The sequence below is a fragment of the Idiotropiscis lumnitzeri genome, unplaced genomic scaffold (genome assembly GCF_059441095.1).
Source record: "Idiotropiscis lumnitzeri isolate Australia: NSW breed Sydney's pygmy pipehorse unplaced genomic scaffold, RoL_Ilum_1.0 HiC_scaffold_244, whole genome shotgun sequence".
Lineage (NCBI taxonomy): Eukaryota > Metazoa > Chordata > Actinopteri > Syngnathiformes > Syngnathidae > Idiotropiscis > Idiotropiscis lumnitzeri.
The window spans coordinates 64,096-208,274 of record NW_028283782.1 but is presented as its reverse complement, the minus strand read 5'-3'; the positions used below and the strand labels follow the sequence as shown (position 1 = coordinate 208,274).

Genomic DNA, 144,179 nt, shown 5'->3' with positions numbered 1-144,179 from the left:
TTTCAGCACTAAAAAAACCAAACTTTTATAACAGCTAAACCAAACGTTTCCAATGTAAATTTCCACCTTTATATAGTGTAAAAAGACATCCTGAAGCCTGGGCAGTCATTAATTTGATTGTCCAGTATTTCCCTTATGAGATAATGCCTCACACAGCAAATGTGTACAGTGCGAGCTGAAAATGCATTTTCAGCACTAAAAAAACCAAACTTTTATAACAGCTAAACCAAACGTTTCCAATGTAAATTTCCACCTTTATATAGTGTAAAAAGACATCCTTGAAGCCTGGGCAGTCATTAATTTGATTGTCCAATATTTCCCTTCTGAGATAATGCCTCTCATAGCAAATGTGTACAGCGCGAGCTGAAAATGCATTTACAGCACTAAAAAACCAAACTTTTATAACAGCTAAACCAAACGTTTCCAATGTACATTTCCACCTTTATATAGTGTAGAAAGGCATCCTGAAGCCTGGAAAGTAATTAATTTGATTGTCCAGTATTTCCTTCATGAGATATTGCAACACATAGAAAAAGTGTACAGCGCCAGCAGACAATGAATTTTCAGCACTAAAAAAACGAAACTTCATTAACAGCTAAACTAAACGTTTCCAATGTAAATTTCCACCTTTATATAGTGTAGAAAGGCATCCTGAAGCCTGGAAAGTCATTAATTTGATTGTCCAGTATTTCCTTCATGAGATATTGCAACACTTAGAAAAAGTGTACAGCGCCAGCAGACAATGAATTTTCAGCACTAAAAAAACGAAACTTCATTAACAGCTAAACTAAACGTTTCCAATGTAAATTTCCACCCTTATATAGTGTAAAAAGACATCCTGAAGCCTGGGCAGTCATTAATTTGATTGTCCAATATTTCCCTTATGAGATAATGCTTCTCATAGCAAATGTGTACAGCGCGAGCTGAAAATGCATTTACAGCACTAAAAAACCAAACTTTTATAACAGCTAAACCAAACGTTTCCAATGTAAATTTCCACCTTTATATAGTGTAGAAAGGCATCCTGAAGCCTGGAAAGTCATTAATTTGATTGTCCAGTATTTCCTTCATGAGATATTGCAACACTTAGAAAAAGTGTACAGCGCCAGCAGACAATGAATTTTCAGCACTAAAAAAAACGAAACTTCATTAACAGCTAAACTAAACGTTTCCAATGTAAATTTCCACCTTTATATAGTGTAAAAAGACATCCTGAAGCCTGGGCAGTCATTAATTTGATTGTCCAATATTTCCCTTATGAGATAATGCCTCTCATAGCAAATGTGTACAGTGCGAGCTGAAAATGCATTTACAGCACTAAAAAACCAAACTTTTATAACAGCTAAACCAAACGTTTCCAATGTAAATTTCCACCTTTATATAGTGTAAAAAGACATCCTGAAGCCTGGGCAGTCATTAATTTGATTGTCCAATATTTCCCTTTTGAGATAATGCCTCTCATAGCAAATGTGTACAGCGCGAGCTGAAAATGCATTTACAGCACTAAAAAACCAAACTTTTATAACAGCTAAACCAAACGTTTCCAATGTACATTTCCACCTTTATATAGTGTAGAAAGGCATCCTGAAGCCTGGAAAGTCATTAATTTGATTGTCCAGTATTTCCTTCATGAGATATTGCAACACTTAGAAAAAGTGTACAGCGCCAGCAGACAATGAATTTTCAGCACTAAAAAAACGAAACTTCATTAACAGCTAAACTAAACGTTTCCGATGTAAATTTCCACCCTTATATAGTGTAAAAAGATATCCTGAAGCCTGGGCAGTCATTAATTTGATTGTCTAATATTTCCCTTATGAGATAATGCCTCTCATAGCAAATGTGTACAGCGCGAGCTGAAAATGCATTTACAGCACTAAAAAAACAAACTTTTATAACAGCTAAACCAAACGTTTCCAATGTACATTTCCACCTTTATATAGTGTAGAAAGGCATCCTGAAGCCTGGAAAGTCATTAATTTGATTGTCCAGTATTTCCTTCATGAGATATTGCAACACTTAGAAAAAGTGTACAGCGCCAGCAGACAATGAATTTTCAGCACTAAAAAAACGAAACTTCATTAACAGCTAAACTAAACGTTTCCAATGTATATTTCCACCTTTATATAGTGTAAAAAGACATCCTGAAGCCTGGGCAGTCATTAATTTGATTGTCCAATATTTCCCTTATGAGATAATGCCTCTCATAGCAAATGTGTACAGCGCGAGCTGAAAATGCATTTACAGCACTAAAAAAACAAACTTTTATAACAGCTAAACCAAACGTTTCCAATGTAAATTTCCACCTTTATATAGTGTAAAAAGACATCCTGAAGCCTGGGCAGTCATTAATTTGATTGTCCAGTATTTCCCTTATGAGATAATGCCTCACATAGCAAATGTGGACAGTGCGAGCTGAAAATGCATTTTCAGCACTAAAAAAACCAAACTTTTATAACAGCTAAACCAAACGTTTCCAATGTAAATTTCCACCTTTATATAGTGTAAAAAGACATCCTGAAGCCTGGGCAGTCATTAATTTGATTGTCCAGTATTTCCCTTATGAGATAATGCCTCACACAGCAAATGTGTACAGTGCGAGCTGAAAATGCATTTTCAGCACTAAAAAAACCAAACTTTTATAACAGCTAAACCAAACGTTTCCAATGTAAATTTCCACCTTTATATAGTGTAAAAAGACATCCTGAAGCCTGGGCAGTCATTAATTTGATTGTCCAGTATTTCCCTTATGAGATAATGCCTCACATAGCAAATGTGGACAGTGCGAGCTGAAAATGCATTTTCAGCACTAAAAAAACCAAACTTTTATAACAGCTAAACCAAACGTTTCCAATGTAAATTTCCACCTTTATATAGTGTAAAAAGACATCCTGAAGCCTGGGCAGTCATTAATTTGATTGTCCAATATTTCCCTTCTGAGATAATGCCTCTCATAGCAAATGTGTACAGCGCGAGCTGAAAATGCATTTACAGCACTAAAAAACCAAACTTTTATAACAGCTAAACCAAACGTTTCCAATGTACATTTCCACCTTTATATAGTGTAGAAAGGCATCCTGAAGCCTGTAAAGTAATTAATTTGATTGTCCAGTATTTCCTTCATGAGATATTGCAACACATAGAAAAAGTGTACAGCGCCAGCAGACAATGAATTTTCAGCACTAAAAAAACGAAACTTCATTAACAGCTAAACTAAACGTTTCCAATGTAAATTTCCACCTTTATATAGTGTAGAAAGGCATTCTGAAGCCTGGAAAGTCATTAATTTGATTGTCCAGTATTTCCTTCATGAGATATTGCAACACTTAGAAAAAGTGTACAGCGCCAGCAGACAATGAATTTTCAGCACTAAAAAAACGAAACTTCATTAACAGCTAAACTAAACGTTTCCTATGTAAATTTCCACCCTTATATAGTGTAAAAAGACATCCTGAAGCCTGGGCAGTCATTAATTTGATTGTCCAATATTTCCCTTATGAGATAATGCTTCTCATAGCAAATGTGTACAGCGCGAGCTGAAAATGCATTTACAGCACTAAAAAACCAAACTTTTATAACAGCTAAACCAAACGTTTCCAATGTAAATTTCCACCTTTATATAGTGTAGAAAGGCATCCTGAAGCCTGGAAAGTCATTAATTTGATTGTCCAGTATTTCCTTCATGAGATATTGCAACACTTAGAAAAAGTGTACAGCGCCAGCAGACAATGAATTTTCAGCACTAAAAAAAACGAAACTTCATTAACAGCTAAACCAAACGTTTCCAATGTAAATTTCCACATTTATAGAGTGTAAAAAGGCATCCTGAAGCCTGGGAAGTCATTAATTTGATTGTCCAGTATTTCCCTTATGAGATAATGCCTCACATAGCAAATGTGTACAGTGCGAGCTGAAAATGCATTTTCAGCACTAAAAAACCAAACTTTTATAACAGCTAAACCAAACGTTTCCAATGTAAATTTCCACCTTTATATAGTGTAAAAAGACATCCTGAAGCCTGGGCAGTCATTAATTTGATTGTCCAGTATTTCCCTTATGAGATAATGCCTCACACAGCAAATGTGTACAGTGCGAGCTGAAAATGCATTTTCAGCACTAAAAAAACCAAACTTTTATAACAGCTAAACCAAACGTTTCCAATGTAAATTTCCACCTTTATATAGTGTAAAAAGACATCCTGAAGCCTGGGCAGTCATTAATTTGATTGTCCAATATTTCCCTTCTGAGATAATGCCTCTCATAGCAAATGTGTACAGCGCGAGATGAAAATGCATTTACAGCACTAAAAAACCAAACTTTTATAACAGCTAAACCAAACGTTTCCAATGTACATTTCCACCTTTATATAGTGTAGAAAGGCATCCTGAAGCCTGGAAAGTCATTAATTTGATTGTCCAGTATTTCCTTCATGAGATATTGCAACACTTAGAAAAAGTGTACAGCGCCAGCAGACAATGAATTTTCAGCACTAAAAAAACGAAACTTCATTAACAGCTAAACTAAACGTTTCCAATGTAAATTTCCACCCTTATATAGTGTAAAAATACATCCTGAAGCCTGGGCAGTCATTAATTTGATTGGCCAATATTTCCCTTATGAGATAATGCCTCTCATAGCAAATGTGTACAGCGCGAGCTGAAAATGCATTTACAGCACTAAAAAACCAAACTTTTATAACAGCTAAACCAAACGTTTCCAATGTAAATTTCCACCTTTATATAGTGTAAAAAGGCATCCTGAAGCCTGGAAAGTCTTTAATTTGATTGTCCAGTATTTCCTTCATGAGATATTGCAACACTTAGAAAAAGTGTACAGCGCCAGCAGACAATGAATTTCCAGCACTAAAAAAACGAAACTTCATTAACAGCTAAACTAAACGTTTCCAATGTAAATTTCCACCTTTATATAGTGTAAAAAGACATCCTGAAGCCTGGGCAGTCATTAATTTGATTGTCCAATATTTCCCTTATGAGATAATGCCTCTCATAGCAAATGTGTACAGCGCGAGCTGAAAATGCATTTACAGCACTAAAAAACCAAACTTTTATAACAGCTAAACCAAACGTTTCCAATGTAAATTTCCACCTTTATATAGTGTAGAAAGGCATCCTGAAGCCTGGAAAGTCTTTAATTTGATTGTCCAGTATTTCCTTCATGAGATATTGCAACACTTAGAAAAAGTGTACAGCGCCAGCAGACAATGAATTTTCAGCACTAAAAAAAACGAAACTTCATTAACAGCTAAACTAAACGTTTCCAATGTAAATTTCCACCTTTATATAGTGTAAAAAGACATCCTGAAGCCTGGGCAGTCATTAATTTGATTGTCCAATATTTCCCTTATGAGATAATGCCTCTCATAGCAAATGTGTACAGCGCGAGCTGAAAATGCATTTACAGCACTAAAAAACCAAACTTTTATAACAGCTAAACCAAACGTTTCCAATGTAAATTTCCACCTTTATATAGTGTAAAAAGGCATCCTGAAGCCTGGAAAGTCTTTAATTTGATTGTCCAGTATTTCCTTCATGAGATATTGCAACACTTAGAAAAAGTGTACAGCGCCAGCAGACAATGAATTTCCAGCACTAAAAAAACGAAACTTCATTAACAGCTAAACTAAACGTTTCCAATGTAAATTTCCACCTTTATATAGTGTAAAAAGACATCCTGAAGCCTGGGCAGTCATTAATTTGATTGTCCAGTATTTCCCTTATGAGATAATGCCTCACATAGCAAATGTGTACAGTGCGAGCTGAAAATGCATTTTCAGCACTAAAAAACCAAACTTTTATAACAGCTAAACCAAACGTTTCCAATGTAAATTTCCACCTTTATATAGTGTAAAAAGACATCCTGAAGCCTGGGCAGTCATTAATTTGATTGTCCAGTATTTCCCTTATGAGATAATGCCTCACATAGCAAATGTGTACAGCGCGAGCTGAAAATGCATTTACAGCACTAAAAAAACAAACTTTTATAACAGCTAAACCAAACGTTTCCAATGTAAATTTCCACATTTATAGAGTGTAAAAATGCATCCTGAAGCCTGGGAAGTCATTAATTTGATTGTCCAGTATTTCCCTTATGAGATAATGCCTCACATAGCAAATGTGTACAGTGCGAGCTGAAAATGCATTTTCAGCACTAAAAAACCAAACTTTTATAACAGCTAAACCAAACGTTTCCAATGTAAATTTCCACCTTTATATAGTGTAAAAAGACATCCTGAAGCCTGGGCAGTCATTAATTTGATTGTCCAATATTTCCCTTATGAGATAATGCCTCTCATAGCAAATGTGTACAGCGCGAGCTGAAAATGCATTTACAGCACTAAAAAACCAAACTTTTATAACAGCTAAACCAAACGTTTCCAATGTAAATTTCCACCTTTATATAGTGTAGAAAGGCATCCTGAAGCCTGGAAAGTCATTAATTTGATTGTCCAGTATTTCCTTCATGAGATATTGCAACACTTAGAAAAAGTGTACAGCGCCAGTAGACAATGAATTTTCAGCACTAAAAAAACGAAACTTCATTAACAGCTAAACTAAACGTTTCCAATGTAAATTTCCACCTTTATATAGTGTAAAAAGACATCCTGAAGCCTGGGCAGTCATTAATTTGATTGTCCAATATTTCCCTTATGAGATAATGCCTCTCATAGCAAATGTGTACAGCGCGAGCTGAAAATGCATTTACAGCACTAAAAAACCAAACTTTTATAACAGCTAAACCAAACGTTTCCAATGTAAATTTCCACCTTTATATAGTGTAGAAAGGCATCCTGGAGCCTGGAAAGTCATTAATTTGATTGTCCAGTATTTCCTTCATGAGATATTGCAACACTTAGAAAAAGTGTACAGCGCCAGCAGACAATGAATTTTCAGCACTAAAAAAACCAAACTTTTATAACAGCTAAACCAAACGTTTCCAATGTAAATTTCCACCTTTATATAGTGTAAAAAGACATCCTGAAGCCTGGGCAGTCATTAATTTGATTGTCCAGTATTTCCCTTATGAGATAATGCCTCACATAGCAAATGTGTACAGCGCGAGCTGAAAATGCATTTACAGCACTAAAAAAACAAACTTTTATAACAGCTAAACCAAACGTTTCCAATGTAAATTTCCACCTTTATATAGTGTAGAAAGGCATCCTGAAGCCTGGAAAGTCATTAATTTGATTGTCCAGTATTTCCTACATGAGATATTGCAAAACTTAGAAAAAGTGTACAGCGCCAGCAGACAATGAATTTTCAGCACTAAAAAAACGAAACTTCATTAACAGCTAAACTAAACGTTTCCAATGTAAATTTCCACATTTATAGAGTGTAAAAAGGCATCCTGAAGCCTGGGAAGTCATTAATTTGATTGTCCAGTATTTCCCTTATGAGATAATGCCTCACATAGCAAATGTGTACAGTGCGAGCTAAAAATGCATTTTCAGCACTAAAAAACCAAACTTATATAACACCTAAACCAAACGTTTCCAATGTAAATTTCCACCTTTATATAGTGTAAAAAGACATCCTGAAACCTGGGCAGTCATTAATTTGATTGTCCAATATTTCCCTTATGAGATAATGCCTCTCATAGCAAATGTGTACAGCGCGAGCTGAAAATGCATTTACAGCACTAAAAAACCAAACTTTTATAACAGCTAAACCAAACGTTTCCAATGTAAATTTCCACCTTTATATAGTGTAAAAAGACATCCTGAAGCCTGGGCAGTCATTAATTTGATTGTCCAATATTTCCCTTATGAGATAATGCCTCTCATAGCAAATGTGTACAGCGCGAGCTGAAAATGCATTTTCAGCACTAAAAAACCAAACTTTTATAACAGCTAAACCAAACGTTTCAAATGCAAATTTCCACCTTTATATAGTGTAAAAAGACATCCTGAAGCCTGGGCAGTCATTAATTTGATTGTCCAATATTTCCCTTATGAGATAATGCCTCTCATAGCAAATGTGTACAGTGCGAGCTGAAAATGCATTTACAGCACTAAAAAAACAAACTTTTATAACAGCTAAACCAAACGTTTCCAATGTAAATTTCCACCTTTATATAGTGTAAAAAGACATCCTGAAGCCTGGGCAGTCATTAATTTGATTGTCCAATATTTCCCTTATGAGATAATGCCTCTCATAGCAAATGTGTACAGTGCGAGCTGAAAATGCATTTACAGCACTAAAAAAACAAACTTTTATAACAGCTAAACCAAACGTTTCCAATGTAAATTTCCACCTTTATATAGTGTAAAAAGACATCCTGAAGCCTGGGCAGTCATTAATTTGATTGTCCAATATTTCCCTTATGAGATAATGCCTCTCATAGCAAATGTGTACAGCGCGAGCTGAAAATGCATTTACAGCACTAAAAAACCAAACTTTTATAACAGCTAAACCAAACGTTTCCAATGTAAATTTCCACCTTTATATAGTGTAGAAAGGCATCCTGAAGCCTGGAAAGTCATTAATTTGATTGTCCAGTATTTCCTTCATGAGATATTGCAACACTTAGAAAAAGTGTACAGCGCCAGCAGACAATGAATTTTCAGCACTAAAAAAACGAAACTTCATTAACAGCTAAACCAAACGTTTCCAATGTAAATTTCCACATTTATAGAGTGTAAAAAGGCATCCTGAAGCCTGGGAAGTCATTAATTTGATTGTCCAGTATTTCCCTTATGAGATAATGCCTCACAGCAAATGTGTACAGTGCGAGCTGAAAATGCATTTACAGCACTAAAAAAACAAAATTTTATAACAGCTAAACCAAACGTTTCCAATGTAAATTTCCACCTTTATATAGTGTAGAAAGGCATCCTGAAAACTGGAAAGTCATTAATTTGATTGTCCAGTATTTCCTTCATGAGATATTGCAACACTTAGAAAAAGTGTACAGCGCCAGCAGACAATGAATTTTCAGCACTAAATAAACGAAACTTCATTAACAGCTAAAGTAAACGTTTCCAATGTAAATTTCCACCTTTATATAGTGTAAAAAGACATCCTGAAGCCTGGGCAGTCATTAATTTGATTGTCCAATATTTCCCTTATGAGATAATGCCTCTCATAGCAAATGTGTACAGTGCGAGCTGAAAATGCATTTACAGCACTAAAAAAACAAACTTTTATAACAGCTAAACCAAACGTTTCCAATGTAAATTTCCACCTTTATATAGTGTAAAAAGACATCCTGAAGCCTGGGCAGTCATTAATTTGATTGTCCAATATTTCCCTTATGAGATAATGCCTCTCATAGCAAATGTGTACAGCGCGAGCTGAAAATGCATTTACAGCACTAAAAAAACCAAACTTTTATAACAGCTAAACCAAACGTTTCCAATGTAAATTTCCACCTTTATATAGTGTAAAAAGACATCCTGAAGCCTGGGCAGTCATTAATTTGATTGTCCAATATTTCCCTTCTGAGATAATGCCTCTCATAGCAAATGTGTACAGCGCGAGCTGAAAATGCATTTACAGCACTAAAAAACCAAACTTTTATAACAGCTAAACCAAACGTTTCCAATGTACATTTCCACCTTTATATAGTGTAGAAAGGCATCCTGAAGCCTGTAAAGTAATTAATTTGATTGTCCAGTATTTCCTTCATGAGATATTGCAACACATAGAAAAAGTGTACAGCGCCAGCAGACAATGAATTTTCAGCACTAAAAAAACGAAACTTCATTAACAGCTAAACTAAACGTTTCCAATGTAAATTTCCACCTTTATATAGTGTAGAAAGGCATTCTGAAGCCTGGAAAGTCATTAATTTGATTGTCCAGTATTTCCTTCATGAGATATTGCAACACTTAGAAAAAGTGTACAGCGCCAGCAGACAATGAATTTTCAGCACTAAAAAAACGAAACTTCATTAACAGCTAAACTAAACGTTTCCTATGTAAATTTCCACCCTTATATAGTGTAAAAAGACATCCTGAAGCCTGGGCAGTCATTAATTTGATTGTCCAATATTTCCCTTATGAGATAATGCTTCTCATAGCAAATGTGTACAGCGCGAGCTGAAAATGCATTTACAGCACTAAAAAACCAAACTTTTATAACAGCTAAACCAAACGTTTCCAATGTAAATTTCCACCTTTATATAGTGTAGAAAGGCATCCTGAAGCCTGGAAAGTCATTAATTTGATTGTCCAGTATTTCCTTCATGAGATATTGCAACACTTAGAAAAAGTGTACAGCGCCAGCAGACAATGAATTTTCAGCACTAAAAAAAACGAAACTTCATTAACAGCTAAACCAAACGTTTCCAATGTAAATTTCCACATTTATAGAGTGTAAAAAGGCATCCTGAAGCCTGGGAAGTCATTAATTTGATTGTCCAGTATTTCCCTTATGAGATAATGCCTCACATAGCAAATGTGTACAGTGCGAGCTGAAAATGCATTTTCAGCACTAAAAAACCAAACTTTTATAACAGCTAAACCAAACGTTTCCAATGTAAATTTCCACCTTTATATAGTGTAAAAAGACATCCTGAAGCCTGGGCAGTCATTAATTTGATTGTCCAGTATTTCCCTTATGAGATAATGCCTCACACAGCAAATGTGTACAGTGCGAGCTGAAAATGCATTTTCAGCACTAAAAAAACCAAACTTTTATAACAGCTAAACCAAACGTTTCCAATGTAAATTTCCACCTTTATATAGTGTAAAAAGACATCCTGAAGCCTGGGCAGTCATTAATTTGATTGTCCAATATTTCCCTTCTGAGATAATGCCTCTCATAGCAAATGTGTACAGCGCGAGATGAAAATGCATTTACAGCACTAAAAAACCAAACTTTTATAACAGCTAAACCAAACGTTTCCAATGTACATTTCCACCTTTATATAGTGTAGAAAGGCATCCTGAAGCCTGGAAAGTCATTAATTTGATTGTCCAGTATTTCCTTCATGAGATATTGCAACACTTAGAAAAAGTGTACAGCGCCAGCAGACAATGAATTTTCAGCACTAAAAAAACGAAACTTCATTAACAGCTAAACTAAACGTTTCCAATGTAAATTTCCACCCTTATATAGTGTAAAAATACATCCTGAAGCCTGGGCAGTCATTAATTTGATTGGCCAATATTTCCCTTATGAGATAATGCCTCTCATAGCAAATGTGTACAGCGCGAGCTGAAAATGCATTTACAGCACTAAAAAACCAAACTTTTATAACAGCTAAACCAAATTAATGACTTTCCAGGCTTCAGATGCCTTTCTACACTATATAAAGGTGGAAATGTACATTGGAAACGTTTGGTTTAGCTGTTATAAAAGTTTGGTTTTTTAGTGCTGTAAATGCATTTTCAGCTCGCGCTGTACACATTTGCTATGAGAGGCATTATCTCAGAAGGGAAATATTGGACAATCAAATTAATGACTGCCCAGGCTTCAGGATGTCTTTTTACACTATATAAAGGTGGAAATTTACATTGGAAACGTTTGGTTTAGCTGTTATAAAAGTTTGGTTTTTTTAGTGCTGAAAATGCATTTTCAGCTCGCACTGTACACATTTGCTATGTGAGGCATTATCTCATAAGGGAAATACTGGACAATCAAATTAATGACTGCCCAGGCTTCAGGATGTCTTTTTACACTATATAAAGGTGGAAATTTACATTGGAAACGTTTGGTTTAGCTGTTATAAAAGTTTGGTTTTTTAGTGCTGAAAATGCATTTTCAGCTCGCACTGTACACATTTGCTATGTGAGGCATTATCTCATAAGGGAAATACTGGACAATCAAATTAATGACTTCCCAGGCTTCAGGATGCCTTTTTACACTCTATAAATGTGGAAATTTACATTGGAAACGTTTGGTTTAGCTGTTAATGAAGTTTCGTTTTTTTAGTGCTGAAAATTCATTGTCTGCTGGCGCTGTACACTTTTTCTAAGTGTTGCAATATCTCATGAAGGAAATACTGGACAATCAAATTAATGACTTTCCAGGATTCAAGATGCCTTTCTACACTATATAAAGGTGGAAATTTACATTGGAAACGTTTGGTTTAGCTGTTATAAAAGTTTGGTTTTTTAGTGCTGAAAATGCATTTTCAGCTCGCGCTGTACACATTTGCTATGAGAGGCATTATCTCATAAGGGAAATATTGGACAATCAAATTAATGACTGCCCAGGCTTCAGGATGTCTTTTTACACTATATAAGGGTGGAAATTTACATTGGAAACGTTTAGTTTAGCTGTTAATTAAGTTTCGTTTTTTTAGTGCTGAAAATTCATTGTCTGCTGGCGCTGTACACTTTTTCTAAGTGTTGCAATATCTCATGAAGGAAATACTGGACAATCAAATTAATGACTTTCCAGGCTTCAGGATGCCTTCTACACTATATAAAGGTGGAAATGTACATTGGAAACGTTTGGTTTAGCTGTTATAAAAGTTTGGTTTTTTAGTGCTGTAAATGCATTTTCAGCTCGCGCTGTACACATTTGCTATGAGAGGCATTATCTCAGAAGGGAAATATTGGACAATCAAATTAATGACTGCCCAGGCTTCAGGATGTCTTTTTACACTATATAAAGGTGGAAATTTACATTGGAAACGTTTGGTTTAGCTGTTATAAAAGTTTGGTTTTTTTAGTGCTGAAAATGCATTTTCAGCTCGCACTGTACACATTTGCTGTGTGAGGCATTATCTCATAAGGGAAATACTGGACAATCAAATTAATGACTGCCCAGGTTTCAGGATGTCTTTTTACACTATATAAAGGTGGAAATTTACATTGGAAACGTTTGGTTTAGCTGTTATAAAAGTTTGGTTTTTTAGTGCTGAAAATGCATTTTCAGCTCGCACTGTACACATTTGCTATGTGAGGCATTATCTCATAAGGGAAATACTGGACAATCAAATTAATGACTTCCCAGGCTTCAGGATGCCTTTTTACACTCTATAAATGTGGAAATTTACATTGGAAACGTTTGGTTTAGCTGTTAATGAAGTTTCGTTTTTTTAGTGCTGAAAATTCATTGTCTGCTGGCGCTGTACACTTTTTCTAAGTGTTGCAATATCTCATGAAGGAAATACTGGACAATCAAATTAATGACTTTCCAGGCTTCAGGATGCCTTTCTACACTATATAAAGGTGGAAATTTACATTGGAAACGTTTGGTTTAGCTGTTATAAAAGTTTGGTTTTTTAGTGCTGTAAATGCATTTTCAGCTCGCGCTGTACACATTTGCTATGAGAGGCATTATCTCATAAGGGAAATATTGGACAATCAAATTAATGACTGCCCAGGCTTCAGGATGTCTTTTTACACTATATAAGGGTGGAAATTTACATTGGAAACGTTTAGTTTAGCTGTTAATGAAGTTTCGTTTTTTTAGTGCTGAAAATTCATTGTCTGCTGGCGCTGTACACTTTTTCTAAGTGTTGCAATATCTCATGAAGGAAATACTGGACAATCAAATTAATGACTTTCCAGGCTTCAGGATGCCTTTCTACACTATATAAAGGTGGAAATGTACATTGGAAACGTTTGGTTTAGCTGTTATAAAAGTTTGGTTTTTTAGTGCTGTAAATGCATTTTCAGCACGCGCTGTACACATTTGCTATGAGAGGCATTATCTCAGAAGGGAAATATTGGACAATCAAATTAATGACTGCCCAGGCTTCAGGATGTCTTTTTACACTATATAAAGGTGGAAATTTACATTGGAAACGTTTGGTTTAGCTGTTATAAAAGTTTGTTTTTTTTAGTGCTGAAAATGCATTTTCAGCTCGCACTGTACACATTTGCTGTGTGAGGCATTATCTCATAAGGGAAATACTGGACAATCAAATTAATGACTGCCCAGGCTTCAGGATGTCTTTTTACACTATATAAAGGTGGAAATTTACATTGGAAACGTTTGGTTTAGCTGTTATAAAAGTTTGTTTTTTTAGTGCTGAAAATGCATTTTCAGCTCGCACTGTACACATTTGCTATGTGAGGCATTATCTCATAAGGGAAATACTGGACAATCAAATTAATGACTTCCCAGGCTTCAGGATGCCTTTTTACACTCTATAAATGTGGAAATTTACATTGGAAACGTTTGGTTTAGCTGTTAATGAAGTTTCGTTTTTTTAGTGCTGAAAATTCATTGTCTGCTGGCGCTGTACACTTTTTCTAAGTGTTGCAATATCTCATGAAGGAAATACTGGACAATCAAATTAATGACTTTCCAGGCTTCAGGATGCCTTTCTACACTATATAAAGGTGGAAATTTACATTGGAAACGTTTGGTTTAGCTGTTATAAAAGTTTGTTTTTTTAGTGCTGTAAATGCATTTTCAGCTCGCGCTGTTCACATTTGCTATGAGAGGCATTATCTCATAAGGGAAATATTGGACAATCAAATTAATGACTGCCCAGGCTTCAGGATGTCTTTTTACACTATATAAAGGTGGAAATTTACATTGGAAACGTTTGGTTTAGCTGTTATAAAAGTTTGTTTTTTTAGTGCTGTAAATGCATTTTCAGCTCGCACTGTACACATTTGCTATGAGAGGCATTATCTCATAAGGGAAATATTGGACAATCAAATTAATGACTGCCCAGGCTTCAGGATGTCTTTTTACACTATATAAAGGTGGAAATTTACATTGGAAACGTTTACTTTAGCTGTTAATGAAGTTTCGTTTATTTAGTGCTGAAAATTCATTGTCTGCTGGCGCTGTACACTTTTTCTAAGTGTTGCAATATCTCATGAAGGAAATACTGGACAATCAAATTAATGACTTTCCAGGCTTCAGGATGCCTTTCTACACTATATAAAGGTGGAAATTTACATTGGAAACGTTTGGTTTAGCTGTTATAAAAGTTTGTTTTTTTAGTGCTGTAAATGCATTTTCAGCTCGCACTGTACACATTTGCTATGTGAGGCATTATCTCATAAGGGAAATACTGGACAATCAAATTAATGACTTCCCAGGCTTCAGGATGCCTTTTTACACTCTATAAATGTGGAAATTTACATTGGAAACGTTTGGTTTAGCTGTTAATGAAGTTTCGTTTTTTTTAGTGCTGAAAATTCATTGTCTGCTGGCGCTGTACACTTTTTCTAAGTGTTGCAATATCTCATGAAGGAAATACTGGACAATCAAATTAATGACTTTCCAGGCTTCAGGATGCCTTTCTACACTATATAAAGGTGGAAATTTACATTGGAAACGTTTGGTTTAGCTGTTATAAAAGTTTGGTTTTTTAGTGCTGTAAATGCATTTTCAGCTCGCGCTGTACACATTTGCTATGAGAGGCATTATCTCATAAGGGAAATATTGGACAATCAAATTAATGACTGCCCAGGCTTCAGGATGTCTTTTTACACTATATAAAGGTGGAAATTTACATTGGAAACGTTTGGTTTAGCTGTTATAAAAGTTTGTTTTTTTAGTGCTGTAAATGCATTTTCAGCTCGCACTGTACACATTTGCTATGAGAGGCATTATCTCATAAGGGAAATATTGGACAATCAAATTAATGACTGCCCAGGCTTCAGGATGTCTTTTTACACTATATAAAGGTGGAAATTTACATTGGAAACGTTTACTTTAGCTGTTAATGAAGTTTCGTTTATTTAGTGCTGAAAATTCATTGTCTGCTGGCGCTGTACACTTTTTCTAAGTGTTGCAATATCTCATGAAGGAAATACTGGACAATCAAATTAATGACTTTCCAGGCTTCAGGATGCCTTTCTACACTATATAAAGGTGGAAATTTACATTGGAAACGTTTCGTTTAGCTGTTATAAAAGTTTGTTTTTTTAGTGCTGTAAATGCATTTTCAGCTCGCACTGTACACATTTGCTATGTGAGGCATTATCTCATAAGGGAAATACTGGACAATCAAATTAATGACTTCCCAGGCTTCAGGATGCCTTTTTACACTCTATAAATGTGGAAATTTACATTGGAAACGTTTGGTTTAGCTGTTAATGAAGTTTCGTTTTTTTAGTGCTGAAAATTCATTGTCTGCTGGCGCTGTACACTTTTTCTAAGTGTTGCAATATCTCATGAAGGAAATACTGGACAATCAAATTAATGACTTTCCAGGCTTCAGGATGCCTTTCTACACTATATAAAGGTGGAAATTTATATTGGAAACGTTTGGTTTAGCTGTTATAAAAGTTTGGTTTTTTAGTGCTGAAAATGCATTTTCAGCTCGCACTGTACACATTTGCTATGTGAGGCATTATCTCATAAGGGAAATACTGGACAATCAAATTAATGACTTCCCAGGCTTCAGGATGCCTTTTTACACTCTATAAATGTGGAAATTTACATTGGAAACGTTTGGTTTAGCTGTTAATGAAGTTTCGTTTTTTTAGTGCTGAAAATTCATTGTCTGCTGGCGCTGTACACTTTTTCTAAGTGTTGCAATATCTCATGAAGGAAATACTTGACAATCAAATTAATGACTTTCCAGGCTTCAGGATGCCTTTCTACACTATATAAAGGTGGAAATTTACATTGGAAACGTTTGGTTTAGCTGTTATAAAAGTTTGTTTTTTTTAGTGCTGAAAATGCATTTTCAGCTCGCACTGTACACATTTGCTATGTGAGGCATTATCTCATAAGGGAAATACTGGATAATCAAATTAATGACTTTCCAGGCTTCAGGATGCCTTTCTACACTATATAAAGGTGGAAATTTACATTTGAAACGTTTGGTTTAGCTGTTATAAAAGTTTGGTTTTTTAGTGCTGTAAATGCATTTTCAGCTCGCGCTGTACACATTTGCTATGAGAGGCATTATCTCATAAGGGAAATATTGGACAATCAAATTAATGACTGCCCAGGCTTCAGGATGTCTTTTTACACTATATAAAGGTGGAAATTTACATTGGAAACGTTTGGTTTAGCTGTTATAAAAGTTTGGTTTTTTAGTGCTGAAAATGCATTTTCAGCTCGCACTGTACACATTTGCTATGTGAGGCATTATCTCATAAGGGAAATACTGGACAATCAAATTAATGACTTCCCAGGCTTCAGGATGCCTTTTTACACTCTATAAATGTGGAAATTTACATTGGAAACGTTTGGTTTAGCTGTTAATGAAGTTTCGTTTTTTTAGTGCTGAAAATTCATTGTCTGCTGGCGCTGTACACTTTTTCTAAGTGTTGCAATATCTCATGAAGGAAATACTGGACAATCAAATTAATGACTTTCCAGGCTTCAGGATGCCTTTCTACACTATATAAAGTTGGAAATTTACATTGGAAACGTTTGGTTTAGCTGTTAATGAAGTTTCGTTTTTTTTAGTGCTGAAAATTCATTGTCTGCTGGCGCTGTACACTTTTTCTAAGTGTTGCAATATCTCATGAAGGAAATACTGGACAATCAAATTAATGACTTTCCAGGCTTCAGGATGCCTTTCTACACTATATAAAGGTGGAAATTTACATTGGAAACGTTTGGTTTAGCTGTTATAAAAGTTTGTTTTTTTAGTGCTGTAAATGCATTTTCAGCTCGCGCTGTACACATTTGCTATGAGAGGCATTATCTCATAAGGGAAATATTGGACAATCAAATTAATGACTGCCCAGGCTTCAGGATGTCTTTTTACACTATATAAAGGTGGAAATTTACATTGGAAACGTTTGGTTTAGCTGTTATAAAAGTTTGTTTTTTTAGTGCTGTAAATGCATTTTCAGCTCGCGCTGTACACATTTGCTATGAGAGGCATTATCTCATAAGGGAAATATTGGACAATCAAATTAATGGCTGCCCAGGCTTCAGGATGTATTTTTACACTATATAAAGGTGGAAATTTACATTGGAAACGTTTAGTTTAGCTGTTAATGAAGTTTCGTTTTTTTAGTGCTGAAAATTCATTGTCTGCTGGCGCTGTACACTTTTTCTAAGTGTTGCAATATCTCATGAAGGAAATACTGGACAATCAAATTAATGACTTTCCAGGCTTCAGGATGCCTTTCTACACTATATAAAGGTGGAAATTTACATTGGAAACGTTTGGATCCTGAAGCCCGGGCAGCCATTAATTTGATTGTCCAATATTTCCCTTATGAGATAATGCCTCTCATAGCAAATGTGTACAGCGCGAGCTGAAAATGCATTTACAGCACTAAAAAACCAAACTTTTATAACAGCTAAACCAAACGTTTCCAATGTAAATTTCCACCTTTATATAGTGTAAAAAGACATCCTGAAGCCTGGGCAGTCATTAATTTGATTGTCCAGTATTTCCTTCATGAGATATTGCAACACTTAGAAAAAGTGTACAGCGCCAGCAGACAATGAATTTTCAGCACTAAAAAAACGAAACTTCATTAACAGCTAAACTAAATGTTTCCAATGTAAATTTCCACCTTTATATAGTGTAAAAAGACATCCTGAAGCCTGGGCAGTCATTAATTTGATTGTCCAATATTTCCCTTATGAGATAATGCCTCTCATAGCAAATGTGTACAGCGCGAGCTGAAAATGCATTTACAGCACTAAAAAACCAAACTTTTATAACACCTAAACCAAACGTTTCCAATGTAAATTTCCTCCTTTATATAGTGTAAAAAGACATCCTGAAGCCTGGGCAGTCATTAATTTGATTGTCCAATATTTCCCTTATGAGATAATGCCTCTCATAGCAAATGTGTACAGCGCGAGCTGAAAATGACTTTACAGCACTAAAAAACCAAACTTTTATAAAAGCTAAACCAAACGTTTCCAATGTAAATTTCCACCTTTATATAGTGTAGAAAGGCATCCTGAAGCCTGGAAAGTCATTAATTTGATTGTCCAGTATTTCCTTCATGAGATATTGCAACATTTAGAAAAAGTGTACAGCGCCAGCAGACAATGAATTTTCAGCACTAAAAAAACGAAACTTCATTAACAGCTAAACTAAACGTTTCCAATGTAAATTTCCACCTTTATATAGTGTAAAAAGACATCCTGAAGCCCGGGCAGCCATTAATTTGATTGTCCAATATTTCCCTTATGAGATAATGCCTCTCATAGCAAATGTGTACAGCGCGAGCTGAAAATGCATTTACAGCACTAAAAAACCAAACTTTTATAACAGCTAAACCAAACGTTTCCAATGTAAATTTCCACCTTTATATAGTGTAAAAAGACATCCTGAAGCCTGGGCAGTCATTAATTTGATTGTCCAATATTTCCCTTATGAGATAATGCCTCTCATAGCAAATGTGTACAGCGCGAGCTGAAAATGCATTTACAGCACTAAAAAAACAAACTTTTATAACAGCTAAACCAAACGTTTCCAATGTAAATTTCCACCTTTATATAGTGTAGAAAGGCATCCTGAAGCCTGGAAAGTCATTAATTTGATTGTCCAGTATTTCCTTCATGAGATATTGCAACACTTAGAAAAAGTGTACAGCGCCAGCAGACAATGAATTTTCAGCACTAAAAAAACGAAACTTCATTAACAGCTAAACTAAATGTTTCCAATGTAAATTTCCACCTTTATATAGTGTAAAAAGACATCCTGAAGCCTGGGCAGTCATTAATTTGATTGTCCAATATTTCCCTTATGAGATAATGCCTCTCATAGCAAATGTGTACAGCGCGAGCTGAAAATGCATTTACAGCACTAAAAAACCAAACTTTTATAACAGCTAAACCAAACGTTTCCAATGTAAATTTCCACCTTTATATAGTGTAAAAAGGCATCCTGAAGCCTGGAAAGTCTTTAATTTGATTGTCCAGTATTTCCTTCATGAGATATTGCAACACTTAGAAAAAGTGTACAGCGCCAGCAGACAATGAATTTCCAGCACTAAAAAAACGAAACTTCATTAACAGCTAAACTAAACGTTTCCAATGTAAATTTCCACCTTTATATAGTGTAAAAAGACATCCTGAAGCCTGGGCAGTCATTAATTTGATTGTCCAATATTTCCCTTATGAGATAATGCCTCTCATAGCAAATGTGTACAGCGCGAGCTGAAAATGCATTTACAGCACTAAAAAACCAAACTTTTATAACAGCTAAACCAAACGTTTCCAATGTAAATTTCCACCTTTATATAGTGTAGAAAGGCATCCTGAAGCCTGGAAAGTCATTAATTTGATTGTCCAGTATTTCCTTCATGAGATATTGCAACACTTAGAAAAAGTGTACAGCGCCAGCAGACAATGAATTTTCAGCACTAAAAAAACGAAACTTCATTAACAGCTAAACCAAACGTTTCCAATGTAAATTTCCACATTTATAGAGTGTAAAAAGGCATCCTGAAGCCTGGGAAGTCATTAATTTGATTGTCCAGTATTTCCCTTATGAGATAATGCCTCTCATAGCAAATGTGTACAGCGCGAGCTGAAAATGCATTTACAGCACTAAAAAACCAAACTTTTATAACAGCTAAACCAAACGTTTCCAATGTAAATTTCCACCTATATATAGTGTAAAAAGGCATCCTGAAGCCTGGAAAGTCTTTAATTTGATTGTCCAGTATTTCCTTCATGAGATATTGCAACACTTAGAAAAAGTGTACAGCGCCAGCAGACAATGAATTTCCAGCACTAAAAAAACGAAACTTCATTAACAGCTAAACTAAACGTTTCCAATGTAAATTTCCACCTTTATATAGTGTAAAAAGACATCCTGAAGCCTGGGCAGTCATTAATTTGATTGTCCAATATTTCCCTTATGAGATAATGCCTCTCATAGCAAATGTGTACAGCGCGAGCTGAAAATGCATTTACAGCACTAAAAAACCAAACTTTTATAACAGCTAAACCAAACGTTTCCAATGTAAATTTCCACCTTTATATAGTGTAGAAAGGCATCCTGAAGCCTGGAAAGTCATTAATTTGATTGTCCAGTATTTCCTTCATGAGATATTGCAACACTTAGAAAAAGTGTACAGCGCCAGCAGACAATGAATTTTCAGCACTAAAAAAACGAAACTTCATTAACAGCTAAACCAAACGTTTCCAATGTAAATTTCCACATTTATAGAGTGTAAAAAGGCATCCTGAAGCCTGGGAAGTCATTAATTTGATTGTCCAGTATTTCCCTTATGAGATAATGCCTCACATAGCAAATGTGTACAGTGCGAGCTGAAAATGCATTTTCAGCACTAAAAAACCAAACTTTTATAACAGCTAAACCAAACGTTTCCAATGTAAATTTCCACCTTTATATAGTGTAAAAAGACATCCTGAAGCCTGGGCAGTCATTAATTTGATTGTCCAGTATTTCCCTTATGAGATAATGCCTCACATAGCAAATGTGTACAGCGCGAGCTGAAAATGCATTTACAGCACTAAAAAAACAAACTTTTATAACAGCTAAACCAAACGTTTCCAATGTAAATTTCCACATTTATAGAGTGTAAAAATGCATCCTGAAGCCTGGGAAGTCATTAATTTGATTGTCCAGTATTTCCCTTATGAGATAATGCCTCACATAGCAAATGTGTACAGTGCGAGCTGAAAATGCATTTTCAGCACTAAAAAACCAAACTTTTATAACAGCTAAACCAAACGTTTCCAATGTAAATTTCCACCTTTATATAGTGTAAAAAGACATCCTGAAGCCTGGGCAGTCATTAATTTGATGGTCCAATATTTCCCTTATGAGATAATGCCTCTCATAGCAAATGTGTACAGCGCGAGCTGAAAATGCATTTACAGCACTAAAAAAACAAACTTTTATAACAGCTAAACCAAACGTTTCCAATGTAAATTTCCACCTTTATATAGTGTAAAAAGACATCCTGAAGCCTGGGCAGTCATTAATTTGATTGTCCAATATTTCCCTTATGAGATAATGCCTCTCATAGCAAATGTGTACAGCGCGAGCTGAAAATGCATTTACAGCACTAAAAAAACAAACTTTTATAACAGCTAAACCAAACGTTTCCAATGTAAATTTCCACCTTTATATAGTGTAGAAAGGCATCCTGAAGCCTGGAAAGTCATTAATTTGATTGTCCAGTATTTCCTTCATGAGATATTGCAACACTTAGAAAAAGTGTACAGCGCCAGCAGACAATGAATTTTCAGCACTAAAAAAACGAAACTTCATTAACAGCTAAACTAAATGTTTCCAATGTAAATTTCCACCTTTATATAGTGTTAAAAGACATCCTGAAGCCTGGGCAGTCATTAATTTGATTGTCCAATATTTCCCTTATGAGATAATGCCTCTCATAGCAAATGTGTACAGCGCGAGCTGAAAATGCATTTACAGCACTAAAAAACCAAACTTTTATAACAGCTAAACCAAACGTTTCCAATGTAAATTTCCACCTTTATATAGTGTAAAAAGGCATCCTGAAGCCTGGAAAGTCTTTAATTTGATTGTCCAGTATTTCCTTCATGAGATATTGCAACACTTAGAAAAAGTGTACAGCGCCAGCAGACAATGAATTTCCAGCACTAAAAAAACGAAACTTCATTAACAGCTAAACTAAACGTTTCCAATGTAAATTTCCACCTTTATATAGTGTAAAAAGACATCCTGAAGCCTGGGCAGTCATTAATTTGATTGTCCAGTATTTCCCTTATGAGATAATGCCTCACATAGCAAATGTGTACAGTGCGAGCTGAAAATGCATTTTCAGCACTAAAAAACCAAACTTTTATAACAGCTAAACCAAACGTTTCCAATGTAAATTTCCACCTTTATATAGTGTAAAAAGACATCCTGAAGCCTGGGCAGTCATTAATTTGATTGTCCAGTATTTCCCTTATGAGATAATGCCTCACATAGCAAATGTGTACAGCGCGAGCTGAAAATGCATTTACAGCACTAAAAAAACAAACTTTTATAACAGCTAAACCAAACGTTTCCAATGTAAATTTCCACATTTATAGAGTGTAAAAATGCATCCTGAAGCCTGGGAAGTCATTAATTTGATTGTCCAGTATTTCCCTTATGAGATAATGCCTCACATAGCAAATGTGTACAGTGCGAGCTGAAAATGCATTTTCAGCACTAAAAAACCAAACTTTTATAACAGCTAAACCAAACGTTTCCAATGTAAATTTCCACCTTTATATAGTGTAAAAAGACATCCTGAAGCCTGGGCAGTCATTAATTTGATTGTCCAATATTTCCCTTATGAGATAATGCCTCTCATAGCAAATGTGTACAGCGCGAGCTGAAAATGCATTTACAGCACTAAAAAACCAAACTTTTATAACAGCTAAACCAAACGTTTCCAATGTAAATTTCCACCTTTATATAGTGTAGAAAGGCATCCTGAAGCCTGGAAAGTCATTAATTTGATTGTCCAGTATTTCCTTCATGAGATATTGCAACACTTAGAAAAAGTGTACAGCGCCAGTAGACAATGAATTTTCAGCACTAAAAAAACGAAACTTCATTAACAGCTAAACTAAACGTTTCCAATGTAAATTTCCACCTTTATATAGTGTAAAAAGACATCCTGAAGCCTGGGCAGTCATTAATTTGATTGTCCAATATTTCCCTTATGAGATAATGCCTCTCATAGCAAATGTGTACAGCGCGAGCTGAAAATGCATTTACAGCACTAAAAAACCAAACTTTTATAACAGCTAAACCAAACGTTTCCAATGTAAATTTCCACCTTTATATAGTGTAGAAAGGCATCCTGGAGCCTGGGCAGTCATTAATTTGATTGTCCAATATTTCCCTTATGAGATAATGCCTCTCATAGCAAATGTGTACAGCGCGAGCTGAAAATGCATTTACAGCACTAAAAAACCAAACTTTTATAACAGCTAAACCAAACGTTTCCAATGTAAATTTCCACCTTTATATAGTGTAGAAAGGCATCCTGAAGCCTGGAAAGTCATTAATTTGATTGTCCAGTATTTCCTTCATGAGATATTGCAACACTTAGAAAAAGTGTACAGCGCCAGTAGACAATGAATTTTCAGCACTAAAAAAACGAAACTTCATTAACAGCTAAACTAAACGTTTCCAATGTAAATTTCCACCTTTATATAGTGTAAAAAGACATCCTGAAGCCTGGGCAGTCATTAATTTGATTGTCCAATATTTCCCTTATGAGATAATGCCTCTCATAGCAAATGTGTACAGCGCGAGCTGAAAATGCATTTACAGCACTAAAAAACCAAACTTTTATAACAGCTAAACCAAACGTTTCCAATGTAAATTTCCACCTTTATATAGTGTAGAAAGGCATCCTGGAGCCTGGAAAGTCATTAATTTGATTGTCCAGTATTTCCTTCATGAGATATTGCAACACTTAGAAAAAGTGTACAGCGCCAGCAGACAATGAATTTTCAGCACTAAAAAAACCAAACTTTTATAACAGCTAAACCAAACGTTTCCAATGTAAATTTCCACCTTTATATAGTGTAAAAAGACATCCTGAAGCCTGGGCAGTCATTAATTTGATTGTCCAGTATTTCCCTTATGAGATAATGCCTCACATAGCAAATGTGTACAGCGCGAGCTGAAAATGCATTTACAGCACTAAAAAAACAAACTTTTATAACAGCTAAACCAAACGTTTCCAATGTAAATTTCCACCTTTATATAGTGTAGAAAGGCATCCTGAAGCCTGGAAAGTCATTAATTTGATTGTCCAGTATTTCCTACATGAGATATTGCAAAACTTAGAAAAAGTGTACAGCGCCAGCAGACAATGAATTTTCAGCACTAAAAAAACGAAACTTCATTAACAGCTAAACCAAACGTTTCCAATGTAAATTTCCACATTTATAGAGTGTAAAAAGGCATCCTGAAGCCTGGGAAGTCATTAATTTGATTGTCCAGTATTTCCTTCATGAGATATTGCAACACTTAGAAAAAGTGTACAGCGCCAGCAGACAATGAATTTTCAGCACTAAAAAAACGAAACTTCATTAACAGCTAAACCAAACGTTTCCAATGTAAATTTCCACATTTATAGAGTGTAAAAAGGCATCCTCAAGCCTGGGAAGTCATTAATTTGATTGTCCAGTATTTCCCTTATGAGATAATGCCTCACATAGCAAATGTGTACAGTGCGAGCTGAAAATGCATTTTCAGCACTAAAAAACCAAACTTTTATAACAGCTAAACCAAACGTTTCCAATGTAAATTTCCACCTTTATATAGTGTAAAAAGACATCCTGAAGCCTGGGCAGTCATTAATTTGATGGTCCAATATTTCCCTTATGAGATAATGCCTCTCATAGCAAATGTGTACAGCGCGAGCTGAAAATGCATTTACAGCACTAAAAAACCAAACTTTTATAACAGCTAAAAAACGTTTCCAATGTAAATTTCCACCTTTATATAGTGTAAAAAGACATCCTGAAGCCTGGGCAGTCATTAATTTGATTGTCCAATATTTCCCTTATGAGATAATGCCTCTCATAGCAAATGTGTACAGCGCGAGCTGAAAATGCATTTACAGCACTAAAAAAACAAACTTTTATAACAGCTAAACCAAACGTTTCCAATGTAAATTTCCACCTTTATATAGTGTAGAAAGGCATCCTGAAGCCTGGAAAGTCATTAATTTGATTGTCCAGTATTTCCTTCATGAGATATTGCAACACTTAGAAAAAGTGTACAGCGCCAGCAGACAATGAATTTTCAGCACTAAAAAAAACGAAACTTCATTAACAGCTAAACTAAACGTTTCCAATGTAAATTTCCACCTTTATATAGTGTAAAAAGACATCCTGAAGCCTGGGCAGTCATTAATTTGATTGTCCAATATTTCCCTTATGAGATAATGCCTCTCATAGCAAATGTGTACAGCGCGAGCTGAAAATGCATTTACAGCACTAAAAAACCAAACTTTTATAACAGCTAAACCAAACGTTTCCAATGTAAATTTCCACCTTTATATAGTGTAAAAAGGCATCCTGAAGCCTGGAAAGTCTTTAATTTGATTGTCCAGTATTTCCTTCATGAGATATTGCAACACTTAGAAAAAGTGTACAGCGCCAGCAGACAATGAATTTCCAGCACTAAAAAAACGAAACTTCATTAACAGCTAAACTAAACGTTTCCAATGTAAATTTCCACCTTTATATAGTGTAAAAAGACATCCTGAAGCCTGGGCAGTCATTAATTTGATTGTCCAGTATTTCCCTTATGAGATAATGCCTCACATAGCAAATGTGTACAGTGCGAGCTGAAAATGCATTTTCAGCACTAAAAAACCAAACTTTTATAACAGCTAAACCAAACGTTTCCAATGTAAATTTCCACCTTTATATAGTGTAAAAAGACATCCTGAAGCCTGGGCAGTCATTAATTTGATTGTCCAGTATTTCCCTTATGAGATAATGCCTCACATAGCAAATGTGTACAGCGCGAGCTGAAAATGCATTTACAGCACTAAAAAAACAAACTTTTATAACAGCTAAACCAAACGTTTCCAATGTAAATTTCCACATTTATAGAGTGTAAAAATGCATCCTGAAGCCTGGGAAGTCATTAATTTGATTGTCCAGTATTTCCCTTATGAGATAATGCCTCACATAGCAAATGTGTACAGTGCGAGCTGAAAATGCATTTTCAGCACTAAAAAACCAAACTTTTATAACAGCTAAACCAAACGTTTCCAATGTAAATTTCCACCTTTATATAGTGTAAAAAGACATCCTGAAGCCTGGGCAGTCATTAATTTGATTGTCCAATATTTCCCTTATGAGATAATGCCTCTCATAGCAAATGTGTACAGCGCGAGCTGAAAATGCATTTACAGCACTAAAAAACCAAACTTTTATAACAGCTAAACCAAACGTTTCCAATGTAAATTTCCACCTTTATATAGTGTAGAAAGGCATCCTGAAGCCTGGAAAGTCATTAATTTGATTGTCCAGTATTTCCTTCATGAGATATTGCAACACTTAGAAAAAGTGTACAGCGCCAGTAGACAATGAATTTTCAGCACTAAAAAAACGAAACTTCATTAACAGCTAAACTAAACGTTTCCAATGTAAATTTCCACCTTTATATAGTGTAAAAAGACATCCTGAAGCCTGGGCAGTCATTAATTTGATTGTCCAATATTTCCCTTATGAGATAATGCCTCTCATAGCAAATGTGTACAGCGCGAGCTGAAAATGCATTTACAGCACTAAAAAACCAAACTTTTATAACAGCTAAACCAAACGTTTCCAATGTAAATTTCCACCTTTATATAGTGTAGAAAGGCATCCTGGAGCCTGGAAAGTCATTAATTTGATTGTCCAGTATTTCCTTCATGAGATATTGCAACACTTAGAAAAAGTGTACAGCGCCAGCAGACAATGAATTTTCAGCACTAAAAAAACCAAACTTTTATAACAGCTAAACCAAACGTTTCCAATGTAAATTTCCACCTTTATATAGTGTAAAAAGACATCCTGAAGCCTGGGCAGTCATTAATTTGATTGTCCAGTATTTCCCTTATGAGATAATGCCTCACATAGCAAATGTGTACAGCGCGAGCTGAAAATGCATTTACAGCACTAAAAAAACAAACTTTTATAACAGCTAAACCAAACGTTTCCAATGTAAATTTCCACCTTTATATAGTGTAGAAAGGCATCCTGAAGCCTGGAAAGTCATTAATTTGATTGTCCAGTATTTCCTACATGAGATATTGCAAAACTTAGAAAAAGTGTACAGCGCCAGCAGACAATGAATTTTCAGCACTAAAAAAACGAAACTTCATTAACAGCTAAACTAAACGTTTCCAATGTAAATTTCCACATTTATAGAGTGTAAAAAGGCATCCTGAAGCCTGGGAAGTCATTAATTTGATTGTCCAGTATTTCCCTTATGAGATAATGCCTCACATAGCAAATGTGTACAGTGCGAGCTAAAAATGCATTTTCAGCACTAAAAAACCAAACTTATATAACACCTAAACCAAACGTTTCCAATGTAAATTTCCACCTTTATATAGTGTAAAAAGACATCCTGAAACCTGGGCAGTCATTAATTTGATTGTCCAATATTTCCCTTATGAGATAATGCCTCTCATAGCAAATGTGTACAGCGCGAGCTGAAAATGCATTTACAGCACTAAAAAACCAAACTTTTATAACAGCTAAACCAAACGTTTCCAATGTAAATTTCCACCTTTATATAGTGTAAAAAGACATCCTGAAGCCTGGGCAGTCATTAATTTGATTGTCCAATATTTCCCTTATGAGATAATGCCTCTCATAGCAAATGTGTACAGCGCGAGCTGAAAATGCATTTTCAGCACTAAAAAACCAAACTTTTATAACAGCTAAACCAAACGTTTCAAATGCAAATTTCCACCTTTATATAGTGTAAAAAGACATCCTGAAGCCTGGGCAGTCATTAATTTGATTGTCCAATATTTCCCTTATGAGATAATGCCTCTCATAGCAAATGTGTACAGTGCGAGCTGAAAATGCATTTACAGCACTAAAAAAACAAACTTTTATAACAGCTAAACCAAACGTTTCCAATGTAAATTTCCACCTTTATATAGTGTAAAAAGACATCCTGAAGCCTGGGCAGTCATTAATTTGATTGTCCAATATTTCCCTTATGAGATAATGCCTCTCATAGCAAATGTGTACAGTGCGAGCTGAAAATGCATTTACAGCACTAAAAAAACAAACTTTTATAACAGCTAAACCAAACGTTTCCAATGTAAATTTCCACCTTTATATAGTGTAAAAAGACATCCTGAAGCCTGGGCAGTCATTAATTTGATTGTCCAATATTTCCCTTATGAGATAATGCCTCTCATAGCAAATGTGTACAGCGCGAGCTGAAAATGCATTTACAGCACTAAAAAACCAAACTTTTATAACAGCTAAACCAAACGTTTCCAATGTAAATTTCCACCTTTATATAGTGTAGAAAGGCATCCTGAAGCCTGGAAAGTCATTAATTTGATTGTCCAGTATTTCCTTCATGAGATATTGCAACACTTAGAAAAAGTGTACAGCGCCAGCAGACAATGAATTTTCAGCACTAAAAAAACGAAACTTCATTAACAGCTAAACCAAACGTTTCCAATGTAAATTTCCACATTTATAGAGTGTAAAAAGGCATCCTGAAGCCTGGGAAGTCATTAATTTGATTGTCCAGTATTTCCCTTATGAGATAATGCCTCACAGCAAATGTGTACAGTGCGAGCTGAAAATGCATTTACAGCACTAAAAAAACAAAATTTTATAACAGCTAAACCAAACGTTTCCAATGTAAATTTCCACCTTTATATAGTGTAGAAAGGCATCCTGAAAACTGGAAAGTCATTAATTTGATTGTCCAGTATTTCCTTCATGAGATATTGCAACACTTAGAAAAAGTGTACAGCGCCAGCAGACAATGAATTTTCAGCACTAAATAAACGAAACTTCATTAACAGCTAAAGTAAACGTTTCCAATGTAAATTTCCACCTTTATATAGTGTAAAAAGACATCCTGAAGCCTGGGCAGTCATTAATTTGATTGTCCAATATTTCCCTTATGAGATAATGCCTCTCATAGCAAATGTGTACAGTGCGAGCTGAAAATGCATTTACAGCACTAAAAAAACAAACTTTTATAACAGCTAAACCAAACGTTTCCAATGTAAATTTCCACCTTTATATAGTGTAAAAAGACATCCTGAAGCCTGGGCAGTCATTAATTTGATTGTCCAATATTTCCCTTATGAGATAATGCCTCTCATAGCAAATGTGTACAGCGCGAGCTGAAAATGCATTTACAGCACTAAAAAACCAAACTTTTATAACAGCTAAACCAAACGTTTCCAATGTAAATTTCCACCTTTATATAGTGTAGAAAGGCATCCTGAAGCCTGGAAAGTCATTAATTTGATTGTCCAGTATTTCCTTCATGAGATATTGCAACACTTAGAAAAAGTGTACAGCGCCAGCAGACAATGAATTTTCAGCACTAAAAAAACGAAACTTCATTAACAGCTAAACCAAACGTTTCCAATGTAAATTTCCACATTTATAGAGTGTAAAAAGGCATCCTGAAGCCTGGGAAGTCATTAATTTGATTGTCCAGTATTTCCCTTATGAGATAATGCCTCACATAGCAAATGTGTACAGTGCGAGCTGAAAATGCATTTTCAGCACTAAAAAAACAAACTTATATAACACCTAAACCAAACGTTTCCAATGTAAATTTCCACCTTTATATAGTGTAAAAAGACATCCTGAAGCCTGGGCAGTCATTAATTTGATTGTCCAATATTTCCCTTATGAGATAATGCCTCTCATAGCAAATGTGTACAGCGCGAGCTGAAAATGCATTTACAGCACTAAAAAAACCAAACTTTTATAACAGCTAAACCAAACGTTTCCAATGTAAATTTCCACCTTTATATAGTGTAGAAAGGCATCCTGAAGCCTGGAAAGTCATTAATTTGATTGTCCAGTATTTCCTTCATGAGATATTGCAACATTTAGAAAAAGTGTACAGCGCCAGCAGACAATGAATTTTCAGCACTAAAAAAACGAAACTTCATTAACAGCTAAACTAAACGTTTCCAATGTAAATTTCCACCTTTATATAGTGTAAAAAGACATCCTGAAGCCCGGGCAGCCATTAATTTGATTGTCCAATATTTCCCTTATGAGATAATGCCTCTCATAGCAAATGTGTACAGCGCGAGCTGAAAATGCATTTACAGCACTAAAAAAACAAACTTTTATAACAGCTAAACCAAACGTTTCCAATGTAAATTTCCACCTTTATATAGTGTAGAAAGGCATCCTGAAGCCTGGAAAGTCATTAATTTGATTGTCCAGTATTTCCTTCATGAGATATTGCAACACTTAGAAAAAGTGTACAGCGCCAGTAGACAATGAATTTTCAAGCACTAAAAAAACGAAACTTCATTAACAGCTAAACTAAACGTTTCCAATGTAAATTTCCACCTTTATATAGTGTAAAAAGACATCCTGAAGCCTGGGCAGTCATTAATTTGATTGTCCAATATTTCCCTTATGAGATAATGCCTCTCATAGCAAATGTGTACAGCGCGAGCTGAAAATGCATTTACAGCACTAAAAAACCAAACTTTTATAACAGCTAAACCAAACGTTTCCAATGTAAATTTCCACCTTTATATAGTGTAAAAAGACATCCTGAAGCCTGGGCAGTCATTAATTTGATTGTCCAATATTTCCCTTATGAGATAATGCCTCTCATAGCAAATGTGTACAGCGCGAGCTGAAAATGCATTTACAGCACTAAAAAACCAAACTTTTATAACAGCTAAACCAAACGTTTCCAATGTAAATTTCCACCTTTATATAGTGTAGAAAGGCATCCTGAAGCCTGGAAAGTCATTAATTTGATTGTCCAGTATTTCCTTCATGAGATATTGCAACACTTAGAAAAAGTGTACAGCGCCAGCAGACAATGAATTTTCAGCACTAAAAAAAACGAAACTTCATTAACAGCTAAACCAAACGTTTCCAATGTAAATTTCCACATTTATAGAGTGTAAAAAGGCATCCTGAAGCCTGGGAAGTCATTAATTTGATTGTCCAGTATTTCCCTTATGAGATAATGCCTCACATAGCAAATGTGTACAGTGCGAGCTGAAAATGCATTTACAGCACTAAAAAAACAAACTTTTATAACAGCTAAACCAAACGTTTCCAATGTAAATTTCCACCTTTATATAGTGTAGAAAGGCATCCTGAAGCCTGGAAAGTCATTAATTTGATTGTCCAGTATTTCCTTCATGAGATATTGCAACACTTAGAAAAAGTGTACAGCGCCAGCAGACAATGAATTTTCAGCACTAAATAAACGAAACTTCATTAACAGCTAAAGTAAACGTTTCCAATGTAAATTTCCACCTTTATATAGTGTAAAAAGACATCCTGAAGCCTGGGCAGTCATTAATTTGATTGTCCAATATTTCCCTTATGAGATAATGCCTCTCATAGCAAATGTGTACAGTGCGAGCTGAAAATGCATTTACAGCACTAAAAAAACAAACTTTTATAACAGCTAAACCAAACGTTTCCAATGTAAATTTCCACCTTTATATAGTGTAAAAAGACATCCTGAAGCCTGGGCAGTCATTAATTTGATTGTCCAATATTTCCCTTATGAGATAATGCCTCTCATAGCAAATGTGTACAGCGCGAGCTGAAAATGCATTTACAGCACTAAAAAACCAAACTTTTATAACAGCTAAACCAAACGTTTCCAATGTAAATTTCCACCTTTATATAGTGTAGAAAGGCATCCTGAAGCCTGGAAAGTCATTAATTTGATTGTCCAGTATTTCCTTCATGAGATATTGCAACACTTAGAAAAAGTGTACAGCGCCAGCAGACAATGAATTTTCAGCACTAAAAAAAACGAAACTTCATTAACAGCTAAACCAAACGTTTCCAATGTAAATTTCCACATTTATAGAGTGTAAAAAGGCATCCTGAAGCCTGGGAAGTCATTAATTTGATTGTCCAGTATTTCCCTTATGAGATAATGCCTCTCATTGCAAATGTGTACAGCGCGAGCTGAAAATGCATTTTCAGCACTAAAAAACCAAACTTTTATAACACCTAAACCAAACGTTTCCAATGTAAATTTCCTCCTTTATATAGTGTAAAAAGACATCCTGAAGCCTGGGCAGTCATTAATTTGATTGTCCAATATTTCCCTTATGAGATAATGCCTCTCATAGCAAATGTGTACAGCGCGAGCTGAAAATGCATTTACAGCACTAAAAAACCAAACTTTTATAAAAGCTAAACCAAACGTTTCCAATGTAAATTTCCACCTTTATATAGTGTAGAAAGGCATCCTGAAGCCTGGAAAGTCATTAATTTGATTGTCCAGTATTTCCTTCATGAGATATTGCAACATTTAGAAAAAGTGTACAGCGCCAGCAGACAATGAATTTTCAGCACTAAAAAAACGAAACTTCATTAACAGCTAAACTAAACGTTTCCAATGTAAATTTCCACCTTTATATAGTGTAAAAAGACATCCTGAAGCCCGGGCAGCCATTAATTTGATTGTCCAATATTTCCCTTATGAGATAATGCCTCTCATAGCAAATGTGTACAGCGCGAGCTGAAAATGCATTTACAGCACTAAAAAAACAAACTTTTATAACAGCTAAACCAAACGTTTCCAATGTAAATTTCCACCTTTATATAGTGTAGAAAGGCATCCTGAAGCCTGGAAAGTCATTAATTTGATTGTCCAGTATTTCCTTCATGAGATATTGCAACACTTAGAAAAAGTGTACAGCGCCAGCAGACAATGAATTTTCAGCACAAAAAAAACGAAACTTCATTAACAGCTAAACTAAATGTTTCCAATGTAAATTTCCACCTTTATATAGTGTAAAAAGACATCCTGAAGCCTGGGCAGTCATTAATTTGATTGTCCAATATTTCCCTTATGAGATAATGCCTCTCATAGCAAATGTGTACAGCGCGAGCTGAAAATGCATTTACAGCACTAAAAAACCAAACTTTTATAACAGCTAAACCAAACGTTTCCAATGTAAATTTCCACCTTTATATAGTGTAAAAAGGCATCCTGAAGCCTGGAAAGTCTTTAATTTGATTGTCCAGTATTTCCTTCATGAGATATTGCAACACTTAGAAAAAGTGTACAGCGCCAGCAGACAATGAATTTCCAGCACTAAAAAAACGAAACTTCATTAACAGCTAAACTAAACGTTTCCAATGTAAATTTCCACCTTTATATAGTGTAAAAAGACATCCTGAAGCCTGGGCAGTCATTAATTTGATTGTCCAGTATTTCCCTTATGAGATAATGCCTCACATAGCAAATGTGTACAGTGCGAGCTGAAAATGCATTTTCAGCACTAAAAAACCAAACTTTTATAACAGCTAAACCAAACGTTTCCAATGTAAATTTCCACCTTTATATAGTGTAAAAAGACATCCTGAAGCCTGGGCAGTCATTAATTTGATTGTCCAGTATTTCCCTTATGAGATAATGCCTCACATAGCAAATGTGTACAGCGCGAGCTGAAAATGCATTTACAGCACTAAAAAAACAAACTTTTATAACAGCTAAACCAAACGTTTCCAATGTAAATTTCCACATTTATAGAGTGTAAAAATGCATCCTGAAGCCTGGGAAGTCATTAATTTGATTGTCCAGTATTTCCCTTATGAGATAATGCCTCACATAGCAAATGTGTACAGTGCGAGCTGAAAATGCATTTTCAGCACTAAAAAACCAAACTTTTATAACAGCTAAACCAAACGTTTCCAATGTAAATTTCCACCTTTATATAGTGTAAAAAGACATCCTGAAGCCTGGGCAGTCATTAATTTGATTGTCCAATATTTCCCTTATGAGATAATGCCTCTCATAGCAAATGTGTACAGCGCGAGCTGAAAATGCATTTACAGCACTAAAAAACCAAACTTTTATAACAGCTAAACCAAACGTTTCCAATGTAAATTTCCACCTTTATATAGTGTAGAAAGGCATCCTGAAGCCTGGAAAGTCATTAATTTGATTGTCCAGTATTTCCTTCATGAGATATTGCAACACTTAGAAAAAGTGTACAGCGCCAGTAGACAATGAATTTTCAGCACTAAAAAAACGAAACTTCATTAACAGCTAAACTAAACGTTTCCAATGTAAATTTCCACCTTTATATAGTGTAAAAAGACATCCTGAAGCCTGGGCAGTCATTAATTTGATTGTCCAATATTTCCCTTATGAGATAATGCCTCTCATAGCAAATGTGTACAGCGCGAGCTGAAAATGCATTTACAGCACTAAAAAACCAAACTTTTATAACAGCTAAACCAAACGTTTCCAATGTAAATTTCCACCTTTATATAGTGTAGAAAGGCATCCTGGAGCCTGGAAAGTCATTAATTTGATTGTCCAGTATTTCCTTCATGAGATATTGCAACACTTAGAAAAAGTGTACAGCGCCAGCAGACAATGAATTTTCAGCACTAAAAAAACCAAACTTTTATAACAGCTAAACCAAACGTTTCCAATGTAAATTTCCACCTTTATATAGTGTAAAAAGACATCCTGAAGCCTGGGCAGTCATTAATTTGATTGTCCAGTATTTCCCTTATGAGATAATGCCTCACATAGCAAATGTGTACAGCGCGAGCTGAAAATGCATTTACAGCACTAAAAAAACAAACTTTTATAACAGCTAAACCAAACGTTTCCAATGTAAATTTCCACCTTTATATAGTGTAGAAAGGCATCCTGAAGCCTGGAAAGTCATTAATTTGATTGTCCAGTATTTCCTACATGAGATATTGCAAAACTTAGAAAAAGTGTACAGCGCCAGCAGACAATGAATTTTCAGCACTAAAAAAACGAAACTTCATTAACAGCTAAACCAAACGTTTCCAATGTAAATTTCCACATTTATAGAGTGTAAAAAGGCATCCTGAAGCCTGGGAAGTCATTAATTTGATTGTCCAGTATTTCCTTCATGAGATATTGCAACACTTAGAAAAAGTGTACAGCGCCAGCAGACAATGAATTTTCAGCACTAAAAAAACGAAACTTCATTAACAGCTAAACCAAACGTTTCCAATGTAAATTTCCACATTTATAGAGTGTAAAAAGGCATCCTCAAGCCTGGGAAGTCATTAATTTGATTGTCCAGTATTTCCCTTATGAGATAATGCCTCACATAGCAAATGTGTACAGTGCGAGCTGAAAATGCATTTTCAGCACTAAAAAACCAAACTTTTATAACAGCTAAACCAAACGTTTCCAATGTAAATTTCCACCTTTATATAGTGTAAAAAGACATCCTGAAGCCTGGGCAGTCATTAATTTGATGGTCCAATATTTCCCTTATGAGATAATGCCTCTCATAGCAAATGTGTACAGCGCGAGCTGAAAATGCATTTACAGCACTAAAAAACCAAACTTTTATAACAGCTAAAAAACGTTTCCAATGTAAATTTCCACCTTTATATAGTGTAAAAAGACATCCTGAAGCCTGGGCAGTCATTAATTTGATTGTCCAATATTTCCCTTATGAGATAATGCCTCTCATAGCAAATGTGTACAGCGCGAGCTGAAAATGCATTTACAGCACTAAAAAAACAAACTTTTATAACAGCTAAACCAAACGTTTCCAATGTAAATTTCCACCTTTATATAGTGTAGAAAGGCATCCTGAAGCCTGGAAAGTCATTAATTTGATTGTCCAGTATTTCCTTCATGAGATATTGCAACACTTAGAAAAAGTGTACAGCACCAGCAGACAATGAATTTTCAGCACTAAAAAAACGAAACTTCATTAACAGCTAAACTAAACGTTTCCAATGTAAATTTCCACCTTTATATAGTGTAAAAAGACATCCTGAAGCCTGGGCAGTCATTAATTTGATTGTCCAATATTTCCCTTATGAGATAATGCCTCTCATAGCAAATGTGTACAGCGCGAGCTGAAAATGCATTTACAGCACTAAAAAACCAAACTTTTATAACAGCTAAACCAAACGTTTCCAATGTAAATTTTCACCTTTATATAGTGTAAAAAGGCATCCTGAAGCCTGGAAAGTCTTTAATTTGATTGTCCAGTATTTCCTTCATGAGATATTGCAACACTTAGAAAAAGTGTACAGCGCCAGCAGACAATGAATTTCCAGCACTAAAAAAACGAAACTTCATTAACAGCTAAACTAAACGTTTCCAATGTAAATTTCCACCTTTATATAGTGTAAAAAGACATCCTGAAGCCTGGGCAGTCATTAATTTGATTGTCCAGTATTTCCCTTATGAGATAATGCCTCACATAGCAAATGTGTACAGTGCGAGCTGAAAATGCATTTTCAGCACTAAAAAACCAAACTTTTATAACAGCTAAACCAAACGTTTCCAATGTAAATTTCCACCTTTATATAGTGTAAAAAGACATCCTGAAGCCTGGGCAGTCATTAATTTGATTGTCCAGTATTTCCCTTATGAGATAATGCCTCACATAGCAAATGTGTACAGCGCGAGCTGAAAATGCATTTACAGCACTAAAAAAACAAACTTTTATAACAGCTAAACCAAACGTTTCCAATGTAAATTTCCACATTTATAGAGTGTAAAAATGCATCCTGAAGCCTGGGAAGTCATTAATTTGATTGTCCAGTATTTCCCTTATGAGATAATGCCTCTCATAGCAAATGTGTACAGCGCGAGCTGAAAATGCATTTACAGCACTAAAAAAACCAAACTTTTATAACAGCTAAACCAAACGTTTCCAATGTAAATTTCCACCTTTATATAGTGTAGAAAGGCACCCTGAAGCCTGGAAAGTCATTAATTTGATTGTCCAGTATTTCCTTCATGAGATATTGCAACACTTAGAAAAAGTGTACAGCGCCAGCAGACAATGAATTTTCAGCACTAAAAAAACGAAACTTCATTAACAGCTAAACCAAACGTTTCCAATGTAAATTTCCACATTTATAGAGTGTAAAAAGGCATCCTGAAGCCTGGGAAGTCATTAATTTGATTGTCCAGTATTTCCCTTATGAGATAATGCCTCACATAGCAAATGTGTACAGTGCGAGCTGAAAATGCATTTTCAGCACTAAAAAAACAAACTTTTATAACAGCTAAACCAAACGTTTCCAATGTAAATTTCCACCTTTATATAGTGTAAAAAGACATCCTGAAGCCTGGGCAGTCATTAATTCGATTGTCCAATATTTCCTTTATGAGATAATGCCTCTCATAGGCAAATGTATACAGCGCGAGCTGAAAATGCATTTACAGCACTAAAAAACCAAACTTTTATAACAGCTAAACCAAACTTTCCAATGTAAATTTCCACCTTTATATAGTGTAAAAGGCATCCTGAAGCCTGGGAAGTCATTAATTTGATTGTCCAGTATTTCCCTTATGAGATAATGCCTCACATAGCAAATGTGTACAGTGCGAGCTGAAAATGCATTTTCAGCACTAAAAAACCAAACTTTTATAACAGCTAAACCAAACGTTTCCAATGTAAATTTCCACCTTTATATAGTGTAAAAAGACATCCTGAAGCCTGGGCAGTCATTAATTCGATTGTCCAATATTTCCCTTATGAGATAATGCCTCTCATAGCAAATGTGTACAGCGCGAGCTGAAAATGCATTTACAGCACTAAAAAACCAAACTTTTATAACAGCTAAACCAAACTTTCCAATGTAAATTTCCACCTTTATATAGTGTAGAAAGGCATCCTGAAGCCTGGAAAGTCATTAATTTGATTGTCCAGTATTTCCTTCATGAGATATTGCAACATTTAGAAAAAGTGTACAGCGCCAGCAGACAATGAATTTTCAGCACTAAAAAAACGAAACTTCATTAACAGCTAAACTAAACGTTTCCAATGTAAATTTCCACCTTTATATAGTGTAAAAAGACATCCTGAAGCCCGGGCAGCCATTAATTTGATTGTCCAATATTTCCCTTATGAGATAATGCCTCTCATAGCAAATGTGTACAGCGCGAGCTGAAAATGCATTTACAGCACTAAAAAACCAAACTTTTATAACAGCTAAACCAAACGTTTCCAATGTAAATTTCCACCTTTATATAGTGTAAAAAGACATCCTGAAGCCTGGGCAGTCATTAATTTGATTGTCCAATATTTCCCTTATGAGATAATGCCTCTCATAGCAAATGTGTACAGCGCGAGCTGAAAATGCATTTACAGCACTAAAAAAACAAACTTTTATAACAGCTAAACCAAACGTTTCCAATGTAAATTTCCACCTTTATATAGTGTAGAAAGGCATCCTGAAGCCTGGAAAGTCATTAATTTGATTGTCCAGTATTTCCTTCATGAGATATTGCAACACTTAGAAAAAGTGTACAGCGCCAGCAGACAATGAATTTTCAGCACTAAAAAAACGAAACTTCATTAACAGCTAAACTAAATGTTTCCAATGTAAATTTCCACCTTTATATAGTGTAAAAAGACATCCTGAAGCCTGGGCAGTCATTAATTTGATTGTCCAATATTTCCCTTATGAGATAATGCCTCTCATAGCAAATGTGTACAGCGCGAGCTGAAAATGCATTTACAGCACTAAAAAAACCAAACTTTTATAACAGCTAAACCAAACGTTTCCAATGTAAATTTCCACCTTTATATAGTGTAAAAAGGCATCCTGAAGCCTGGAAAGTCTTTAATTTGATTGTCCAGTATTTCCTTCATGAGATATTGCAACACTTAGAAAAAGTGTACAGCGCCAGCAGACAATGAATTTCCAGCACTAAAAAAACGAAACTTCATTAACAGCTAAACTAAACGTTTCCAATGTAAATTTCCACCTTTATATAGTGTAAAAAGACATCCTGAAGCCTGGGCAGTCATTAATTTGATTGTCCAATATTTCCCTTATGAGATAATGCCTCTCATAGCAAATGTGTACAGCGCGAGCTGAAAATGCATTTACAGCACTAAAAAACCAAACTTTTATAACAGCTAAACCAAACGTTTCCAATGTAAATTTCCACCTTTATATAGTGTAGAAAGGCATCCTGAAGCCTGGAAAGTCATTAATTTGATTGTCCAGTATTTCCTTCATGAGATATTGCAACACTTAGAAAAAGTGTACAGCGCCAGCAGACAATGAATTTTCAGCACTAAAAAAACGAAACTTCATTAACAGCTAAACCAAACGTTTCCAATGTAAATTTCCACATTTATAGAGTGTAAAAAGGCATCCTGAAGCCTGGGAAGTCATTAATTTGATTGTCCAGTATTTCCCTTATGAGATAATGCCTCACATAGCAAATGTGTACAGTGCGAGCTGAAAATGCATTTTCAGCACTAAAAAACCAAACTTTTATAACAGCTAAACCAAACGTTTCCAATGTAAATTTCCACCTTTATATAGTGTAAAAAGACATCCTGAAGCCTGGGCAGTCATTAATTTGATTGTCCAGTATTTCCCTTATGAGATAATGCCTCACATAGCAAATGTGTACAGCGCGAGCTGAAAATGCATTTACAGCACTAAAAAAACAAACTTTTATAACAGCTAAACCAAACGTTTCCAATGTAAATTTCCACATTTATAGAGTGTAAAAATGCATCCTGAAGCCTGGGAAGTCATTAATTTGATTGTCCAGTATTTCCCTTATGAGATAATGCCTCACATAGCAAATGTGTACAGTGCGAGCTGAAAATGCATTTTCAGCACTAAAAAACCAAACTTTTATAACAGCTAAACCAAACGTTTCCAATGTAAATTTCCACCTTTATATAGTGTAAAAAGACATCCTGAAGCCTGGGCAGTCATTAATTTGATTGTCCAATATTTCCCTTATGAGATAATGCCTCTCATAGCAAATGTGTACAGCGCGAGCTGAAAATGCATTTACAGCACTAAAAAACCAAACTTTTATAACAGCTAAACCAAACGTTTCCAATGTAAATTTCCACCTTTATATAGTGTAGAAAGGCATCCTGAAGCCTGGAAAGTCTTTAATTTGATTGTCCAGTATTTCCTTCATGAGATATTGCAACACTTAGAAAAAGTGTACAGCGCCAGCAGACAATGAATTTTCAGCACTAAAAAAACGAAACTTCATTAACAGCTAAACTAAATGTTTCCAATGTAAATTTCCACCTTTATATAGTGTAAAAAGACATCCTGAAGCCTGGGCAGTCATTAATTTGATTGTCCAATATTTCCCTTATGAGATAATGCCTCTCATAGCAAATGTGTACAGCGCGAGCTGAAAATGCATTTACAGCACTAAAAAACCAAACTTTTATAACAGCTAAACCAAACGTTTCCAATGTAAATTTCCACCTTTATATAGTGTAAAAAGGCATCCTGAAGCCTGGAAAGTCTTTAATTTGATTGTCCAGTATTTCCTTCATGAGATATTGCAACACTTAGAAAAAGTGTACAGCGCCAGCAGACAATGAATTTCCAGCACTAAAAAAACGAAACTTCATTAACAGCTAAACTAAACGTTTCCAATGTAAATTTCCACCTTTATATAGTGTAAAAAGACATCCTGAAGCCTGGGCAGTCATTAATTTGATTGTCCAATATTTCCCTTATGAGATAATGCCTCTCATAGCAAATGTGTACAGCGCGAGCTGAAAATGCATTTACAGCACTGATTGTCCAGAATTTCCTACATGAGATATTGCAAAACTTAGAAAAAGTGTACAGCGCCAGCAGACAATGAATTTTCAGCACTAAAAAAACGAAACTTCATTAACAGCTAAACCAAACGTTTCCAATGTAAATTTCCACATTTATAGAGTGTAAAAAGGCATCCTGAAGCCTGGGAAGTCATTAATTTGATTGTCCAGTATTTCCCTTATGAGATAATGCCTCACATAGCAAATGTGTACAGTGCGAGCTGAAAATGCATTTTCAGCACTAAAAAACCAAACTTATATAACACCTAAACCAAACGTTTCCAATGTAAATTTCCACCTTTATATAGTGTAAAAAGACATCCTGAAACCTGGGCAGTCATTAATTTGATTGTCCAATATTTCCCTTATGAGATAATGCCTCTCATAGCAAATGTGTACAGCGCGAGCTGAAAATGCATTTACAGCACTAAAAAACCAAACTTTTATAACAGCTAAACCAAACGTTTCCAATGTAAATTTCCACCTTTATATAGTGTAAAAAGACATCCTGAAGCCTGGGCAGTCATTAATTTGATTGTCCAATATTTCCCTTATGAGATAATGCCTCTCATAGCAAATGTGTACAGCGCGAGCTGAAAATGCATTTTCAGCACTAAAAAACCAAACTTTTATAACAGCTAAACCAAACGTTTCAAATGTAAATTTCCACCTTTATATAGTGTAAAAAGACATCCTGAAGCCTGGGCAGTCATTAATTTGATTGTCCAATATTTCCCTTATGAGATAATGCCTCTCATAGCAAATGTGTACAGTGCGAGCTGAAAATGCATTTACAGCACTAAAAAAACAAACTTTTATAACAGCTAAACCAAACGTTTCCAATGTAAATTTCCACCTTTATATAGTGTAAAAAGACATCCTGAAGCCTGGGCAGTCATTAATTTGATTGTCCAATATTTCCCTTATGAGATAATGCCTCTCATAGCAAATGTGTACAGTGCGAGCTGAAAATGCATTTACAGCACTAAAAAAACAAACTTTTATAACAGCTAAACCAAACGTTTCCAATGTAAATTTCCACCTTTATATAGTGTAAAAAGACATCCTGAAGCCTGGGCAGTCATTAATTTGATTGTCCAATATTTCCCTTATGAGATAATGCCTCTCATAGCAAATGTGTACAGCGCGAGCTGAAAATGCATTTACAGCACTAAAAAACCAAACTTTTATAACAGCTAAACCAAACGTTTCCAATGTAAATTTCCACCTTTATATAGTGTAGAAAGGCATCCTGAAGCCTGGAAAGTCATTAATTTGATTGTCCAGTATTTCCTTCATGAGATATTGCAACACTTAGAAAAAGTGTACAGCGCCAGCAGACAATGAATTTTCAGCACTAAAAAAACGAAACTTCATTAACAGCTAAACCAAACGTTTCCAATGTAAATTTCCACATTTATAGAGTGTAAAAAGGCATCCTGAAGCCTGGGAAGTCATTAATTTGATTGTCCAGTATTTCCCTTATGAGATAATGCCTCACAGCAAATGTGTACAGTGCGAGCTGAAAATGCATTTACAGCACTAAAAAAACAAACTTTTATAACAGCTAAACCAAACGTTTCCAATGTAAATTTCCACCTTTATATAATGTAGAAAGGCATCCTGAAGCCTGGAAAGTCATTAATTTGATTGTCCAGTATTTCCTTCATGAGATATTGCAACACTTAGAAAAAGTGTACAGCGCCAGCAGACAATGAATTTTCAGCACTAAATAAACGAAACTTCATTAACAGCTAAAGTAAACGTTTCCAATGTAAATTTCCACCTTTATATAGTGTAAAAAGACATCCTGAAGCCTGGGCAGTCATTAATTTGATTGTCCAATATTTCCCTTATGAGATAATGCCTCTCATAGCAAATGTGTACAGTGCGAGCTGAAAATGCATTTACAGCACTAAAAAAACAAACTTTTATAACAGCTAAACCAAACGTTTCCAATGTAAATTTCCACCTTTATATAGTGTAAAAAGACATCCTGAAGCCTGGGCAGTCATTAATTTGATTGTCCAATATTTCCCTTATGAGATAATGCCTCTCATAGCAAATGTGTACAGCGCGAGCTGAAAATGCATTTACAGCACTAAAAAACCAAACTTTTATAACAGCTAAACCAAACGTTTCCAATGTAAATTTCCACCTTTATATAGTGTAGAAAGGCATCCTGAAGCCTGGAAAGTCATTAATTTGATTGTCCAGTATTTCCTTCATGAGATATTGCAACACTTAGAAAAAGTGTACAGCGCCAGCAGACAATGAATTTTCAGCACTAAAAAAACGAAACTTCATTAACAGCTAAACCAAACGTTTCCAATGTAAATTTCCACATTTATAGAGTGTAAAAAGGCATCCTGAAGCCTGGGAAGTCATTAATTTGATTGTCCAGTATTTCCCTTATGAGATAATGCCTCACATAGCAAATGTGTACAGTGCGAGCTGAAAATGCATTTTCAGCACTAAAAAACCAAACTTATATAACACCTAAACCAAACGTTTCCAATGTAAATTTCCACCTTTATATAGTGTAAAAAGACATCCTGAAGCCTGGGCAGTCATTAATTTGATTGTCCAATATTTCCCTTATGAGATAATGCCTCTCATAGCAAATGTGTACAGCGCGAGCTGAAAATGCATTTACAGCACTAAAAAAACCAAACTTTTATAACAGCTAAACCAAACGTTTCCAATGTAAATTTCCACCTTTATATAGTGTAGAAAGGCATCCTGAAGCCTGGAAAGTCATTAATTTGATTGTCCAGTATTTCCTTCATGAGATATTGCAACATTTAGAAAAAGTGTACAGCGCCAGCAGACAATGAATTTTCAGCACTAAAAAAACGAAACTTCATTAACAGCTAAACTAAACGTTTCCAATGTAAATTTCCACCTTTATATAGTGTAAAAAGACATCCTGAAGCCCGGGCAGCCATTAATTTGATTGTCCAATATTTCCCTTATGAGATAATGCCTCTCATAGCAAATGTGTACAGCGCGAGCTGAAAATGCATTTACAGCACTAAAAAAACAAACTTTTATAACAGCTAAACCAAACGTTTCCAATGTAAATTTCCACCTTTATATAGTGTAAAAAGACATCCTGAAGCCTGCGCAGTCATTAATTTGATTGTCCAATATTTCCCTTATGAGATAATGCCTCTCATAGCAAATGTGTACAGCGCGAGCTGAAAATGCATTTACAGCACTAAAAAACCAAACTTTTATAACAGCTAAACCAAACGTTTCCAATGTAAATTTCTACCTTTATATAGTGTAGAAAGGCATCCTGAAGCCTGGAAAGTCATTAATTTGATTGTCCAGTATTTCCTTCATGAGATATTGCAACACTTAGAAAAAGTGTACAGCGCCAGCAGACAATGAATTTTCAGCACTAAAAAAACGAAACTTCATTAACAGCTAAACTAAACGTTTCCAATGTAAATTTCCACCTTTATATAGTGTAAAAAGACATTCTGAAGCCTGGGCAGTCATTAATTTGATTGTCCAATATTTCCCTTATGAGATAATGCCTCTCATAGCAAATGTGTACAGCGCGAGCTGAAAATGCATTTACAGCACTAAAAAACCAAACTTTTATAACAGCTAAACCAAACGTTTCCAATGTAAATTTCCACCTTTATATAGTGTAGAAAGGCATCCTGAAGCCTGGAAAGTCATTAATTTGATTGTCCAGTATTTCCTTCATGAGATATTGCAACACTTAGAAAAAGTGTACAGCGCCAGCAGACAATGAATTTTCAGCACTAAAAAAACGAAACTTCATTAACAGCTAAACCAAACGTTTCCAATGTAAATTTCCACATTTATAGAGTGTAAAAAGGCATCCTGAAGCCTGGGAAGTCATTAATTTGATTGTCCAGTATTTCCCTTCTGAGATAATGCCTCACATAGCAAATGTGTACAGTGCGAGCTGAAAATGCATTTTCAGCACTAAAAAAACAAACTTTTATAACAGCTAAACTAAACGTTTCCAATGTAAATTTCCACCTTTATATAGTGTAAAAAGACATCCTGAAGCCTGGGCAGTCATTAATTTGATTGTCCAATATTTCCCTTATGAGATAATGCCTCTCATAGCAAATGTGTACAGCGCGAGCTGAAAATGCATTTACAGCACTAAAAAAACAAACTTTTATAACAGCTAAACTAAACGTTTCCAATGTAAATTTCCACCTTTATATAGTGTAAAAAGACATCCTGAAGCCTGGGCAGTCATTAATTTGATTGTCCAATATTTCCCTTATGAGATAATGCCTCTCATAGCAAATGTGTACAGCGCGAGCTGAAAATGCATTTACAGCACTAAAAAACCAAACTTTTATAACAGCTAAACCAAACGTTTCCAATGTAAATTTCCACCTTTATATAGTGTAGAAAGGCATCCTGAAGCCTGGAAAGTCATTAATTTGATTGTCCAGTATTTCCTTCATGAGATATTGCAACACTTAGAAAAAGTGTACAGCGCCAGCAGACAATGAATTTTCAGCACTAAAAAAACGAAACTTCATTAACAGCTAAACCAAACGTTTCCAATGTAAATTTCCACATTTATAGAGTGTAAAAAGGCATCCTGAAGCCTGGGAAGTCATTAATTTGATTGTCCAGTATTTCCCTTATGAGATAATGCCTCACATAGCAAATGTGTACAGTGCGAGCTGAAAATGCATTTTCAGCACTAAAAAACCAAACTTTTATAACAGCTAAACCAAACGTTTCCAATGTAAATTTCCACCTTTATATAGTGTAAAAAGACATCCTGAAGCCTGGGCAGTCATTAATTTGATTGTCCAGTATTTCCCTTATGAGATAATGCCTCACATAGCAAATGTGTACAGCGCGAGCTGAAAATGCATTTACAGCACTAAAAAAACAAACTTTTATAACAGCTAAACTAAACGTTTCCAATGTAAATTTCCACCTTTATATAGTGTAAAAAGACATCCTGAAGCCTGGGCAGTCATTAATTTGATTGTCCAATATTTCCCTTATGAGATAATGCCTCTCATAGCAAATGTGTACAGCGCGAGCTGAAAATGCATTTACAGCACTAAAAAACCAAACTTTTATAACAGCTAAACCAAACGTTTCCAATGTAAATTTCCACCTTTATATAGTGTAGAAAGGCATCCTGAAGCCTGGAAAGTCATTAATTTTATTGTCCAGTATTTCCTTCATGAGATATTGCAACACTTAGAAAAAGTGTACAGCGCCAGCAGACAATGAATTTTCAGCACTAAAAAAACGAAACTTCATTAACAGCTAAACCAAACGTTTCCAATGTAAATTTCCACATTTATAGAGTGTAAAAAGGCATCCTGAAGCCTGGGAAGTCATTAATTTGATTGTCCAGTATTTCCCTTATGAGATAATGCCTCACATAGCAAATGTGTACAGTGCGAGCTGAAAATGCATTTTCAGCACTAAAAAAACAAACTTTTATAACAGCTAAACTAAACGTTTCCAATGTAAATTTCCACCTTTATATAGTGTAAAAAGACATCCTGAAGCCTGGGCAGTCATTAATTTGATTGTCCAATATTTCCCTTATGAGATAATGCCTCTCATAGCAAATGTGTACAGCGCGAGCTGAAAATGCATTTACAGCACTAAAAAAACAAACTTTTATAACAGCTAAACTAAACGTTTCCAATGTAAATTTCCACCTTTATATAGTGTAAAAAGACATCCTGAAGCCTGGGCAGTCATTAATTTGATTGTCCAATATTTCCCTTATGAGATAATGCCTCTCATAGCAAATGTGTACAGCGCGAGCTGAAAATGCATTTACAGCACTAAAAACCCAAACTTTTATAACAGCTAAACCAAACGTTTCCAATGTAAATTTCCACCTTTATATAGTGTAGAAAGGCATCCTGAAGCCTGGAAAGTCATTAATTTGATTGTCCAGTATTTCCTTCATGAGATATTGCAACACTTAGAAAAGGTGTACAGCGCCAGCAGACAATGAATTTTCAGCACTAAAAAAACGAAACTTCATTAACAGCTAAACCAAACGTTTCCAATGTAAATTTCCACATTTATAGAGTGTAAAAATGCATCCTGAAGCCTGGGAAGTCATTAATTTGATTGTCCAGTATTTCCCTTATGAGATAATGCCTCACATAGCAAATGTGTACAGTGCAAGCTGAAAATGCATTTTCAGCACTAAAAAAACAAACTTTTATAACAGCTAAACCAAACGTTTCCAATGTAAATTTCCACCTTTATATAGTGTAAAAAGACATCCTGAAGCCTGGGCAGTCATTAATTTGATTGTCCAATATTTCCCTTATGAGATAATGCCTCTCATAGCAAATGTGTACAGCGCGAGCTGAAAATGCATTTACAGCACTAAAAAACCAAACTTTTATAACAGCTAAACCAAACGTTTCCAATGTAAATTTCCACCTTTATATAGTGTAGAAAGGCATCCTGAAGCCTGGAAAGTCATTAATTTGATTGTCCAGTATTTCCTTCATGAGATATTGCAACACTTAGAAAAAGTGTACAGCGCCAGTAGACAATGAATTTTCAGCACTAAAAAAACGAAACTTCATTAACAGCTAAACTAAACGTTTCCAATGTAAATTTCCACCTTTATATAGTGTAAAAAGACATCCTGAAGCCTGGGCAGTCATTAATTTGATTGTCCAATATTTCCCTTATGAGATAATGCCTCTCATAGCAAATGTGTACAGCGCGAGCTGAAAATGCATTTACAGCACTAAAAAACCAAACTTTTATAACAGCTAAACCAAACGTTTCCAATGTAAATTTCCACCTTTATATAGTGTAGAAAGGCATCCTGGAGCCTGGAAAGTCATTAATTTGATTGTCCAGTATTTCCTTCATGAGATATTGCAACACTTAGAAAAAGTGTACAGCGCCAGCAGACAATGAATTTTCAGCACTAAAAAAACCAAACTTTTATAACAGCTAAACCAAACGTTTCCAATGTAAATTTCCACCTTTATATAGTGTAAAAAGACATCCTGAAGCCTGGGCAGTCATTAATTTGATTGTCCAGTATTTCCCTTATGAGATAATGCCTCACATAGCAAATGTGTACAGCGCGAGCTGAAAATGCATTTACAGCACTAAAAAAACAAACTTTTATAACAGCTAAACCAAACGTTTCCAATGTAAATTTCCACATTTATAGAGTGTAAAAATGCATCCTGAAGCCTGGGAAGTCATTAATTTGATTGTCCAGTATTTCCCTTATGAGATAATGCCTCACATAGCAAATGTGTACAGTGCGAGCTGAAAATGCATTTTCAGCACTAAAAAACCAAACTTTTATAACAGCTAAACCAAACGTTTCCAATGTAAATTTCCACCTTTATATAGTGTAAAAAGACATCCTGAAGCCTGGGCAGTCATTAATTTGATTGTCCAATATTTCCCTTATGAGATAATGCCTCTCATAGCAAATGTGTACAGCGCGAGCTGAAAATGCATTTACAGCACTAAAAAACCAAACTTTTATAACAGCTAAACCAAACGTTTCCAATGTAAATTTCCACCTTTATATAGTGTAAAAAGACATCCTGAAGCCTGCGCAGTCATTAATTTGATTGTCCAATATTTCCCTTATGAGATAATGCCTCTCATAGCAAATGTGTACAGCGCGAGCTGAAAATGCATTTACAGCACTAAAAAACCAAACTTTTATAACAGCTAAACCAAACGTTTCCAATGTAAATTTCTACCTTTATATAGTGTAGAAAGGCATCCTGAAGCCTGGAAAGTCATTAATTTGATTGTCCAGTATTTCCTTCATGAGATATTGCAACACTTAGAAAAAGTGTACAGCGCCAGCAGACAATGAATTTTCAGCACTAAAAAAACGAAACTTCATTAACAGCTAAACTAAACGTTTCCAATGTAAATTTCCACCTTTATATAGTGTAAAAAGACATTCTGAAGCCTGGGCAGTCATTAATTTGATTGTCCAATATTTCCCTTATGAGATAATGCCTCTCATAGCAAATGTGTACAGCGCGAGCTGAAAATGCATTTACAGCACTAAAAAACCAAACTTTTATAACAGCTAAACCAAACGTTTCCAATGTAAATTTCCACCTTTATATAGTGTAGAAAGGCATCCTGAAGCCTGGAAAGTCATTAATTTGATTGTCCAGTATTTCCTTCATGAGATATTGCAACACTTAGAAAAAGTGTACAGCGCCAGCAGACAATGAATTTTCAGCACTAAAAAAACGAAACTTCATTAACAGCTAAACCAAACGTTTCCAATGTAAATTTCCACATTTATAGAGTGTAAAAAGGCATCCTGAAGCCTGGGAAGTCATTAATTTGATTGTCCAGTATTTCCCTTCTGAGATAATGCCTCACATAGCAAATGTGTACAGTGCGAGCTGAAAATGCATTTTCAGCACTAAAAAAACAAACTTTTATAACAGCTAAACTAAACGTTTCCAATGTAAATTTCCACCTTTATATAGTGTAAAAAGACATCCTGAAGCCTGGGCAGTCATTAATTTGATTGTCCAATATTTCCCTTATGAGATAATGCCTCTCATAGCAAATGTGTACAGCGCGAGCTGAAAATGCATTTACAGCACTAAAAAAACAAACTTTTATAACAGCTAAACTAAACGTTTCCAATGTAAATTTCCACCTTTATATAGTGTAAAAAGACATCCTGAAGCCTGGGCAGTCATTAATTTGATTGTCCAATATTTCCCTTATGAGATAATGCCTCTCATAGCAAATGTGTACAGCGCGAGCTGAAAATGCATTTACAGCACTAAAAAACCAAACTTTTATAACAGCTAAACCAAACGTTTCCAATGTAAATTTCCACCTTTATATAGTGTAGAAAGGCATCCTGAAGCCTGGAAAGTCATTAATTTGATTGTCCAGTATTTCCTTCATGAGATATTGCAACACTTAGAAAAAGTGTACAGCGCCAGCAGACAATGAATTTTCAGCACTAAAAAAACGAAACTTCATTAACAGCTAAACCAAACGTTTCCAATGTAAATTTCCACATTTATAGAGTGTAAAAAGGCATCCTGAAGCCTGGGAAGTCATTAATTTGATTGTCCAGTATTTCCCTTATGAGATAATGCCTCACATAGCAAATGTGTACAGTGCGAGCTGAAAATGCATTTTCAGCACTAAAAAACCAAACTTTTATAACAGCTAAACCAAACGTTTCCAATGTAAATTTCCACCTTTATATAGTGTAAAAAGACATCCTGAAGCCTGGGCAGTCATTAATTTGATTGTCCAGTATTTCCCTTATGAGATAATGCCTCACATAGCAAATGTGTACAGCGCGAGCTGAAAATGCATTTACAGCACTAAAAAAACAAACTTTTATAACAGCTAAACTAAACGTTTCCAATGTAAATTTCCACCTTTATATAGTGTAAAAAGACATCCTGAAGCCTGGGCAGTCATTAATTTGATTGTCCAATATTTCCCTTATGAGATAATGCCTCTCATAGCAAATGTGTACAGCGCGAGCTGAAAATGCATTTACAGCACTAAAAAACCAAACTTTTATAACAGCTAAACCAAACGTTTCCAATGTAAATTTCCACCTTTATATAGTGTAGAAAGGCATCCTGAAGCCTGGAAAGTCATTAATTTTATTGTCCAGTATTTCCTTCATGAGATATTGCAACACTTAGAAAAAGTGTACAGCGCCAGCAGACAATGAATTTTCAGCACTAAAAAAACGAAACTTCATTAACAGCTAAACCAAACGTTTCCAATGTAAATTTCCACATTTATAGAGTGTAAAAAGGCATCCTGAAGCCTGGGAAGTCATTAATTTGATTGTCCAGTATTTCCCTTATGAGATAATGCCTCACATAGCAAATGTGTACAGTGCGAGCTGAAAATGCATTTTCAGCACTAAAAAAACAAACTTTTATAACAGCTAAACTAAACGTTTCCAATGTAAATTTCCACCTTTATATAGTGTAAAAAGACATCCTGAAGCCTGGGCAGTCATTAATTTGATTGTCCAATATTTCCCTTATGAGATAATGCCTCTCATAGCAAATGTGTACAGCGCGAGCTGAAAATGCATTTACAGCACTAAAAAAACAAACTTTTATAACAGCTAAACTAAACGTTTCCAATGTAAATTTCCACCTTTATATAGTGTAAAAAGACATCCTGAAGCCTGGGCAGTCATTAATTTGATTGTCCAATATTTCCCTTATGAGATAATGCCTCTCATAGCAAATGTGTACAGCGCGAGCTGAAAATGCATTTACAGCACTAAAAACCCAAACTTTTATAACAGCTAAACCAAACGTTTCCAATGTAAATTTCCACCTTTATATAGTGTAGAAAGGCATCCTGAAGCCTGGAAAGTCATTAATTTGATTGTCCAGTATTTCCTTCATGAGATATTGCAACACTTAGAAAAGGTGTACAGCGCCAGCAGACAATGAATTTTCAGCACTAAAAAAACGAAACTTCATTAACAGCTAAACCAAACGTTTCCAATGTAAATTTCCACATTTATAGAGTGTAAAAATGCATCCTGAAGCCTGGGAAGTCATTAATTTGATTGTCCAGTATTTCCCTTATGAGATAATGCCTCACATAGCAAATGTGTACAGTGCAAGCTGAAAATGCATTTTCAGCACTAAAAAAACAAACTTTTATAACAGCTAAACCAAACGTTTCCAATGTAAATTTCCACCTTTATATAGTGTAAAAAGACATCCTGAAGCCTGGGCAGTCATTAATTTGATTGTCCAATATTTCCCTTATGAGATAATGCCTCTCATAGCAAATGTGTACAGCGCGAGCTGAAAATGCATTTACAGCACTAAAAAACCAAACTTTTATAACAGCTAAACCAAACGTTTCCAATGTAAATTTCCACCTTTATATAGTGTAGAAAGGCATCCTGAAGCCTGGAAAGTCATTAATTTGATTGTCCAGTATTTCCTTCATGAGATATTGCAACACTTAGAAAAAGTGTACAGCGCCAGTAGACAATGAATTTTCAGCACTAAAAAAACGAAACTTCATTAACAGCTAAACTAAACGTTTCCAATGTAAATTTCCACCTTTATATAGTGTAAAAAGACATCCTGAAGCCTGGGCAGTCATTAATTTGATTGTCCAATATTTCCCTTATGAGATAATGCCTCTCATAGCAAATGTGTACAGCGCGAGCTGAAAATGCATTTACAGCACTAAAAAACCAAACTTTTATAACAGCTAAACCAAACGTTTCCAATGTAAATTTCCACCTTTATATAGTGTAGAAAGGCATCCTGGAGCCTGGAAAGTCATTAATTTGATTGTCCAGTATTTCCTTCATGAGATATTGCAACACTTAGAAAAAGTGTACAGCGCCAGCAGACAATGAATTTTCAGCACTAAAAAAACCAAACTTTTATAACAGCTAAACCAAACGTTTCCAATGTAAATTTCCACCTTTATATAGTGTAAAAAGACATCCTGAAGCCTGGGCAGTCATTAATTTGATTGTCCAGTATTTCCCTTATGAGATAATGCCTCACATAGCAAATGTGTACAGCGCGAGCTGAAAATGCATTTACAGCACTAAAAAAACAAACTTTTATAACAGCTAAACCAAACGTTTCCAATGTAAATTTCCACATTTATAGAGTGTAAAAATGCATCCTGAAGCCTGGGAAGTCATTAATTTGATTGTCCAGTATTTCCCTTATGAGATAATGCCTCACATAGCAAATGTGTACAGTGCGAGCTGAAAATGCATTTTCAGCACTAAAAAACCAAACTTTTATAACAGCTAAACCAAACGTTTCCAATGTAAATTTCCACCTTTATATAGTGTAAAAAGACATCCTGAAGCCTGGGCAGTCATTAATTTGATTGTCCAATATTTCCCTTATGAGATAATGCCTCTCATAGCAAATGTGTACAGCGCGAGCTGAAAATGCATTTACAGCACTAAAAAACCAAACTTTTATAACAGCTAAACCAAACGTTTCCAATGTAAATTTCCACCTTTATATAGTGTAAAAAGACATCCTGAAGCCTGGGCAGTCATTAATTTTATTGTCCAATATTTCCCTTATGAGATAATGCCTCTCATAGCAAATGTGTACAGCGCGAGCTGAAAATGCATTTACAGCACTAAAAAAACAAACTTTTATAACAGCTAAACCAAACGTTTCCAATGTAAATTTCCACCTTTATATAGTGTAGAAAGGCATCCTGAAGCCTGGAAAGTCATTAATTTGATTGTCCAGTATTTCCTTCATGAGATATTGCAACACTTAGAAAAAGTGTACAGCGCCAGCAGACAATGAATTTTCAGCACTAAAAAAACGAAACTTCATTAACAGCTAAACTAAATGTTTCCAATGTAAATTTCCACCTTTATATAGTGTAAAAAGACATCCTGAAGCCTGGGCAGTCATTAATTTGATTGTCCAATATTTCCCTTATGAGATAATGCCTCTCATAGCAAATGTGTACAGCGCGAGCTGAAAATGCATTTACAGCACTAAAAAACCAAACTTTTATAACAGCTAAACCAAACGTTTCCAATGTAAATTTCCACCTTTATATAGTGTAAAAAGGCATCCTGAAGCCTGGAAAGTCTTTAATTTGATTGTCCAGTATTTCCTTCATGAGATATTGCAACACTTAGAAAAAGTGTACAGCGCCAGCAGACAATGAATTTCCAGCACTAAAAAAACGAAACTTCATTAACAGCTAAACTAAACGTTTCCAATGTAAATTTCCACCTTTATATAGTGTAAAAAGACATCCTGAAGCCTGGGCAGTCATTAATTTGATTGTCCAATATTTCCCTTATGAGATAATGCCTCTCATAGCAAATGTGTACAGCGCGAGCTGAAAATGCATTTTCAGCACTAAAAAACCAAACTTTTATAACAGCTAAACCAAACGTTTCCAATGTAAATTTCCACCTTTATATAGTGTAGAAAGGCATCCTGAAGCCTGGAAAGTCATTAATTTGATTGTCCAGTATTTCCTTCATGAGATATTGCAACACTTAGAAAAAGTGTACAGCGCCAGCAGACAATGAATTTTCAGCACTAAATAAACGAAACTTCATTAACAGCTAAACCAAACGTTTCCAATGTAAATTTCCACATTTATAGAGTGTAAAAAGGCATCCTGAAGCCTGGGAAGTCATTAATTTGATTGTCCAGTATTTCCCTTATGAGATAATGCCTCACATAGCAAATGTGTACAGTGCGAGCTGAAAATGCATTTTCAGCACTAAAAAACCAAACTTTTATAACAGCTAAACCAAACGTTTCCAATGTAAATTTCCACCTTTATATAGTGTAAAAAGACATCCTGAAGCCTGGGCAGTCATTAATTTGATTGTCCAGTATTTCCCTTATGAGATAATGCCTCACATAGCAAATGTGTACAGCGCGAGCTGAAAATGCATTTTCAGCACTAAAAAACCAAACTTTTATAACAGCTAAACCAAACGTTTCCAAAGTAAATTTCCACCTTTATATAGTGTAAAAAGACATCCTGAAGCCTGGGCAGTCATTAATTTGATTGTCCAATATTTCCCTTATGAGATAATGCCTCTCATAGCAAATGTGTACAGCGCGAGCTGAAAATGCATTTACAGCACTAAAAAAACCAAACTTTTATTACAGCTAAACCAAACGTTTCCAATGTAAATTTCCACCTTTATATAGTGTAGAAAGGCATCCTGAAGCCTGGAAAGTCATTAATTTGATTGTCCAGTATTTCCTTCATGAGATATTGCAACACTTAGAAAAAGTGTACAGCGCCAGTAGACAATGAATTTTCAGCACTAAAAAAACGAAACTTCATTAACAGCTAAACTAAACGTTTCCAATGTAAATTTCCACCTTTATATAGTGTAAGAAGACATCCTGAAGCCTGGGCAGTCATTAATTTGATTGTCCAATATTTCCCTTATGAGATAATGCCTCTCATAGCAAATGTGTACAGCGCGAGCTGAAAATGCATTTACAGCACTAAAAAACCAAACTTTTATAACAGCTAAACCAAACGTTTCCAATGTAAATTTCCACCTTTATATAGTGTAGAAAGGCATCCTGGAGCCTGGAAAGTCATTAATTTGATTGTCCAGTATTTCCTTCATGAGATATTGCAACACTTAGAAAAAGTGTACAGCGCCAGCAGACAATGAATTTTCAGCACTAAAAAAACCAAACTTTTATAACAGCTAAACCAAACGTTTCCAATGTAAATTTCCACCTTTATATAGTGTAAAAAGACATCCTGAAGCCTGGGCAGTCATTAATTTGATTGTCCAGTATTTCCCTTATGAGATAATGCCTCACATAGCAAATGTGTACAGCGCGAGCTGAAAATGCATTTACAGCACTAAAAAAACAAACTTTTATAACAGCTAAACCAAACGTTTCCAATGTAAATTTCCACCTTTATATAGTGTAGAAAGGCATCCTGAAGCCTGGAAAGTCATTAATTTGATTGTCCAGTATTTCCTACATGAGATATTGCAAAACTTAGAAAAAGTGTACAGCGCCAGCAGACAATGAATTTTCAGCACTAAAAAAACGAAACTTCATTAACAGCTAAACCAAACGTTTCCAATGTAAATTTCCACATTTATATAGTGTAAAAAGGCATCCTGAAGCCTGGGAAGTCATTAATTTGATTGTCCAGTATTTCCCTTATGAGATAATGCCTCACATAGCAAATGTGTACAGCGCGAGCTGAAAATGCATTTACAGCACTAAAAAACCAAACTTTTATAACAGCTAAACCAAACGTTTCCAATGTAAATTTCCACCTTTATATAGTGTAGAAAGGCATCCTGAAGCCTGGAAAGTGATTAATTTGATTGTCCAGTATTTCCTTCATGAGATATTGCAACACTTAGAAAAAGTGTACAGCGCCAGCAGACAATGAATTTTCAGCACTAAAAAACCGAAACTTCATTAACAGCTAAACTAAACGTTTCCAATGTAAATTTCCACCTTTATATAGTGTAAAAAGACATCCTGAAGCCTGGGCAGTCATTAATTTGATTGTCCAATATTTCCCTTATGAGATAATGCCTCTCATAGCAAATGTGTACAGCGCGAGCTGAAAATGCATTTACAGCACTAAAAAACCAAACTTTTATAACAGCTAAACCAAACGTTTCCAATGTAAATTTCCACCTTTATATAGTGTAGAAAGGCATCCTGAAGCCTGGAAAGTCATTAATTTGATTGTCCAGTATTTCCTTCATGAGATATTGCAACACTTAGAAAAAGTGTACAGCGCCAGCAGACAATGAATTTCCAGCACTAAAAAAACGAAACTTCATTAACAGCTAAACTAAACGTTTCCAATGTAAATTTCCACCTTTATATAGTGTAAAAAGACATCCTGAAGCCTGGGCAGTCATTAATTTGATTGTCCAATATTTCCCTTATGAGATAATGCCTCTCATAGCAAATGTGTACAGCGCGAGCTGAAAATGCATTTACAGCACTAAAAAACCAAACTTTTATAACAGCTAAACTAAACGTTTCCAATGTAAATTTCCACCTTTATATAGTGTAGAAAGGCATCCTGAAGCCTGGAAAGTCATTAATTTGATTGTCCAGTATTTCCTTCATGAGATATTGCAACACTTAGAAAAAGTGTACAGCGCCAGCAGACAATGAATTTTCAGCACTAAAAAAACGAAACTTCATTAACAGCTAAACCAAACGTTTCCAATGTAAATTTCCACATTTATAGAGTGTAAAAAGGCATCCTGAAGCCTGGGAAGTCATTAATTTGATTGTCCAGTATTTCCCTTATGAGATAATGCCTCACATAGCAAATGTGTACAGTGCGAGCTGAAAATGCATTTTCAGCACTAAAAAACCAAACTTTTATAACAGCTAAACCAAACGTTTCCAATGTAAATTTCCACCTTTATATAGTGTAAAAAGACATCCTGAAGCCTGGGCAGTCATTAATTTGATTGTCCAGTATTTCCCTTATGAGATAATGCCTCACATAGCAAATGTGTACAGCGCGAGCTGAAAATGCATTTACAGCACTAAAAAAACAAACTTTTATAACAGCTAAACTAAACGTTTCCAATGTAAATTTCCACCTTTATATAGTGTAAAAAGACATCCTGAAGCCTGGGCAGTCATTAATTTGATTGTCCAATATTTCCCTTATGAGATAATGCCTCTCATAGCAAATGTTTACAGCGCGAGCTGAAAATGCATTTACAGCACTAAAAACCCAAACTTTTATAACAGCTAAACCAAACGTTTCCAATGTAAATTTCCACCTTTATATAGTGTAGAAAGGCATCCTGAAGCCTGGAAAGTCATTAATTTGATTGTCCAGTATTTCCTTCATGAGATATTGCAACACTTAGAAAAGGTGTACAGCGCCAGCAGACAATGAATTTTCAGCACTAAAAAATCGAAACTTCATTAACAGCTAAACCAAACGTTTCCAATGTAAATTTCCACCTTTATATAGTGTAGAAAGGCATCCTGAAGCCTGGAAAGTCATTAATTTGATTGTCCAGTATTTCCTTCATGAGATATTGCAACACTTAGAAAAGGTGTACAGCGCCAGCAGACAATGAATTTTCAGCACTAAAAAAACGAAACTTCATTAACAGCTAAACCAAACGTTTCCAATGTAAATTTCCACATTTATAGAGTGTAAAAAGGCATCCTGAAGCCTGGGAAGTCATTAATTTGATTGTCCAGTATTTCCCTTATGAGATAATGCCTCACATAGCAAATGTGTACAGTTCGAGCTGAAAATGCATTTACAGCACTAAAAAACCAAACTTTTATAACAGCTAAACCAAACGTTTCCAATGTAAATTTCCACCTTTATATAGTGTAGAAAGGCATCCTGAAGCCTGGAAAGTCATTGATTTGATTGTCCAGTATTTCCTTCATGAGATATTGCAACACTTAGAAAAAGTGTACAGCGCCAGCAGACAATGAATTTTCAGCACTAAAAAAACGAAACTTCATTAACAGCTAAACTAAACGTTTCCAATGTAAATTTCCACCTTTATATAGAGTAAAAAGACATCCTGAAGCCTGGGCAGCCATTTATTTGATTGTCCAATATTTCCCTTATGAGATAATGCCTCTCATAGCAAATGTGTACAGCGCGAGCTGAAAATGCATTTACAGCACTAAAAAACCAAACTTTTATAACAGCTAAACCAAACGTTTCCAATGTAAATTTCCACCTTTATATAGTGTAAAAAGACTTCCTGAAGCCTGGGCAGTCATTAATTTGATTGTCCAATATTTCCCTTATGAGATAATGCCTCTCATAGCAAATGTGTACAGCGCGAGCTGAAAATGCATTTACAGCACTAAAAAAACCAAACTTTTATAACAGCTAAACCAAACGTTTCCAATGTAAATTTCCACCTTTATATAGTGTAGAAAGGCACCCTGAAGCCTGGAAAGTCATTAATTTGATTGTCCAGTATTTCCTTCATGAGATATTGCAACACTTAGAAAAAGTGTACAGCGCCAGCAGACAATGAATTTTCAGCACTAAAAAAACGAAACTTCATTAACAGCTAAACCAAACGTTTCCAATGTAAATTTCCACATTTATAGAGTGTAAAAAGGCATCCTGAAGCCTGGGAAGTCATTAATTTGATTGTCCAGTATTTCCCTTATGAGATAATGCCTCACATAGCAAATGTGTACAGTGCGAGCTGAAAATGCATTTTCAGCACTAAAAAAACAAACTTTTATAACAGCTAAACCAAACGTTTCCAATGTAAATTTCCACCTTTATATAGTGTAAAAAGACATCCTGAAGCCTGGGCAGTCATTAATTCGATTGTCCAATATTTCCTTTATGACATAATGCCTCTCATAGGCAAATGTATACAGCGCGAGCTGAAAATGCATTTACAGCACTAAAAAACCAAACTTTTATAACAGCGAAACCAAACGTTTCCAATGTAAATTTCCACCTTTATATAGTGTAAAAAGACTTCCTGAAGCCTGGGCAGTCATTAATTTGATTGTCCAATATTTCCCTTATGAGATAATGCCTCTCATAGCAAATGTGTACAGCGCGAGCTGAAAATGCATTTACAGCACTAAAAAAACCAAACTTTTATAACAGCTAAACCAAACGTTTCCAATGTAAATTTCCACCTTTATATAGTGTAGAAAGGCACCCTGAAGCCTGGAAAGTCATTAATTTGATTGTCCAGTATTTCCTTCATGAGATATTGCAACACTTAGAAAAAGTGTACAGCGCCAGCAGACAATGAATTTTCAGCACTAAAAAAACGAAACTTCATTAACAGCTAAACCAAACGTTTCCAATGTAAATTTCCACATTTATAGAGTGTAAAAAGGCATCCTGAAGCCTGGGAAGTCATTAATTTGATTGTCCAGTATTTCCCTTATGAGATAATGCCTCACATAGCAAATGTGTACAGTGCGAGCTGAAAATGCATTTTCAGCACTAAAAAACCAAACTTTTATAACAGCTAAACCAAACGTTTCCAATGTAAATTTCCACCTTTATATAGTGTAAAAAGACATCCTGAAGCCTGGGCAGTCATTAATTTGATTGTCCAGTATTTCCCTTATGAGATAATGCCTCACATAGCAAATGTGTACAGTGCGAGCTGAAAATGCATTTTCAGCACGAAAAAAACCAAACTTTTATAACAACTAAACCAAACGTTTCCAATGTAAATTTCCACCTTTATATAGTGTAAAAAGACATCCTGGAGCCTGGGCAGTCATTAATTTGATTGTCCAATATTTCCCTTATGAGATAATGCCTCTCATAGCAAATGTGTACAGCGCGAGCTGAAAATGCATTTACAGCACTAAAAAAACAAACTTTTATAACAGCTAAACCAAACGTTTCCAATGTACATTTCCACCTTTATATAGTGTAGAAAGGCATCCTGAAGCCTGGAAAGTCATTAATTTGATTGTCCAGTATTTCCTTCATGAGATATTGCAACACTTAGAAAAAGTGTACAGCGCCAGCAGACAATGAATTTTCAGCACTAAAATAACGAAACTTCATTAACAGCTAAACTAAACGTTTCCAATGTAAATTTCCACCTTTATATAGTGTAAAAAGACATCCTGAAGCCTGGGCAGTCATTAATTTGATTGTCCAATATTTCCCTTATGAGATAATGCCTCTCATAGCAAATGTGTACAGCGCGAGCTGAAAATGCATTTACAGCACTAAAAAACCAAACTTTTATAACAGCTAAACCAAACGTTTCCAATGTAAATTTCCACCTTTATATAGTGTAGAAAGGCATCCTGAAGCCTGGAAAGTCATTAATTTGATTGTCCAGTATTTCCTTCATGAGATATTGCAACACTTAGAAAAAGTGTACAGCGCCAGCAGACAATGAATTTTCAGCACAAAAAAAACGAAACTTCATTAACAGCTAAACCAAACGTTTCCAATGTAAATTTCCACATTTATAGAGTGTAAAAAGGCATCCTGAAGCCTGGGAAGTCATTAATTTGATTGTCCAGTATTTCCCTTATGAGATAATGCCTCACATAGCAAATGTGTACAGTGCGAGCTGAAAATGCATTTTCAGCACTAAAAAACCAAACTTTTATAACAGCTAAACCAAACGTTTCCAATGTAAATTTCCACCTTTATATAGTGTAAAAAGACATCCTGAAGCCTGGGCAGTCATTAATTTGATTGTCCAGTATTTCCCTTATGAGATAATGCCTCACATAGCAAATGTGTACAGCGCGAGCTGAAAATGCATTTACAGCACTAAAAAAACAAACTTTTATAACAGCTAAACTAAACGTTTCCAATGTAAATTTCCACCTTTATATAGTGTAAAAAGACATCCTGAAGCCTGGGCAGTCATTAATTTGATTGTCCAATATTTCGCTTATGAGATAATGCCTCTCATAGCAAATGTGTACAGCGCGAGCTGAAAATGCATTTACAGGACTAAAAACCCAAACTTTTATAACAGCTAAACCAAACGTTTCCAATGTAAATTTCCACCTTTATATAGTGTAGAAAGGCATCTTGAAGCCTGGAAAGTCATTAATTTGATTGTCCAGTATTTCCTTCATGAGATATTGCAACACTTAGAAAAGGTGTACAGCGCCAGCAGACAATGAATTTTCAGCACTAAAAAAACGAAACTTCATTAACAGCTAAACCAAACGTTTCCAATGTAAATTTCCACATTTATAGAGTGTAAAAAGGCATCCTGAAAGCCCCGGAAGTCATTAATTTGATTGTCCAGTATTTCCCTTATGAGATAATGCCTCACATAGCAAATGTGTACAGTGCGAGCTGAAAATGTATTTTCAGCACTAAAAAACCAAACTTTTATAACAGCTAAACCAAACGTTTCCAATGTAAATTTCCACCTTTATATAGTGTAAAAAGACATCCTGAAGCCTGGGCAGTCATTAATTCGATTGTCCAATATTTCCTTTATGAGATAATGCCTCTCATTGCAAATGTTTACAGCGCGAGCTGAAAATGCATTTACAGCACTAAAAAACCAAACTTTTATAACAGCTAAACCAAACGTTTCCAATGTAAATTTCCACCTTTATATAGTGTAAAAAGGCATCCTGAAGCCTGGAAAGTCATTAATTTGATTGTCCAGTATTTCCTTCATGAGATAATGCCTCACATAGCAAATGTGTACAGTGCGAGCTGAAAATGCATTTTCAGCACTAAAAAACCAAACTTTTATAACAGCTAAACCAAACGTTTCCAATGTAAATTCCACCTTTATATAGTGTAAAAAGACATCCTGAAGCCTGGGCAGTCATTAATTTGATTGTCCAATATTTCCCTTTTGAGATAATGCCTCTCATAGCAAATGTGTACAGCGCGAGCTGAAAATGCATTTACAGCACTAAAAAACCAAACTTTTATAACAGCTAAACCAAACGTTTCCAATGTAAATTTCCACCTTTATATAGTGTAAAAAGACATCCTGAAGCCTGGGCAGTCATTAATTTGATTGTCCAATATTTCCCTTATGAGATAATGCCTCTCATAGCAAATGTGTACAGCGCGAGCTGAAAATGCATTTACAGCACTAAAAAACCAAACTTTTATAACAGCTAAACCAAACGTTTCCAATGTAAATTTCCACCTTTATATAGTGTAGAAAGGCATCCTGAAGCCTGGAAAGTCATTAATTTGATTGTCCAGTATTTCCTTCATGAGATATTGCAACACTTAGAAAAAGTGTACAGCGCCAGCAGACAATGAATTTTCAGCACTAAAAAAACGAAACTTCATTAACAGCTAAACCAAACGTTTCCAATGTAAATTTCCACATTTATAGAGTGTAAAAAGGCATCCTGAAGCCTGGGAAGTAATTAATTTGATTGTCCAGTATTTCCCTTATGAGATAATGCCTCACATAGCAAATGTGTACAGTGCGAGCTGAAAATGCATTTTCAGCACTAAAAAACCAAACTTTTATAACAGCTAAACCAAACGTTTCCAATGTAAATTTCCACCTTTATATAGTGTAAAAAGACATCCTGAAGCCTGGGCAGTCATTAATTTGATTGTCCAGTATTTCCCTTATGAGATAATGCCTCACATAGCAAATGTGTACAGCGCGAGCTGAAAATGCATTTACAGCACTAAAAAAACAAACTTTTATAACAGCTAAACTAAACGTTTCCAATGTAAATTTCCACCTTTATATAGTGTAAAAAGACATCCTGAAGCCTGGGCAGTCATTAATTTGATTGTCCAATATTTCGCTTATGAGATAATGCCTCTCATAGCAAATGTGTACAGCGCGAGCTGAAAATGCATTTACAGGACTAAAAACCCAAACTTTTATAACAGCTAAACCAAACGTTTCCAATGTAAATTTCCACCTTTATATAGTGTAGAAAGGCATCTTGAAGCCTGGAAAGTCATTAATTTGATTGTCCAGTATTTCCTTCATGAGATATTGCAACACTTAGAAAAGGTGTACAGCGCCAGCAGACAATGAATTTTCAGCACTAAAAAAACGAAACTTCATTAACAGCTAAACCAAACGTTTCCAATGTAAATTTCCACATTTATAGAGTGTAAAAAGGCATCCTGAAAGCCTGGGAAGTCATTAATTTGATTGTCCAGTATTTCCCTTATGAGATAATGCCTCACATAGCAAATGTGTACAGTGCGAGCTGAAAATGCATTTTCAGCACTAAAAAACCAAACTTTTATAACAGCTAAACCAAACGTTTCCAATGTAAATTTCCACCTTTATATAGTGTAAAAAGACATCCTGAAGCCTGGGCAGTCATTAATTCGATTGTCCAATATTTCTTTTATGAGATAATGCCTCTCATAGCAAATGTGTACAGCGCGAGCTGAAAATGCATTTACAGCACTAAAAAACCAAACTTTTATAACAGCTAAACCAAACGTTTCCAATGTAAATTTCCACCTTTATATAGTGTAAAAAGGCATCCTGAAGCCTGGAAAGTCATTAATTTGATTGTCCAGTATTTCCTTCATGAGATAATGCCTCACATAGCAAATGTGTACAGTGCGAGCTGAAAATGCATTTTCAGCACTAAAAAACCAAACTTTTATAACAGCTAAACCAAACGTTTCCAATGTAAATTCCACCTTTATATAGTGTAAAAAGACATCCTGAAGCCTGGGCAGTCATTAATTTGATTGTCCAATATTTCCCTTTTGAGATAATGCCTCTCATAGCAAATGTGTACAGCGCGAGCTGAAAATGCATTTACAGCACTAAAAAACCAAACTTTTATAACAGCTAAACCAAACGTTTCCAATGTAAATTTCCACCTTTATATAGTGTAAAAAGGCATCCTGAAGCCTGGAAAGTCATTAATTTGATTGTCCAGTATTTCCTTCATGAGATAATGCCTCACATAGCAAATGTGTACAGTGCGAGCTGAAAATGCATTTTCAGCACAAAAAACCAAACTTTTATAACAGCTAAACCAAACGTTTCCAATGTAAATTCCACCTTTATATAGTGTAAAAAGACATCCTGAAGCCTGGGCAGTCATTAATTTGATTGTCCAATATTTCCCTTATGAGATAATGCCTCTCATAGCAAATGTGTACAGCGCGAGCTGAAAATGCATTTACAGCACTAAAAAACCAAACTTTTATAACAGCTAAACCAAACGTTTCCAATGTAAATTTCCACCTTTATATAGTGTAGAAAGGCATCCTGAAGCCTGGAAAGTCATTAATTTGATTGTCCAGTATTTCCTTCATGAGATATTGCAACACTTAGAAAAAGTGTACAGCGCCAGCAGACAATGAATTTTCAGCACTAAAAAAAACGAAACTTCATTAACAGCTAAACTAAACGTTTCCAATGTAAATTTCCACCTTTATATAGTGTAAAAAGACATCCTGATGCCTGGGCAGTCATTAATTTGATTGTCCAATATTTCCCTTATGAGATAATGCCTCTCATAGCAAATGTGTACAGCGCGAGCTGAAAATGCATTTACAGCACTAAAAAACCAAACTTTTATAACAGCTATACCAAAACTGGGTTTAGCTAGTCAGTAAAACACTCTTTATAGTGTAGCAACGTTAGTAACGCTAAATTCTTACCTAGTTTATGAGACGAGTGCTGTACTTGACTATTTTTTGTAATTTATTATTATTTATTTTTTTAATGCTTTATAGAGCAAATTGCACCTATGACAGTTGTTATTACCACAGAAGCCATCTCAAATGGTTGCAAACTCTGAGGGTGACTTTGAACCGGAAGTCCCGCCTCAATCGTCATCTGATTGACAGCGGAATCCTGGAGCCAGAGAAGAGAAAAGAATCAGACACGAAGTTGAAGAAGCGAAAAAAAATAAACATCGAATCTTAAAGTTCTCGCAACGAGGGTGACTGTTGGGGTCTGGAGAAGTGACCGGGAGATGGGGAGCCCCGTATTTTGGTCTTGGTAAGAGGGTAACTCACTTGATGTTGACGAGGGAACCTATGCCGCTATGCTATATACCGTCGTGAGAAAACTACGGCCTGGGGGCCACATGCGGCCCGTTAAACGTTTTAATCCGGCCCGCCGAATTTGAAAAAAAAAAAAATAAACCTTGTTAATGTTTTATTTTCAAAATAGTGTGGTTTTTCAAAGACAAGCTTTTGTTCACTTTCATTTAAAATTAAATGTTTTTTTTTTCTCAGATGAGATGAGGTTACCAAAACACTCCATCCATCTGCTCCTGGTCCAGCCCCTCTGTCAAATTTTAGAACCCATTGTGGCCCGCCAATAAAAAAGTTTTCCCACCCCTGCTATATACTATAAACTATGTTAATGTCGTCAGGCCATTATAGAGTATTTCTTCTGACATTTTGAAGGAGAAATAATACTCAACGTTTTATTTTTTTATGATGTTTGAGGCATTCTGACTGAAATACAGTTAAATTGAGGTTACCAGTAGTCATTTCCATTACCTGTAAATGTAAATTAGAATGTAACTTACTACAGTGAACCCTCGGTTATCGCGGTTAATGGGGACCGAGACCACCCGCGAAAACTGAAAATCCGCGAAGTAGCGGCGCACCTTCAAAAATGCTTAAAAAAAAAAAGTGCGAAGTAGCGGCGCACCTTCAAAAATGCTTAAAAAAAAAAAGTGCGAAGTAGCGGCGCACCTTCAAAAATGCTTAAAAAAATAAATAAATAAAATAATATATATATATATATATATATATATATATATATATATACGGGTAGAGAGAGAGAGGGTGAAATTCATGTTATAACAAAAAAAAAAATTATTAAAACATTTTTTTATTCCCCAGCCATTATTTTTGTATTTATTCAATTACTTCTTTTTGTATTTATTTAATTACTTCGACTTTTACCTGCTGGTACGCCGTCCGGTGTGCCCTGGCATTCTTCATTTATTTATTCATTTATTCATTCATAACTGACAGCCTCGCGCTCCGCTCATGCCCGGGCGGAAGGTGTTCCTCTTCGGCTTAACAACCACGCACGCCGGCCGGTCTCCTCCGGAGCTCTCGCACGGTCCCGAACGGAGCGAAATGTCACCCCGCTAGTGCCCGGGCGGAAGTTGTTCCTCTTCGGCTTAACTGCCACGCACGCTGGCCGGAGCTCTGGTACGGTCCGAACCGCGCGAAACGTCGCCCCAAATCGTGCCCGGGGGAACGTGCTCTTCTTTGTCCACTCTCCTCTTCGCCCACGTTCTTCTTCGGCGCACGCCGGCCGTCTAACCACTCCAGCGCCCCGTCGTGCCGCTCGGCGAAACTACAATGCCCCCGAATATTTTTTAGACCCGCGAAGCACTGAACCCGCGAAAGGTGAACCGCGAAGTAGCGAGGGTTCACTGTATTGCAGCCAGATACCTATAAAATGTCATTTAATTTGCACTGTTTTGATCGCCACTGTTTTGCTCATTGAACAACAAATGAAAAGATGAATCATACACAGTGTTTGTAAAGATAATTGTCAATGTTTTATTAAATGAAATTCCAATGTAAAATTGTGTAATATTGTGTTATATAATGGGTCTACAACATACATTTCTCACAGACAAGTAGAGCTTTTTCTCATGAAATGTGTTGAAAAAAAACTAACATTTGAACATTGTTTTGCGTTACAACATCCGTGTTTACTGGTCATAAATTATTAACTTAAGTTTAATATACACTACACGAGCTGGGTAGCCACCACGCCTCAACCACCATAACAAGTTCGCTAACCCTTTAAGTCGAACGAGGTAGCTAACATATCGGGTTCAATTTGTACCAAAAATATGCTGTTGTGCCTTGTGTCTCTGTATATGTCGTCATGACGTGTCATTTGACAAAGCCTTGTGTCGATGTTAGTTGTCGATGTAACAGTCTTTGTTAGATGTCAATGTATGTCTATGTTAGATCTCAATGTGTCGATGTTAGATGTCAATCTATGTGTCTATATTAGATGTGTTTATGTTAGATGTCTATGTAAATGTTTGTTAGATGTCGATGTGTGTAAGATGTCTATGTAAAGGTTGGTTAGATGTCGATGTCTATGTAAATGTTTATGATGGATGTCGATGTGTCTGTTAGATGTCCGTGTTTGTTAGATGTGATTGTAATGGTTTATGTTATAGACGTCAATGTAAGTGTCAATGTTAGATGCCCATGCATGTTTGTTAGATGTCGATATATGTGTCATTGTTACATTTCAACGTAAATGTTGTTCGTGCAAGTTTCCAGTCCTCCAGCCACGTGACATCATGCGCGTCAAAGTGATAACTCGTACATTTCACGGAGGGAAAAAAAACAGACACCATTGGTAGTTTTGACCGGGAAAAAAAAATCATTTATTTTTTTCGAACACCTCATGTCTCTTTCAGCGTAAGAATAAACATGACACGACCAAAATAAAATATACCAACACAGGCAAATATTTAAGGAGCACTCAAGAGATACACTTCAGCTCATTTAATCCCACCTATTTTTACTAACGCAAACCCTTCAATTCTAGCGCCCACAGAATAGTGTGCTATAATGCTATAAAAATATGGAGCCTTTACCTGACAGCGTTTGAATATAACTGAATTCCCATTGCTCACGAAAAACTGAGAAACTAAGAACAAACATTTCAAGCACAAGCTTGACTTGACTTCAACAGTTCTATTTTTTCTTTTGTGACAGCTCAGACATCAAAATAATGCTTTCCTTCTATAAAATAAAAACAGCATGACAAAAGGTGCTGAAATAAACTATATACGGAAGTGCGTGAGTGACAGTGTGTGCATGTGTTTTTGCAACGCATGTGTACACCCCGCCATACAAATTACACAATTCGTTGGGTATGTGGTATACACTTAAAAACAATTGCCTTGGAGCAAGTGAACACAACACGTCTCACACTGTATACATGCTGTAGAAGGGCTGGGCGATATGACCTCAAATCAATATCGCGAGAAATCGAGCAATTTTACCTCGATAACGATAAATGCACAATAAATTCCCACGTGGACTAAAATCAAAATAAATGCAGGAATTGCATATTGACTGTTTTTTTTATTGACCAACTGGTACACTTTACTTTCAATGAAAAATAAAAGTACAAAAATCATTTGTATGAACATTCCAAATAGCTTGCAGGGTTCGCGGTTAACTTTAAAAACTGCTTGCCCATAGGGCAAGTGCCACTAAAATTTGCCTTGCCCGAGTGGCCAAATTACTTGCCCGACTTGGGCAAGTGACAATTTTTTTTCTCTAAGAATAAAATGTTTATGGTTGTAAAATGTGCGCCACAAATGTAAATAAACATATAATCTGATAAGCATAAATTAATCTTGTTTTCATCGTCAACCATGAAACCCTACTCACAAGAGCAAATGTATCATCCTGTGCAGTTATTGAAAATGTTAATTGTAGTTTTAATAATTAACAAATCTGCATGTTAAATTGGGAAAATGATATTACAGCAATCCAGATGATCAATTTTAAGTCCAGGAGAGCGTATTAATTGAGGAATCACATGAGTAAATTATGAGTGTGGCAAATTTGTGTATTCCTTTAAGACCAGTGCCTGTGGTGCTGCCTCCATAAGTTTCATAGCATAAACAGAACACAGTCACTGACACTATGTCAGGTCACATCATGGAGCTAATGAATTAACAGCCAATAATCAAATATTACTCCCTTCCTTACTCACAACTGAATTGTCTACTTAAAAATATTCGAGCTATTTTAGTCATGTCAGAGGAATCCGAAATGTTCGGATTTGAACGAACTCGTCGCCAATTTTCGGCCAAAATATCGTAGGTTTTTGTTGTGTTTTTCAAACTTCAAATGAGGATGCTACGACAGCGAGTTCCAATACTGCGGGATTTATTGACGTCCACTTTAACTCGACATTCACTGAACTAACTGATCCCCGTAGCGCCCGCCCATTGCCCCCGATAAGGCCAATGGACCATACCAAAACATAAGGGGTTGTCTGGGTTAAACCATCACCATACAGTGCACACAAACAGATCACACCACCGTTTTCGTCAAAATTAAAGATATTTGGCTGCTTTAAAAAATGCTTGCCCGGTCGGGCAAGTTGCCCATAATTTTACCTTGCCCGTGGCCAAATTTCACTTGCCCCGGGCAATCGGGAAGCGGTTAACCGCGAACCCTGAGCTTGCTTTGCATGACTTGAACAATGTCACAAAGAAAAAGGGTACCTCTTGCGAAATCTTTTTCTGCAAATAGATTGCGCCAAGATGCTCTCATGATGTAAATAATGGCAAATAAAAAAACGCTAAATAAAATGAAAGAAAATGTCAATGCAAGCCAAATAAACAAGTGGGTATTATCGGGGAAAATGTGCCGTCTCGAGTACTCTGCTGCGCAGTCGCCACTTGTCATCTATGTAATGCACAGTTAGGCTCAATCAGGGATCCATGTTGCGACCCGACCACAAGTCGGATGTAGATGCAAAATGCTTGACATGTCTAAGCTCCCGGCCCGATGTAGTCCATATCGGGAAATACGGCTTTCATGAAGCGTTTAAATCCTGTGCGCGCCACGTAACTAGAGGAGCTTTATCTTTAGCTATGTGCTAAGCTATCGCGTCCACCTCTGAGACGTTCTCTCGTATGGTGTCGCCTCCGTTCATGGGCTGTTGTCACTTGTCGAACCTTGCTTCTCACTTTGAACTTTCAGCACAGCATGGTTGTGTTGTGGGTGGTGAGAAAGCTTCTGGATTTGAATCGCCAGCAACGAGAGCGACAGACGGGTGGAGTCACATGACTAGAGGCGCTGTAGCGGTCTTAAAGGGGCATGAACATTGCCGCAGACAAAAGGCTTTTCTTTTTTTATTCATCGAATTTACCGACATGGGCAAAATGATTTCGGTCATTGTAATAAATTTCGGTAACGGTAAATTTTCGGTTTATCGCCCAGCCCTATGCTGTAGCATGGCTTTTTTTGCCGTGGGTGTCAAATATTTTACTTTGTTTTCAGAGTGCTTACAGACCTCTTGGTTTTGCCTCAAAATAATTGTCTGCAAAGCAGTCTGTGCCATCCGCATCATTGATGTGCAGGAGTAGCTTGTTGGTAATAAATAGCTGCAAGAAGTCCGCTGTTTGCCGCAGCATCCAGTGGTCCAGCGCTCGCAGTGAAAGTCTTGTCTGGCAGCCCGAACCATCCCCAAACATTTCGAGATGCACGCCCACTAAATTCCAGAAATATAAACATGGACAAACTTGACATTCTTCCAGATTCTGTCTCTTTGCATTGTTTTGAAGTTACTCCTGCAACTTTTCCACTTCTTCGATCCTCCCCATTGTCTGAAAAAGAAGTGTATATTTTGATTTGAAATAATGACCTCAACATACCAATACATTTGTTTATCATCTGAACTGGATTATTTTGAAACAACATTTGGGTTGGACATCTGGGATTTGTTGTTGTGTATATTCAGAGTAATCCTTTTCTTGTATATAGCTAAAGCAATAGTCGCTGGCCTTGAAAATGGGTACAAGACTTGACCAAATTAAGATGCCATAAGGTCTAATTTGCCCCTTCTCTACCACAACTGATTTAGAGGCCATTAGTAACAGATTTGAGAAGACCACTTTTAAAGATATGAAGCCAGAGCTCGGCACCGGACCCATTTTAATTATTTATTATAATTTTAATGTATTATTGAGCAAATGACACAATATGTCAGTAGTGATTACCACAGAAGTCATGTCAAAATAGTGCAAATTCTGAGGTCGACTTCAAATCAGACAGGCGGAGACGAGCGCCAGAGAAGAGATGAGAATCAGAAGAGATGTTGAAGAAGCTAATAACAAAAAAAAACAAAAAAACACATCAAATCTCCATGTAGTAGCAACGGGGATGGCTCATGGGGTCAGGAGAAGTGAGCGGGAGATGGGGAGTATGAGGTGCCGTTGGGGACAAAAGTCAGGAATCGCTTCACACTTCTGAAATGCACTCTTACACACCAGTGAAATTGTTGTTGCTCATGCATACTTATGAAACGCTATCATACATACGAGTGAAACGCTCTCATACACACTAGTGAAATAGTTGTTGCTCATACACTCGTCAAATGCGCTCATACACATAGGTGAAACATTCTCATACACACCAGTGAAAGGCGCTCAGGCACAATTGTGAAATTATTGTTATTCATAAATACAACTGAAACATGCTCATGCCCATACACGAGTGAAATGCTTTCATACAAACACCCACACTGTTGAAAATGCTGTCATGAACACAAGATCGCTTACAAATACTAAAATGTAAAAATTAATCATTTATTTAGCAGGGATGCATGGTGGGCGACTTGTTAGCACGATGGTCTCACAATGCAGAGGTCGCGGGATTGATTCCGGCTTTCCTGTTTGGAGTTTGCATGTTTCCCACACGCCTGCGTGGGTTCTCCGGTTTCCTCCCACATTCCAAACACATGCATGGCAGGTTGTTTGGACACCCTAAATTGGTGTGAGTGTGAGCGCGGATGGTTGTTTGTCTTTGTGTGACCTGCGATTGGCTGGCAACCAGTTTAGGGTGTACCCCACCTACTGCCCCAAGATAGCTGGGATAGGCTCCAGCACCCCCCGCAACCCTTGTGAGGAGAAGCCGTACAGATAATGGATGGTGGGATGGCATTCATAATGGACGGCCGCCACGGTGGGCGACTTGTGAGCACGATGGTCTCACAATGCAGAGGTTGTGGGATCGATTCCGGCTCCGGCCTTCCTGTGTAGAGTTTGCATGTTCTCCCAAGCCTGCGTAGTTTTCTCTAAGTTCGCCAGTTTCCTCGCACATTGCAAAAACATGCATCCATTTACTCTGATGCCAATGTTTTCTGTACCTTATGGCAGATTTTTCTCTTTGCCGAAGACTATTAGCACTTGTAGAGCGAGGACCTGTGCCACAGTCGTCAACTGCACCCTAAAATCTGATCATTTTGTATTTTAGACATTACACACTACACAGTTAAAGATGGTCCAAAAAAGAAAAATGGATTAATGTATTTCAACTTACATAATACTCTTTAAAGAGCTGACCAGCTCATTCCCAGAGGTACGTATTGGGGCGTATTGGTCGTCTTTACAGAAGACTCCAGGAGGTAACTCAGGTTTGACCTTCAGCCACAACAGAGTGTTGGGTGTGAGTGCTTCCAAGTCGTTGAGGTCGGAAGATGTCCTTGTGATAGGCCTGCTGTTTATAACTGCTTCAGCCTCACCAAGCAAGGTATATTGACTTTCTTCACCCGAAATTTGTTCTTTTACAGTGACATTCAGGATTTTTCTCACAGACCAAATAAGTCGCTCACAGCTTCCTCCGTGGTGGGAACCTGCTGGGGGATTGCTATGCCACTGAATACCTTTTTGCAGCAAGTGTTTCTCGATTTACTTAGTGTTCCATTCTTTGATTGATTTCTTCATTTCACTGTCAGCTGATCTAAAGTTGGTTCCGTTATCAGAATACATCTCTCTCACTTGTCCTCTTCTGACAAGAAATCTTCGGATTGCGTTGAGACAAGCATCTGTGTCACGTGAAGATGCAATTTCCAGATGTACGGCTCGTACAGCGAGACATGTAAAAATCACGCCGTATCTCTTTACTTGTCCTCTAACCCTACTTACTTAGAATGGACCAAAATAATCAACGCCAATTCTCTTGAAAGGCGGATCGTCAGGTAGCACTCTTCTGATGACTCTAGCAGCTCGAGGTATCCAAAACTGTTGATGCAGATTAGCCATCATGTGGTTCCTTCCAGCGTGAGCTGTAATCTCATGAATGTATCTCAGGACTAGCTTTGTGTTATGTGAATCCTTGGCAAGATGGCTTGCTGTTTTGCTGTTTCAGGCATGGCTGCGTGGCTCAACTGTCCACCAACCCTCATGACACCATCTTGAAGTACTATATTGAACTTGTAAAGTGGGCTACTTTTCTTCACCCTTTTTTGTTTTTCAAATATGGCTAAATCTTTTTTTGAAACTTCGCCTTTGACAGTATTTCACAAGTTCTCTTTCTGCTTTATCCAAGTCGTCGCAGGTCAAATACTTTCCTTTGACAGTTCTCTTGAATAAATTCATCTTGCCTTCTTCACCTAATGTGATTAACTCCTTTCTATTTTCCTTTACTCTGTCAGTAAGTCTTTCAGCTTTAGAAACCAGGCTACGGCCTGCTTCAATGCTGTCCAAGACGAATAATGGTTCATCCACTGGCCCAGAGAATCTTTGGGCTACAGTGACTGAATTACATGCACTTGAGTCACTCATTTGACCTCCAGGTCATTAATTGGTAATTTGAAGTGGTTTTTGTGTTTAACTAAATTCCTGGACACTGCCTGATTTTTTTCAGAGCTGTACAACCACTAGAAAGGGTGGTTCCCACAATGTGAGTTTTGCTCAGGTGGCCCAACAATGTCACAAAAACAAGTAGGGGTGTGTGTGTGTGTTTGTATAAGCTACATGTTGGGGACCAACATCGGACAGCACACCCACTGTAGGGGACCAAAATTTTTGTGGGGACCAAAAATCTGGGCCCCACAAAAAAGAGCATTGAATTCAGTGATAAGAAGCTCAGGGGGAGGTCCTGTCAAAGTTTCAGGGCTTCCCAGGAAGGTCACAAAAACAAGACGAGTGTGCTAGAAATGTGTGTGCGGAAAAATTACTCAGGATCGCTGTCTAGTGGTCGGTCCCGGTACTGCACTTACGCACACTTCACACACTCGGCTGGTCTGCGCATGTGCAGGACAGTCTGCTTTATGTCAGGCAGCCACCCTCCCCTCCCCCACAGCCCAACCCGAAAAATTGAGATGTTAGTTAAGTATTTATTCCTATTATTGAGTGAGATTACATATTTTTACTTGGCAGCTGGCACAACAGCTAAGCTTGGAGCACAGTTATTGCAAAATAAAATAAATAAACAGTAACAACAATAACGATTGTTAATATTGTTATACTTTATAGCGTAACCTATTTATACTAATTTTCTGTATGCAATTTCAAGTGCAACTAATATAGTTGTGCATATAGATAGCCACCAAACTCCATACATTAGATAAAAATAAGAGCCACGATGTTAACCAATTAACAGTTCAAGAAAAAAGCAGACATCCAAGAACTTGCTTTGTTACTTTTGCGTGGCCAGAACTACAAACCCCAAAGCAGAGCAAACCCAAAACATCAGAGAAAGTACAATACTTTTGTCAAGGAGTGGTGCTGCTGCTTTGCGATCGCTGCCACCATAGTGAACGCGCTCCCACATTCGTGCACACGCACACATGCCACACACCTGTTTTCCACGTCCTGTCAGTCCACTCCGTCGGTCCGCATTTATTTCGTTGGTCAGCCATCACGGTTGGGTGCGCACTAGATCGCTGTTAAACCATCTTCTACGCCACAGTCCTCGTGTTCAACAAACATTTCTCCCGAATTCGCCTACCATGCACAACTCTCCACTTTCAAACCGAGCGCCGCTGTTACTTCCGGGTTTTTAGCGCCAAGCACTTGACGCTAGCGTGTGACGTCATGGCGAAATACTAGGTTTTAAAATAAAAATTTTCTTTTTTTTGTACAGTCTAAGTGCATGGGGTTATGATAGATCGAATGAGTATACCTTTATGTACTCACTAACATTTATGTTGATCATAAAATGTTGTTTTGATGAAGAAAACTGTTATTTTTTAGAATCAATTGGCTTAGGGCACTTGGGCAAACTACGGCCCGGGGGCCACTTGTGGCCCGTTAAACGTTTCAATCCAGCCCCCCAAACTTGAAAAAAATTAAATGAATAAGCCTTGTTAATGGTTTATTTTCTAAATACTGTGGTTTTTCAAAGACATATATATTGTTGTAATGCTTTTGTTCACTTTCGTTTAAAATTAAATGTATTTTAGGACTCATTGTGCCCCCCCCCTCCCAATCAAAAAGTTTGCCCATCCCTGGCATAGTGGATGGGCCGAGGAGTTTAAAAGGCACACATCATGCATTTTTCAGTCAGTTTTAGCCAGGGCTTGGTATGGGGAAGACCAGCTGGTTTACATGTAATCATTAAATTTTCCCAAGTTTTATTTAAGTTAATTGGACAAAACAAAAAAAACGCAATATTCTTCTGCCAGAGAGTATGTAATATTCTTCTGCCATTTTATTGTAGAGGGCCATTTTGAGCCCCTAACAATATTATTCAACCAAGAGATCATGAGTCGTCGCCCACTTACTTTCTGAAGTCAGCTGGGATGTCACGGCTGTGACCCTCGTGAGGATAAAGTGGTTCAGATGGAAAAGTAGGACTAAGGGCTTTTTCTCAGGTTTCCATGCGCAAATCCATGTATATTAGGTTAATTGGAGACTCTAAATTCTCTACTCATCAAATGACATTCGTGACCCTGATGGATAGATAAAATAGATTATTAATCTGCCATGGGAAGTCCAAGGTGTCTGGTAGAAAGAAATGCATTCATACACTCATTACACAGTCAACCAAGCAAAGACACAAAGCCTAGGGCAGGGGCGGGCAAACTTTTTGATTGGAGGACCACAATGGGTTCTAAAATATGACAGAGGGGCCGGACCAGGAGCAGATGGATGGAGTGTTTTGGAAACCTCACCTCATCTGAGAAAAAAAATACATTTAATTTTAAATGAAAGTGAATAAAAGCATTCCAACAATAATATTTGTCTTTGAAAACCACAGTGTTTAGAAAATAAAACATTAACAAGGTTTATTCATTAAATTTTTTTCAAGTTCGGCGGCCCGGATTAAAACTTAACGGGCCGCATGTGGCCCCCGGGCCGTAGTTTGCCCTCCCCTGGCCTAGGGCATAAACACATACATGTAATATCCAATCCGCTTATTCTCACAAGGATAGCGTGCTGGAGCCTACCCAGCTGTCAACGGACAGTAGGCGGGGCACACCCTGAAGTGGTTGCCAGCCAATCGCAGGGCACGCAAAGACGAACAACCATCTGCGCTCAAACTCACTCACAAATGCAACCTCCACACAGGAAAGCTGGGTCCCGGGATCGAACCCTGCACCTTGGGACTGCGAGCCGGATGTCCTAACCAGTCTTAACTCATTAAATACCAGCCATTTTCACTGGAGCAACCCGCTCAATCCCAGCGTTTTCCTGGGTTTTGACTAATATTGCAAGGCCCACAGAATATAGTATTCTAATGCTATATAGACATGGAGCACACCCGAAGAAAGATGAGACTCTCTTCTTTCAACAGAAAAAAATGTTTGTTCCTATCTTTTTCCATTCTTGAGCAATCGGCATTTGAAAATAGCTAAATTTCATGAAAACTCCAATCCCTGGGGAAAAAACTGAGAAAATGAGCTTTTTGTAAACTGATGCATTTTGACCATAATTTGAATTTTGACACTATTATTTATGGCTTTTATGACACCTCTAACATCTAAATAATGCATGCCTTCTATAAAATAACAAAAAAAAGCACAAAAAATGTTTTTGATAAAATAAATTTATTTGCACATAACACTAAACGACTGAACTGCTGAACTATGTACAAAAATGAAATACATCAGTGTCATACATACTTTTTTTTTGTGTGATATAAAATAAAACAGTTGCCTTGATGCAAGGGCACACAACATAGTTCACACCACATTCTTGTTTCACTCCGTTTGCCTTTGCACAAACAGACCCGACACTTTCGTTATGGTCTGGCTTTGCTGGTCCGTGGAAAATAGGCGAGCTTGTGTTTGTCCACTGGGGTTTGTGTGAAAATAATTGTCTGGGAAGTGATTGCTGGCATCCGCGATGTGCTGCAGAAGCTCATCCGTGAGAAACAGCTGCAGGAAATCAGCTGGCTCCTCAGACTCCAAATGGGCAGCGGCATTCAGTGGTCCAGGGGTTGCTGTAAAGTCGATTTTCCTCGGTTGCCATCCAGTGTGACGCCATCCGGAACCACTGCTTCCTGATGCACAACCTGTAAATTACAGAAATACAAACAATTGGAAATATATATTTATTGCTGCATTTTATTGCTGGCGTGTGAAGTTTCATATTATAATTTACCTTTCTTTACACCAACAAGACGAGGAGGAACTTTCTTGCCGCGGGATGCACAATCTGTGAATTTTAGAAAGTATGCATGATTACCACACCATTCAGTATTGTTGTTTCCTCGTCGGGGAGGAGATGCGCTCGCGCGTAACTGCACATTTACGCGACATTTTCTGCCCGCAAGATGCATGATATGTACAATAAAAGCATGAGGGCTAAAACCACATGTTCAATGGTAACTTGCGAGCGTTTACTTCCTCGTCGGCGAGGACTTACGCTCGCGTGTAATTGTGCAATAGGCGCCCGGACGAGAAAGTCAGCGAGCAAGCTTGCGTCTAACTGCACATTTACGCGACATTTTCTGCCCGCAAGATGCATGATATGTACAATAAAAGCATGAGGGCTAAAACCACATGTTTAATGGTAACTTGCGAGCGTTTACTTCCTCGTCGGCGAGGACTTACGCTCGCGTGTAATTGTGCAATAGAGGCGGCCGGATGAGGAAGTCAGCGAGCAAGCTCGCGTCTAACTGCACATTTACGCGACATTTTCTGCCCGCAAGATGCATGATATGTACAATAAAAGCATGAGGGGTAAAACCACATGTTCAATGGTAACTTGCGAGCGCTTACCTCCTCGTTCGGGGGGATCTGGTGAGGACTCTCAGCTGCTTTGGCTATTGTCCGAAGGCAGGCGATGCAGGCCGCAAGGCACGCGCACCCTCTTTAGACGCCGTTTTGTTGTGACGACGACGAAGCGTCATCCTCTCAACCAAAGCGTCTCCATCGCCTTGATGCTTTTAGGAAGCTTTTTTTTTTACAAAAAAGCATTCCTCGATCGTCATTTGCTTGGAGGATTTCATTGCTAACGCTACTAATGCGACTGCTGCTAGTGCTGCCGATGCTGCTGCTACCCACGCTGCTCTCCACACTTATAAGTCTACCCCAGGATCCCGCCCCCCCATTTGTACCTCTGGCGCAGATTCAAGGCGGATCTTTTGCACCTCTGCCCCCTGCTGGGTGATTTTTACATGATTCACAATGCGGACAAGGCTGATTCTCAGTCAGAGGTTGCATCAGACCCTTATGTACACTATGACGTAAAAAAGACAGGAAACGTACTTATACGTCTTTGGTAGAGGGCGCCATTGCATTAAAAGACGTCTTTGTACGTCTAAGGGAGTAAATGAGTTGAACAAAGTACAGGGTCCTTCACCTGACTACAGATGATCTTCTGGGGACTTTATTTGGTTTTAATCACTTTTGGGGTCTGTATCTATGCACACTCCCTGGTTTTGCTACCTTCCCGGGTACCACATACACACTGCTTAGTTTCTCTGCCTTCGTGGGTACCACATACATATTGCTTGGTTTCTCTGCCTTCCTGGGTACGACATACACACTGCCTGGTTTTGCTACCTTCCTGGGTACCAGTCACACAAACGTCAGACGACTCAGCACATACCGACTGTCTCAGCACTACACACTTTCACTCCAAGGCAGTGCTGTGAACCAACTTACTGACAAGAGGTAGTATTTAGAATTTTAAAAAGTGCTTGAAAGGTTTTGTTCATGTAAAACCAACAGATTATGACATTATTATTATTATTTAAATCAGTATTAAACAGCATCAGCATAGGTTAAAGATATTATACAGACTATATACGATAAAAAAATACTAAACCACCCTTGCTTTTCCGTCATTTCTTGTATAAGTTAACACACAGATGTATAACATTTGTTTATACAAATATAACGATTAAAAAGTAGCTGATTAGAGTTTTAATTTTGTATTCATTAATCTGTAATAAAAATGGACATATTTTGGTTAATAAAATTAACAAGAAATAAAAGTAAAGGGTGTTCTAATACTTTTTTCAAGATTGTCCTAACATACATTTAATGTTTACAGTATATGTCTTCGGAAGAAGCGCAGCATTAGATTTTTTTTTTTGTTCTCTCTCTTTGACTTCTGAATTTGAATTTCTGTCACAGATGTGCTTGAATTCTATTTTGGATGATTTGTGTTAAACTGCACAAATATTTGAAGAGCCATAGAATTCAAGAATCACACCAGTGCTGCTACTCCTCCGAACGGGTGAACGCCCTTGATTAACAACCTGCGTTGAGGTGGCTTTTGAGATTCGTGGTGTGGGAGAAAAATCTCTGAAGGCATTCTTAGACTTCAAGAGAGGGTCCACAATTTTCAAAGATTCACTTCCGTCTGAATCAGAGGCCTCACTTGTATCCGGAATATATTCATCTCCACTGTCATCTGAGTTGGAGTAATAATGCTTATCCATTCCAAAGTCAGCCTGTTTTTTTAATCTAAAAAACAACAACAACAACGAAATATAAAGGATAGAAGGCAGGAGACCAATAAAATATATGCAATTTGCTTGTAAGATTCCCTGAAATCTATATGGGTTGTTTACCTGTATACTTTTGGTCCTCCTGAGCCTTGGGATAGTAATATGGTCTGGGTCTGAGGCACAAAGTTCAGGGGCAGGATTTGACAATGATTCGTCAGAATCTGTGTCGTTATTCCAAGGAAGATTCAGCCCATATTTTTTGTCCAAGGGAGGAGACTGGGTTGCATCAGAGTCCAAGAGAAAATTGAGAACCCATTAAATACTTAATCCCCAGAGGAATCTGCACAGAAAAAGGTCTTAATTCTATTTGAAAAAAAAAAAAACTAAAATATTGATGAATGATATTATGACAAAATAATGTAATAACAAAATTAGAATGATTTTAGGAAATTATTTGCAAAACCAAAACATTGTGGTACGATAATAATGCATATAATTATTCTACGCAGCTATATTTAACAAAAACACTTAATTGACCGTAACAAAAAGCTCCCGGGAGGAAAACTACATTAAATGTTTTTTTAACAGGGCAGTGAAAATATTGGAAAATAAAAAAAATAATGAATAAAATAATATGAAAAAAGAATTCAATGTGTATCGATGGACCCATATGAAATACTTATATCGCTATGTACTTATCAGCCATATCGCCCAGCCCAATATGTAACTGCAACTTCAAAACCTCGGGCCATAACAGGATTGTAACATGGGATGCATATCTTCATTCCTAAATTTGTAGATCCCGAGGAGGCTGCTCAATGGTCCTGGTAATGTAAACCTCAACCAATTCGGTCACAGCCAATGTTCTCCATCCTTGTTAAGAAGTTTTGAAATGATTTAATAGATATACTATTGCAAACTATACCAGAATTTTATACATTTTAAACTTTTGATCACAATTTTACCTATTTTCTAAAAATCTGAAGAATCCACATGCCAAATCACCTGCTGTGGACACATAGGTTCTGTTCTGACAGATAATTCAGTTACAGGTTGTGTACTTAAAGCCAATAAGAGGGCAATGCAGCAGTCGACAGCCTGACGAAAGCTTAAGTCTCCCAATGAGAGAACTGTAGTGGCTGGTAGGTTCTTAGATTGTAACATAGTAAAGACATACACTACGCATAACTGTATATCATATGATGATGAGGGAAAATATTATTAGCTACGATTTATGTCCAGATATATTAGAAAACTTGTCCAACCAGCACAGGTCTATCTAACTGTAATTTTAACATCTCAAGACACGACAGGATGACCACATGATACGCATACCTCCTTTTCAGAGTCTGTCAAACCTTGAGAAGGCTGCTTCGATGTTCTGGTGGCATCAACCTCAGCCGATTCAGTCATTGTCGGTTGTCCTCCATCCTAATGAACAAGTTGAATATTAATTTAATGAATTAAAAAAAAGAAAATGGATCAGAATTTTACACATTTTAACGAACAAGTTCACGAATGAAACAAAACCAATTACTTTAGCGCATGACAATTAATCTTCAGTAGAGATATGTTGTGACTGATATTTCAGTCACAGGTTGTCTTTTGAACGCCACCAGGGCCGCAATGGAGCACAGGACAGCCAAAAGTCTTCTTGTCGGACAGCTGTAGTGGCTGGTAGGTTCTAAGATTATAACATAGTAAAGGCACATACAACTCCTAACTGTATTTCATATGATAATGAAGGAAAAGATGATTAGCTATGATTTATGTCAACAATAAAAATGGCTCTACGGGGTCCCCACGAACGCAAACCTGACAGTTGGGTGTCAGATGGCCAACATACCTGACTCGCAATTCAACTCAACTGGACCCCACAACACAAGAAAAAGCTGAGTGAGCCTCAAACCAGACATACACATTCACTGACAAATATCCTGTGACACCAGATATATTAGAAGTCTTGTCTAATCAGCACACGTCTATCTAACTGCAATTTTAACATCTCGAGACACGACAGGATGAGCACACGATACGCATACCTCCATTTCTGAGTCTGTAAAGCCTGGAGGAGGCTGCTTCGATGTTTTAGTAGCATCATAAATTTATTGAATTAATTATATTTGAGGTTGGATTAGATTTTTACACATTTTAAGCCTTAGCCACCCAAAACAAAACATAAGCTCATGAATGAAATAAAACTAATTAATTTCGCCCATGCCAATTAATCTTCTGTAGACACGTGTTGTGACCAGTGTTGTTTTTGGCAGGCATTTTAGATTTTGTCCAAGTCATTTGGACAAAGTGCTGATTTGTTTACATCACATTTAGTCATCCCAATTCGTTATAGTTTTAGTCCAGTTTTAGTCAACGAAAACTAAAAAAAGGGTTTTAGTCCAGTTTTAATCGACGGAAACGCAAAAAAAGTTTTACCCTAGTTTTCGTCAATTTATTCACAAAGGTTTTAGTCCAAGCGGCACGGTGGCCCAACTGGTTAGCATGATGGCCTCACAATATTGAGGTCGTAGGTACGATTCTGGCTCCGGCCTTCCTGCGTGGGTTTCCTCTGGGTAATCCGGTTTCCTCCCATATTCTTAAAACATGCATGGCAAGTTGCTTGGACACTCTAATTGCCCCGAGGCATGAGTGTGAGCGTGGATGGTTGTTCGTCTATGCATGTCCTGCGATTGGCTGGACACCAATTCAGGGTGTACCTCGCCTACTGCCGAAGACAGCTGGGATAGGCTCCAACACCCCCCGCGACCCTAGTGAGGAGAAGCGGTACAGATAACGGATGGATGGATGGATGGATGGGTTTAAGTCCATTTGAGTTAAAACAAGGCATTCAAGGTTTCCACCCAATAACAAAGACTTTTGGATGGACTACTAAGGATTCTTCATTACAAACAGAAAAAAGTGGCAACAGTGGAATCAATACTCACTGCTCCAAAATAAGCAGAGAAGCAAAACATTTTGTTGGGCAACTGTTGTGGCTTTATTTCACTAAAAGCAACATAAAATAATTTATGAACCACATGCTAACAATTTTGTCTAGTCAACGAAAAAAATTCATGTACATCACGTCATGTTTTCGTCATAAAAGAACCTCGTATAGCTTGTCATCGTCATTAAAAAAGGGGCGTTAACGAAGTATTTTCGTCATAGTCATCAGTGACGAAAACAACACTGGTTGTGACTGATATTTCAGTCCCAGGTTGTCTCCTGAACACCACCAATTGGGCAAGGGCGCGCAGGAAAGCCTGGGGTCTTCTATTTTTACAGTATAGAAAGGCTAAATATCAAATTGAAACAGTGTTTTATATCATGAATATACAGGGTTGGTGCTGGTTCTGGTAGGGAAACCACAACATAAAGATGTCCTTAATTAGTCCCACAATGGGGATATTTGCAATATGGCATATGATGGCCTAACAGGGCCACCGCCCAGAAAGGAGTAACGCAGAACTTTGTAATACTGTCACTCCCTGACCAGTTCGTTGTTCCTGCAGAGCCAAACTTTGACTCAGACCCACAAATTTGAATTACAGATAGTGGACAATGGAGAACTCCCCCAGTCAGTCATCATGTTCAACTTCCATAGAAACTTCACATACATTTATTAGATTGCCAAACTAATTGGAAACTACATCACCAGAACACCACAAGTGGGCTCTGTTATTGTACTTAAAGATGCATCTTACAAACCTGTGTTCTCCAAGGCCAGCTGGTCCATAGTCTTAAGTTATTTCTTCGCCAACATCAATGTCTCGGAGCGCAAACAGACAGAGGTGTGGTCTGTCCTCTGTTGTCATCTTCTTCATTTTACAGTTGGGGTGCATGTGGTCATCATTAACCAGTCTTCCCAGACTGCCATCTTCTTGAGCTGCATCAACACTTAAAATAGATTAAAAAAAAAAAAAACAATTATTCAATCAATGTCAGAAATTAATCTTTGAGACAATCTTGTGTACACAAAACATAAAAATAGGAAATCCACAATTTTTAAATCTAAATCAAATCATACAAGAAATTTCTATTGGAATCAGACCCTATTAACAGCTTGTCTTTGAGACTTCATGATCTATATTTTCATTTGTACAGATTCAACGCATGAATAAAAGTAATTATACATTTTTGCTTAGAGAATGATTTTTCCCCTAACACTTATGGGATGAGTATGTGTTTATTTTTTTAAATAAAAACAAAAATAAGATAACATCTCAATCTTTGCCTCACCTCCAAGTTTTTTCTTGCCGGCGGAAGTCAAACAAAAAGACAGTGCCTCTTCCATCCATCTTCCTGCGTTGAGATTCATCAGAATCTATCAATTTTCCTCTGTACTCCATAATAAAGAATAAAGTCGTCTTTCCTGAAAGGGGCCTTGGTAAATACTCCTCGACCTAGTTAACAGGGAAATCAAGTTAGCTTCGTCATATTTTTAAGCACACAAATAAGGAGTCATCATATTCATTTGGGCCACTATACTAATGTAGGGTGGTTTGAAACATTGCTTCTTGTGAGGGATAGAGCAGAGCCCTTCTTTATGATTTTAAAGGAACAGACCAGCCAAAATTCATTTTCCAGCATTGCATTAGCCAGTATGTATTAGGACTGAAAGTACAAATGTCAATTGCACCTGGTTACGTAAAAAAAAACTTTAAGATTATTTAGTTTCAAAACAATGACATACACTGTACACAGTCATATTGGATCGCGTCACGTGATCTCTGTGACGTATTACGTGCTTTACACTAGACTATCAATATCGGACTTGTTCACCGGTCTATTGTGGTATAAAAATGCCGGAGGGCGTCATCAAGTACAGCCTTAATTTAGATAGAACTCCTACCATCAGGTTTCACACTCACTGAAATAACTTGAAACTGACAAAAGTGGCAAAAGAAAAGGTCAAGACACTCTTAATGTAAAATAACCACTTAAAAAACGATGTCAGCTTGGTTATCAGAAAACAATAATATATCTTAGCAAAAGCGTTAACATCATACCTTTAAATTAGTTTATATACTTCGCTTCTAACTCTGCAGTCTTGTCCAGACCCTTGACTGCATGTTCAATAGTATCCTGCTTTGGGGACTTCCTGCATCTCAGGGAAGGCATTGTTTATTCTATAAAGAAAAAAGACAGTATTGTGTTGAGAATTATTAATACTATGGGCTAAATGGAGTTTTAACAATATCAGTGTAAGAAAAATAAATTATAAATTAAAAAAATATCAATTCCTCCATCCCAATTAACGATTTCAACCATAATAGTTTATATTGAAGTTTAAACAACAGACACAGACAGATTTATGCAGTGTGACTACAAAAATCTTACCAAAATTGCATTCACAGTAACCTTTGCTTTAAGAATCATGTAATTAACCAGTGAACATCGTGTCTTACACAAAAATTAATGACAGAAATTATCATGGTACTTGCATTCTGTGGTTCTATAACAAAAGTGCAAGCTGTTAGCTCCGCAAAGCTAACGCAACAAGCTAGCGTCCCTCGTGCTCACATTCAATGCAAACCTGACCACCGGATGACAATACGCGTCGGTTTAGTTCTTTAAATGAGTAAAAGCACCATGACGTTTTATAATTATTCAATGCTTAACTGGAGCTCGTCAATTATGTCGATGTAGGAGCACATGTTTGCTAGGCCAGTGTTGTAGGCCCACATCCATGGTGCTACTTTGTATAGTGTTTTCCACACAACTATCTCTAACTATGAACAAATGCACTCGACGCATGTTTTGAAAAAACCCCAACGAAAAACACTTACCTCTCCGTTTCAACAGCAGTTCGAACTTCGAAGTGGTGATATTCTCCAGCGTTAAGCACCTGCTCGAACTGCGAATAGGTCAAATTCAACAGCGTCTTTTTTCTGTCTTAATAAGGACGCGATGAGAGGAGGAGCGCTTGCCTTTTCGTCAGCACGCCCCGCGCGGGTGGTGCTGCTTTATCACTCTCTATCTGTGCCCGCCCGCCGGCACGTCGATAGAAAAATAATATTCCTTCAAACATTACTTTCATCTTCTTAACGTTTTGTAGTGAATTTAACAGGTTCACCACTTTTTTCAAATACACCAATGGAAAACAGGTCTTAATTGAGGAAACATACAAAGAGCGTCTCACAAACACCTTATGATGAGCAATGTAATTTGATCACGTTTTTTGTCACTGCCTGGACGTTGGGTTCACTGGCCTGGTGGCAGTGGCTTGTAGACACTGTCACTGAGTGGGAACGGATCTCAAGGTGGGTCAAACTAACCCAAGCAGTGGATCGGTCCGTTTTTTAAATTTATTAATTTTTTTATTTTATGTATTTATTTATTATTTAATACAAGGGCTTCGGCTCACTACCAGTGGGCGGGACCAAAGAATTTGGGTTTCCTTTGAGCTAGGAGGCAGTCAAAGGCAGTCCAATCCCCGGCAACATAAAGCGCCTAGCTCTGGGGACATGGAATGTCATTTCTCTGGTAGGGAATGAACCCGAGCTGGTGTGTGACTAGACCAGTGGTTCTCAATTATTTCCTGTCATGCCCCCCCTACCAAGAAGAAAACAATTCGCACCCCCCCACCACAATTTTCTTTTACATTTCGTACTAATGTACATGTTCTTTGCATATTAATGTTAGATTGTCAATAAAATATCTTACCTTAACAAAGCTAAATTGATAAAAATAAAATATCATTTTGAGAACGACTATTGTGAGGATCTCGAAACTCAGTACTCTGTGGTGCTAATATTGATGAGATGATAAATATGTTGAAGCCACAGAACAAAAAGATTAGATATTGTTTGGAAATTAATGACGTACATAAAGGAATATCAGCCTTGATTGGAGTACATTACTGCATTTAAATTTTTAATAAAAATGAAACAATTATTGATGTTATGACCACTATGAAGAATTTAAAAAACAATATATAGGGATAATTATAGTTTTCATTTTGTTATGTGTAGTCTGTTCATGTTGCATTATTTTTATGACAAAGACGATGGTTAATCGTAGGTTTGTTGCCCAAATGTACCATTACAACCTGATTAATGTTGAGAATGACGAACTCAAACTGGACACTGAAACGTAAAAACACATGGACTTCTTGCCCCTGTCCTCACACGTGCACACACACACACACCATACACGAAGATCCGGGAGGTAAGGACGGCTGTCCTACAGGATGCGGATGGAAGAACAACTGCAGCGGAACAATGCCAGGGATGTCTGGAGGGGCCTGAAGACCATCTCAGGCCACGGACAAGCAGGTAAGACCCAGAAGGGGGGGGGGGCTTCAGTGGGCAAATGAGTTGAACCTATTTTTCAATAGGTTTGATCAAATGTCTGACCCCGCTCAGGCTTCCCTGATGCAGCCCCCACCCACCCCTCCTGCCACTGCGAACAAGACCCTCTCTCCCCCTCTCTCGCCCCTCTCTCTCTCCACAGGCTCCAGTTCCCAGCCTCATCAGACAACCACCACTTCCTCCTGCTCAGCCTTGTTCCTCACAACATCTCAGGTGAAGAACCAGCTGAGGAAGATGAAGGCGAGGAAGGCGGCAGGCCCAGATGGGACCAGCTCCCAGCTCCTCAAATCCTGCGCAGACCAGCTGTGTGGAATCGTCCAGCACATGTTCAACCTGAGCTTGAAGCTGGGCAGAGTCCCCCAGCTGTGGAAAACATCCTGCCTGGTTCCGGTTCCAAAGACACCCCATCCGAAGGAGCTCAACAACTTCAGACCAGTGGCGCTGACGTCTCATCTGATGAAGACCCTGGAGAGACTGGTCCTCGTCCATCTGCGCCCCCTGGTCAGCTCCTCAATGGACCCACTCCAATTTGCATACCAGCCTGGCATCAATGTGGATGATGCCATCATCTACCTGCTCCACACTTCACTCTTCCACCTGGAGAAGGCGGGGGGCACGGTGAGGATCATGTTCTTTGATTTCTCAAGTGCTTTCAACACCATCCAGCCCGCCTTATTGGGAGACAAGCTGGAGCAGGCGGGAGTGGCCCACCACCTCATCACATGGATTCACAACTACCTCACAAACCGGCCACAGTACGTGAGAACACAGGACTGTGTGTCTGACGTGCTCCTCTGCAGCACGGGAGCGCCGCAGGGAACTGTGCTGGCTCCCTTCCTGTTCACCCTCTACACCTCGGACTACAAATACAATTCCACAACCTGTCACCTGCAGAAGTTCTCTGATGACTCTGCGATTGTCGGCCTCATCACTGACGATGACGATCGGGAGTACAGAGGGGTTACGCAGGGGTTCGTGGACTGGTGTCAGCAGAACCGCCTCCAAATCAACGCTGGGAAATCCAAAGAGCTGGTGGTGGATTTCCGCAAGCGTCGGCACTCTCCACCTGCACCAGTGAATATCCAGGGAACAGACGTTGAGAGGGTCTCAACTTACAAGTACCTGGGTGTTCATCTGAACAATAAACTGGACTGGAGCGACAACACAGACGCTCTCTATAGGAAGGGTCAGAGCAGACTCTTCCTACTCAGGCGGCTGAGGTCCTTTGGCGTTCGGGGAACACTCCTCAGGAACTTCTATGACTCGGTGGTTTCATCAGTCATCTTCTATGGAGTGGTCTCCTGGGCAGGAGGCATCTCGGGCCGAGACAAAAAGAGACTGGACAAACTGGTGAGGAGGGCCAGCTCTGTCCTGGGCTGCTCCCTGGACTCTGTGGACTCAGTGGGGGGCAGAAGGATGACGGCAAAACTGTCATCAATGCTGGACAAACCAGCCCACCCATTCAATGACACTCTGAGAACACTTTACAGCTCCTTCAGTGACAGACTTTTACACCCTCGCTGTACCAAAGAGAGATTTCGCCGCTCCTTCCTGCCAACTGCTGTCAGACTTTTTAACAAGAACATTGGGTCAGGCCTACAAACGGGAGGGCATTAGTGCAATTGTGCAGTCCTAGGATGCAATATTAACTACTACTGTACTTTCAGCCAAGGGTGTACTTAAATATTGACCAATGATGTATTTTGTTTACCATTACAGTATTCTTATTACAATACTTCTATCACTGTAGTATTTCTACCACTGCAGGATGTTCACTATTACAGTACTTTTATCATTGCAGTACTTTTATCATTGCAGTATTTTTCTATCATTGCGGTACTTTTACTATTACAGTACTTTTACCATTGCAGTACTTTTACCATTGCAGTACTTTCATCATTGCAGTATTTTTCTATCGTTGCAGTACTTTTACTATTACAGTACTTTTACCATTGCAGTATTTTCTATCATGCAGTACTTTTCTATCATTTCAGTACTCTTACCATTACAGTACTTTTATCATTGGAATATTTTTATGATTGCAGTATTTTCAATCATTCAGTAGTTTTTATCATTACAGCGTTTCCCCCTCCGTATAATGGACAAACATTAGGAGTGTTTCCTTACACTTAGATACGTTTATACTGTGTATATTTGCATGCTTTTTCTGAATGTCTGCTGCTAATGTTATACATTAACGGCTACATTACGCCGCCGACTCTGTGTGATCTATATCTTTGCTGCTGTAACACCTCAAATTTCCCCATTGTGGGACTAATAAAGGACATCTTATCTTATCTTATCTTATCTTATCTCTCCTACAACGAGGCAAGGGCCTCCACCAAGTCACCCCAGGGACAAGTTTTATTCCCTGATGGTCATCAAATTATGAGGATCTCATTCTACGCCGGAAGGGAGGAGGGGAATTTTTCCCTAATGTGAGGTTTTCGCTCCTCCACTGATGATCACACTGTTGTATGATTTCATTATGATGATCTGTCTTAAAGCCGTAAGGACATGATTTTTAAATCCACAACAGGGGGGAAATGTAAGATGGGCTGAGGATAGGTAATCAGTTTGTGTATTCATAATCATGTTTTTATACACTCATTAATGTTGAACACACACAGAGACACTTACTTGTTATTTTAACACACACACACACAGACACCGTATCCTGAAGATGTGTTTAGTTAAACTGACCTTGGGTTATGATTTTCTGCCTGCTGGAGTCCCTGGTGATTAGTTATTGATGCTTTAGTTAAACTGACCTTTATACCGTGAGTTATTGATGTTTTCTGTCTCTTGGTGATTAGTTGTTGATGCTTTTCTGTCTTCTGGTGATTAGTTATTGATGAGTTAGTTTCAATAAAAAGGCAGAACGGAGGGTGAGAGTCAGAGGGTGTGCGGGATTGAACTGGCAAGACGGCTGTTTCACCTCCTGGCTCCCTCTCCCATTCTGAATGGCACAAAACGAAAACTTTAGTAAGTTATTTCAGTCTAAAAAAGGCGTCAGGGCATTTTTAAACCGGACAGTAAGTCGCCACTGTCTTGGTTCCTTTTTGTGCCTTGACCCATACCGGAATTATTGAAAGGATGCAGTCCTATTTACAGGCCCCAGTGACACCCCAGGTTTCTGTTGTTTGTACGAGGGCGCTTAATAGGTACTGCTATTCACAATCGTCTTAGGCTGTTTCTTTGCAGAAGTTTATGGACAATGTGTAGTGCTGTAGGATGCAGTCTAGAGCATTCTTGACATTGAAGCTTTTGTTTCCAGCAACTGCTAATGCGACCGTGCATCAAACATGCAAAACACAGACCCTTGCTCCTCAAGAAGTCAATCTTATCCTTGTGATGCTTTCTCCTAAATTCCTTACCAATTGTGAGACTGTGTTGCTCTCCATTACAATTAGCACATGGTTTGGCAATAGCATCCACTGAAACAGGTTCTGCCTTTGGCGTGGTGGTTTTGTTGTTTTCCATCTTGGCGGGCACAATGACTGTTGTGAAGACTTTCTTTGATTTTGTTGTTTCTGTGTGTTGTGATTTTGTTTTCTGTTTTATAGAAATCTTTCGTGCTTGTCAACAAAATCCTTAAACTTCACTCTTCTATTTGTTCTTTCTTGGAGATTGCAGGCAAATTTTCTCCAAGATTCTATAAGTCTGTATGGAAGTTTGTTTGCCAATGCCTTTATATTAGCCATGTTGTCCAAGTCCTCCATGTAATTAACATCTGCCATTATGTTCGAACAGCCCATAAGGAATAATGTGAAAGACTGAAGTGCAACACCATCTTCAGACTTGATTGTTGGCCAATCCATGGCTTCCTTTAAATATGCTTCTGCTATCATGAAGTCATCACCATAAAACTCCTTCAAGATTTGTTTTGCTTTGGTATATCCTGTCAGAGGTTCCATATGGATGCAGCTCTTCACCAACTCATGTGGTTGTTCACTAGTATACTGCAGCTAAAATTGAAGATGATCACGGTTATCACTTGTACGGCCTTCAATCCCATGTTCAATGGCACCTATACAGGTTTTATAATGCAGAGGGTCGCCTGTAAAACGTAGGAATGGAAAGTTCGGGAAGAAGCGATGCTTTTTGACTCTTTGCTAAGTATTCTGCGACACTGGCTTGCTGTGAGATTGCGTGGCAAAGGCCATCAAGCACATGTCCCTGTTGTTCTCTACTTTCTGTCTGATGTGGAAATCTAGCCATTGGAATAGTCGAAGTGGGAGCATTTCAGGTCAACACTGCTTGTTGCTCTGATAGGCTGTGATGGTAATTGAATGTTTTTCCTTGTTTAAATTGTAACACACTCATCAGGAATGTGGATACCATCCTCCTGGGTATTTTCATATCTTCTCAAGACATCCAATTTAGCATCAGACTCAGGGAGTGCCGTTTGCATTGCATGCATTTCCTTCTTTGCTTTAATTGCAGCTTCTTCTTGCTCAAGTGCCAACCTTTGTTGTAAATCAGCAGCCTTTGCCTTTAAACATGCTCGTTCCATTTGAGCCTTTAATTTAATTGAAGACGTTGACAGAAGTGAGCTTCTGTCTGTTAGATTCTTTACTTCTACTTCTATGGGTGTAGTTAGTTGATGCAGATCTACTATCAGCAGGTGATATTTGTTTATTGCATCCTTCCTCTGCACGTTTCAAAACGTCCTTCTTCCATTGCTCACATTTCCATTAATTACATTTTTTGGATCAAACCAGTTATTTTGGTCATCGGCAAAATCCTCTTCAGTCTTTAAATTTTGCAGACCGGAATTGAGGTCCACAAATTCTTGCTCCATGCCGCTAAAGCAAACACGAACCTCAGTTTTTTACAGCGTCAACATTTGCATCATCCTCCATCAATTGTTCAATTTGACGTTGCATGGAGGTCAATTGAGCAAATTTGCAGCTGCGTGCCTGCATCCGTTTAGGCTTGTGATCTTCTACAGCTTTTCTCCGTCATTTTTAATGTCCGCTTTCCACTGTCTTGTTCCTCCATGTCAATCCACAATGAAGCAAACAAAAACGTCAAACTGACTGTAGCGTCTCAATTTGTAGGTCAGCCGAATGACGATCAAAGTTTTAAGCAGTTTACTCACGCACCTGTTACGTGCGCGTCCTTGTTAACTCGCGATGCTTGTCAAGTATGGACGCATGCTAACAGCTAGCAGCTCATTGTCCCGACTGGAAAGTTGCTCCTTAGCTGTGATGTGCCTAGGGTTACACTATCTATCATTAACAAACACAGCCAGCCCTCCTCTTTCCTCTTACCGCTTTCCAGTGTCCTGTCCGCAAGTAGTATTTGGAAGCCGTCAAATTCCACAACGGTGTCCGGCGTTAGCTCTGTTAGCCATGAATCCGTGAACATCAGCAAGCTAGCTCATTGGAAGTTCCTCTCGTGCCGCGTTAGCGCTGTTAGCTCGTCCATTTTCTTGGGAAGGTATCTAACATTTCCCATAAAAACGGACGGGAGGACGGGGTGGTCACGCCTCCTCTTTGCCTGGCGTTTCGCCCCCGCGCGACATCCCCCGTCTCTTCCTCCTCAACTCGTGGGGGATATCGGGTCTCGCTCCGGGAGTCGGCACGGGGTTAGCACGAAGTGCTAACAGCTGATCTCTTGTGTAAACGATTGATCCGTAGCTCCCAGTGACATCTCCGGACACGATCACGCAAAAAACAGCCCTCAGCAGCAATAAAACCACCGCAATTTGGATGTCCATTGCTGCGATGAGGTAAAATAAATAAAACTGGGTAAAGGGAAAAACACGCGAAAAAGGCTCAAATAGTGAGCCGTGCTGCTCTAGCAGGTAGCCACTCGCGTGGCGACGGAACCGGAAAAACAAATGTGGTCCCATCAAAATCTGATTGGATATTTAAAAATAAAAGCGTGAAAATTTGCTTATTTGTCTGTCGTCACCAATGATTAAAAAAATTAAAATCATTACAAAATCCTCAAGCTATCGTGATACCAGACGAGTTCTGCGGGACACCAGACCACCCCAGTTGTCCACAAAAAGTGGTCACTTCAAAATTTGATGTGGCATTTCAAAATAAAAAAATCACCTGAAATATGCACTGTGATCAACACTGATTTAAAAGAAAAATCTTTAAAAAATATCCTCAAACTATCGTGATACCAAACCAGGACTGGGGATACTAGACCACACCGGCTGTCCACCAAAAGTGGTCACATCAAAATGTGATGTGGCACTTCAAAATAAAAGTAGCCTGAAATTCGCTTATTTCACGGTCATCACCACTGAGTTAAAAAAAAACATAGCTCGAGCTTTCGTGATACCAGACCAGTTTTGTGGGACACGAGACTACCCCAGCTGTCCATAAAAAGTGGTCCCATTGAAATCTAATTTGTAATTTCAAACTAAAAGTTGCCTGAAATCTGCACATTTCACTGTCATCATGCCTGACTTTAAAATTTCATTAAAAAATATCCTCTAGCTATGGTAATACCAAACCAGGTTTGGAGGACACTAGACAACACAGCTTTCCACCAAAAGTAGTCCCATCAAAATGTAAGGAGGCATTTTAAAATAAAAGAGCTGGAGCTGTCGTAATACCAGACTAGTTTTGTTGGACACTCGACGACCCCAGCTGTTCATCAAAAGTGGTCCCATCAAAATCTGGTGTAATTTCACAATAAAAAAAAAAACACCTGAAATATGCACATTTCATTGTCATCAACACTGATTTTAAAATAATCATTTCAAAATACCCTCGAGCTATCGTGATATCAGACCCATTTTGGGGGACACTATGCTGATGATACGCAATTATACATGCCGTTGGATATAACGAATCCGTGTGATTGCTATAAATTAGAGGCATGCCTTGCCGAAATTAAACTATGAATGTCTTTCAATTTTTTGCGTCTTAACTCAGATAAAACCGAGATGCTGATCATTGGACCAGCGCGTCATCGGTACCTTTTTCAAAGACACCACTATGAGTATCGATAAATTGCCCAAAAGGATTCAACAAGATCAATGTCTAAAGTCATTTTTGGCCAATTTTCAATCAGATTCGTTAAAAGGGCACCGTGCAGTACGTCAAAATGTAAAAAATTATCATTTTTGTCACCACTGGGTGGTGCAAGGTGGTCGCTGCTCAGGCCCTAATAATAATAATAATAATAATAATAATAAAAGTAATAATATTTTCTACAAAAACAATAGGGACCTCGCAGCCGTCGCAGCTCGGGCCCTAATAACAATTTCTACAAAAACAATAGGGACCTCGCCGCGGTCGCTGCTCGGGCCCCAATAATAATTTCTACACAAAGTCCATTGTGGTGACCCGCCCCCTTTTAAGTAAATTCAAAATGGCCGACTTCCTGTAAAACCTAGCTCATTGCTCCAAGAGACTATTTTGTAGGTCTTGGTCTTATACATACAGTGAACCCTCGCTACTTCGCGGTTCACCTTTCGCGGGTTCAGTGCTTCGCGGGTCTAAAAAATATTCGGGGGCATTGTAGTTTCGCCGAGCGACACAACGGGGCGCTGGAGCGGTTAGACGGCCGGCGTGCGCCGAAGAAGAGCGTGGGCGAAGAGGAGAGTGGACGAAGAAGAGCACGTTCCCCCGGACACGATCGGTGGCGACGTTTCGCGCGGTTCGGACCGTACCAGAGCTCCAGCCAGCGTGCGTGGCAGTTAAGCCGTAGAGGAGCACCTTCCCCGGGCACGGGCGGTTCCAAGCGGCCCCTAAGTTTAACCGAATGGAAGCTCCGCAGGAGGAGGGCATGCTCGCGTCACAGTAAGCCGAAGAGGAGCACCTTCCCCGGGCACGGGCGGTGCCAAGCGGCCCCTAAGTTTAACCGAATGGAAGCTCCGGGGGAGGAGGGCGGGCGTGTGTCACAGTTAAGCCAAATTGGAGCACCTCTTCTGCCCGGGCACGAGCGGAGCGCGAGGCTGTCAGTTATGAATGAATAAATGAATAAATAAATAAAGAATGCCACCTTTCATTTCACAGGGCACACCGGACGGCGTACCAGCAGGTAAAAGTCGGAGTAATTAAATAAATACAAAAAGAATGGCTGGGGAATAAAAAAATAATACGTTTTAATAATAATTTGTTTTTTTTGTTATAACATGAATTTCACTCTCTCTCTCCCCGTATATATATATATATATATATATATATATATATATATATATATATATATATATATATATATATATATATATATATATATATATATATATATATATATATATATATTTATTATATATATATATATTTATTATATATATTGTATATTTTTTTTAAGCATTTTTGAAGGTGCGCCGCTACTTCGCGGATTTTCAGTTTTCGCGGGTGGTCTCGGTCCCCATTAACCGCGATAACCGAGGGTTCACTGTACTCCATAAAATTTACAAAAAGCGAGGTGAAACACTCAACCAGAGCTGCTTTTTTTTAACATTTCTCGAGGGCCATGGCGAGCCATTTCAAAAAAGCTGCACAACTAACGTATAAAATATTGATAAATTTGCTCGGCCTGATGTGTGTGTAAAGTTTTACGAGTTGTCGTTCATATTTAGAACCTCATAATCAGCTTTGTTTTATTGCCGAACAGTGCAATGCCACTCCCACAACTTTTCACGAAAAAGGACGAATTTCGTATTGTGACATCCTCATGGCCGAAACAGTCATCCGAGCATATATGAGGGCGACCTTGTTGAGTTGCACGGAGAAAAACATCCAAGAAAATAACTTGTATTAGCTTTTACCAGTTGGTGGCGCTACTACTACGATGTAAAATAAGTTGGTAGATGTCTTCAGGGCTGAAGTATCCTCAAATGTGTACAACTTCGAGAAGATAGGATCATCTGAGTCATGTTGCCGGAGCTTTTGTTGCCACAGAGTACAATCGGACTTTTCAGCACCTTAATAGCCACGCCTTTTGCCAAAACGTCACAAAATTCGGCAGAGAGTAAGATCATTGTCTTGAGTCTTTTCTGACTAATTTTCAGTCGGATTCGTCAAAAGGGCACCGTGCAGTACGTGAAAATTAAAATAAAAACACATTTTTGATTCCACTTGGCGGCACTGTGTGTATAACAAAATAATAACATTAAGATGTCTTCAGGTCGGGACGTTTTATTTACAGGTGAAGGTTTGGATTTTTAGGAGCATGTGCAGGGGAGTTATTAAGCATTCATTTATTTGTATTAGGTTCATTTTGTCTTCTTATTATTGATATTTGACTGATTCATTAAAAGCAGACAATTATGTTTTAGGTTAATTTTTTACCTGACATGTTTCGGCGAGTCTTTCGCCTTCTTCAGAGTGTCGCATGATGGTGTCTTGAGCTGATGTTCCATGAGGGTGTGACTTACCTGTCAAAAAAATGAAAAAATCAGAGCAGTAAAAGAACAAGCACAACATGAACATTACAAATCAGCAATCACTGACCACTGCAAAAGGGAAAACCACATCATGGACCGGGAGAAGGGCAGGGTCATCCGCACAGAAGAGAACAAACAACAGCGCTGGATCAGAGAGGCCATTGAGATCTGCAAGCGAGGCATAAAAACCATGAACAGAGACAAGGGAGCCTTCATCCTCTCTACCACCTGGACCAGCATCTTGGCGGAGTGAACGGACAGCGGGGGGCGTGACTTGCCTTCATTCTTGTGACAGGTAAGTCACGCCCTCATGGAACATCAACTGATAAAGACGGGTCACAAGACACCATCATGTGACACTCTGAAGAAGGCGAAAGACTTTCGTATTGTGACATGCTCAAGGCCTAAACACTCATCCGAGCAAATATAAGGTAGATTTTGTTAACCTGCCCGGAGAAAAACATCAACGAAAATAATTTGTATTTGTTTTAACCAGTTGGTGGCGCTACCACTGCGATCAAAAATAAGTTGGCAGCCGTCTTCAGGGCCTGAATATCCTCAAATGTGAAAGATTTCCAGAAGATGGATCATCTGAATCATTTTGCAGGAACTTTTGTTGCCACGGAGAATAATCAGACTCTGCGGCACCGTAATAGCCACGCCCTTTGAAGGAAAGTCATAAAAATAGGGATAGAGTAAGATCAATGTCTTGAGTCTTTTCTAGCCAATTTTCAATCGGATTCGTTAAAAGGGCACCGTGCAGTACGTCAAAATGTAAAAATTTATATTGATTGGCGCAAGGTGTATAACTGAATATAAACATATAGATGTCTTCAGGTACCGACTCTTTATGTACATGTGAAGTTTTGGATTTTTAGCAGCACGTGCAGGAGAGTTATTAAGCATTTTGTCCATTGCGGCGAAGGAAATCTTAAGTGAAAACTTTGAAGCCCCGCCCCCGTCATATAGTATTTCGGAAACAAAAAATTTTAGCCCCAGTGTTTGTCCCAGGTCTTCAGATGCTCCAGACAGAACTTTAAGGCAATCAGATGAAGCCTTTAGGATCAGGGTGCAAAAGAATGACCCCTGTAAACATGCAAAAAAGGGCAAAAGTCGGACTTTCAAAAATTCATAACTCACTTCCTGTTCATATTAGACGTTAAAATATCAAATTTTTCGCCATGCCCGATGAGACTGCCAAGTTTGGTGAGTTTTTGTGCATGTTTCGGGGGTCAAAAATGCGATCGAACAATCGGAAAAATAATAATAATAATAATTTCTACAAAAACAATAGGGACTTCGCAGCGGTCGCTGCTCAGGCCCTAATAATAATAATAATAATATTAATAATAATAAAAGTAATAATATTTTCTACAAAAACAATAGGGACCTCGCAGCCGTCGCAGCTCGGGCCCTAATAACAATTTCTAGAAAAACAATAGGGACCTCGCAGCGGTCACTGCTCGGGCCCTAATAATAATAATAATAAAAATAATAATAATTTCCACAAAAACAATGGGGACCTCGTAGCGGTCGCTGCTCAGGCCCTATTAATAATTTCTACAAAAACAATAGGGACCTCGCCGCCGTCGCTGCTCGGGCCCCAATAATAATTTCTACACAAAGTCCATTGTGGTGACCCGCCCCCTTTTAAGTAAATTCAAAATGGCCGACTTCCTGTAAAACCTAGCTCATTGCTCCAAGAGACTTTTTTGTAGGTCTTGGTCTTATACATACAGTGAACCCTCGCTACTTCGCGGTTCACCTTTCGCGGGTTCAGTGCTTCGCGGGTCTAAAAAATATTCGGGGGCATTGTAGTTTCGCCGAGCGGCACGACGGGGCGCTGGAGCGGTTAGACGGCCGGCGTGCGCCGAAGAAGAGCGTGGGCGAAGAGGAGAGTGGACGAAGAAGAGCACGTTCTCCCGGACACGATCGGTGGCGACGTTTCGCGCGGTTCGGACCGTACCAGAGCTCCGGCCGGCGTGCGTGGCAGTTAAGCCGTAGAGGAGCACCTTCCCCGGGCACGGGCGGTGCCAAGCGGCCCCTAAGTTTAACCGAATGGAAGCTCCGGAGGAGGAGGGCATGCTCGCGTCACAGTAAGCCGAAGAGGAGCACCTTCCCCGGGCACGGGCGGTTCCAAGCGGCCCCTAAGTTTAACCGAATGGAAGCTCCGGAGGAGGAGGGCATGCTCGCGTCACAGTAAGCCGAAGAGGAGCACCTTCCCCGGGCACGGGCGGTTCCAAGCGGCCCCTAAGTTTAACTGAATGGAAGCTCCGGAGGAGGAGGGCATGCTCGCGTCACAGTAAGCCGAAGAGGAGCACCTTCCCCGGGCACGGGCGGTGCCAAGCGGCCCCTAAGTTTAACAGAATGGAAGTTCCGGGGGAGGAGGGCGGGCGTGTGTCACAGTTAAGCCGAATTGGAGCACCTCTTCCGCCCGGGCACGAGCGGAGCGCGAGGCTGTCAGTTATGAATGAATAAATGAATAAATAAATAAAGAATGCCACCTTTCATTTCACAGGGCACACCGGACGGCGTACCAGCAGGTAAAAGTCGGAGTAATTAAATAAATACAAAAAGAATGGCTGGGGAATAAAAAAATAATACGTTTTAATAATAATTTGGTTTTTTTGTTATAAAATGAATTTCACTCTCTCTCTCCCCGTATATATATATATATATATATATATATATATATATATATCTATATATATATATATTGTATATTTTTTTTAAGCATTTTTGAAGGTGCGCCGCTACTTCGCGGATTTTCAGTTTTCGCGGGTGGTCTCGGTCCCCATTAACCGCGATAACCGAGGGTTCACTGTACTCCATAAAATTTACAAAAAGCGAGGTGAAACACTCAATCAGGGCTGCTTTTTTGAACATTTCTCGAGGGCCATGGCGAGCCATTTCAAAAAAGCTGCACAACTAACGTATAAAATATTGATAAATTTGCTCGGCCTGATGTGTCTGTAAAGTTTCACGAGTTGTCGTTCATATTTAGAACCTCATAATCAGCGTTGTTTTATTGCCGAACAGTGCAATGCCACTCCCACAACTTTTCACGAAAAAGGACTAATTTCGTATTGTGACATCCTCATGGCCGAAACAGTCATCCGAGCATATATGAGGGCGACCTTGTTGAGTTGCACGGAGAAAAACATCCAAGAAAATAACTTGTATTAGCTTTTACCAGTTGGTGGCGCTACTACTACGATGTAAAATAAGTTGGTAGATGTCTTCTGGGCTGAAGTATCCTCAAATGTGTACAACTTCGAGAAGATAGGATCATCTGAGTCATGTTGCCGGAGCTTTTGTTGCCACAGAGTACAATCGGACTTTTCAGCACCGTAATAGCCACGCCTTTTGCCAAAACGTCACAAAATTCGGCAGAAAGTAAGATCATTGTCTTGAGTCTTTTCTGACTAATTTTCAGTCGGATTCGTCAAAAGGGCACCGTGCAGTACGTGAAAATTAAAATAAAAACAAATTTTTGATTCCACTTGGCGGCGCTGTGTGTATAACAAAATAATAACATTAAGATGTCTTCAGGTCGGGACGTTTTATTTACAGGTGAAGGTTTGGATTTTTAGGAGCATGTGCAGGGGAGTTATTAAGCATTCATTTATTTGTATTAGGTTCATTTTGTCTTCTTATTATTGATATTTGACTGATTCATTAAAAGCAGACAATTATGTTTTAGGTTAATTTTTTACCTGACATGTTTCGGCGAGTCTTTTGCCTTCTTCAGAGTGTCGCATGATGGTGTCTTGAGACCCGTCTTTATCAGCTGATGTTCCATGAGGGTGTGACTTACCTGTCAAAAAAATGAAAAAATCAGAGCAGTAAAAGAACAAGCACAACATGAACATTACAAATCAGCAATCACTGACCACTGCAAAAGGGAAAACCACATCATGGACCGGGAGAAGGGCAGGGTCATCCGCACCGAAGAGAACAAACAACAGCGCTGGATCAGAGAGGCCATTGAGATCTGCAAGCGAGGCATAAAAACCATGAACAGAGACAAGGGAGCCTTCATCCTCTCTACCACCTGGAGCAGCATTTTGGCGGAGTGAACGGACAGCGGGGGGCGTGACTTGCCTTCATTCTTGTGACAGGTAAGTCACGCCCTCATGGAACATCAGCTGATAAAGACGGGTCACAAGACAGCATCATGTGACACTCTGAAGAAGGCGAAAGACTTTCGTATTGTGACATGCTCAAGGCCTAAACACTCATCCGAGCAAATATAAGGTAGATTTTGTTCACCTGCCCGGAGAAAAACATCAACGAAAATAATTTGTATTTGTTTTAACCAGTTGGTGGCGCTACCACTGCGATCAAAAATAAGTTGGCAGCCGTCTTCAGGGCCTGAATATCCTCAAATGTGAAAAATTTCGAGAAGATGGATCATCTGAATCATTTTGCAGGAACTTTTGTTGCCACTGAGAATAATCAGACTCTGCGGCACCGTAATAGCCACGCCCTTCGAAGGAAAGTCACAAAAATAGGGATAGAGTAAGATCAATGTCTTGAGTCTTTTCTAGCCAATTTTCAATCAGATTCGTTAAAAGGGCACCGTGCAGTACGTCAAAATGTAAAAAATGATATTGATTGGCGCAAGGTGTATAACTGAATATAAACATATAGATGTCTTCAGGTACAGACTTTTTATGTACATGTGAAGTTTTGGATTTTTAGCAGCATGTGCAGGAGAGTTATTAAGCATTTTGTCCATTGCGGCGAAGGAAATCTTAAGTGAAAACTTTGAAGACCCGCCCCCGTCATATAGTATTTCGGAAACAAAAAATTTTAGCCCCAGTGTTTGTCCCAGGTCTTCAGATGCTACAGACAGAATTTTAAGGCAATCAGATGAAGCCTTTAGGATCAGGGTGCAAAAGAATGACCCCTGTAAACATGCAAAAAAGGGCAAAAGTCGGACTTTCAAAAATTCATAACTCACTTCCTGTTCATATTAGACGTTAAAATATCAAATTTTTCGCCATGCCCGATGAGACTGCCAAGTTTGGTGAGTTTTTGTGCATGTTTCGGGGGTCAAAAATGCGATCGAACAATCGGAAAAATAATAATAATAATAATTTCTACAAAAACAATAGGGACTTCGCAGCGGTCGCTGCTCAGGCCCTAATAATAATAATAATAATATTAATAATAATAAAAGTAATAATATTTTCTACAAAAACAATAGGGACCTCGCAGCCGTCGCAGCTCGGGCCCTAATAACAATTTCTAGAAAAACAATAGGGACCTCGCAGCGGTCACTGCTCGGGCCCTAATAATAATAATAATAAAAATAATAATAATTTCCACAAAAACAATGGGGACCTCGTAGCGGTCGCTGCTCAGGCCCTAATAATAATTTCTACAAAAACAATAGGGACCTCGCCGCCGTCGCTGCTCGGGCCCCAATAATAATTTCTACACAAAGTCCATTGTGGTGACCCGCCCCCTTTTAAATAAATTCAAAATGGCCGACTTCCTGTAAAACCTAGCTCATTGCTCCAAGAGACTTTTTTGTAGGTCTTGGTCTTATACATACAGTGAACCCTCGCTACTTCGCGGTTCACCTTTCGCGGGTTCAGTGCTTCGCGGGTCTAAAAAATATTCGGGGGCATTGTAGTTTCGCCGAGCGAAAATAATTTGTATTTGTTTTAACCAGTTGGTGGCGCTACCACTGCGATCAAAAATAAGTTGGCAGCCGTCTTCAGGGCCTGAATATCCTCAAATGGGGCGCTGGAGCGGCTAGACGGCCGGCGTGCGCCGAAGAAGAGCGTGGGCGAAGAGGAGAGTGGACGAAGAAGAGCACGTTCTCCCGGACACGATCGGTGGCGACGTTTCGCGCGGTTCGGACCGTACCAGAGCTCCGGCCGGCGTGCGTGGCAGTTAAGCCGTAGAGGAGCACCTTCCCCGGGCACGGGCGGTGCCAAGCGGCCCCTAAGTTTAACCGAATGGAAGCTCCGGAGGAGGAGGGCATGCTCGCGTCACAGTAAGCCGAAGAGGAGCACCTTCCCCGGGCACGGGCGGTTCCAAGCGGCCCCTAAGTTTAACCGAATGGAAGCTCCGGAGGAGGAGGGCATGCTCGCGTCACAGTAAGCCGAAGAGGAGCACCTTCCCCGGGCACGGGCGGTTCCAAGCGGCCCCTAAGTTTAACTGAATGGAAGCTCCGGAGGAGGAGGGCATGCTCGCGTCACAGTAAGCCGAAGAGGAGCACCTTCCCCGGGCACGGGCGGTGCCAAGCGGCCCCTAAGTTTAACAGAATGGAAGTTCCGGGGGAGGAGGGCGGGCGTGTGTCACAGTTAAGCCGAATTGGAGCACCTCTTCCGCCCGGGCACGAGCGGAGCGCGAGGCTGTCAGTTATGAATGAATAAATGAATAAATAAATAAAGAATGCCACCTTTCATTTCACAGGGCACACCGGACGGCGTACCAGCAGGTAAAAGTCGGAGTAATTAAATAAATACAAAAAGAATGGCTGGGGAATAAAAAAATAATACGTTTTAATAATAATTTGGTTTTTTTGTTATAAAATGAATTTCACTCTCTCTCTCCCCGTATATATATATATATATATATATATATATATATCTATATATATATATATTGTATATTTTTTTTAAGCATTTTTGAAGGTGCGCCGCTACTTCGCGGATTTTCAGTTTTCGCGGGTGGTCTCGGTCCCCATTAACCGCGATAACCGAGGGTTCACTGTACTCCATAAAATTTACAAAAAGCGAGGTGAAACACTCAATCAGGGCTGCTTTTTTGAACATTTCTCGAGGGCCATGGCGAGCCATTTCAAAAAAGCTGCACAACTAACGTATAAAATATTGATAAATTTGCTCGGCCTGATGTGTGTGTAAAGTTTCACGAGTTGTCGTTCATATTTAGAACCTCATAATCAGCGTTGTTTTATTTCCGAACAGTGCAATGCCACTCCCACAACTTTTCACGAAAAAGGACTAATTTCGTATTGTGACATCCTCATGGCCGAAACAGTCATCCGAGCATATATGAGGGCGACCTTGTTGAGTTGCACGGAGAAAAACATCCAAGAAAATAACTTGTATTAGCTTTTACCAGTTGGTGGCGCTACTACTACGATGTAAAATAAGTTGGTAGATGTCTTCTGGGCTGAAGTATCCTCAAATGTGTACAACTTCGAGAAGATAGGATCATCTGAGTCATGTTGCCGGAGCTTTTGTTGCCACAGAGTACAATCGGACTTTTCAGCACCGTAATAGCCACGCCTTTTGCCAAAACGTCACAAAATTCGGCAGAGAGTAAGATCATTGTCTTGAGTCTTTTCTGACTAATTTTCAGTCGGATTCGTCAAAAGGGCACCGTGCAGTACGTGAAAATTAAAATAAAAACAAATTTTTGATTCCACTTGGCGGCGCTGTGTGTATAACAAAATAATAACATTAAGATGTCTTCAGGTCGGGACGTTTTATTTACAGGTGAAGGTTTGGATTTTTAGGAGCATGTGCAGGGGAGTTATTAAGCATTCATTTATTTGTATTAGGTTCATTTTGTCTTCTTATTATTGATATTTGACTGATTCATTAAAAGCAGACAATTATGTTTTAGGTTAATTTTTTACCTGACATGTTTCGGCGAGTCTTTTGCCTTCTTCAGAGTGTCGCATGATGGTGTCTTGAGACCCGTCTTTATCAGCTGATGTTCCATGAGGGTGTGACTTACCTGTCAAAAAAATGAAAAAATCAGAGCAGTAAAAGAACAAGCACAACATGAACATTACAAATCAGCAATCACTGACCACTGCAAAAGGGAAAACCACATCATGGACCGGGAGAAGGGCAGGGTCATCCGCACCGAAGAGAACAAACAACAGCGCTGGATCAGAGAGGCCATTGAGATCTGCAAGCGAGGCATAAAAACCATGAACAGAGACAAGGGAGCCTTCATCCTCTCTACCACCTGGAGCAGCATTTTGGCGGAGTGAACGGACAGCGGGGGGCGTGACTTGCCTTCATTCTTGTGACAGGTAAGTCACGCCCTCATGGAACATCAGCTGATAAAGACGGGCCACAAGACACCATCATGTGACACTCTGAAGAAGGCGAAAGACTTTCGTATTGTGACATCCTCAAGGCCTAAACACTCATCCGAGCAAATGTAAGGTAGATTTTGTAAACCTGCCCGGAGAAAAAAATCAACGAAAATAATTTGTATTTGTTTTAACCAGTTGGTGGCGCTACCACTGCGATCAAAAATAAGTTGGCAGCCGTCTTCAGGGCCTGAATATCCTCAAATGTGAAAAATTTCGAGAAGATGGATCATCTGAATCATTTTGCAGGAACTTTTGTTGCCACGGAGAATAATCAGACTCTGCGGCACCGTAATAGCCACGCCCTTCGAAGGAAAGTCACAAAAATAGGGATAGAGTAAGATCAATGTCTTGAGTCTTTTCTAGCCAATTTTCAATCAGATTCGTTAAAAGGGCACCGTGCAGTACGTCAAAATGTAAAAATTGATATTGATTGGCGCAAGGTGTATAACTGAATATAAACATATAGATGTCTTCAGGTACAGACTCTTTATGTACATGTGAAGTTTTGGATTTTTAGCAGCATGTGCAGGAATGTTACTAAGCATTTTGTCCATTGCGGCGAAGGAAATCTTAAGTGAAAACTTTGAAGCCCCGCCCCCGTCATATAGTATTTCGGAAACAAAAAATTTTAGCCCCAGTGTTTGTCCCAGGTCTTCAGATGCTACAGACAGAATTTTAAGGCAATCAGATGAAGCCTTTAGGATCAGGGTGCAAAAGAATGACCCCTGTAAACATGCAAAAAAGGGCAAAAGTCGGACTTTCAAAAATTCATAACTCACTTCCTGTTCATATTAGACGTTAAAATATCAAATTTTTCGCCATGCCCGATGAGACTGCCAAGTTTGGTGAGTTTTTGTGCATGTTTCGGGGGTCAAAAATGCGATCGAACAATCGGAAAAATAATAATAATAATAATTTCTACAAAAACAATAGGGACTTCGCAGCGGTCGCTGCTCAGGCCCTAATAATAATAATAATAATAATAATAAAAGTAATAATGTTTTCTACAAAAACAATAGGGACCTCGCCGCGGTCGCTGCTCGGGGCCCAATAATAATTTCTACACAAAGTCCATTGTGGTGACCCGCCCCCTTTTAAGTAAATTCAAAATGGCCGACTTCCTGTAAAACCTAGCTCATTGCTCCAAGAGACTTTTTTGTAGGTCTTGGTCTTATACATACAGTGAACCCTCGCTACTTCGCGGTTCACCTTTCGCGGGTTCAGTGCTTCGCGGGTCTAAAAAATATTCGGGGGCATTGTAGTTTCGCCGAGCGGCACGACGGGGCGCTGGAGCGGTTAGACGGCCGGCGTGCGCCGAAGAAGAGCGTGGGCGAAGAGGAGAGTGGACGAAGAAGAGCACGTTCCCCCGGACACGATCGGTGGCGACGTTTCGCGCGGTTCGGACCGTACCAGAGCTCCGGCCGGCGTGCGTGGCAGTTAAGCCGTAGAGGAGCACCTTCCCCGGGCACGGGCGGTTCCAAGCGGCCCCTAAGTTTAACCGAATGGAAGCTCCGGAGGAGGAGGGCATGCTCGCGTCACAGTAAGCCGAAGAGGAGCACCTTCCCCGGGCACGGGCGGTGCCAAGCGGCCCCTAAGTTTAACCGAATGGAAGCTCCGGGGGAGGAGGGCGGGCGTGTGTCACAGTTAAGCCAAATTGGAGCACCTCTTCTGCCCGGGCACGAGCGGAGCGCGAGGCTGTCAGTTATGAATGAATAAATGAATAAATAAATAAAGAATGCCACCTTTCATTTCACAGGGCACACCGGACGGCGTACCAGCAGGTAAAAGTCGGAGTAATTAAATAAATACTAAAAGAATGGCTGGGGAATAAAAAAATAATACGTTTTAATAATAATTTGGTTTTTTTGTTATAACATGAATTTCACTCTCTCTCTCCCCGTATATATATATATATATATATATATATATATATATATATATATATTTATTATATATATTGTTTATTTTTTTTAAGCATTTTTGAAGGTGCGCCGCTACTTCGCGGATTTTCAGTTTTCGCGGGTGGTCTCGGTCCCCGTTAACCGCGATAACCGAGGGTTCACTGTACTCCATAAAATTTACAAAAAGCGAGGTGAAACACTCAACCAGAGCTGCTTTTTTTAACATTTCTCGAGGGCCATGGCGAGCCATTTAAAAAAAGCTGCACAACTAACGTATAAAATATTGATAAATTTGCTCGGCCTGATGTGTGTGTAAAGTTATACGAGTTGTCGTTCATATTTAGAACCTCATAATCAGCTTTGTTTTATTGCCGAACAGTGCAATGCCACTCCCACAACTTTTCATGAAAAAGGACGAATTTCGTATTGTGACATCCTCATGGCCGAAACAGTCATCCGAGCATATATGAGGGCGACCTTGTTGAGTTGCACGGAGAAAAACATCCAAGAAAATAACTTGTATTAGCTTTTACCAGTTGGTGGCGCTACTACTACGATGGAAAATAAGTTGGTAGATGTCTTCAGGGCTGAAGTATCCTCAAATGTGTACAACTTCGAGAAGATAGGATCATCTGAGTCATGTTGCCGGAGCTTTTGTTGCCACAGAGTACAATCGGACTTTTCAGCACCTTAATAGCCACGCCTTTTGCCAAAACGTCACAAAATTCGGCAGAGAGTAAGATCATTGTCTTGAGTCTTTTCTGACTCATTTTCAGTCGGATTCGTCAAAAGGGCACCGTGCAGTACGTGAAAATTAAAATAAAAACTAATTTTTGATTCCACTTGGCGGCACTGTGTGTATAACAAAATAATAACATTAAGATGTCTTCAGGTCGGGACGTTTTATTTACAGGTGAAGGTTTGGATTTTTAGGAGCATGTGCAGGGGAGTTATTAAGCATTCATTTATTTGTATTAGGTTCATTTTGTCTTCTTATTATTGATATTTGACTGATTCATTAAAAGCAGACAATTATGTTTTAGGTTAATTTTTTACCTGACATGTTTCGGCGAGTCTTTCGCCTTCTTCAGAGTGTCGCATGATGGTGTCTTGAGACCCGTCTTTATCAGCTGATGTTCCATGAGGGTGTGACTTACCTGTCAAAAAAATGAAAAAATCAGAGCAGTAAAAGAACAAGCACAACATGAACATTACAAATCAGCAATCACTGACCACTGCAAAAGGGAAAACCACATCATGGACCGGGAGAAGGGCAGGGTCATCCGCACAGAAGAGAACAAACAACAGCGCTGGATCAGAGAGGCCATTGAGATCTGCAAGCGAGGCATAAAAACCATGAACAGAGACAAGGGAGCCTTCATCCTCTCTACCACCTGGACCAGCATCTTGGCGGAGTGAACGGACAGCGGGGGGCGTGACTTGCCTTCATTCTTGTGACAGGTAAGTCACGCCCTCATGGAACATCAGCTGATAAAGACGGGTCACAAGACAGCATCATGTGACACTCTGAAGAAGGCGAAAGACTTTTGTATTGTGACATGCTCAAGGCCTAAACACTCATCCGAGCAAATATAAGGTAGATTTTGTTCACCTGCCCGGAGAAAAACATCAACGAAAATAATTTGTATTTGTTTTAACCAGTTGGTGGCGCTACCACTGCGATCAAAAATAAGTTGGCAGCCGTCTTCAGGGCCTGAATATCCTGAAATGTGAAAGATTTCCAGAAGATGGATCATCTGAATCATTTTGCAGGAACTTTTGTTGCCACGGAGAATAATCAGACTCTGCGGCACCGTAATAGCCACGCCCTTTGAAGGAAAGTCATAAAAATAGGGATAGAGTAAGATCAATGTCTTGAGTCTTTTCTAGCCAATTTTCAATCGGATTCGTTAAAAGGGCACCATGCAGTACGTCAAAATGTAAAAAATGATATTGATTGGCGCAAGGTGTATAACTGAATATAAACATATAGATGTCTTCAGGTACAGACTCTTTATGTACATGTGAAGTTTTGGATTTTTAGCAGCATGTGCAGGAGAGTTATTAAGCATTTTGTCCATTGCGGCGAAGGAAATCTTAAGTGAAAACTTTGAAGCCCCGCCCCCGTCATATAGTATTTCGGAAACAAAAAATTTTAGCCCCAGTGTTTGTCCCAGGTCTTCAGATGCTACAGACAGAATTTTAAGGCAATCAGATGAAGCCTTTAGGATCAGGGTGCAAAAGAATGACCCCTGTAAACATGCAAAAAAGGGCAAAAGTCGGACTTTCAAAAATTCATAACTCACTTCCTGTTCATATTAGACGTTAAAATATCAAATTTTTCGCCATGCCCGATGAGACTGCCAAGTTTGGTGAGTTTTTGTGCATGTTTCGGGGGTCAAAAATGCGATCGAACAATCGGAAAAATAATAATAATAATAATTTCTACAAAAACAATAGGGACTTCGCAGCGGTCGCTGCTCAGGCCCTAATAATAATAATAATAATAATAATAAATGTAATAATATTTTCTACAAAAACAATAGGGACCTCGCCGCGGTCGCGGCTCGGGCCCCAATAATAATTTCTACACAAAGTCCATTGTGGTGACCCGCCACCTTTTAAGTAAATTCAAAATGGCCGACTTCCTGTAAAACCTAGCTCATTGCTCCAAGAGACTTTTTTGTAGGTCTTGGTCTTATACATACAGTGAATCCTCGCTACTTCGCGGTTCACCTTTCGCGGGTTCAGTGCTTCGCGGGTCTAAAAAATATTCGGGGGCATTGTAGTTTCGCCGAGCGGCACGACGGGGCGCTGGAGCGGTTAGACGGCCGGCGTGCGCCGAAGAAGAGCGTGGGCGAAGAGGAGAGTGGACGAAGAAGAGCACGTTCTCCCGGACACGATCGGTGGCGACGTTTCGCGCGGTTCGGACCGTACCAGAGCTCCGGCCAGCGTGCGTGGCAGTTAAGCCGTAGAGGAGCACCTTCCCCGGGCACGGGCGGTGCCAAGCGGCCCCTAAGTTTAACCGAATGGAAGCTCCGGAGGAGGAGGGCATGCTCGCGTCACAATAAGCCGAAGAGGAGCACCTTCCCCGGGCACGGGCGGTTCCAAGCGGCCCCTAAGTTTAACCGAATGGAAGCTCCGGGGGCGGAGGGCGGGCGTGTGTCACAGTTAAGCCAAATTGGAGCACCTCTTCTGCCCGGGCACGAGCGGAGCGCGAGGCTGTCAGTTATGAATGAATAAATGAATAAATAAATAAAGAATGCCACCTTTCATTTCACAGGGCACACCGGACGGCGTACCAGCAGGTAAAAGTCGGAGTAATTAAATAAATACTAAAAGAATGGCTGGGGAATAAAAAAATAATACGTTTTAATAATAATTTGGTTTTTTTGTTATAACATGAATTTCACTCTCTCTCTCCCCGTATATATATATATATATATATATATATATATATATATAAATATATATATATTTATTATATATATTGTTTATTTTTTTTAAGCATTTTTGAAGGTGCGCCGCTACTTCGCGGATTTTCAGTTTTCGCGGGTGGTCTCGGTCCCCGTTAACCGCGATAACCGAGGGTTCACTGTACTCCATAAAATTTACAAAAAGCGAGGTGAAACACTCAACCAGAGCTGCTTTTTTTAACATTTCTCGAGGGCCATGGCGAGCCATTTCAAAAAAGCTGCACAACTAACGTATAAAATATTGATAAATTTGCTCGGCCTGATGTGTGTGTAAAGTTTTACGAGTTGTCGTTCATATTTAGAACCTCATAATCAGCTTTGTTTTATTGCCGAACAGTGCAATGCCACTCCCACAACTTTTCACGAAAAAGGACGAATTTCGTATTGTGACATCCTCATGGCCGAAACAGTCATCCGAGCAAATATAAGGTAGATTTTGTTCACCTGCCCGGAGAAAAACATCAACGAAAATAATTTGTATTTGTTTTAACCAGTTGGTGGCGCTACCACTGCGATCAAAAATAAATTGGCAGCCGTCTTCAGGGCCTGAATATCCTCAAATGTGAAAAATTTCGAGAAGATGGATCATCTGAATCATTTTGCAGGAACTTTTGTTGCCACGGAGAATAATCAGACTCTGCGGCACCGTAATAGCCACGCCCTTCGAAGGAAAGTCACAAAAATAGGGATAGAGTAAGATCAATGTCTTGAGTCTTTTCTAGCCAATTTTCAATCAGATTCGTTAAAAGGGCACCGTGCAGTACGTCAAAATGTAAAAAATGATATTGATTGGCGCAAGGTGTATAACTGAATATAAACATATAGATGTCTTCAGGTACAGACTTTTTATGTACATGTGAAGTTTTGGATTTTTAGCAGCATGTGCAGGAGAGTTATTAAGCATTTTGTCCATTGCGGCGAAGGAAATCTTAAGTGAAAACTTTGAAGCCCCGCCCCCGTCATATAGTATTTCGGAAACAAAAAATTTTAGCCCCAGTGTTTGTCCCAGGTCTTCAGATGCTACAGACAGAATTTTAAGGCAATCAGATGAAGCCTTTAGGATAAGGGTGCAAAAGAATGACCCCTGTAAACATGCAAAAAAGGGCAAAAGTCGGACTTTCAAAAATTCATAACTCACTTCCTGTTCATATTAGACGTTAAAATATCAAATTTTTCGCCATGCCCGATGAGACTGCCAAGTTTGGTGAGTTTTTGTGCATGTTTCGGGGGTCAAAAATGCGATCGAACAATCGGAAAAATAATAATAATAATAATTTCTACAAAAACAATAGGGACTTTGCAGCGGTCGCTGCTCAGGCCCTAATAATAATAATAATAATATTAATAATAATAAAAGTAATAATATTTTCTACAAAAACAATAGGGACCTCGCAGCCGTCGCAGCTCGGGCCCTAATAACAATTTCTAGAAAAACAATAGGGACCTCGCAGCGGTCACTGCTCGGGCCCTAATAATAATAATAATAAAAATAATAATAATTTCCACAAAAACAATGGGGACCTCGTAGCGGTCGCTGCTCAGGCCCTAATAATAATTTCTACAAAAACAATAGGGACCTCGCCGCCGTCGCTGCTCGGGCCCCAATAATAATTTCTACACAAAGTCCATTGTGGTGACTCGCCCCCTTTTAAGTAAATTCAAAATGGCCGACTTCCTGTAAAACCTAGCTCATTGCTCCAAGAGACTTTTTTGTAGGTCTTGGTCTTATACATACAGTGAACCCTCGCTACTTCGCGGTTCACCTTTCGCGGGTTCAGTGCTTCGCGGGTCTAAAAAATATTCGGGGGCATTGTAGTTTCGCCGAGCGGCACGACGGGGCGCTGGAGCGGTTAGACGGCCGGCGTGCGCCGAAGAAGAGCGTGGGCGAAGAGGAGAGTGGACGAAGAAGAGCACGTTCTCCCGGACACGATCGGTGGCGACGTTTCGCGCGGTTCGGACCGTACCAGAGCTCCGGCCGGCGTGCGTGGCAGTTAAGCCGTAGAGGAGCACCTTCCCCGGGCACGGGCGGTGCCAAGCGGCCCCTAAGTTTAACCGAATGGAAGCTCCGGAGGAGGAGGGCATGCTCGCGTCACAGTAAGCCGAAGAGGAGCACCTTCCCCGGGCACGGGCGGTTCCAAGCGGCCCCTAAGTTTAACCGAATGGAAGCTCCGGAGGAGGAGGGCATGCTCGCGTCACAGTAAGCCGAAGAGGAGCACCTTCCCCGGGCACGGGCGGTTCCAAGCGGCCCCTAAGTTTAACTGAATGGAAGCTCCGGAGGAGGAGGGCATGCTCGCGTCACAGTAAGCCGAAGAGGAGCACCTTCCCCGGGCACGGGCGGTGCCAAGCGGCCCCTAAGTTTAACCGAATGGAAGTTCCGGGGGAGGAGGGCGGGCGTGTGTCACAGTTAAGCCGAATTGGAGCACCTCTTCCGCCCGGGCACGAGCGGAGCGCGAGGCTGTCAGTTATGAATGAATAAATGAATAAATAAATAAAGAATGCCACCTTTCATTTCACAGGGCACACCGGACGGCGTACCAGCAGGTAAAAGTCGGAGTAATTAAATAAATACAAAAAGAATGGCTGGGGAATAAAAAAATAATACGTTTTAATAATAATTTGGTTTTTTTGTTCTAAAATGAATTTCACTCTCTCTCTCCCCGTATATATATATATATATATATATATATATATATATATATATATATTTATTATATATATTGTATATTTTTTTTAAGCATTTTTGAAGGTGCGGCGCTACTTCGCGGATTTTCAGTTTTCGCGGGTGGTCTCGGTCCCCATTAACCGCGATAACCGAGGGTTCACTGTACTCCATAAAATTTACAAAAAGCGAGGTGAAACACTCAACCAGAGCTGCTTTTTTTTAACATTTCTCGAGGGCCATGGCGAGCCATTTCAAAAAAGCTGCACAACTAACTTATAAAATATTGATAAATTTGCTCGGCCTGATGTGTGTGTAAAGTTTTACGAGTTGTCGTTCATATTTAGAACCTCATAATCAGCTTTGTTTTATTGCCGAACAGTGCAATGCCACTCCCACAACTTTTCACGAAAAATCATGAATTTCGTATTGTGACATCCTCATGGCCGAAACAGTCATCCGAGCATATATGAGGGCGACCATGTTGAGTTGCACGGAGAAAAACATCCAAGAAAATAACTTGTATTAGCTTTTACCAGTTGGTGGCGCTACTACTACGATGTAAAATAAGTTGGTAGATGTCTTCAGGGCTGAAGTATCCTCAAATGTGTACAACTTCGAGAAGATAGGATCATCTGAGTCATGTTGCCGGAGCTTTTGTTGCCACAAAGTACAATCGGACTTTTCAGCACCTTAATAGCCACGCCTTTTGCCAAAACGTCACAAAATTCGGCAGAGAGTAAGATCATTGTCTTGAGTCTTTTCTGACTAATTTTCAGTCGGATTCGTCAAAAGGGCACCGTGCAGTACGTGAAAATTAAAATAAAAACAAATTTTTGATTCCACTTGGCGGCACTGTGTGTATAACAAAATAATAACATTAAGATGTCTTCAGGTCGGGACGTTTTATTTACAGGTGAAGGTTTGGATTTTTAGGAGCATGTGCAGGGGAGTTATTAAGCATTCATTTATTTGTATTAGGTTCATTTTGTCTTCTTATTATTGATATTTGACTGATTCATTAAAAGCAGACATTTATGTTTTAGGTTAATTTTTTACCTGACATGTTTCGGCGAGTCTTTCGCCTTCTTCAGAGTGTCGCATGATGGTGTCTTGAGACCAGTCTTTATCAGCTGATGTTCCATGAGGGTGTGACTTACCTGTCAAAAAAATTAAAAAATCAGAGCAGTAAAAGAACAAGCACAACATGAACATTACAAATCAGCAATCACTGACCACTGCAAAAGGGAAAACCACATCATGGACCGGGAGAAGGGCAGGGTCATCCGCACAGAAGAGAACAAACAACAGCGCTGGATCAGAGAGGCCATTGAGATCTGCAAGCGAGGCATAAAAACCATGAACAGAGACAAGGGAACCTTCATCCTCTCTACCACCTGGAGCAGCATTTTGGCGGAGTGAACGGACAGCGGGGGGCGTGACTTGCCTTCGTTCTTGTGACAGGTAAGTCACGCCCTCATGGAACATCAGCTGATAAAGACGGGCCACAAGACACCATCATGTGACACTCTGAAGAAGGCGAAAGACTTTCGTATTGTGACATCCTCAAGGCCTAAACACTCATCCGAGCAAATGTAAGGTAGATTTTGTTAACCTGCCCGGAGAAAAAAATCAACGAAAATAATTTGTATTTGTTTTAACCAGTTGGTGGTGCTACCACTGCGATCAAAAATAAGTTGGCAGCCGTCTTCAGGGCCTGAATATCCTCAAATGTGAAAAATTTCGAGAAGATGGATCATCTGAATCATTTTGCAGGAACTTTTGTTGCCACGGAGAATAATCAGACTCTGCGGCACCGTAATACCCACGCCCTTCGAAGGAAAGTCACAAAAATAGGGATAGAGTAAGATCAATGTCTTGAGTCTTTTCTAGCCAATTTTCAATCAGATTCGTTAAAAGGGCACCGTGCAGTACGTCAAAATGTAAAAAATGATATTGATTGGCGCAAGGTGTATAACTGAATATAAACATATAGATGTCTTCAGGTCCAGACTCTTTATGTACATGTGAAGTTTTGGATTTTTAGCAGCATGTGCAGGAGAGTTATTAAGCATTTTGTCCATTGCGGCGAAGGAAATCTTAAGTGAAAACTTTGATGCCCCGCCCCCGTCATATAGTATTTCGGAAACAAAAAATTTTAGCCCCAGTGTTTGTGCCAGGTCTTCAGATGCTACAGACAGAATTTTAAGGCAATCAGATGAAGCCTTTAGGATCAGGGTGCAAAAGAATGACCCCTGTAAACATGCAAAAAAGGGCAAAAGTCGGACTTTCAAAAATTCATAACTCACTTCCTGTTCATATTAGACGTTAAAATATCAAATTTTTCGCCATGCCCGATGAGACTGCCAAGTTTGGTGAGTTTTTGTGCATGTTTCGGGGGTCAAAAATGCGATCGAACAATCGGAAAAATAATAATAATAATAATTTCTACAAAAACAATAGGGACTTCGCAGCGGTCGCTGCTCAGGCCCTAATAATAATAATAATAATAATAATAAAAGTAATAATATTTTCTACAAAAACAATAGGGACCTCGCAGCCGTCGCAGCTCGGGCCCTAATAACAATTTCTAGAAAAACAATAGGGACCTCGCCGCCGTCGCTGCTCGGGCCCCAATAATAATTTCTACACAAAGTCCATTGTGGTGACCCGCCCCCTTTTAAGTAAATTCAAAATGGCCGACTTCCTGTAAAACCTAGCTCATTGCTCCAAGAGACTTTTTTGTAGGTCTTGGTCTTATACATACAGTGAACCCTCGCTACTTCGCGGTTCACCTTTCGCGGGTTCAGTGCTTCGCGGGTCTAAAAAATATTCGGGGGCATTGTAGTTTCGCCGAGCGGCACGACGGGGCGCTGGAGCGGTTAGACGGCCGGCGTGCGCCGAAGAAGAGCGTGGGCGAAGAGGAGAGTGGACGAAGAAGAGCACGTTCCCCCGGACACGATCGGTGGCGACGTTTCGCGCGGTTCGGACCGTACCAGAGCTCCGGCCAGCGTGCGTGGCAGTTAAGCCGTAGAGGAGCACCTTCCCCGGGCACGGGCGGTGCCAAGCGGCCCCTAAGTTTAACCGAATGGAAGCTCCGGAGGAGGAGGGCATGCTCGCGTCACAGTAAGCCAAAGAGGAGCACCTTCCCCGGGCACGGGCGGTTCCAAGCGGCCCCTAAGTTTAACCAAATGGAAGCTCCGGAGGAGGAGGGCATGCTCGCGTCACAGTAAGCCGAAGAGGAGCACCTTCCCCGGGCACGGGCGGTGCCAAGCGGCCCCTAAGTTTAACCGAATGGAATCTCCGGGGGAGGAGGACGGGCGTGTGTCACAGTTAAGCCAAATTGGAGCACCTCTTCTGCCCGGGCACGAGCGGAGCGCGAGGCTGTCAGTTATGAATGAATAAATAAATAAAGAATGCCACCTTTCATTTCACAGGGCACACCGGACGGCGTACCAGCAGGTAAAAGTCGGAGTAATTACATAAATACAAAAAGAATGGCTGGGGAATAAAAAAATAATACGTTTTAATAATAATTTGGTTTTTTTGTTATAACATGAATTTCACTCTCTCTCTCCCCGTATATATATATATATATATATATATATATATATATATATATATATATATATATATATATATATATATATTTATATATTTATTATATATATTGTATATTTTTTTTAAGCATTTTTGAAGGTGCGCCGCTACTTCGCGGATTTTCAGTTTTCGCGGGTGGTCTCGGTCCCCATTAACCGCGATAACCGAGGGTTCACTGTACTCCATAAAATTTACAAAAAGCGAGGTGAAACACTCAACCAGAGCTGCTTTTTTTTAACATTTCTCGAGGGCCATGGCGAGCCATTTCAAAAAAGCTGCACAACTAACGTATAAAATATTGATAAATTTGCTCGGCCTGATGTGTGTGTAAAGTTTTACGAGATGTCGTTCATATTTAGAACCTCATAATCAGCTTTGTTTTATTGCCGAACAGTGCAATGCCACTCCCACAACTTTTCACGAAAAATCACGAATTTCGTATTGTGACATCCTCATGGCCGAAACAGTCATCCGAGCATATATGAGGGCGACCTTGTTGAGTTGCACGGAGAAAAACATCCAAGAAAATAACTTGTATTAGCTTTTACCAGTTGGTGGCGCTACTACTACGATGTAAAATAAGTTGGTAGATGTCTTCAGGGCTGAAGTATCCTCAAATGTGTACAACTTCGAGAAGATAGGATCATCTGAGTCATGTTGCCGGAGCTTTTGTTGCCACAGAGTACAATCGGACTTTTCAGCACCTTAATAGCCACGCCTTTTGCCAAAACGTCACAAAATTCGGCAGAGAGTAAGATCATTGTCTTGAGTCTTTTCTGACTAATTTTCAGTCGGATTCGTCAAAAGGGCACCGTGCAGTACGTGAAAATTAAAATAAAAACACATTTTTGATTCCACTTGGCGGCACTGTGTGTATAACAAAATAATAACATTAAGATGTCTTCAGGTCGGGACGTTTTATTTACAGGTGAAGGTTTGGATTTTTAGGAGCATGTGCAGGGGAGTTATTAAGCATTCATTTATTTGTATTAGGTTCATTTTGTCTTCTTATTATTGATATTTGACTGATTCATTAAAAGCAGACAATTATGTTTTAGGTTAATTTTTTACCTGACATGTTTCGGCGAGTCTTTCGCCTTCTTCAGAGTGTCGCATGATGGTGTCTTGAGACCCGTCTTTATCAGCTGATGTTCCATGAGGGTGTGACTTACCTGTCAAAAAAATGAAAAATCAGAGCAGTAAAAGAACAAGCACAACATGAACATTACAAATCAGCAATCACTGACCACTGCAAAAGGGAAAACCACATCATGGACCGGGAGAAGGGCAGGGTCATCCGCACAGAAGAGAACAAACAACAGCGCTGGATCAGAGAGGCCATTGAGATCTGCAAGCGAGGCATAAAAACCATGAACAGAGACAAGGGAGCCTTCATCCTCTCTACCACCTGGAGCAGCATTTTGGCGGAGTGAACGGACAGCGGGGGGCGTGACTTGCCTTCGTTCTTGTGACAGGTAAGTCACGCCCTCATGGAACATCAGCTGATAAAGACGGGCCACAAGACACCATCATGTGACACTCTGAAGAAGGCGAAAGACTTTCGTATTGTGACATCCTCAAGGCCTAAACACTCATCCGAGCAAATGTAAGGTAGATTTTGTTAACCTGCCCGGAGAAAAAAATCAACGAAAATAATTTGTATTTGTTTTAACCAGTTGGTGGCGCTACCACTGCGATCAAAAATAAGTTGGCAGCCGTCTTCAGGGCCTGAATATCCTCAAATGTGAAAAATTTCGAGAAGATGGATCATCTGAATCATTTTGCAGGAACTTTTGTTGCCACGGAGAATAATCAGACTCTGCGGCACCGTAATAGCCACGCCCTTCGAAGGAAAGTCACAAAAATAGGGATAGAGTAAGATCAATGTCTTGAGTCTTTTCTAGCCAATTTTCAATCAGATTCGTTAAAAGGGCACCGTGCAGTACGTCAAAATGTAAAAAATGATATTGATTGGCGCAAGGTGTATAACTGAATATAAACATATAGATGTCTTCAGGTACAGACTCTTTATGTACATGTGAAGTTTTGGATTTTTAGCAGCATGTGCAGGAGAGTTATTAAGCATTTTGTCCATTGCGGCGAAGGAAATCTTAAGTGAAAACTTTGATGCCCCGCCCCCGTCATATAGTATTTCGGAAACAAAAAATTTTAGCCCCAGTGTTTGTGCCAGGTCTTCAGATGCTACAGACAGAATTTTAAGGCAATCAGATGAAGCCTTTAGGAACAGGGTGCAAAAGAATGACCCCTGTAAACATGCAAAAAAGGGCAAAAGTCGGACTTTCAAAATTTCATAACTCACTTCCTGTTCATATTAGACGTTAAAATATCAAATTTTTCGCCATGCCCGATGAGACTGCCAAGTTTGGTGAGTTTTTGTGCATGTTTCGGGGGTCAAAAATGCGATCGAACAATCGGAAAAATAATAATAATAATAATTTCTACAAAAACAATAGGGACTTCGCAGCGGTCGCTGCTCAGGCCCGAATAATAATAATAATAATAATAATAAAAGTAATAATATTTTCTACAAAAACAATAGGGACCTCGCCGCGGTCGCTGCTCGGGCCCCAATAATAATTTCTACACAAAGTCCATTGTGGTGACCCGCCCCCTTTTAAGTAAATTCAAAATGGCCGACTTCCTGTAAAACCTAGCTCATTGCTCCAAGAGACTTTTTTGTAGGTCTTGGTCTTATACATACAGTGAACCCTCGCTACTTCGCGGTTCACCTTTCGCGGGTTCAGTGCTTCGCGGGTCTAAAAAATATTCGGGGGCATTGTAGTTTCGCCGAGCGGCACGACGGGGCGCTGGAGCGGTTAGACGGCCGGCGTGCGCCGAAGAAGAGCGTGGGCGAAGAGGAGAGTGGACGAAGAAGAGCACGTTCCCCCGGACACGATCGGTGGCGACGTTTCGCGCGGTTCGGACCGTACCAGAGCTCCGGCCAGCGTGCGTGGCAGTTAAGCCGTAGAGGAGCACCTTCCCCGGGCACGGGCGGTGCCAAGCGGCCCCTAACTTTAACCGAATGGAAGCTCCGGAGGAGGAGGGCATGCTCGCGTCACAGTAAGCCGAAGAGGAGCACCTTCCCCGGGCACGGGCGGTTCCAAGCGGCCCCTAAGTTTAACCGAATGGAAGCTCCGGAGGAGGAGGGCATGCTCGCGTCACAGTAAGCCGAAGAGGAGCACCTTCCCCGGGCACGGGCGGTGCCAAGCGGCCCCTAAGTTTAACCGAATGGAAGCTCCGGGGGAGGAGGGCGGGCGTGTGTCACAGTTAAGCCAAATTGGAGCACCTCTTCTGCCCGGGCACGAGCGGAGCGCGAGGCTGTCAGTTATGAATGAATAAATGAATAAATAAATAAAGAATGCCACCTTTCATTTCACAGGGCACACCGGACGGCGTACCAGCAGGTAAAAGTCGGAGTAATTAAATAAATACAAAAAGAATGGCTGGGGAATAAAAAAATAATACGTTTTAATAATAATTAGTTTTTTTTGTTATAACATGAATTTCACTCTCTCTCTTCCCGTATATATATATATATATATATATATATATATATATATATATATATATTTATTATATATATTGTATATTTTTTTTAAGCATTTTTGAAGGTGCGCCGCTACTTCGCGGATTTTCAGTTTTCGCGGGTGGTCTCGGTCCCCATTAACCGCGATAACCGAGGGTTCACTGTACTCCATAAAATTTACAAAAAGCGAGGTGAAACACTCAACCAGAGCTGCTTTTTTTAAAACATTTCTCGAGGGCCATGGCGAGCCATTTCAAAAAAGCTGCACAACTAACGTATAAAATATTGATAAATTTGCTCGGCCTGATGTGTGTGTAAAGTTTCACGAGTTGTCGTTCATATTTAGAACCTCATAATCAGCGTTGTTTTATTGCCGAACAGTGCAATGCCACTCCCACAACTTTTCACGAAAAAGGACTAATTTCGTATTGTGACATCCTCATGGCCGAAACAGTCATCCGAGCATATATGAGGGCGACCTTGTTGAGTTGCACGGAGAAAAACATCCAAGAAAATAACTTGTATTAGCTTTTACCAGTTGGTGGCGCTACTACTACGATGTAAAATAAGTTGGTAGATGTCTTCAGGGCTGAAGTATCCTCAAATGTGTACAACTTCGAGAAGATAGGATCATCTGAGTCATGTTGCCGGAGCTTTTGTTGCCACAGAGTACAATCGGACTTTTCAGCACCTTAATAGCCACGCCTTTTGTCAAAACGTCACAAAATTCGGCAGAGAGTAAGATCATTGTCTTGAGTCTTTTCTGACTAATTTTCAGTCGGATTCGTCAAAAGGGCACCGTGCAGTACGTGAAAATTAAAATAAAAAAAAATTTTTGATTCCACTTGGCGGCACTGTGTGTATAACAAAATAATAACATTAAGATGTCTTCAGGTCGGGACGTTTTATTTACAGGTGAAGGTTTGGATTTTTAGGAGCATGTGCAGGGGAGTTATTAAGCATTCATTTATTTGTATTAGGTTCATTTTGTCTTCTTATTATTGATATTTGACTGATTCATTAAAAGCAGACAATTATGTTTTAGGTTAATTTTTTACCTGACATGTTTCGGCGAGTCTTTCGCCTTCTTCAGAGTGTCGCATGATGGTGTCTTGAGACCCGTCTTTATCAGCTGATGTTCCATGAGGGTGTGACTTACCTGTCAAAAAAATGAAAAAATCAGAGCAGTAAAAGAACAAGCACAACATGAACATTACAAATCAGCAATCACTGACCACTGCAAAAGGGAAAACCACATCATGGACCGGGAGAAGGGCAGGGTCATCCGCACAGAAGAGAACAAACAACAGCGCTGGATCAGAGAGGCCATTGAGATCTGCAAGCGAGGCATAAAAACCATGAACAGAGACAAGGGAGCCTTCATCCTCTCTACCACCTGGACCAGCATCTTGGCGGAGTGAACGGACAGCGGGGGGCGTGACTTGCCTTCATTCTTGTGACAGGTAAGTCACGCCCTCATGGAACATCAGCTGATAAAGACGGGTCACAAGACAGCATCATGTGACACTCTGAAGAAGGCGAAAGACTTTTGTATTGTGACATGCTCAAGGCCTAAACACTCATCCGAGCAAATATAAGGTAGATTTTGTTCACCTGCCCGGAGAAAAACATCAACGAAAATAATTTGTATTTGTTTTAACCAGTTGGTGGCGCTACCACTGCGATCAAAAATAAGTTGGCAGCCGTCTTCAGGGCCTGAATATCCTCAAATGTGAAAGATTTCCAGAAGATGGATCATCTGAATCATTTTGCTGGAACTTTTGTTGCCACGGAGAATAATCAGACTCTGCGGCACCGTAATAGCCACGCCCTTTGAAGGAAAGTCATAAAAATAGGGATAGAGTAAGATCAATGTCTTGAGTCTTTTCTAGCCAATTTTCAATCGGATTCGTTAAAAGGGTACCATGCAGTACGTCAAAATGTAAAAAATGATATTGATTGGCGCAAGGTGTATAACTGAATATAAACATATCGATGTCTTCAGGTACAGACTCTTTATGTACATGTGAAGTTTTGGATTTTTAGCAGCATGTGAAGGAGAGTTATTAAGCATTTTGTCCATTGCGGCGAAGGAAATTTTAAGTGAAAACTTTGAAGCCCCGCCCCCGTCATATAGTATTTCGGAAACAAAAAGTTTTAGCCCCAGTGTTTGTCCCAGGTCTTCAGATGCTACAGACAGAATTTTAAGGCAATCAGATGAAGCCTTTAGGATCAGGGTGCAAAAGAATGACCCCTGTAAACATGCAAAAAAGGGCAAAAGTCGGACTTTCAAAAATTCATAACTCACTTCCTGTTCATATTAGACGTTAAAATATCACATTTTTCGCCATGCCCGATGAGACTGCCAAGTTTGGTGAGTTTTTGTGCATGTTTCGGGGGTCAAAAATGCGATCGAACAATCGGAAAAATAATAATAATAATAATTTCTACAAAAACAATAGGGACTTCGCAGCGGTCGCTGCTCAGGCCCTAATAATAATAATAATAATAATAATAAAAGTAATAATGTTTTCTACAAAAACAATAGGGACCTCGCCGCGGTCGCTGCTCGGGCCCCAATAATAATTTCTACACAAAGTCCATTGTGGTGACCCGCCCCCTTTTAAGTAAATTCAAAATGGCCGACTTCCTGTAAAACCTAGCTCATTGCTCCAAGAGACTTTTTTGTAGGTCTTGGTCTTATACATACAGTGAACCCTCGCTACTTCGCGGTTCACCTTTCGCGGGTTCAGTGCTTCGCGGGTCTAAAAAATATTCGGGGGCATTGTAGTTTCGCAGAGCGGCACGACGGGGCGCTGGAGCGGTTAGACGGCCGGCGTGCGCCGAAGAAGAGCGTGGGCGAAGAGGAGAGTGGACGAAGAAGAGCACGTTCCCCCGGACACGATCGGTGGCGACGTTTCGCGCGGTTCGGACCGTACCAGAGCTCCGGCCGGCGTGCGTGGCAGTTAAGCCGTAGAGGAGCACCTTCCCCGGGCACGGGCGGTTCCAAGCGGCCCCTAAGTTTAACCGAATGGAAGCTCCGGAGGAGGAGGGCATGCTCGCGTCACAGTAAGCCGAAGAGGAGCACCTTCCCCCGGCACGGGCGGTGCCAAGCGGCCCCTAAGTTTAACCGAATGGAAGCTCCGGGGGAGGAGGGCGGGCGTGTGTCACAGTTAAGCCAAATTGGAGCACCTCTTCTGCCCGGGCACGAGCGGAGCGCGAGGCTGTCAGTTATGAATGAATAAATGAATAAATAAATAAAGAATGCCACCTTTCATTTCACAGGGCACACCGGACGGCGTACCAGCAGGTAAAAGTCGGAGTAATTAAATAAATACAAAAAGAATGGCTGGGGAATAAAAAAATAATACGTTTTAATAATAATTAGTTTTTTTTGTTATAACATGAATTTCACTCTCTCTCTTCCCGTATATATATATATATATATATATATATATATATATATATATATATATATATATATTATATATATTGTATATTTTTTTTAAGCATTTTTGAAGGTGCGCCGCTACTTCGCGGATTTTCAGTTTTCGCGGGTGGTCTCGGTCCCCATTAACCGCGATAACCGAGGGTTCACTGTACTCCATAAAATTTACAAAAAGCGAGGTGAAACACTCAACCAGAGCTGCTTTTTTTAAAACATTTCTCGAGGGCCATGGCGAGCCATTTCAAAAAAGCTGCACAACTAACGTATAAAATATTGATAAATTTGCTCGGCCTGATGTGTGTGTAAAGTTTCACGAGTTGTCGTTCATATTTAGAACCTCATAATCAGCGTTGTTTTATTGCCGAACAGTGCAATGCCACTCCCACAACTTTTCACGAAAAAGGACTAATTTCGTATTGTGACATCCTCATGGCCGAAACAGTCATCCGAGCATATATGAGGGCGACCTTGTTGAGTTGCACGGAGAAAAACATCCAAGAAAATAACTTGTATTAGCTTTTACCAGTTGGTGGCGCTACTACTACGATGTAAAATAAGTTGGTAGATGTCTTCAGGGCTGAAGTATCCTCAAATGTGTACAACTTCGAGAAGATAGGATCATCTGAGTCATGTTGCCGGAGCTTTTGTTGCCACAGAGTACAATCGGACTTTTCAGCACCTTAATAGCCACGCCTTTTGCCAAAACGTCACAAAATTCGGCAGAGAGTAAGATCATTGTCTTGAGTCTTTTCTGACTAATTTTCAGTCGGATTCGTCAAAAGGGCACCGTGCAGTACGTGAAAATTAAAATAAAAAAAAATTTTTGATTCCACTTGGCGGCACTGTGTGTATAACAAAATAATAACATTAAGATGTCTTCAGGTCGGGACGTTTTATTTACAGGTGAAGGTTTGGATTTTTAGGAGCATGTGCAGGGGAGTTATTAAGCATTCATTTATTTGTATTAGGTTCATTTTGTCTTCTTATTATTGATATTTGACTGATTCATTAAAAGCAGACAATTATGTTTTAGGTTAATTTTTTACCTGACATGTTTCGGCGAGTCTTTCGCCTTCTTCAGAGTGTCGCATGATGGTGTCTTGAGACCCGTCTTTATCAGCTGATGTTCCATGAGGGTGTGACTTACCTGTCAAAAAAATGAAAAAATCAGAGCAGTAAAAGAACAAGCACAACATGAACATTACAAATCAGCAATCACTGACCACTGCAAAAGGGAAAACCACATCATGGACCGGGAGAAGGGCAGGGTCATCCGCACAGAAGAGAACAAACAACAGCGCTGGATCAGAGAGGCCATTGAGATCTGCAAGCGAGGCATAAAAACCATGAACAGAGACAAGGGAGCCTTCATCCTCTCTACCACCTGGACCAGCATCTTGGCGGAGTGAACGGACAGCGGGGGGCGTGACTTGCCTTCATTCTTGTGACAGGTAAGTCACGCCCTCATGGAACATCAGCTGATAAAGACGGGTCACAAGACAGCATCATGTGACACTCTGAAGAAGGCGAAAGACTTTTGTATTGTGACATGCTCAAGGCCTAAACACTCATCCGAGCAAATATAAGGTAGATTTTGTTCACCTGCCCGGAGAAAAACATCAACGAAAATAATTTGTATTTGTTTTAACCAGTTGGTGGCGCTACCACTGCGATCAAAAATAAGTTGGCAGCCGTCTTCAGGGCCTGAATATCCTCAAATGTGAAAGATTTCCAGAAGATGGATCATCTGAATCATTTTGCAGGAACTTTTGTTGCCACGGAGAATAATCAGACTCTGCGGCACCGTAATAGCCACGCCCTTTGAAGGAAAGTCATAAAAATAGGGATAGAGTAAGATCAATGTCTTGAGTCTTTTCTAGCCAATTTTCAATCGGATTCGTTAAAAGGGTACCATGCAGTACGTCAAAATGTAAAAAATGATATTGATTGGCGCAAGGTGTATAACTGAATATAAACATATCGATGTCTTCAGGTACAGACTCTTTATGTACATGTGAAGTTTTGGATTTTTAGCAGCATGTGAAGGAGAGTTATTAAGCATTTTGTCCATTGCGGCGAAGGAAATCTTAAGTGAAAACTTTGAAGCCCCGCCCCCGTCATATAGTATTTCGGAAACAAAAATTTTTAGCCCCAGTGTTTGTCCCAGGTCTTAAGATGCTCCAGACAGAATTTTAAGGCAATCAGATGAAGCCTTTAGGATCAGGGTGCAAAAGAATGACCCCTGTAAACATGCAAAAAAGGGCAAAAGTCGGACTTTCAAAAATTCATAACTCACTTCCTGTTCATATTAGACGTTAAAATATCAAATTTTTCGCCATGCCCGATGAGACTGCCAAGTTTGGTGAGTTTTTGTGCATGTTTCGGGGGTCAAAAATGCGATCGAACAATCGGAAAAATAATAATAATAATAATTTCTACAAAAACAATAGGGACTTCGCAGCGGTCGCTGCTCAGGCCCTAATAATAATAATAATAATAATAATAAAAGTAATAATGTTTTCTACAAAAACAATAGGGACCTCGCCGCGGTCGCTGCTCGGGCCCCAATAATAATTTCTACACAAAGTCCATTGTGGTGACCCGCCCCCTTTTAAGTAAATTCAAAATGGCCGACTTCCTGTAAAACCTAGCTCATTGCTCCAAGAGACTTTTTTGTAGGTCTTGGTCTTATACATACAGTGAACCCTCGCTACTTCGCGGTTCACCTTTCGCGGGTTCAGTGCTTCGCGGGTCTAAAAAATATTCGGGGGCATTGTAGTTTCGCAGAGCGGCACGACGGGGCGCTGGAGCGGTTAGACGGCCGGCGTGCGCCGAAGAAGAGCGTGGGCGAAGAGGAGAGTGGACGAAGAAGAGCACGTTCCCCCGGACACGATCGGTGGCGACGTTTCGCGCGGTTCGGACCGTACCAGAGCTCCGGCAGGCGTGCGTGGCAGTTAAGCCGTAGAGGAGCACCTTCCCCGGGCACGGGCGGTTCCAAGCGGCCCCTAAGTTTAACCGAATGGAAGCTCCGGAGGAGGAGGGCATGCTCGCGTCACAGTAAGCCGAAGAGGAGCACCTTCCCCCGGCACGGGCGGTGCCAAGCGGCCCCTAAGTTTAACCGAATGGAAGCTCCGGGGGAGGAGGGCGGGCGTGTGTCACAGTTAAGCCAAATTGGAGCACCTCTTCTGCCCGGGCACGAGCGGAGCGCGAGGCTGTCAGTTATGAATGAATAAATGAATAAATAAATAAAGAATGCCACCTTTCATTTCACAGGGCACACCGGACGGCGTACCAGCAGGTAAAAGTCGGAGTAATTAAATAAATACTAAAAGAATGGCTGGGGAATAAAAAAATAATACGTTTTAATAATAATTTGTTTTTTTTGTTATAACATGAATTTCACTCTCTCTCTCCCCGTATATATATATATATATATATATATATATATATATATATATATATTTATTTATTATATATATTGTATATTTTTTTTTAGCATTTTTGAAGGTGCGCCGCTACTTCGCGGATTTTCAGTTTTCGCGGGTGGTCTCGGTCCCCATTAACCGCGATAACCGAGGGTTCACTGTACTCCATAAAATTTACAAAAAGCGAGGTGAAACACTCAACCAGAGCTGCTTTTTTTAACATTTCTCGAGGGCCATGGCGAGCCATTTCAAAAAAGCTGCACAACTAACGTATAAAATATTGATAAATTTGCTCGGCCTGATGTGTGTGTAAAGTTTTACGAGTTGTCGTTCATATTTAGAACCTCATAATCAGCTTTGTTTTATTGCCGAACAGTGTAATGCCACTCCCACAACTTTTCACGAAAAAGGACGAATTTCGTATTGTGACATCCTCATGGCCGAAACAGTCATCCGAGCATATATGAGGGCGACCTTGTTGAGTTGCACGGAGAAAAACATCCAAGAAAATAACTTGTATTAGCTTTTACCAGTTGGTGGCGCTACTACTACGATGTAAAATAAGTTGGTAGATGTCTTCAGGGCTGAAGTATCCTCAAATGTGTACAACTTCGAGAAGATAGGATCATCTGAGTCATGTTGCCGGAGCTTTTGTTGCCACAGAGTACAATCGGACTTTTCAGCACCTTAATAGCCACGCCTTTTGCCAAAACGTCAAGAAATTCGGCAGAGAGTAAGATCATTGTCTTGAGTCTTTTCTGACTAATTTTCAGTCGGATTCGTCAAAAGGGCACCGTGCAGTACGTGAAAATTAAAATAAAAACAAATTTTTGATTCCACTTGGCGGCACTGTGTGTATAACAAAATAATAACATTACGATGTCTTCAGGTCGGGACGTTTTATTTACAGGTGAAGGTTTGGATTTTTAGGAGCATGTGCAGGGGAGTTATTAAGCATTCATTTATTTGTATTAGGTTCATTTTGTCTTCTTATTATTGATATTTGACTGATTCATTAAAAGCAGACAATTATGTTTTAGGTTAATTTTTTACCTGACATGTTTCGGCGAGTCTTTCGCCTTCTTCAGAGTGTCGCATGATGGTGTCTTGAGCTGATGTTCCATGAGGGTGTGACTTACCTGTCAAAAAAATGAAAAAAATCAGAGCAGTAAAAGAACAAGCACAACATGAACATTACAAATCAGCAATCACTGACCACTGCAAAAGGGAAAACCACATCATGGACCGGGAGAAGGGCAGGGTCATCCGCACAGAAGAGAACAAACAACAGCGCTGGATCAGAGAGGCCATTGAGATCTGCAAGCGAGGCATAAAAACCATGAACAGAGACAAGGGAGCCTTCATCCTCTCTACCACCTGGACCAGCATCTTGGCGGAGTGAACGGACAGCGGGGGGCGTGACTTGCCTTCATTCTTGTGACAGGTAAGTCACGCCCTCATGGAACATCAGCTGATAAAGACGGGTCACAAGACAGCATCATGTGACACTCTGAAGAAGGCGAAAGACTTTCGTATTGTGACATGCTCAAGGCCTAAACACTCATCCGAGCAAATATAAGGTAGATTTTGTTCACCTGCCCGGAGAAAAACATCAACGAAAATAATTTGTATTTGTTTTAACCAGTTGGTGGCGCTACCACTGCGATCAAAAATAAGTTGGCAGCCGTCTTCAGGGCCTGAATATCCTCAAATGTGAAAAATTTCGAGAAGATGGATCATCTGAATCATTTTGCAGGAACTTTTGTTGCCACGGAGAATAATCAGACTCTGCGGCACCGTAATAGCCACGCCCTTCGAAGGAAAGTCACAAAAATAGGGATAGAGTAAGATCAATGTCTTGAGTCTTTTGTAGCCAATTTTCAATCAGATTCGTTAAAAGGGCACCGTGCAGTACGTCAAAATGTAAAAAATGATATTGATTGGCGCAAGGTGTATAACTGAATATAAACATATAGATGTCTTCAGGTACAGACTTTTTATGTACATGTGAAGTTTTGGATTTTTAGCAGCATGTGCAGGAGAGTTATTAAGCATTTTGTCCATTGCGGCGAAGGAAATCTTAAGTGAAAACTTTGAAGCCCCGCCCCCGTCATATAGTATTTCGGAAACAAAAAATTTTAGCCCCAGTGTTTGTCCCAGGTCTTCAGATGCTACAGACAGAATTTTAAGGCAATCAGATGAAGCCTTTAGGATCAGGGTGCAAAAGAATGACCCCTGTAAACATGCAAAAAAGGGCAAAAGTCGGACTTTCAAAAATTCATAACTCACTTCCTGTTCATATTAGACGTTAAAATATCAAATTTTTCGCCATGCCCGATGAGACTGCCAAGTTTGGTGAGTTTTTGTGCATGTTTCGGGGTCAAAAATGCGATCGAACAATCGGAAAAATAATAATAATAATAATTTCTACAAAAACAATAGGGACTTCGCAGCGGTCGCTGCTCAGGCCCTAATAATAATAATAATAATATTAATAATAATAAAAGTAATAATATTTTCTACAAAAACAATAGGGACCTCGCAGCCGTCGCAGCTCGGGCCCTAATAACAATTTCTAGAAAAACAATAGGGACCTCGCAGCGGTCACTGCTCGGGCCCTAATAATAATAATAATAAAAATAATAATAATTTCCACAAAAACAATGGGGACCTCGTAGCGGTCGCTGCTCAGGCCCTAATAATAATTTCTACAAAAACAATAGGGACCTCGCCGCCGTCGCTGCTCGGGCCCCAATAATAATTTCTACACAAAGTCCATTGTGGTGACCCGCCCCCTTTTAAGTAAATTCAAAATGGCCGACTTCCTGTAAAACCTAGCTCATTGCTCCAAGAGACTTTTTTGTAGGTCTTGGTCTTATACATACAGTGAACCCTCGCTACTTCGCGGTTCACCTTTCGCGGGTTCAGTGCTTCGCGGGTCTAAAAAATATTCGGGGGCATTGTAGTTTCGCCGAGCGGTGCGACGGGGCGCTGGAGCGGTTAGACGGCCGGCGTGCGCCGAAGAAGAGCGTGGGCGAAGAGGAGAGTGGACGAAGAAGAGCACGTTCTCCCGGACACGATCGGTGGCGACGTTTCGCGCGGTTCGGACCGTACCAGAGCTCCGGCCGGCGTGCTTGGCAGTTAAGCCGTAGAGGAGCACCTTCCCCGGGCACGGGCGGTGCCAAGCGGCCCCTAAGTTTAACCGAATGGAAGCTCCGGAGGAGGAGGGCATGCTCGCGTCACAGTAAGCCGAAGAGGAGCACCTTCCCCGGGCACGGGCGGTTCCAAGCGGCCCCTAAGGTTAACCGAATGGAAGCTCCGGAGGAGGAGGGCATGCTCGCGTCACAGTAAGCCGAAGAGGAGCACCTTCCCCGGGCACGGGCGGTTCCAAGCGGCCCCTAAGTTTAACTGAATGGAAGCTCCGGAGGAGGAGGGCATGCTCGCGTCACAGTAAGCCGAAGAGGAGCACCTTCCCCGGGCACGGGCGGTGCCAAGCGGCCCCTAAGTTTAACCGAATGGAAGTTCCGGGGGAGGAGGGCGGGCGTGTGTCACAGTTAAGCCGAATTGGAGCACCTCTTCCGCCCGGGCACGAGCGGAGCGCGAGGCTGTCAGTTATGAATGAATAAATGAATAAATAAATAAAGAATGCCACCTTTCATTTAACAGGGCACACCGGACGGCGTACCAGCAGGTAAAAGTCGGAGTAATTAAATAAATACTAAAAGAATGGCTGGGGAATAAAAAAATAATACGTTTTAATAATAATTTGGTTTTTTTGTTGGAAAATGAATTTCACTCTCTCTCTCCCCGTATATATATATATATATATATATATATATATATATATATATATATATATATTTATTATATATATTGTATATTTTTTTTAAGCATTTTTGAAGGTGCGCCGCTACTTCGCGGATTTTCAGTTTTCGCGGGTGGTCTCGGTCCCCATTAACCGCGATAACCGAGGGTTCACTGTACTCCATAAAATTTACAAAAAGCGAGGTGAAACACTCAACCAGAGCTGCTTTTTTTTAACATTTCTCGAGGGCCATGGCGAGCCATTTCAAAAAAGCTGCACAACTAACTTATAAAATATTGATAAATTTGCTCGGCCTGATGTGTGTGTAAAGTTTTACGAGTTGTCGTTCATATTTAGAACCTCATAATCAGCTTTGTTTTATTGCCGAACAGTGCAATGCCACTCCCACAACTTTTCACGAAAAATCACGAATTTCGTATTGTGACATCCTCATGGCCGAAACAGTCATCCGAGCATATATGAGGGCGACCTTGTTGAGTTGCACGGAGAAAAACATCCAAGAAAATAACTTGTATTAGCTTTTACCAGTTGGTGGCGCTACTACTACGATGTAAAATAAGTTGGTAGATGTCTTCAGGGCTGAAGTATCCTCAAATGTGTACAACTTCGAGAAGATAGGATCATCTGAGTCATGTTGCCGGAGCTTTTGTTGCCACAAAGTACAATCGGACTTTTCAGCACCTTAATAGCCACGCCTTTTGCCAAAACGTCACAAAATTCGGCAGAGAGTAAGATCATTGTCTTGAGTCTTTTCTGACAAATTTTCAGTCGGATTCGTCAAAAGGGCACCGTGCAGTACGTGAAAATTAAAATAAAAACAAATTTTTGATTCCACTTGGCGGCACTGTGTGTATAACAAAATAATAACATTAAGATGTCTTCAGGTCGGGACGTTTTATTTACAGGTGAAGGTTTGGATTTTTAGGAGCATGTGCAGGGGAGTTATTAAGCATTCATTTATTTGTATTAGGTTCATTTTGTCTTCTTATTATTGATATTTGACTGATTCATTAAAAGCAGACAATTATGTTTTAGGTTAATTTTTTACCTGACATGTTTCGGCGAGTCTTTCGCCTTCTTCAGAGTGTCGCATGATGGTGTCTTGAGACCCGTCTTTATCAGCTGATGTTCCATGAGGGTGTGACTTACCTGTCAAAAAAATGAAAAATCAGAGCAGTAAAAGAACAAGCACAACATGAACATTACAAATCAGCAATCACTGACCACTGCAAAAGGGAAAACCACATCATGGACCGGGAGAAGGGCAGGGTCATCCGCACAGAAGAGAACAAACAACAGCGCTGGATCAGAGAGGCCATTGAGATCTGCAAGCGAGGCATAAAAACCATGAACAGAGACAAGGGAGCCTTCATCCTCTCTACCACCTGGACCAGCATCTTGGCGGAGTGAACGGACAGCGGGGGGCGTGACTTGCCTTCATTCTTGTGACAGGTAAGTCACGCCCTCATGGAACATCAGCTGATAAAGACGGGTCACAAGACAGCATCATGTGACACTCTGAAGAAGGCGAAAGACTTTCGTATTGTGACATGCTCAAGGCCTAAACACTCATCCAAGCAAATATAAGGTAGATTTTGTTCACCTGCCCGGAGAAAAACATCAACGAAAATAATTTGTATTTGTTTTAACCAGTTGGTGGCGCTACCACTGCGATCAAAAATAAGTTGGCAGCCGTCTTCAGGGCCTGAATATCCTCAAATGTGAAAAATTTCGAGAAGATGGATCATCTGAATCATTTTGCAGGAACTTTTGTTGCCACGGAGAATAATCAGACTCTGCGGCACCGTAATAGCCACGCCCTTCGAAGGAAAGTCACAAAAATAGGGATAGAGTAAGATCAATGTCTTGAGTCTTTTCTAGCCAATTTTCAATCAGATTCGTTAAAAGGGCACCGTGCAGTACGTCAAAATGTAAGAAATGATATTGATTGGCGCAAGGTGTATAACTGAATATAAACATATAGATGTCTTCAGGTACAGACTTTTTATGTACATGTGAAGTTTTGGATTTTTAGCAGCATGTGCAGGAGAGTTATTAAGCATTTTGTCCATTGCGGCGAAGGAAATCTTAAGTGAAAACTTTGAAGCCCCGCCCCCGTCATATAGTATTTCGGAAACAAAAAATTTTAGCCCCAGTGTTTGTCCCAGGTCTTCAGATGCTACAGACAGAATTTTAAGGCAATCAGATGAAGCCTTTAGGATCAGGGTGCAAAAGAATGACCCCTGTAAACATGCAAAAAAGGGCAAAAGTCGGACTTTCAAAAATTCATAACTCACTTCCTGTTCATATTAGACGTTAAAATATCAAATTTTTCGCCATTCCCGATGAGACTGCCAAGTTTTGTGAGTTTTTGTGCATGTTTCGGGGGTCAAAAATGCGATCGAACAATCGGAAAAATAATAATAATAATAATTTCTACAAAAACAATAGGGACTTCGCAGCGGTCGCTGCTCAGGCCCTAATAATAATAATAATAATATTAATAATAATAAAAGTAATAATATTTTCTACAAAAACAATAGGGACCTCGCAGCCGTCGCAGCTCGGGCCCTAATAACAATTTCTAGAAAAACAATAGGGACCTCGCAGCGGTCACTGCTCGGGCCCTAATAATAATAATAATAAAAATAATAATAATTTCCACAAAAACAATGGGGACCTCGTAGCGGTCGCTGCTCAGGCCCTAATAATAATTTCTACAAAAACAATAGGGACCTCGCCGCCGTCACTGCTCGGGCCCCAATAATAATTTCTACACAAAGTCCATTGTGGTGACCCGCCCCCTTTTAAGTAAATTCAAAATGGCCGACTTCCTGTAAAACCTAGCTCATTGCTCCAAGAGACTTTTTTGTAGGTCTTGGTCTTATACATACAGTGAACCCTCGCTACTTCGCGGTTCACCTTTCGCGGGTTCAGTGCTTCGCGGGTCTAAAAAATATTCGGGGGCATTGTAGTTTCGCCGAGCGGCACGACGGGGCGCTGGAGCGGTTAGACGGCCGGCGTGCGCCGAAGAAGAGCGTGGGCGAAGAGGAGAGTGGACGAAGAAGAGCACGTTCTCCCGGACACGATCGGTGGCGACGTTTCGCGCGGTTCGGACCGTACCAGAGCTCCGGCCGGCGTGCGTGGCAGTTAAGCCGTAGAGGAGCACCTTCCCCGGGCACGGGCGGTGCCAAGCAGCCCCTAAGTTTAACCGAATGGAAGCTCCGGAGGAGGAGGGCATGCTCGCGTCACAGTAAGCCGAAGAGGAGCACCTTCCCCGGGCACGGGCGGTTCCAAGCGGCCCCTAAGTTTAACCGAATGGAAGCTCCGGAGGAGGAGGGCATGCTCGCGTCACAGTAAGCCGAAGAGGAGCACCTTCCCCGGGCACGGGCGGTTCCAAGCGGCCCCTAAGTTTAACTGAATGGAAGCTCCGGAGGAGGAGGGCATGCTCGCGTCACAGTAAGCCGAAGAGGAGCACCTTCCCCGGGCACGGGCGGTGCCAAGCGGACCCTAAGTTTAACCGAATGGAAGTTCCGGGGGAGGAGGGCGGGCGTGTGTCACAGTTAAGCCGAATTGGAGCACCTCTTCCGCCCGGGCACGAGCGGAGCGCGAGGCTGTCAGTTATGAATGAATAAATGAATAAATAAATAAAGAATGCCACCTTTCATTTCACAGGGCACACCGGACGGCGTACCAGCAGGTAAAAGTCGGAGTAATTAAATAAATACAAAAAGAATGGCTGGGGAATAAAAAAATAATACGTTTTAATAATAATTTGTTTTTTTTGTTATAAAATGAATTTCACTCTCTCTCTCCCCGTATATATATATATATATATATATATATATATATATATATTTATTATATATATTGTATATTTTTTTTAAGCATTTTTGAAGGTGCGCCGCTACTTCGCGGATTTTCAGTTTTCGCGGGTGGTCTCGGTCCCCATTAACCGCGATAACCGAGGGTTCACTGTACTCCATAAAATTTACAAAAAGCGAGGTGAAACACTCAATCAGGGCTGCTTTTTTGAACATTTCTCGAGGGCCATGGCGAGCCATTTCAAAAAAGCTGCACAACTAACGTATAAAATATTGATAAATTTGCTCGGCCTGATGTGTGTGTAAAGTTTTACGAGATGTCGTTCATATTTAGAACCTCATAATCAGCTTTGTTTTATTGCCGAACAGTGCAATGCCACTCCCACAACTTTTCACGAAAAATCACGAATTTCGTATTGTGACATCCTCATGGCCGAAACAGTCATCCGAGCATATATGAGGGCGACCTTGTTGAGTTGCACGGAGAAAAACATCCAAGAAAATAACTTGTATTAGCTTTTACCAGTTGGTGGCGCTACTACTACGATGAAAAATAAGTCGGTAGATGTCTTCAGGGCTGAAGTATCCTCAAATGTGTACAACTTCGAGAAGATAGGATCATCTGAGTCATGTTGCCGGAGCTTTTGTTGCCACAGAGTACAATCGGACTTTTCAGCACCGTAATAGCCACGCCTTTTGCCAAAACTTCACAAAATTCGGCAGAGAGTAAGATCATTGTCTTGAGTCTTTTCTGACTAATTTTCAGTCGGATTCGTCAAAAGGGCACCGTGCAGTACGTGAAAATTAAAATAAAAACAAATTTTTGATTCCACTTGGCGGCGCTGTGTGTATAACAAAATAATAACATTAAGATGTCTTCAGGTCGGGACGTTTTATTTACAGGTGAAGGTTTGGATTTTTAGGAGCATGTGCAGGGGAGTTATTAAGCATTCATTTATTTGTATTAGGTTCATTTTGTCTTCTTATTATTGATATTTGACTGATTCATTAAAAGCAGACAATTATGTTTTAGGTTAATTTTTTACCTGACATGTTTCGGCGAGTCTTTTGCCTTCTTCAGAGTGTCGCATGATGGTGTCTTGAGACCCGTCTTTATCAGCTGATGTTCCATGAGGGTGTGACTTACCTGTCAAAAAAATGAAAAAATCAGAGCAGTAAAAGAACAAGCACAACATGAACATTACAAATCAGCAATCACTGACCACTGCAAAAGGGAAAACCACATCATGGACCGGGAGAAGGGCAGGGTCATCCGCACCGAAGAGAACAAACAACAGCGCTGGATCAGAGAGGCCATTGAGATCTGCAAGCGAGGCATAAAAACCATGAACAGAGACAAGGGAGCCTTCATCCTCTCTACCACCTGGAGCAGCATTTTGGCGGAGTGAACGGACAGCGGGGGGCGTGACTTGCCTTCATTCTTGTGACAGGTAAGTCACGCCCTCATGGAACATCAGCTGATAAAGACGGGCCACAAGACACCATCATGTGACACTCTGAAGAAGGCGAAAGACTTTCGTATTGTGACATCCTCAAGGCCTAAACACTCATCCGAGCAAATGTAAGGTAGATTTTGTTAACCTGCCCGGAGAAAAAAATCAACGAAAATAATTTGTATTTGTTTTAACCAGTTGGTGGCGCTACCACTGCGATCAAAAATAAGTTGGCAGCCGTCTTCAGGGCCTGAATATCCTCAAATGTGAAAAATTTCGAGAAGATGGATCATCTGAATCATTTTGCAGGAACTTTTGTTGCCACGGAGAATAATCAGACTCTGCGGCACCGTAATAGCCACGCCCTTCGAAGGAAAGTCACAAAAATAGGGATAGAGTAAGATCAATGTCTTGAGTCTTTTCTAGCCAATTTTCAATCAGATTCGTTAAAAGGGCACCGTGCAGTACGTCAAAATGTAAAAAATGATATTGATTGGCGCAAGGTGTATAACTGAATATAAACATATAGATGTCTTCAGGTACAGACTCTTTATGTACATGTGAAGTTTTGGATTTTTAGCAGCATGTGCAGGAGAGTTATTAAGCATTTTGTCCATTGCGGCGAAGGAAATCTTAAGTGAAAACTTTGATGCCCCGCCCCCGTCATATAGTATTTCGGAAACAAAAAATTTTAGCCCCAGTGTTTGTCCCAGGTCTTCAGATGCTACAGACAGAATTTTAAGGCAATCAGATGAAGCCTTTAGGATCAGGGTGCAAAAGAATGACCCCTGTAAACATGCAAAAAAGGGCAAAAGTCGGACTTTCAAAAATTCATAACTCACTTCTTGTTCATATTAGACGTTAAAATATCAAATTTTTCGCCATGCCCGATGAGACTGCCAAGTTTGGTGAGTTTTTGTGCATGTTTCGGGGGTCAAAAATGCGATCGAACAATCGGAAAAATAATAATAATAATAATTTCTACAAAAACAATAGGGACTTCACAGCGGTCGCTGCTCAGGCCCTAATAATAATAATAATAATAATAATAATAAAAGTAATAATATTTTCTTCAAAAACAATAGGGACCTCGCCGCGGTCGCTGCTCGGGCCCCAATAATAATTTCTACACAAAGTCCATTGTGGTGACCCGCCCCCTTTTAAGTAAATTCAAAATGGCCGACTTCCTGTAAAACCTAGCTCATTGCTCCAAGAGACTTTTTTGTAGGTCTTGGTCTTATACATACAGTGAACCCTCGCTACTTCGCGGTTCACCTTTCGCGGGTTCAGTGCTTCGCGGGTCTAAAAAATATTCGGGGGCATTGTAGTTTCGCAGAGCGGCACGACGGGGCGCTGGAGCGGTTAGACGGCCGGCGGGCGCCGAAGAAGAGCGTGGGCAAAGAGGAGAGTGGACGAAGAAGAGCACGTTCACCCGGACACGATCGGTGGCGACGTTTCGCGCGGTTCGGACCGTACCAGAGCACCGGCCGGCGTGCGTGGCAGTTAAGCCGTAGAGGAGCACCTTCCCCGGGCACGGGCGGTTCCAAGCGGCCCCTGAGTTTAACCGAATGGAAGCTCCGGAGGAGGAGGGCATGCTCGCGTCACAGTAAGCCGAAGAGGAGCACCTTCCCCGGGCACGGGCGGTTCCAAGCGGCCCCTAAGTTTAACCGAATGGAAGCTCCGGAGGAGGAGGGCATGCTCGCGTCACAGTAAGCCGAAGAGGAGCACCTTCCCCGGGCACGGGCGGTGCCAAGCGGCCCCTAAGTTTAACCGAATGGAAGTTCCGGGGGAGGAGGGCGGGCGTGTGTCACAGTTAAGCCGAATTGGAGCACCTCTTCCGCCCGGGCACGAGCGGAGCGCGAGGCTGTCAGTTATGAATGAATAAATGAATAAATAAATAAAGAATGCCATCTTTCATTTCACAGGGCACACCGGACGGCGTACCAGCAGGTAAAAGTCGGAGTAATTAAATAAATACAAAAAGAATGGCTGGGGAATTAAAAAATAATATGTTTTAATAATAATTTGTTTTTTTTTGTTGTAACATGAATTTCACTCTCTCTCTCCCCGTATATATATATATATATATATATATATATATATATATATATATATATATATAAATTTGCTCGGCCTGATGTGTGTGTAAAGTTTCACGAGTTGTCGTTCATATTTACAACCTCATAATCAGCGTTGTTTTATTGCCGAACAGTGCAATGCCACTCCCACAACCTTTCACGAAAAAGGACGAATTTCGTATTGTGACATCCTCATGGCCGAAACAGTAATCCGAGCATATATGAGGGCGACCTTGTTGAGTTGCACGGAGAAAAACATCCAAGAAAATAACTTGTATTAGCTTTTACCAGTTGGTGGCGCTACTACTACGATGAAAAATAAGTTGGTAGAAGTCTTCAGGGCTGAAGTATCCTCAAATGTGTACAACTTCGAGAAGATAGGATCATCTGAGTCATGTTGCCGGAGCTTTTGTTGTCACAAAGTACAATCGGACTTTTCAGCACCGTAATAGCCACGCCTTTTGCCAAAACGTCACAAAATTCGGCAGAGAGTAAGATCATTGTCTTGAGTCTTTTCTGACTAATTTTCAGTCGGATTCGTCAGAAGGGCACCGTGCAGTACGTGAAAATTAAAATAAAAACAAATTTTTGATTCCACTTGGCGGCGCTGTGTGTAAAACAAAATAATAACATTAAGATGTCTTCAGGTCGGGACGTTTTATTTACAGGTGAAGGTTTGGATTTTTAGGAGCATGTGCAGGGGAGTTATTAAGCATTCATTTATTTGTATTAGGTTCATTTTGTCTTCTTATTATTGATATTTGACTGATTCATTAAAAGCAGACATTTATGTTTTAGGTTAATTTTTTACCTGACATGTTTCGGCGAGTCTTTCGCCTTCTTCAGAGTGTCGCATGATGGTGTCTTGAGACCAGTCTTTATCAGCTGATGTTCCATGAGGGTGTGACTTACCTGTCAAAAAAATTAAAAAATCAGAGCAGTAAAAGAACAAGCACAACATGAACATTACAAATCAGCAATCACTGACCACTGCAAAAGGGAAAACCACATCATGGACCGGGAGAAGGGCAGGGTCATCCGCACAGAAGAGAACAAACTACAGCGCTGGATCAGAGAGGCCATTGAGATCTGCAAGCGAGGCATAAAAACCATGAACAGAGACAAGGGAGCCTTCATCCTCTCTACCACCTGGAGCAGCGTCTTGGCGGAGTGAATGGACAGCGGGGGGCGTGACTTGCCTTCATTCTTGTGACAGGTAAGGCACGCCTTCATGGAACATCAGCTGATAAAGACAGGTCACAAGACACCATCACAGGGTTCGAAGTTAACTTTAAAAACTGCTTGCCCATAGGGCAAGTGCCACTAAAATTTGCCTTGCCCGAGTGGCCAAATTACTTGCCCAACTTGGGCAAGTGACAATTTTTTTTCTCTTGCCCTGAGTGACTTTTTGTATGACAAAGTGTCTAATTACAAATTGCATGAATTTTTTGTTCGGACAGTTCCCGCCTAGAAAGAATTAAAAATACGTTACAATCATAAGGGTTGCTTATAGAAAAATGTATCATGTATTAACACATTAATTAGGTGTCTGCTGACCCAGGATTATGTTATTGTTATGTTATGTTATATATGAAAGAGAATGTGGAATGACACTGAACGATGGAAGGTGGAAGGATGTGGAAAGATTGTGAATGACATTGAATGATTTGGAATGACACTGAAAGATTTTGAATAATACTGAATGACACTGAATGAAGTAAAACTTTCTGGGAACGGGCCAATTCAAGATAGCTGCCGCACTGTGGGGGAGGCTTTGGTACCAAATTTGGAAAGAGACCCAAACGGTTGGGTCCATTTTATATCAGTGTGGGGGTGAAACGTTGGTCTCGGCGGAGCTGTCTGAATATTGGAGAAGTTAGAAGACAAAGTAAAACAGAACAATTAAAATCACTCTTCAAATACATATTGTTTGGTGGGCAGAGCATGATTTACAGCTCACCATTTTATTGCATGCACCAAGCATGTTATACATTTTTCTGTCCATGGGATGGCGTAGTCAAGAAAAATGAAGCATCTCGAAGCCCATTCGTGTGTGAAGTATTTCCCTGCAGGGCTTGGCTGCTTTATGGGGCTTCATTTTGCCATCACTAGTTTTAGATAGTTTTAATTTTTGAAAGAGCATTTTTGTTTTAGTATTAAGGTAGGCCAGAAATGGAATGAAATGCAGAGATAGAAATGACACAGGAAAAATTTGGCTAGAAGGGCTATAATTTTCATTAAAGCAGAGAAGAAAATAGAAACTACAAAAAACATTGATGTGTACTTGTCCACTTTAAGGTAGAACTGGTTGAAGTGAAATGAGTCACAAGATTGGAAAAATAGGAAATAAAATAGAATTAACATGTTCATTTTTGTGATAAGAAATTTGTGATTAGGTGAAAAGGGGAAAAAAAAGAGAATTACAGGCTTTTCAAATAAAACAACCTAATTTAAATTGGCCAACTTGTAAAATGGAAAAGAAAATTCTAAATTATGCACAGAAAGCATGAACGTGTTGGGCAGAAGGAAGGAAAAAGAAAAGAAAGAAAGGAGGAAGCAGTAAGTCTTGTTACAAAACATTAACTTTTCAGGACGAGTTGTGGTAGCAATGGAGGATCACGTGACGTAAAAAGTCAAACATAAAAGTGTGTGTAGAAGGAGTTCTACATCAACATGCGTTTTACTCATTAGGCCGTGATACACTGACAAAATTGGACTTCAATAGAATTAATAAGCACGGGCGAATTCAAACAAACGTCAAAACTTTAAAGGGGCGCATTGTCAGTGATAAGAAAGAGAAAAGATATTGCCAGACCACTTTTCTGTAAAAACTTTCCTTGGGACGCCTCGGTGACCCCCATTAAATCCCTGACCCTTCATAGATAAAGTTGAGGCCCAGTGCCTCTCAGGGCTGTAATTTATGTGGCAGAGAAAGGTCCAACAAGCCTTGGTAATCTTTAAAACAGTATCGTCATGGCCATGGAATGGGTTGTGTATGTTGGAACTTGTGAAGATACACTACAAGATTGTATCGACAAAGCATCTTAACGCACTACCAAATTATTATAAGCCATTTGAGCAAAACAGTGACTGCAAAAAATGACTTCATTAGCCTGGGTTACTGCAGGAACCAGGGCAAAATGAATTCATTTGCATATTTAGTCACAACAATTTGGATTTCGTGGCAGAGAACCACTTAGAGTGTGATTAAGAGCTTTCACTGCTGCTTTAAGGAATCAAAAAATTACATTCTTTTCCCACCACATTCACATTGCACGCCGGCCTAATTGTCACAGGGACACATTATACTGATAAGTTGCGGTGCATTTCAGCCCAGCGTCATTTTTTCCCCGCATCATCTAGGAGGCGCCACACGACTGTGGAGCCGTCCAAATTATCACCAAACCGCGACTTGACCTTCCTCCCGACTGGAGGAACTCAGACTTGTAACACAGACCAGGTGGGCATTCCAGACTGATAAGAAGTAAAAGTGTTTGAGAACCAAGGTCGCAGCCTGAAATCAAACTGACTTTTATGCGATGGGAGTACTAACATTGTGATACCAACGGATAAGAGATTGTTAGGATAAGCAGGAAGAGCGTAGGCGGGTGTGAGCTAATTAAAATTTGGGGTTTCCCATCTTGTATGAGTTGTATGGTTACAATGTGGACTGACAATCAAGATAAATGTTCATGCGTTCTGTCGACATTGGGCTTTAAAAACCACAACAGGAAAAGAAAAGTTGTGCATAAAGCACGTCTAAAATAGTTATTTGTGAACGCAAAATTCACTTAACAGAAAATGACACAATTACAATTGGAAACTGCCTCGCCTTTATATCGACACAGCGCAGCTAAAAGGGAAAATGAACACACCCCCACACGCAGAAAATCAACTTGACAATTTGATCCCACGCCAGGGAAAAAGGTACCAGTAATTGAACGCACACATTGGGAGAACAAAGGTGCAAACATTGCTGAGGACAGGATCAGCAAATTGGCAGATGGCAAATCCTGGCTGCCTAATTCATTGATTGGAAAAGTAATAAGAGTGACACACGAGCATAACCATGTGTCAAGAGAGGGGTAGTATGATATGAAATTGTTCCCACATACAGACTTTTCAACAAAAAACTTTTTTTTAGACAGTGTTATTTGTTTGAGATGCAATATTGTTTGGTTGTAATTCATATGTTTTCAAAATGGATTAAGTTGTTTCCGACAACATATGTTGATGCTAAAACAGTTGGAAAAAGTGTTGTGTAATCAAATTGTCAGGTTCAATCACCTAAGCATTCACTGAACATAGGCTAAATGAATGGAAGGAAGACAAGAGTTGATCTTTTACTCGCGAGGAGAACGAACGGAGGTGTGCTCAGTTACATCTCCAAATTCGTTCTGGAGCACACTCCGCCGAGCCCTCTATTTTATTAGGGAAGTCCCTAACAATACAATGTATTTGCACTAAGGGATGAAGGGGGGAGCACCAGCAGGAACATGTAAACATCTCAGACACAAGAGGAAAGACAGACATCAATGGCAGTCATCCACTGATTGAAAAGGCAGATATGCCCTTTTAGTGCTCTGGTACTAAAGTCTCAGTCCTTTTGTTTCAGAGGTGTGTCTCAGCACACCTCCTTTGATGTTGCAGACGTTGATCCAGTCTTCAGGCATCCGCTTCTCTGTGAAGTCTTCTCATCCATATGGTCAAACATGGGTCACGCTGTGGAACAATTCTTTTGCAATACTAATAGAGTAAAATATGGGATAAAATACATCTTCAACCTAACACAAATTATCCTGACATTTGGAATTTCAAGAAGTGAAAATTATGCATTTGTGAATGATGTTGTAACAAGTGGGACAGTTGTTGCAAAATTGACTCAAAGCGTCATTGTGCATACAGTCTGCAGGACTTGTGGAACGCACTAATGGGACTGTTAAGGGCAGACTTATCAAGACAATGAGGGAAAAAAAGGAGACAATGACCAGACTGTGTTTCAATCACAGCAATGAGGATAGTGCCAGCCGAAGTTAGGACACTATCCCCTATCGACTCTCAGGTTCATCAGAACCACCAGCGACTGGCACATCAGTCCCAGTCCACATGGGAAACATGTTTTGACCAAAAAAAAAAAAAAAAAAAAAAAGACGCAATTACTGGTCAGTGTGTTCTGATCCACAGAGAAATCACGTCCGTGTGGGAGACCAACTCTTCTTCAAGGTGCTGAAACGACTTCGTTGGGACAAGTGAATGCTGAGATGGCCCTCGCCAGATGATTGCAGTGACCCCGACGGCAGCAAAGGTCACGGGGCGTGGCAGCTGGATCCACCAGTTGCAGTACAAGCTTCTCCGGTTTCCAGCTAAAGGCCGAGCAACGCGAATCCCTCGAACAGGAGCCCACCTGAGTCACAATATCGGACCACACGCACATCGGAACCGCACAACCAGCCACAGATACGAATGTTGAAGCCACAGAACAAAAAGATTAGATATTGTTTGGAAATTAATGACGTACATAAAGAATTTTAGCCTTGATTGGAGAACATTACTGCATTTACATTTTTAATAAAATGAAACAATTATTGATGTTATGACCACTACGAAGAATTTGAAAGACAATATATCGGGATAATTATGGTTTTCATTTTTGTTATGTGTAGTCTGTTCATGTTGCATTATTCTTATGACAAAGATGATTATTAACTGCATGTTTGTTGCCCAAATGTACCATTACAACCTGATTGATGTTGAGAATGACGAATTCGAACTGGACAATGACAAACTCGAACTGGACACTGAAACCTAAATAACACATGGACCCTTTTGCCCCTGCCCCCACACATGCACACACATACACCACACACGAAGATCCGGGAGGTAAAGACGGCTGTCCCCTCCTACAACGAGGCAAGGGCCTCCATCAAGTCGCCGCAGAGACAAGCTCTGCGTGGAGACAAGCTCTGCGTGGAGACAGTTTTGTTATTTTTCACTAGGTATATTGAAGTTTTTTTATGTTTTATTCCCAAGTGACCAACATACCATGAGAATCTCGTTCCACGCCGGAAGGGAGGAGGGGAATTTTGTCCCTACTGAGGGTTTTCGCCCCTCCACGGATGACCACACTGTTGTATGATTTCATTATGATGATCTGTCTTAAAGCCGTAAGGACATGATTTAAACCCACAAACGGGGGAATGTGAGATGGGATGAGGATATGTAAATAGTTTGTGTATTTCTAATCATGTTTTTATACACTATTTGTATCAGTTATAATTGCGCACACACACACAGACACTCACATTATTGCTTTAGCACACACGCGCACAACTGGAACACACGCACACACTTTAGTTTCGAATTCCTGACTGACTACTGTGGTTGATTGCTTCCTGCCTGCCTGCTAGAATTTCAGACAGACCTCCATTGTCTGCTTAGGTTGCTGATAAAAGACCGAACGGGTGGTAGAGAGTGAGAGAGAGTGCGCGAGATTGAACTGGCAAGACGCCTGCTTCACCTCCTGACTTCCTCTCCCATTCGCGAATGGTCAAAAACAAAACTCTAACTGGTTTGGTCTGGATTTATGCCACCTTCAGTCTAAAAATGGCGTCAGGACGTTTTAAACCTGACAGTTGCCTTGAGATCTCCGAGCTCGAACTGCCCTATTCCCACCTTGATCACAAGCTCCCATGAACCACTTGGACAGGGTTGCCTGTGTCCTTCTCGTTGATGTCCTTTGTGGC

General features: G+C 39.3%; 3 long non-coding RNA genes across 3 annotated transcripts; all 3 read right to left on the bottom strand.

The window, feature by feature from the left end:
- Window positions 1-96,008: 96,008 nt before the first annotated feature.
- LOC148314721 (uncharacterized) lies at window positions 96,009-103,817 on the bottom strand. The gene is made up of 4 exons (XR_015841564.1): window positions 103,728-103,817; window positions 99,820-100,097; window positions 96,171-96,271; window positions 96,009-96,094 (listed from the first exon to the last, which is right to left on the bottom strand). It is a non-coding gene; the product is annotated as an uncharacterized LOC148314721 (long non-coding RNA).
- Window positions 103,818-107,339: 3,522 nt separating this feature from the next.
- LOC148314720 (uncharacterized) lies at window positions 107,340-113,574 on the bottom strand. Its single transcript, XR_015841565.1, has 3 exons — window positions 113,471-113,574; window positions 113,294-113,394; window positions 107,340-107,433 (listed from the first exon to the last, which is right to left on the bottom strand). It is a non-coding gene; the product is annotated as an uncharacterized LOC148314720 (long non-coding RNA).
- Window positions 113,575-124,056: 10,482 nt separating this feature from the next.
- Window positions 124,057-127,573, bottom strand: LOC148314719 (uncharacterized). The gene is made up of 3 exons (XR_015841566.1): window positions 127,471-127,573; window positions 127,308-127,393; window positions 124,057-124,153 (listed from the first exon to the last, which is right to left on the bottom strand). It is a non-coding gene; the product is annotated as an uncharacterized LOC148314719 (long non-coding RNA).
- Between the last annotated feature and the right edge of the window lie 16,606 nt (window positions 127,574-144,179).